The sequence below is a fragment of the Cupressus sempervirens genome, chromosome 7, assembly GCF_028749045.1.
Source record: "Cupressus sempervirens isolate cs-2001-9-10 chromosome 7, ASM2874904v1, whole genome shotgun sequence".
NCBI lineage: Eukaryota > Viridiplantae > Streptophyta > Pinopsida > Cupressales > Cupressaceae > Cupressus > Cupressus sempervirens.
The window spans coordinates 907,542,456-907,686,634 of record NC_143124.1 but is presented as its reverse complement, the minus strand read 5'-3'; the positions used below and the strand labels follow the sequence as shown (position 1 = coordinate 907,686,634).

The 144,179-nt window shown below is 35.9% G+C and overlaps 1 protein-coding gene across 3 annotated transcripts; it reads right to left on the bottom strand.

The window, feature by feature from the left end:
• Positions 1 to 60,129: 60,129 nt before the first annotated feature.
• LOC149550453 (Adaptin ear-binding coat-associated protein 1 NECAP-1) lies at positions 60,130 to 126,833 on the bottom strand. 3 transcript variants are annotated; one of them, XM_089793483.1, is made up of 10 exons: positions 126,670 to 126,833; positions 126,352 to 126,410; positions 126,129 to 126,246; positions 118,290 to 118,321; positions 98,294 to 98,394; positions 98,099 to 98,171; positions 97,770 to 97,801; positions 61,657 to 61,747; positions 61,058 to 61,169; positions 60,130 to 60,877 (listed from the first exon to the last, which is right to left on the bottom strand). In XM_089793483.1, the coding sequence occupies exons 3-10, from the start codon at positions 126,234 to 126,236 to the stop codon at positions 60,557 to 60,559; spliced, it is 870 nt and encodes a 289-aa protein (XP_089649609.1). In that variant the 5' UTR covers positions 126,237 to 126,246; positions 126,352 to 126,410; positions 126,670 to 126,833; the 3' UTR covers positions 60,130 to 60,556. The 3 variants fall into 3 exon arrangements, with proteins under 3 accessions (XP_089649609.1, XP_089649608.1, XP_089649607.1); XM_089793482.1 differs by lacking the exon at positions 126,670 to 126,833 and adding an exon at positions 126,516 to 126,564; XM_089793481.1 differs by lacking the exon at positions 126,670 to 126,833 and having other exon boundaries at positions 126,352 to 126,564.
• Positions 126,834 to 144,179: the final 17,346 nt, after the last annotated feature.

Below are 144,179 nucleotides of genomic sequence, written 5' to 3'. Positions count from 1 at the left end.
GGTCAAGAGAAAGGTTATTCTTGACTACCTTGTAAGTCAAGTCCACAGCTTCACATGATACATTGTTCAATCTACTAGAGTTGTGTATCTTGTGTACAATGATGTGAATGTCAAACTTTAGTTCCATGTTGCTCACACTACTTATGTTCATTCCCCTTGCATCCTGCTTGGCTAGGGTTTTCTTTTCCAGTTCAACCTAACTTAGGGTTTTGGTCATTTTGGCTTTTGATAACATGGGGAGACCGGTGATCCTGTGGATCATCTTCTTTGTGATCAAAATTGGTTGCTCCAACCACAACTGATTGTACATGATTGAGGATGTATCTTATCCACTTAACTTGAAAATTCCATGGCATATGTGGAATATGTGTTAAACTTTTAGCTTCCAGATGTTGGTGTTCCAGTTTTAGCACACCATTAACACATTTTCTCTAGGGTTTCATCCATTTCCAAAGTACCAATATCCTAAATTTCACATTTGAAATGAGAAAAAAATTTGTTGATTAAGAGTACCTTTGGATGGATTTGTGATTGTACTCCACTCATATCTAGGGTTTCTGCAATGGTAGGAGTAAGTTTGAAATTTGGTGCTTTCCATTCTACACCACAAACCAACATGTCTGAACCTCTTTTCACCTTACTACTGTTAGCTGCCATCTTTGCTTGGTAGGGTTTGAGAGAATTCAAAAACTTTTGGTAACAATTTGCTCAAGTTTCTTAAATGCTCTTGAAGATTGCTTTGTGCAAATAGCTCTCAAAAATTCACAGTGAAAAATGACTTTTGATTTCATTCATTTTATCAAATTTTTCCATAAATGCCTGGTATGAATGTTAGATCAAATTGATAGACTATCATCCACTTCACTTGCATTGAATACTTAGTGGAGTCTTTCATGACTTGGTAACCACATAAGATTTAGTTACTCCTGACCTTGCTCAGTGGAGTCTGTATCCCAACCTCACTCGGTAAGGAAGGAAAGTTAGTAGTAACTAGTACCTCTTACTCGATGATCCTTTTGCATCTTGAATGTTGATATGGATCTTTTTGTCCAGTCAACTAGAAGTGATTTAGATGTCTTCTTTAGCAACCTAGTTCTAGTTCTCTTTTAAGGAATCAAGTGGAAATAGTGGAGTCACCTAATTCTTGAATGACTTGACCATCATTGCTTGGACTTGCATTCTCAGTAGACTTTCAAACTCATTTGTCTCATTTATTTTTTGATGTTATCACCTTTTGCCTTTGTTTCATCTTCTATTCTTCTAGTATTCATATAGTTCTTGTCAATATGACCAAGTTATGTACAAATGAAACATCTTTTGGTAGTATCTCTTTTCATCAAGTGATGTTTTACACAATTCATTCCAATGTGTCCAATTCTCCATAGTAATGGCATCTACACCAAGTGTTATAGTCCCTGCCAAATATAGTTTTTACAATCTATTATACTGGATTCAATATCTTAGTTTTGCATTCTGATGACTTGTGCCCATGCTTCTTACATTTGTGACATTTTCCTTCAAATCTTGGTTTTTCTTTGCATTCATTTTCTCTATGACCATGCTGATTACAATTGTAGCATTTTCCATTGAATTTTGATTTCCCATTGCTCCAACATTTGTTTGAAGTATGACCTATCTTACCACAGTGACTACAAGTAGGTTTTTAATTCCTTTGAGCTCCTTTCTTAGATGATTCACCTTCTTTTGTATGTCCAATTCCTACTTTCCTTTTTCTTCTGAAACGACTTTGCTCATTTAATTGATTCATGTCTACTTAGGATTTCATCATTCTTTCATCGGTTTCTCTTTCAATGTTTAGATCATTCTACAATCTCTCATTTTTTGATTTTAGGTTCATGATTTCTTCATTTCTATTAGTGAGTTGATCAATGAAGTATACTTTTTGAAGGGATAGGTGTTGAATTTTATTGTTCTTTCCTTCTATCTCTTCTCTTATCTTGTTTTTCTCTTTCATGACTTCACACAATCTTACTGACTAAATTTCTTACCCTCTTCTTAGTTTTCTTACTTCTTCTTAAAGAGTACTATTCTTTTCCAATAGTTCTTTGATTGCTTCATCATCTTCATCTGAATTTCTTGAATGGATGTCTTCAATTCTTTCTTCAATGTAGAGTGAATCATTCATTTGGATTACAAGATCTTTTCTTCTTTTCATGGATTGAGAGAGTTGCTCTTTTTCTTTCTTGAGTTGTCCAATACCCAATTCCAAATCTAGCTTCTCAATGTCAATAGCCTTGTCAAGTTTGAATACCTTCATTGCCTTTGATATGTGCTCAAGTTGTTAAACATTTCTCTAAGAACCATAAAGATCTTATACCAATTGTTGGAAATATTATGATAGGCTAAGATACTAAGAGGGGAGGGGTGAATCAGTAACTTATAAAACTTTATCTTTGGTTAGCAATTAATCCTTATGTATATTTTGATCTAATTTCATGCATGAGGAACTAAAAACATGGAAGCATACACAACACTTTAACACAAGATTTGGTGACCCAGAAACTTTCCAAATAGAAAGTAAAACTAGGTTGGGGATGATACCCACAAGCTTTAGTACTATAGTATAAAGTTGGCTTGTTAAGGCTTGCAATAATCACTTATGATGATCTGCCCTATTAGGAGTAATAAGGATTGTTAGGTCCACCTTGCAAAAGGATTTACAAACATACAATGAAGTATGCACTTAGTAAAGAGACTTACATAAGATTGTTAGGTCTACCTTGTTAAAGGATTTGATTGATCCACCTATTAGAATGAAGTAGTAGTTGATCTCTGATCTACAATTTGGTTTGTTGAATGAGATTCCTTTGAGTGTACAAATCACCTTGATGTGATAGATAAATATTTGTTGCTCCTTGTACTATTGTAGCCTTTGTAATTCATTCTTCTACTCTTCTTCGATTGCTACATTACTTTTTTTGATGATTTGGATGTGATACAATACATTACATATATATCAATCCAATTACATAATTACAAAGTCAACCACAATACAAGTTTACACAAATATTACAAAGTTGGCCAAAGTGTAGAAACTCAAGTTCTAAAGACTAACTCGGTGAGGTTTTTATACTTGGCATCCACTGTCAATGCTTGGCATCATCATGCACTTAGTAGACATAGAATCTTGGTCCATACTGATCTCTTCCAATTAGTCTTGGACTTGGTTTGCACTGGTGACTCAATGAATACTATGAAACTCGGCATATAAATTGAATCACTTGATTCACATTGCATAGCTTGGTCAATGCTATCACTTCAAACTCAGTATAAAATGAGTCATTTGGTTAACACTGAGTAGCTCAATTAATACTAGACTCGTATCACATCAACTACAAAATCAGTAAGTACTACACAACTTGGTTTGCACTGGTAAACTCGACATACACTCAGATACTCAATTTATACTGCTGATCATCGCCATAGTAATAACTACTCAGTGTAAACTGAAATCTATCCAAGGGACTTGATAGAAATTGTAGAGCTCAGTAACAACTAAAATGCTCGGTTAACACTGTTAACTATACAATATGCTTAGTATAAGCTTTCAATTTGAATAAGTGTATGTCACTAATAACAAATATGACTGGAATGTCAACACACTTATCCTAACAAGATAAATTATTATGAAGGCTACAACAAAATAAGGACATAGGTTCAAAAATAATGGTAATTCTAGTTGAATGAAAATCCTATTATTTTTATCAAAGACAAAGAAAATATTGATTCATAATCATTCTTTTAAAGAAAAATTACCTTGTTATCTCATAATTGTGTATATCAAGATAAGATTAGCTTATCATCTTAAAAATAATGTCAGGGAAATGATACTATGTTATCCAAAAGATATAAATATTATTAATAAAGAACAAATTCATTTAGCTCTAATAAAATTTATTTATATTTCTAAACCAAAACTTGGCATGTATGTCCTTATTTAATAATAAACTAGAGCATGCCAATTAAAAGTAAGCATATGTGTATGCATCATTTGTTAATAACGAGGCATTATCTATATAAATACTATCCATATTCATTTCTATTCATTTTAGATCGTAATCAAGAGTGAAGGAGTAATAACAATCAAATAATAAAATGACATTACAAATTTTATTAAAAAATATTTTTAAAGAATGTTGACTTCAAAATGCAAGCACATATATCTTTCAAATATCTGTGATTCCATGAATGTATTACAAATAAATTGTATTAATTATGTGTGTGCGCGTGCGCACTTATATATTTATTGATGTGGATACAAATTTGATGCTTTCCATTAAATTAATCAAGAGTTATGAAATAAAATTCATAAAATTACTCTTAAATTTCTATACCATTAGAAAATCTAGTCATTAATACTAATCGTTATGATAGAATATGTGATCTAAAGGAAAGACTAAGAAGCAATCTAAGTCTTATAAACATCTCAATGTTTAGAAGATTTCTTAATGAACATTAAAAAATACCTTAAGCAATCTTCCACTATTAAAATGAAACCAAAAGTAGAATCTAAGTTTAAAAAGAAATAGTTTACCTATATATTAATAAACAAATTAAAGCATGATATGTATATTAATATCAAACAAGAACTAAGAATCAAAAAAGTAGTCATAAGTATTTAGCCAATTATTTCCAAGTTTCTTAATATTTTAAAATGTCTATAAATTGAAAGTATGTTGTAGTTAAAATGTAGGTTTCCAAAATTATATATTGAAATAGAAAATAGAAAACTTGTCTATTTTTTCTTATATACTAATTTCTTCTATCTATATATTTAATTTCATTTATGTTTAATTATAACCAATTCCTAATTTGAGATGTCCTTAAATTCTACCAAAATAGTATTTGCCTTTGGCATAAATTTTTCCTCTAATCCTCCTAGAAAAAGAGTTCCTCATGGAAACTTAAATTTTGTTTAGCTCCATATGTTTCATTATCAATGGAACCAAATATCCCTCTACCTCAAAGTAGTAAAAGATCCAATCTTTATCAACCATTTGCATAACTCTGGTCTATCATAAGAGAAAATGAATGTTATACTTAATCTTTAACCAATGAATATAAAAAAATAGATGTACTCATCAAAGTTATGATCAGGCATCAAGCTATATGAGTTGACCCAATTAAACTTCCCCCATCCACCATCATATAAGCCTCAGGAAAGAGGTTTTCGTATCTATCATTTATTGCATAGATGGAATTCTCAAGGTCCCTAAAACAATTTCTTGCATACTACCATGACATCCTCTTTATTAATACCATCCAAGATTAAACAAGTGATGAGGCAACCTACAAGTTCACCATTGAACCATCAAGTGACTATGTAATCAAAATACTTTTCACCATAAATATTGATAACGATTCTTCTTACTAAATCCTCCATTGGTTTTAGAATGTGATTCCAATGCTCAATGGTAATAGGACCTAGAAAAGCCATCATACTTGTCCCAATGACTTGAAGAGTACGAATATTTCCCTCCATTACTTGCAGAACCTAGATGCTTCATAAATAAAGCCTTAATTTTGAATGTTACTTAAAATATAGGGACAAGGTTCACAAACCTTTTGAATATGCTACCTAAAATTGTAATTTTTAAAGAGTACCATAAATCATGTAAGTGTCGCTAATGAAGAGGCTTAGAGATGCGAGAGGATTTGATTTCAATGAGTAGGAAGAACGATACCAAAGAGCCCTCCCATGTGACCTCAATGGAGCATAATAAATAAATTATATTAAATCTAACATAAAGGCAGTCCCCAACTATGATCCTCAAACTAATAACAAAACACTAATCCAAACATAATCATTGAAATACAAATATGAATAACTTAATATAGCCCTACAAGCTAAAATTTGACTGAATATATACTAGCTTAATCTTTAGGATTCTGCCAATAGTGGCATGTTGTGATGGTTAAGTTGTTGCATTTTTATCCTTGCCATCCAGGTTCAAATCTCATGGGGATGAGGTCCCCCATTTGTGGCCTCACTGGTTCATAGCTCCAGGTCAAAGCGTTGGTGGTACCGGTGGGCGTGTCGCGCCAGCACTACCGATCACGTTAAAAAGTTTACCAAGCGCATTTTAAAAAAAAAAAAAATCTTTAGGATTCTACCTCATAGGGATATATTTAATAATTTATATTTATATCATCAAAGGAAAAGGATAGATATGAACAACAAATACTCAAACAAACATATGTCATTATAAAGAAGAAAGTTTCAATTTCTAATAGAAGGATTAGAAATAGGACTAGATAAGCAAAAAGCATTATATATATATATATATATATATATATATATATATATATATATATATATATATAATTTATTTATTTATTTATTTATTTATATTTATATTTATTTATATATATATATATATATATTTATATATATTTATATTTATATTTATATTTTTTTTTTTTTTTAAATTTTATTTTTTTATGTGTATGTGTATGCGTATGCGTATGTGTATGTGTATGTGTATGTGTATGTGTATGTGTATGTGCATGTGCATGTGCATGTGTATGTGTATGTGTATTTGTATGTGGATGCATATGTATTAGTGTATGTGTGTGTCTGGGTTCCTAAATGTCTATGACTAAAATTGTATTTGTGTATAAGAATGAAGATTAGTTTGTATGAATATTTCAATCAGTATAAAAAGTATTAATATATGTGAATGTCTTAGTTCAACCTCTAAGTATTTAGACTTGTGGAAGAGCTAATAAAGGTGGGTTAAGACTCTAATGAAATCACCATCTTCTCCATTATTGGCTTGTGCAACCACCATTTTATCACCTTCCCTATAAATATGAGTAAATTTGACATCATTGAATTTATTAATAAGAGTTAAAGAAAGTTCTAGTTTGGAATTTAACTTTTGATTTGGTCTTTTCTATATCTTAATGCATTGATGAAAAGATGTGAATCTCCTTCAATTATTAAATTATTAATACTCAACTCCAAGCCTAATCTCAATCCCTCAATTAAGGCTTTTATCACAACCATGTTATTAGTGACATTCTCCAATAGTTGGGCAACTTAACAAGGATGGAACCATCTGCAAAATGGAGAAACATCTTAAACCTATGACATACCTCAGGTTTCCTTAGGAAGCACCATTAAAATTTAATTTACACCAACCAAACAAAGGAGGCTCTAATTTATAATCCACTCTTAAATTTTTTATTAGTGCCACTTTTCCCATATTGGATAGGAATTATAAGTATGGACCATTTTTTCACATTTCAACATCTTGGGATAAATAAATACCTTCTCAATATTAGAGTTCCTTAGGCTTTTATTGACAACTTCTACAATGCTAGCTTCTATTTTGTTAGTAAGAGCTTCTAGTTTGGAAAATATATGGAAAATCCTCTACTAAATGGTGTTGTCTTTTACAAGAGAAATATTTAGATAACTTGGAAACCTCTAGGGTTTTTACTATCCTAGACCCACCAAAGGGTTCTGTCATTTAGGATTACATGATGGCTTCTCAGGAAGTTATTACTTCATTCATATCTTGGGAAGTGAACAATGGCGATAGTGTCAATTTTTGGTTTGATTCATGGAATGTGTTCCCCCCACCCTGCCACTATTGATTCCTTAAAGGATTTCTCAAAAATAGTGATTCAAACTTGGGGAACATCTTTCTCTAATTATGTCTCAGCTATACATAGATTCACAAGGCTATTCATTTGGAAAGACCCCTCAATTCTTCCTGTAGCCCATAATTAGGTTGCTTCTATCAAACAAGTATTAGTTGAAAGGAATGTTCAACTAGATTGCCTCTTTTGGGTTTCGGTTAAAAATGGTAAATACTTTGTTAAATAATGATACTTAGCTCTCCAACACAATCAGTTTAATCAAACCACTTATTGTACTTTTAAATTATCTTGGAATAGTTCAGTCCTACCAAAAGAAGGAATCTTTGCATGGCTTGCATTAAAGAACTAAATTTTAACTAGTGGTCATCTTCATATATTGAATAGTTATGATCCCTTTAATTGTGTGCTCTGTCAAAAAGTTGTGGAAACAACATATCACCTCATCTTAAACTTCCCTTTTGCCCAATATTGTTGGCATTTTCTTTTAATAAGTTTAATTTCCATATGCCATTACCTAATTTTTCTATGGGATTTATTTCAAGCATGGCCAATACACATTGAATCAATATTTTTAATGTTTTCATAGTATGGGCCATTTGGTGGGAGAGAAATAAGAGAATTTTTAGACAAACATCATCTCCAATCCCTCAATTTCTAGAAGGATTAGAGAGATCAATTGTTGAGCTTGTTAATGCTATAATAAGTAAATATAAGGGTAAACATGTTTTTTCTCCTTGGGATGGCTATGTTATTCAATGGTGGAAGGTTTTACTTTTTCCTTATCTTCCTACTCCATTGTGTCCATCCAACATTCCTCTTATCTGAGCACAAACCAAGTGGATCCCCCCAAGTGAGGGCTATTAAAATCTCAATTTTGATGGGGCCTCTAGGGTAAATCCAAGTAACTCTAGCTATGGCATAGTCATTAGAGACTTTAAAGGCCATGTGATTGTAGCAAAATCATCTCCTCTCCCTCTTGATACTAATGACAAAGCTGAGACCATGGCCTTGATTTTTGGTTTGGAACTTGCAGTATCACTATCTATATCTAAGTTACATGTTGAAGGAGATTCATCCATTATTATTAATGTGTGTATTAAACATCATATGTATAATTGGTCCATGCAATATATATTGCATCAAGTCTGGTCTCTTCTTAATTCAATCTTTCAATGTTACATTATGCATACTTATAAAGAAGGCAATTGATTAGCTGATTGTCTGGCTAATTTGGGTACTGATGGCATTTATATAAACTCTTTATTTTCCCCACTTAATCTCCTTTATTTCCCCAACTTTGTTAATATTATGATAAAATAATATGCTTAGAATTATGTTCAACCCTTCTCAAATATTATTTGAGAGGAAATCATGGCTTCTCTACAATTTCACATGTATTACTTTTATGGATCTCACTTGTTCTTTTGAGATATTGTATGCAGTTTAGGGTCATGTCTTACACTTGCATTGGATGGCTTTTTACTAATATCACGATCTCAATTGAAATTTTGGATGAAGATCAATCATGGAAACTTTTATAACAGTTTTTGGCTTGGCCCTTGGTGTTTTCACCGACACCAAATAATGATTGGATTAATAATTGTCTCCATATGATTTTTGGGATCTTTTGTAATCACAATGTTCTAGATTTGGGATTCACAATGACAAGAATCATTAGTGTTGATAGATACTCTCTCTAGATGCAATCATTCTTCTTATATTTTCTTTTTTGTATTAGGAAATGATCGAAGTTTTTCTTTTCTGGTTCTTTTCTCTAGGAGCCATTTTTGAACTAGTTATTATTAATATAAATATAATTTTGTCAAAAAAAAAATTAGTCCATTTTCTCATGTTGAAAAATTCTCTTGTTTCACTCCTTCCATGGTTCCCATACTACTAGGGATGGAACCACAACTCAAAAGTTTTTATAAAGATGAGATTATGATTTTTTGACCATGAGTTGAGGAAATCAAGGAGATCTTTTGTAGTGCCTCCCATGTTTGCATTATGTAACATGTTATATATTTGGATTTGAGAGATTCTTTGATACTCATGTTGGATGACATTTGGGATGACCTGATGGTTAGATACTATATTTTGATTGCTAGTATCATAGATGTTAGATGCTAAGTTTTTCAATTTGATCAGATCTGCACCATGATGGTTATTGATGTGACATGATGCTTTATGATGATATTTGGTTATTTTGTATTTAGGCATGTATACTATGTTTATGATTATATGACAGACTTATTAGATTCTCAATACTTTGATTGATGCTACAGTTATTTACTTCATTCTTGCTTTGAGATGTTTTATGATGCAGTGAGTGATTTAAATAGATTATTTTAATGTGATTAAATAAATGGGTATTTATGTGATTTAATGCATTCATTTCTTTGGCTATATTATTATATGCAATTGCACTTGATCATATTGTTTAGTATGCAAGATTTATATCCCCGGTAGTGGCACGTGGAGTTAGCGATTCGGTTGTTCTTACCTAGCCAATGTCATCCCTATATAGTCAATGTATCCTATGTAACTATTTAATTAAACTCTTCGGTGATTTAATAAATCTGGGCTCATTTTCCTTATGTGATTACACCCGTGAGCATGTCTATGCATTTAGAGGTTCACATTTATTGCAAAATTTATTAAGGAATATTAATATTTAATAGTTTATGGGAATTTTATATTTGATTTAATTATTTTAATTCCCAACAGCTTTGTCATAGTTGAATTTCATTTAATTGGAATTACCCAATTTTGTCTAGGTTGAAAAAGGGTTTCTTTAGAAGGCCAATTTATTTCTTGATTTTATATTTCTCCTTTAAAAGAGGATATATGCTCCAAAAGGGAATTATTCCCTCACTTCTCACTTGTGGAATAGAAATTTGAGAGAAAAATCTAAAATCCTCTTAGAAGGATTTATTGTTTTATTTGTTGTAAGAGCTACGGGTCTGGGATTGTTGTGAAGTTGAGCTCATTGGATCTGGCTCGGGGAGACCATTGTTTGCCAAGATTTTTGATAGTGACTGCGGGGAAATTATTTTATCATGTTCATTCTTGTTTTAGCCCTTTTGGTCATGATGTAGGTCTCTCCCATTTTATTTATTATGCTTAATTTTGGAGTTTGTTTTCGGGAGTGAATTGTTTGGAAGCTAAGAAATAGTGTTCCCCTCCATTTTTGCATGCGAGCTCTACCCAGTTGGATGGGTATGAGCAATTGAAACTTTTTGGACTTGGGGTTTTGGGCTATTATGCTAGATGTTTTTGCATACAGACTCCAAACCCAATTTTTATTTGATATTCATGACTCTTATGCCCAATGGCATAATGGGTTTTAATTTAGAGGTTTTTGGGTGTTTTGGTTTTTGCCTCAATTTATGTGTCACCTAACTTTCTCAAGATTGCTTGGCACTATAGTTGGTCATAGATCTAGATTATTTGTGAGGATATCTATCTAACTCTAGATGTATTTTATTGCATTGGGATTCATGTTGAATCTGTACTCCCAACTACGTGCTTAATTGAGTAATTTGAATCTTGGTATTTTATTTATTTCTCATCCAGCCCTTGTTGTTTATGATCATCATGTAGTTAGTGTTCCCACACATGATCACATGAGTGTGCACTTGTTGGGTTCTTACGAGACCCAAACTCTTAGTTTCTTTTAGTTAATTTATATTCATTGGGGTTGGGTTGGGAAACTACATTTCATATGAGCACTCATCATGTGATGAGCATGGGCATGTAGGGTAGAAAAGTGGAGGGGATTCTCTTGTAACCCCAGGTCATATTCTCGATAAGGTATACGTGAAGAAGTTTCTAATAAGAGACAACTAAATGAATTTATGGTAATTAACTAAAATAAAAAAATACTATGTACCTCTATGTCTCACCCAAAGCTATGTGCTCATCACTTTATTTGAGGGCCTAATGTCTATGTGGTTCATCCAAGGACATAGTACTATGGCCTCCCAAGGGAATGATTCCATTAGGTGTTTATCTTGGGCTTCACAATGCCAAGTGATCTACTCTCCACTAGAGTCCCTACATAGTAGACCCATAGAGTGTCTGACTAGGACCTATTGTGTTACATTATCTCATGATCTTTGTTTCAGTCCTTTGTATTTTTTTGTATGAGTGTTAGTAATGGATAACTATATTGTGTGTGTTCGAAGTTAGATCACTATCTCCATCAACATGGTGGGAGTGGGCCTATGGGTTCCACTTGGTTGGGAGGTGTAGCTACCTTTACCACTACTAAGGACCAATGTACAGAGTTGTCCTTCATCCATGTTTAGTTCTAGAGCTAGATGCTCACATGGTTCTTTGTATCTACCGGAGTATGTTTCTATGTGGTTTATGTTATTTTAGTTCATTGAGATAGTTGATTTAAGCACATGTATGTTCACTATGATGTTTCTTTCCATATGCTTAGATTAAGTGTTATAGTTAGATGTTAGAATTATTGATCTCCTTATGCTTTTGAGTATTTACTCCTTGATTATTGTGGATCGGATACTCCCCAGTGTGGACATTCTAACTCTTTTCCCCTTTTGATCTTTTGTTAGGTTACTTTCTTGTAAACCTAGGTGACATAAGTTTAGCATTGGGAGATATTGGAAAAGTATCATACAATTATAGAGAGAAATATTGTATGATACTAGAAAGTATCACATGGTAGTAGTAAGTTCTATCATGCAACATTGGTAAACTATCACATGGTAATAGTAAAGTATATCATGTGATACTCGAAAGTATCACCTGATAGTTGTAAGAAGTATTGCACAAGGAAAAGTATCACCCAGAAGTATTGAACAGTATCATATGATACTGGAAAAGTATCACCTAGTCTATGTGCAAAAACTTGCTTGAGAAACAACTAGTAATTTTGGATGTTCCAGTTGAGTTTTGAAGGGTGTTTTGGATACCCCACTAGGTTGCGCCCCTTCTTAGGTATTGATAGATCATAAATTAAGGGTTTCTTGTTTTCTTAAAATTTCTTAGTTGGTTTGAACACATTGGTTAGTGGCACTCAGAGATCATTGGTTTCTTGGTTTGCTTGGTTAAGTTTTCCATTGTAACCTTGTGATAAATTGCATGTTGTTGTTGTTTAAATCCATGCTTGTTCAAAAAAAAAAAAAAAAAAAATCCTTGTTCCAAAGATCTCCAGGCAGGGCATTACATCTAGTAACAAAGCATATGTTGCAACATTGCGATCTCTATGTTATGCTCCCACTATGACATTTTTTTGGTTACATATAGTAGTATCTTATTTTGGCTTCTTCTATGATACTTTTCTTCATTGTGTATGACTCTGACTCTTATCTTGTTGCTCCCTTAAAGATGCCTCGTACACGTAGACCTAGTGGTTGGAGGAATAACAAATAGAATGATGAAGAAGAACACCATGAGGAGGGATGTCGAGATGGAGGGGAGGATAAGGTAATAATGATCAGGTTGTCATTAAGGCACTAGTGCCTTTTTTATAAGATCTTATAGCTCGGTTGGGGCCTCAAGTTGAGGAAAACTAACAGGACCATGGCTAGGAAGAGGGATCTCACCATGGAGGCTACCACATGTTAGATCATAGAGGGAAAGTAGAGTGTGGGTATGAACATGAGCATTATTGTACACCTCTTGGTGGTGGAGATTACCATAGGAGAGGCCATGGTTAGAATGATGGAGATTTCATCTAAATGGATATGACGTGAGACCTTTAGAGTTTTAAACCACCATTTTTTGATGGCCTAGGAGGTGGTCTCAAGGCTGAGACATGGTTACTGGATTTGGGGCATTGCTTCTTCTTGCATCCATATGAAATCAATATAAAGGCCCATTGTTTTGTTACACAGCTAAGAGACCATGGATCTTTGGTGGGATAAGGAGAGCAAGAATCTCTAGATTAGTATAACAGATCTCACATGCAAGATCTTTGAGGAGAGGTTCAAGGAGAAATTCCTATCTCTGTAGTACCAAGAGGCTCGTATTAATGACCTCCATGAGCTCAAATAAGGGAACTTGTCATTGAATCAATATGAGAGGTGGTTCTTTGGGCTAATATATTACTCCAACTACTATCATGATGAGGTACTCCTGACACAGCATTTTTTTAGGGGTCTTCAAGACTCTATCATCGGTGATGTCTATCTTCACTAGCCTAGAATAGTTGCAATGGCCATTGAGAAGGTGAGGATTGTTGAGATAAATGTGGCTAGGGGGCTCAATGTTAGATTGGGCTCTCAAAGCCATAATAAAAGATCCACAAGATAGAGTGTACCACCCCCTCAGACACAATTCATAGGATAGGGCCAATCCTAATCAGAGCCCTCGCAAGGTGGTCGCAGTCGTAATGATCGATAATGCCAACATTATCATCAGAAGGAAGGATAGAATTTAGGTACCACATGAGGAAAGGGGCATGACCAAAGTAAATATTAGCAGTCCCAATAGATTCATCTATCTCAGGGTAATCAGCAGAACTCTAGCAGAGGGAGTGCACCATATTCTAGTGCTTCCCAGGGTGGAGGTGGATTTGGTTCCAGTTTTGGAGGAGCATTTTTTTCATGTGGTCAGGCCAGCCATAAATTAGTGGAGCATCCTATAAATACATCTTCAAGACCTAGGAGAGGTGTGGCCATGTCTGAACCTTAAATGGGTGATGTAGGCAAATCCCACAAGTTTTTGTGGTGGTTGAAAATTGTCAAGCTAAGCACCAAGGTACTATATTTGAGGCTACAAGTGTGTTGTATGGTAATTCTTTTATAGTATTAATGGATCAATTACATCATATTCTTTTATTTCACCATCCCTTATTCAGAAATGTGGGATAGTGGTAGCACGATAGGTTGATAGGTAGCAGGTTGAGTTAGCTACAGGTTCCAAGGTGACTATGGATTCCATAGTTAGTCATTGTGTGTTGGACTTGGGAACCTTCACCACCACAGTTGATCTTCATATCTTATCCTTAGGGTCTTATGACATTGTTTTGGGTATGTATTGGTTGGCCACCCATCTAGTAAATATTGATTTTCAATGTAATTTGGTACAATGTGAGGATAATATAGGTGGACAAGTAGAACTTGTAAGGGTATAAAGTCCTGTCTCACTTTGGAAGATCTTAGCCAAGCAAGTGAAGCAGAGTGTGCAACATGGATGTCAAATGTTTGTGGTTACTATTAGTGACCTTGAAGAGGTTGAGAGCTATATAGTGACACTTGATGATCACTCACCCCTTCTTGAGTATGTGAATGTATTTCCTAATGAGATACCTAGTATGCCACCACAATGTGACATTAACTTTCATATTGATCTCATTCCAGGAGCAGAGTCAATTTCATAAGCTCCTTAGTATATGACCACTTAGGAATTGATTGAACTCAAATTGCAATTGGAGGAATTGTTGGCCAAGGGTCATATTCATCCCAATGTATCCCCATAGGGTGCACCAGTCATCTTTGTAAAGAATAAGGATGGATCATTGCATTTATGCATTGACTACTAGAAATTGAATAAGGTGACAGTAAAGAACTGATATTCTTTACTAAGAATAGATGACATGTTTGATCAAATGAAGAGAGTGAGAGTGTTCTTGTAGATTGATCTTAAATCAAGATACCATCAGCTTCAGATTCATGAGGTTGACATTCATCAGATAGCTTTTTGTATAGGCTATGAGCATTATGATTTTACAGTTGTAGCCTTTGGGTTAACCAATGTAACAACACTATTTATAAGTCTAATGAATAGAATGTTTCATACGTACCTTGATCAGTGTTTCCTTGTTTTCTAGGATGAAATATTGATCTATTCTAAGACTATTGAGGAACACAAGGTCCATTTATGCTAGGTTTTGTAGTGCTTATGAGACCATTAGTTGTATAGAAACCTGGGTAAATATGGATTCTTCCAGTCTAAGGTAAAGTATTTGGGGTACATCATCATAGGTGATGGTATAATAGTGGATCCAGAGAAAATCCAAGTTATCATGGAATGGTCAGTGCCCACTAATGTTTTAGAGGTTCATAGTTTCATGTGATTGGAAAGTTACTACCATCAATTTGTGAAGGACTTCTTAAGAGTGGCTCATCCTATCACTTCTCTTCAGTGGAAAGAGAAGAAGCATGTTTGGTCAGATTAGTGTGAATTAGCATTTGAGGCTCTGAAGGAGCAATTGACCATTGTGCCAGTCCCTATTGTACCTAATCCTATAGGTGATTTTATTGTTTGGATAGATGCTTTTTTGGAGGGTGTGGGTGTAGTGTTAATGTAGGATGGTCATTTAATTGCATATGAGTCTAGAAAACTCAAGGACTATGAGCTTAACTACCCTACCCTTGGTTTCAAACTTGTGGTCATTGTGCATGCACTTGTACATTGGAGACATTTTATTTTGGGACATAAGTTTGAGTTGCATAGCGATCATTGTAGTGTTGGTAAACAGATTTTTTTTTTATTTAACTCTTAAATGCCCAAATTTTGTGAATAGCATCTGATTACAGTAATTGGGAAGTTTCTCTTAAATGCCCAAATTTTGTGAACAGAATCTGATTACAATAGTTGGGAATTTGTTATTAAATGACTAACTCCCCTCTAAATTCTTAGGTACATCTCCCTATTGTATTTTTTATTTGCAATGAATTATGTTTGCTTCTAATTCTAAGACAGGGTGTGTTCTTAACCCAAGAACAGAAAAGGTGAACCAAGCTAGGCCTAAACAGGAACTAACTAAGGCAAGAGTTAGAAATTTAAGATTAGTTAAGTCTATGGATTCACACATCTTATGAACCTACAAAGCTTAATGACTCAGCAATGTATGCTATCTAAAATTAAACTAATATTAGCAAGAAACTAACTCTAGAGATGGAAAAGACTGACTTGAAAGAAAACATGGAAAGAAATTTCTCTTGAACTTATGATAACAATACTATTATCTTTAGTTTGCTATTTCAAAATAGGGGAATAAAACTCTATTCATTCCTTGATTCAATTCAAATGAAAGAGAAATTATAAAACTAACATAGAAAGAATGGAACAAAAAATAATTGACACAAAATACCATTCAATTGTCTCTACAACCTCAATTATTTCACACCAAAAATTACCCAACCTTTTATTAATTTTTTGATTTTGTACATATAGGATTCTGAGATGACCATTACAAAAAGGGATTCAAATTGGTTCATCTCTTCAAAATTGACAAATGGCAAAGAGATAATTTGTCCATTACAATCATTACCTCAAAATATGAGAGGGCGGGATATGAATCATTTCGTCTTCTTTCCCTTTTCTGACTTTTCCTTATAGGCCTTAACAACAACAATGATTGGAACCAATTATTCATGTCTATGAACATGGCCATTAGTGTATTTCAAGAGCCATTTGGAATGCTCTTTGACGGAATTTAACCACTCTTGTATCTTTTCCATAGCTACATGTACACACCCATCAAGTTTTTGAAGCTCAAAAACTTTGTTCTAGTGATCGGAAGATATTTTTGTCAAGCCATCTATATAACTGGAGAAGTTCTTTTGCATGACGGCCACTTTGATGATCCCCTTTCCTTTTCCACTAGTCTAGGAATCTAACTATAGACCTTTTAAGAGTTCATAGTCTCTATCTTGATCCTTTTTCACTTTAGCTTATGCTTCTTTAAGCCCTTCCTCTACCACCAAGATCATTTTAGACTTGAATTGCATGCTCTGGAGCCACTCAAATAGAGGCTCATCTCCCCTAGGCAGAATCTTTACTTCCAAAGCCTTCTTAGCCTTCATATGGATGATCATATTTAGTAAAGAAATAAAATCTTCACTCTTAACTTTCTCTACTGCCAGGGTGGCTCAATTGGCTGAAATATTGTCCTTCTCTATCTTGAGCCTTGGTATTGCATTGTCGATCTACTCTATAATAGCAAGTCCTTCTAACTTGAGTTTCCCACTCCACTCTCTACCAATCTACCTAAAAATTTTGTCTTCTTGTAGCTGAGAGATGAGTGCTTGAACATCAGTAGCATTAGGATCACTAGTAATTGACATTCCAGAGATGCTTGCCAATGGGGTGACTAACTGCCTGATTAAGCCATTGAGTTTATGAATTTCCACCTTCATTCTAAATTTTGATAATTTAAGGCTTTCAAGTTGTCTCTCTATCACATCATTTTTTTACTTCCATAGGCCAACTTTGGTGTCATGTCTAACTTCCTTGAGATCCACAAAATATAGGGAAAAATCATCTACAAACATATCTTTGATTCTTCCCTCTTTAGTGGGTTTGGCAATTTCCATCGTCAGATGTGCTGTTTCTGCGTCTTGTCCAAGAATTGATGAGGTCTTCTATTTTTTGACTTTGCTTAGGTTGATCTATAGTGGATAGCCAGAGATAAAGTCTCTTTATTAGGAACTCCTTCCTCTTTCCTCTTCCTTTTTCTATCTAAGGTGTCCTCCAACCATGACTTTGTGTTGATCACCTTGGATGCAATCCCAAGTTTATATATACTAAACATATTTCTCTTGACCTAGGTGAGTATTTTTGTGGTTTAAGAGAAAGGATTCTTCAAGGCCTATGAGATGAGCTTTGAAAATTATGGGCCTTTCTCTACTTCTATAGTCTTATTTGTTGCTTCATCAGACTCACTCTCATTGCTTCCACCATCTCCAAGATCTACTACTTGTGCTTGGGGACTACTTGGAAGGAGTAGTGTTGCATTCACAGATGGGATCAGATTGCTATGGGATGAGAGAGCAAGTGTGACTACACCATCTTTTAATTCCTTCACCTTCTTCTTCTTAGCTTCTAATGGAGTTCTAATTACAGGTAGAGAGCCATCCTGACAAGTTATGGCCAGGGGAATTCTTTTTTCAGGAGGTTGATCACCTCCATCTAATGGTTGTACTGGCACTTGGGTAATAGATAATGTTGCACTTGATGTATCACCTTGGGAAGAAGAAGATGCTGCAATTTTTGGAGAAGCTTGAGTTGATGTGCCTTTGCTCTGAATCCTTATAGTTGTGGTCCATTCAACCCATTTTTTGGTCCTCTTGTAGATTAAAACCATCATTATATCTAGCTCTTCACTGGTGTCTTCATAAGGTTCTTAGCTTATTGGAGTGCCTCTGAGCTTTGTTAGATAAGTTTTGCTATACATGTTTTGGCCATCATCCTCTATTCCTTCTACATCAATGTTGACTTTGTATATCTTTACCTGATTGACTATTAATCTAGCAAATGCTTGGTCACAACTCTCTAACTCATTCTTGCAATTAGCCCAGTAATCCTCAATGGTGGTAATGTGCTTAATTACACTTTTGATTTTTAAAACATCCCTTGCATACCCATTTGGGTCAAACATGGGTCTTAGGACTTCATATATGTCCAACTTATACTTCATCTTGAATAACTTCAACATGTTCTTGGCATTAGAGTGAGTGTCACAGCTAAAAGCCCCCACCTTCATGGGAAATTTGTACCCTTTCTTCTTCAATCTCCTGCTCAACACATTCACTTGAATGGCATGCCACATAATCTTGATCAACACGATCATGTTACTGGGATATCTTGGTAGCTTCAAGGTGAAACCATTGAAAGCTGCAAGATGCAAATAAGAAAAAGATAAGAATTGGATGAAATAACTCCCAAACTGGTTGATGGTTTCCATGGCTTCAAGATTAAATCTCCTTTCTAGACATCCTTGTAGTTCGCTGCAAATCCTCATAGTGAATGCATCATTAACTTTCACATGCTCTACATAGCTATTTTCCAACTATAAGCATGGATAAAACTCATAAGATTTTACATCATCAGGAAAATTCTCCACTCTTGGGAGGCCTGGCCATAATTGCAATGAGGCCAACATATAGATGACAAAAGAGGACATATAGAATGTATTGTAAAATTTTGCAGCATGTAGAGCATTGAACATAATTTCACTTACCTCATGGGCCTAATCAATATATTGGGTGTCAAAGAAAATGACTTGTACTAAAAAGAAGTATTGCTCAATGAAATTCAAAGCTTCTACCTCACCTTTCAACCTATGTAGGAGGATCAGTATATCAATAATTTCTAGTTTGAGGTTGGTCCCAAACAAGGTCTTACGAACCTTACTCTTAGCACTTTGTGGTTTCTAGAACCATGTCTGCATGATTTCTTTCCTCCATATCATCTTCTTTGTGGAAAAATCAGAAACAGCTCCTATGAAGGTCAAGTCTAAAAATTCTTATGGTACTTGAAGGCAATTCACCACAGTTTGCATGTTGATTGGAATCAACACTATGTCATCAAGTAGTACAATCTGCCTTGTCTTTGGGTTGTAATGATGTATACATTTGTAGATTAACTCTGGGGCCTGAACTGCAATTGAAAAACTAGCCACCTCAACTAACCCTCATCTTCAAAGTTTCTCAATGATGGGGTGAATTTGCTCAAACTTCACTCTATTTTGAAAACCCTCCATGTTGTAGAAATGAAGAGAGGTGTCTGTGAAATTTTGCAGTTGGGATTTGATTCCAATTAACCTATCAAAACCTACAAACCTAGTTGTCATGACTTCAAGAGTGAGATTTGAATCAAGAGAGTGAAATGGATGGTTAATGCAATAGTTACTAGTTTTTTCAAAAGTTATGCACATTAACAGAATAGCAGTTCAAAGAAAGAGCGATAGTTTGTTCAACTATTTATGTTCCCATATATATGGGAGCCTTGATTAATTCATTGATCTTCAAATTTTGTGCCACATGAATGAATTTAAGGAGATACCTATTGAAATAGAAAATGTGAGGGTTTAACAAGCACCTAGGGGTCTTTTCACTATTTTGTTGGGTTCAACGGTAACTTTCTATATCTTTATAACTTACTTTCCCATTTTCCTTTAAGTTTTAGGAACTTACCATTAGAGTACTCTGTAGGAGAATGTTTGCTAAGTCAAATCCTGATCATTATCTCTTTTTAGTGATGGTTAGGTTCTCTTCATTATCATTCTAAGATGTTCTACACAAAAATTATGAATCCAACCTGATCTATAGCTTAATTTTCTTTGGAATTCAGGAAATTGTCTTCATGGGTTGAAAACCCATCAAGGAGAAGATAGTTTCTATTTCTCTACCAATATTTCCTTTCTTAAGTGAACTTTAATAATTGCCCCTCTTGGAATTGAAAATTTTTAAATGAGGTGCGAAGACCTTGTCAAAGACCACTTATCATTTGTTTCATTTTAAACTACCTTTTTAGAAAACCAACTTTATGGGTTGAAAACCTACCAAGGAGAAGTTAGTTCTTGATGTAGGATACTCCCCTTAATACCATAAACTCATAATAGAAACAAAGAAACAATGGAAAATGCGAGAACAAAATATGAACTTCTTATTATTGCTGCAAATGCGGAATTATAAAATTCTCAATTACAATATGCCAACTCAAATGGGCACCTTCATTACAATAATCTTCAAGATAGTGCTGAGAACTATCACCCAGAGTTGTCCTAGACAATGTTCGAGCCTTTCTTAAATAGGCAATCTTATGATGCTCAAGAAGGTTCTAGATGCTCAAACTTAATACCTAGGGCCAATAGACCCTAACAATACACATAGAGTCAACCAAATACATCTTTGAAAAATTATTTTAGAAATTTTGGTAGCCCAATTTTCGAAGGCCATAACTCACAAACTGTTGCTCCAATTGGCTATTATAACCACTTTTTGAAAATGCTAGCTCCTGATCTATAGACTTAGAATAATGCTAGTGCTCTTTCATCAAGTTTTTAGACCTCATCCAGGCACTCAAAAGCCTCCAACAGTGAGCCTGAAGATTTTTCTACAAATTTTTCCATCAAAAATCTGCAATAACTTCTCTGATACTAATGCTTGAGCAATGAGACTTTTATCGTAGGCTTACAACTCTAAAATGAACCTTCCTATAAAAAATGAGAACATTCTAAGCTCGTATGACAAACTTACTAAAAATAGTAAATTCCCATAAATAGTAACCACCCTGTCGACTAGTCCTTATTAAAATAGAAAAATCTAAAAATAAAATATTTTTGGGTGATGCAAGATATCCCTTACACCCAATATGCTCCTGCATCAGTTCTAAATTTTCTATCAGGGACAATTATGAGGGCTATGATGAATTTAAACTATTTTCCAAAGTCATAATTGTAGAGGAAACATTGATTCACTGCAGGATGCCTTGTTATTCACATGTTTTTATTTGTGTGGATCATTTAGTGTCTTTCACAAGAAATCATCATCATGGGTAGAAAACCCACCGAGAAGAAGAAGATTTCCAGATTTTTGCAAGTGTCAATCTTTCAAATAGTGATAGGCCACAAACAAGAATTACTTGTGATTAATCATTGAATGAGTAACATGAATCTCCATTAGACTCGACACTAACCTACCCATAAGATCACTTGATAAAATGCAAAACCACCCGACTAGGAATGAGGAGAAGAAGAAAAGGGAAAATCTGATGGAGACTTGTCTACCCTAAGAGGGCTTAGACCTAGACTCAAACAAAACCAAGAATTCACTCTTCTCATTAAAACACAAATATTCACTTTTGCTAATTGGTAAGGAACAAAAAGTTGGCAACACATAACTTGCATTGTATCTTTACTCAGCCAAACCTGAATGCATGACAACATCACTAGTTGGAGTTCCTGAATATGATTTTGATGTTCACTACATCAAAGGGAAAGAGAATGTCATTGTGGATGCCTTGAGTAGGAGATGATATGAGATATCAATTTTTTCATTGGGAGTGGATTTTCCAAGTCGTATCTTGGAGGTTTTTCCTAATGAGACATAATATCAGGAGGTGAGGGCAGAGATTGAGTCTAGATGTGCCCTTAATAGGAGGTTTCCAAGTTATTCACTAAAGTCTGATGGACTACTACAACACTTGGGATGCATTTATGTGTCAGTGTCTAGTGATCTTCATATCTTGATTTTTTTACAAGTACAGTGTGCACCATATTTTGCACATCCCAACACAAAGAAGATGCATGCCAACCTTAGAGAATTTTACTTTTGGGCAAGGATGAGGCATGATGTCACTGATTTCATTTCTCAACGTTTTGAGTGCTAGATAGTAAAGGTAGAACATCAGCATTTGATGGGTCTTTTGTAGCCGCATACCATTCTAGACTGGAAGTGGGATACTGTATTTGTTGATTTTATAATAGGGTTTCCTATGTCATCACAATGACATGATTGTATTATGGTGATGATGGACAACTTTTTTGAGGTAGCACATTTTCTACCCATGAGAGCATCCTACATAGCTTCTTATGTAGCACATGTTTTATTGGGAGACATTGTTTGTTTGCATGAAATTTTTCATCTAATTATATTGAATATGGATCCATTGTTTACTTTAGTACTATGAACATATCTCTAGCAAGCTTTGGGTGCACAACTCAATTTTAGTTTGGCATACCACTCAGAGACTGATGGTTATATAGATAGAGTCAACCAAGTTTTGAAAGACATGATTCGCATATATGTGATGGACAAGAAGGTGAAGTGGGAGGACTATATGTACCTTGTTGAGTTTTCCTATAACAATGGGTACCATAGTTCTCTTGGCATGTCACCTTTTCAAGCCTTGTATGGTAGACCATGTCATACCCCTTTGAGTTGGGATCGTTAAGAGGACAGAGTTATTTAAGGTCTAGAGATGCTTTAGGATATGGAGCAATAGGTTGTTCATATTAGAGATCATTTGGCTACTACTCAGGACAGGTAGAAGAAGTATGCAGATGCTCATAGGTTGGATCATCTCTTTTCAATTGGTGATAGGGTGTTTTTGAGAGTGTATTTGAGAAAGAGCCCCATCCATTATGGGAAATGCTCTAAGTTGGTGTCACATTTTGTTGGAACATTTGAGATCCTTGAGAGGATCATTCCTATTTCTTATCAACTAGCATTTCCACCTAGCCTATCATGCATCTATGATGTTTTCAATGTTCTTATTTTGAGGCAGTATATTCCCAATGTGACCCATGTTCTTGACTAGAATGCTTTGCAAGTGGAGGAAAAATAGCTTTCTTTAGATCCCATCTATATCCTTCAGCATTGGAGACTGACCCTTAGAGGTTAGGACATAGAGTCGGTAAGCATCCAGTAGGACCCAAATGATGAGACTTCTACTACTTGGGAAGATGCTACATAGTTGAGAAATTTTTATACTTATCTTTTTGAAAGCTTCTAGGAGTAAGCCTATGCCTAGTGGAAGAGGATGTAGTGTCACTCATGTTTGTAGTTTGTACCTTGTTATATATTTGGATTTGATAGATACTTTGATACTCATGTTGGATAAAATTCAAGATGACCTTATGGTCAGTTACTATAATTTGATTGCCAGTATCATAGATGTTTGATGCTATGTTGTTCAATTTGATCATATATGCATGATGATTCTTATTGATGTGACATGATGCTTTATGAAGATATCTAGTTATTTTGTATTTGAACATATACTTTATTTATGATTATATGATGGACCTATTCAAATCTGGATACTTTGATTTGCTACAGCAGTTATGTTGCCCAAGTTTCAATTCATATCTTTTGCTTTAGGGTTTTGAGTCAAGTCAAGTATCAATGTCTTAAGTCTAAGTCTAGATTTCCCATAGGATGGTCTTTCTTCTCATCATTCCTTTGAGATAACCTAATGTGGTAAATCATATTTGCAATGAACCACTTCAACAGCTAGGTGATTAGGATTTGGGAGGCTTTTATGTGCCATCCTGATGAGAAGAAAGTCTAGATCTTCTATTTATTTGTTTCTGACCATGATAAAGACAAAATTCAATGTTATGTTATATTTTCCATGAGAGACATTGCAGATGAGCAAGATTAGTGAGCAAAAGAATCAATTCATGCAGAAGAAAACATTTAGAACCCTCCTGTAGTCAAAATATGAAGATAAGAAAATATGTGTCATTGATTTAGTACGTGAATGGTTTAGATGCGATTATAATAAGCTATGTGGTGGAGAAAAGTCAAATGAATAAAAGAATGCACACCATTGGTTGGTTGATGAGTCAAATGGCTTAGAGATTAAGTCCAAGTCATCATATGAAGACTAGATTGAAGGATAGTATTTAAAATAGAATTTTAACTAACATTAGAGATGTATTTTCCTAACCATCAAATCAAAAGAAGATCCATGATCATCATTATGTCACTATAAAAACTTGCTCAATTGTTATTCATAGCAACATAACGATAGAACAACACGTGTCTTGATGGGCCTGGTATATTCAATGCAATACCACAAAGTAAAGCATTCTAATGTTAGATTCTAAAAGCAATGAAATTGTGCCACTTGTCTACCACAATGTGCCTAGTTGGAAAGTAGACGTGCACCGCAAAAAAAGAGACTTAACATCATTTTATTACCACAGTCAAATTTGGAAAACAATCTACATTTGTCACTATCTCACTATGTAAATTTGCAAGGAAAGTAATCATAGAAACATAACGACAAAAAGACACGTGTACATGGAGGGACCCAAGGAGGAAGTTATAAAGGAAGGTTATAATTTTTTAATTATGATCATTAATTTAAGATTGACGGTCAGAGTTCAAAGATGCAATGATCATTAATATCATTTTATTACCACCATCAGATCAAAAAAGATCTACATTTGTCACTATCTCACTATATAAAGTTGCAAGGAAAGTAATCATAGTGGCATAACGATGAAAAGACACATATACATGTAGGGACTTGTGAAAGAAGTTATAAAGGAAGGTTATAATGTTTTAATCACGATCGTTAATTTAAGATCGACTGCCAAAGTTCAAAGATGCAGTGACTGTTGGAATATGAAATATGCAAGTTTGGCGCAAATAGAAAAATATAAAGAATTAACAATTTTCTATAGGGTTTTCTAAGATTGCATGAAGTTGAATAGTCATCATGTGTTTTTAGAAACACCATGGATTTAGAATCATCAACAGAAGGATACCATGTGTTCATATCTTGATGCAAATTAGATAATTTCATATTTTATTCTCATTTTATTTTCTATTATATGACTATTACTCTGTCAGAATTAAGAAATAATAGAGAAGTATAAATGTAACCTCATTTGACAATACAAAGGTTGGCAAACTTGATGGTGAATTGGTCTATAATTCCATTTACTCTATTTTCTTGTCATGTTTGGTTGTTCATGCATAGATTAGTTCTACATTAAGAATTTAAAGACAATCATAAGTGATTCTATGATAATCATATGGATTTACTTTCATTTTGGTAATTACAGTGAAGGTGATTCCATTTACTTTTTTCATATATGGTTTTGTTTCTTCTCTTGTGAATGTCATATCATGTTAGATATTTTCATTGGGAAGTGAAAGATAAATGTGTATGAATCTATTAGTTATTGGTTTAATTCCATTTCATTCAAGGCTGATAGTGAAAGCAATTCCATTTGCCCTCATGTACATATTTCTTCATTCTTCTTTTGCATTTAGATGGTTAATCTGCATTTAGAATAGAAGTAAGTGTTAAAAATCTCAAGATAATCTACTACAGTCATTCCATTGGGTGCGATAGGTTATTCAAATCCATCTTTCCTAAATTGTTTGTGTCTACAAACAATTTGGTTATCCTTTACATCTCTCAGGTTAAGATTATAATAACAAAAATTTTGATCTCATAAAAACATATTCATTGCATATCATTGCAAATCATAGGGAGTTGTACCTAATAATTCAGAGGGCAGTGATAGAATGCTTACACTAATTAATTTTTTGGTAAACATCCTTTTGTCTCTCCAAAACATTGGGAATCAAAGAGTCAAGTTATAAAATCTAATAGGAGGACAAACTGCTAACCAACAGTTTTTAGTGACTCTACTGAGGAGATTTAGTTGTAAATTTTGAAGAATTTTCCTTCACATTACTTTGCAATCTATTTTTTTATATTTGAGTTGCAAGAAAGGACTTGTGGTAATCAAGTGTTTTCCATAAGTACTTGATACCAGTTTTATAGCCTCAACCTACTGAAGAAAAGAAGAAAATTCAAAGTTGAAGACTAGTAAGGTAAATTCAAAACATTGTTTTATTTGATACACCCTAGATTCCAAATATACCAGGAGTACCAAGGAGAAATGAAAGTTTGACCCAATATATGAAGAAATCAAGAAGGCCAATTTTCCTATCCTAGAAGACCTTTATAGAAGAGGAAGAATATGTGCAAGGGAATCTGTAGCCAAATAACTCCAAGATACTCAATTGTCTACAATTATTCCTCCTAATAGAACATGGAGTAGTCAATCTTCTTCTCCTCTTGTTTCTAGGACTTTCATTCATATTGATTTTTTTTTTTTTTGTTGATTGGTGCAACACTTCCACTTTTTGTTACTTTTTAGACAAACCAAATCACTGTACCAGCAATTATGGCACAACTATGGGGAAATTTTATTGGCCCTCTTGCCCTTATAGCTAATAATAATTTTCCAAGACCATCAAGGAAGAACTTCCCAAGATTTAATGGTGATGGTACCACATCTACATAATAGCACTTAAGTGCTTTCCATAAGGCTTGTGGTGTAGTAAATCCTCAACATGAGGATGTGGCTATCAAAATGTTTGTTGATGCACTTGTAGACAATGTTGTTGCTTGGTTTCAAGACCTGCCTAGAGGATGCATCAAAAATTGGGATATTGTGAAACAAAGGCTTGAAGAATGTTCCAAAAGTGCATAGGATGCACAAGTTTTTTTGTTACAATTAGCACAGATAAAGAAAGAACCATCAATTTTTGTGAGAGATTTTAATGCAAGATTCAATAAACTCATGAAAAGAATACCTACTAAAAATGATAATAAGAAAAATTTCTACATTAGCTCTATGCCTCCTAATTTGGGATATCAAACTAGAAGGGCAAATGTAGCAAAATTGCAAGCTTCCCAGACACTAGTTATGGACATGGAGGATGATATGATAGGCTCTAGTAAATGGAAAAGAGAATTCCAATTTGGAACCATGAGTAATACAACTAATTCTTCAAATAATATAGAAGTTATACTTCAAAAATTTTCTAATGAGCTCATTTCATTAAAGAAACAAATCAATAGGCCTGCTCATTCTTTTCATCAACCTCATCAAGAAGGGTATACAAATGCAAATGGAGGTAAAACATTGCAAATATCACCTATTCAACAAAGATTAAAAATTGAAGGTGACCCCAAAAGACAAAATATGTGTGCTTTTCATCTAAGGGAAGATCATGATGGAGATACTTGTGCTGATATGATCAAATATAGGCAGATGGTGGATAAAAAAGAACAAACAATTGAATATTTTGAAAGTGAGGATGATCATGCTCCTTGTAGTGACTCTGAAAATTGTTTCTTGGAGTATGAATCAAAATCAAAGGTAGGAGGTGATTGTTTTGCAACTATAGGAGGACCTCAGTTAATAGTAATGACCAAAGGTCAGAAGAATAGAAATCTAACTAATAATTCATTTCCTGACAAGAATAATGCAACATCAAACAAATTTGATAAAGAAAGTGACATAGCAACCTCATCTTCACAAAAGGAGCACAAAGGTGAGTTAGCTAATTGCTTTGACATCATATAATATTGTAGAACTAAGAATCCAATATCTCCATTGGATTAATTAAAGTCTAATCCTGATCAATTGAAAATATTAGTTGAGCACTGTAATAATAAAGATGTGGGTCATGTTAATATTAATGCTAAAGTTTATCATCATAATGAAACTAGTACTAGTGGAACTTCTTTTACTGATGAAGATTTTGCACTTCCGAAGTTGTTTAAAGAAGAAGAATCTATTGCCTTAGCTACATGCCCAAATGAAAAACCAGATCCTTTCTACATTTCCTTGTTCATCAATGGAAATAGATTGAGTAACTACATCATAGATTTAGAAGCCTCTAATAGTGTAATCTCTTCTTCTATAGAAAAATCTTTAGGACTTCCATTGACTAAAAATTTTGATAGATATTACTCAATGGATGCAAAAGAAGTTCCTTTGCTTGGACAAATAAAAGATGCTTAAGTTGCCCTTGTTGCCTATCCTTGCAAAAGGTTAAAACTCAATATTCTAGTGCCAGACATCCCTACAAGCTATGGCATGATCCTAAGTAGAAGTTTTGGCAAAGAAATAGGGCGAGAAATAAAACTAGACTAATCTTGTGCCACTATCAAGTTGGAGATAAAAAGGGGAAGCTAGAACCAAAAGAGAAGGAAAAATTTACTATTCTAAAATTAGCTGAACCTAGATCTTAGATCTTGTATCATGAAATGTAGTTTGGTAATTAAATGTTTTTATTTGACACCCCTGATATTTTAGAAGAATCAAAACAAAATAAAGGTGATCAATTATGGACTCTGGAATTTTATGGCAGTTGTGCTAATGTTGGTTTAGGTGTAGGAGTAGTGTTGACATCACCTAGTGGAGAAATGAATTGCTTGGCTTATAAGTTGGATTTCAAAAATACTAATAATGTAGAATATGGAGCTCTTCTCCTTGGAATAATGGCAGCAAAACAAAAAGGAGTTGAGGTACTTAAAGCTTAAAGAGATGCAGAGTTGGTGGTGAGACAAGTCAAAAATTAATATGCAATAAAGAGCTCAGGATTGAGAAGCTACTGTAATAAAGTGTTGGATAAAATTGAGAGTTTGGATGCCTTCTCAGTGACATTAGTACTTAGAGAATTCAATTCAAGAGCTTATTCTTTGGAAGTTTCTACATCATTTCTCTTACCACATCCTAATTTCAAAGATCAAACCGATAAAATAGAATTTCTATTCAAGCCTAATGTTCCTAATAATGAAGATTCATGGCAGGTGTTTGAAGATGATAAACACATACTAAAATTCATTGAAGGGGAATATCCTTTTGAATGCTTGTATTTTGAAGGAAGCACTAATGTAAATGGTGATGATTCAGTGATAGGTGATAAAAAGAAAACAGAGCCTGATATGATCTAATTGAAAGGAAATAAGATTCCACCCCATCTAATCTCTTTATAAAAACTTTTTGATAGACATGATGCATACATAAAGAAGGAAAGAGATAAGAAAGGAAAAACTTGTGGTGAATATGATGGAATCAATATAGGGGCAAAAGTCAATCTGAAGATGACAAACATAGGAAAGTGTTGACACCAGAGGAGAGGGTAGAAACCAAGAAATTACTTATTGAATTTCAAGATGTATTTTCTTGGAGTTATGAAGACCTAAAAAGCTCAAACGTGAAATCCCTCTTAAACTAGAAGCAACACCATTCAGGTAGAAACAAAGAAACAATAACCCTAGAGTTGAAGGAGAAATCTTAATGGAAATTGACAAAAAAATTTAGGCTAGGATTATATATCCTATTAAACATTCTACTTGAGTTGCTAATATTGTGCCAGTGAGGAAAAAGAATGGAGAGATAAGAATGTGTGTGGGTTTCATAAATCTAAATCGGGCCTCTCTCAAAGATAATTTTGCACTTTCCAACATAGATTACCTCTTACAAATTGTTGCAAATTCAAAGATATCAATATTAGATGGCTTTTTAGGGTATGATAAAATCTAAGTGAATGAATAAGTTCAATTCAAAATTGCATTTACCCAAGTTTCAGTTCATATCTTTTTCTTTAGGGTTTTGAGTCAAGTCAATGTCTTAAGTCTGAGTCTAGATTTCCAGTAGGATGTTCTTTCTTCTCATCATTCCTTTGAGCTAACCTGATGTGGGATATCATATTTGCAATGAACTAGTCCAATGGCTAGGTGATTAGGGTTTGGGAGGTTTTTATGTGTCATCCTGATGCAAAGAAGGTCTAGATCTTCTATTGATTTGTTCCTAACCATGATAAACACAAAGATTCAATGTTACGTTATGGTTTCCATCAGAGACATTGCAGATGAACAAGATTAGTGAGTAGAAGAAGCAATTCATGTAAAAGAAAACATTCAGAACCCTCCTATAGTCAAAATATGAAGATAAGCAAATATGCATCATCGATTCAGTATATGAAGGTTCAGATGCAATTATAATAAGCTATATGGTGGAAAAAAAGTCAAATGAATAAAAGAATGCACACCATTGATTGGTTGACAAGTCAAATGACTCAGAGATTAAGTCTAGGTCATCAGATGAAGACTAGATCGAAGGATAGTATTTAAGATGGAATTTTAACTGACCTTAGAAATGTATTTTCCTAATTGTTAGATCAAAAGAAGATCCATGATCGTCGTTATGTCACTATAAAAAGTGTCTCGAACGTTATTCATAGCAACATAACAATAGAATAAAATGTGTCCTGATGGGTCTTGTATATTCAACACAGTACCACAAAGTAAAGCATTTCAATGTCAGATTCTATAAGCAATGAAATTGTGCCACTTGTCTGCCACAATGTGCCTAGATAGAAAGTAGACATGCATCGTGAAATAAAGAGGCTCAACATCATTTTATTACCACCGTCAGTATGGAAAAAAATCTACTTTTGTCACTATCTCACTATATAAAGTTGCAAGGAAAATAATCATAGCAACATAATGACAAAAATATGTGTACATGGAGGGACCTGCAGAGGAAGTTATAAAGAAAGGTTATAATGTTTTAATCATGATTGTTAATTTGAGATCGATAGCCAAAGTTCAAAGATGCAGTGACCATTGGAATATGAAATATGTAGGTTTGGCACAAAATAGAAAAATATGAAGAATTAACAATTTTCTATAGGATTTTCTAAGATTGCATGAAGTTGAACAGTCATCGCATGTTTTCAAAAACACCATGGATTCAAAATCATCAATAGAAGAGATACCACATGCTCATATCACAATGCAGATTGGATAATTTCATATTTTATTCTCATTTTCTTTTCTATTATATGACTATTACTCTACTAGAAATGATAGAGAAGTATAAATGTAACCTTATTTGATAATACAAAGGTTGGCAAACTTGATGGTGAATTGGTCTATAATTCTATTTACCCTATTTGCTTGTCATGTTTGATTTTCCATGTATAGATTAGTTCTACATTAAGAATTGAAAGACAATCATATGTGATTCTATGATAATCATATAAGATCCATTTCATTTTGGTAATTACAGTGAAGGTGATTCCATTTACTCTCTTCATATATGGTTTTGTTTCTTCTCTTGTTAATTTCATAGCGTGTTATATAGTTTCATTGGGAAGTGAAAGATAAATGTGTATGAATTTATTAGTTATTGGTTGGATTCCATTTCATTCAAGGTTGATAGTGAAAGCAATTCCATTTGCCCTCATGTGCATATATCTTCATTCATCTTCTGCATTTAGATGCTTAATTTGTATTTAGAATAGAAGTAAGGATTAAAAATCTCAAGATAATCTACTATAGTCATTCCATAGGTGTGATAGGTTATTCAAATCCATCTTGCCTAAATTGTTTGTCTACAAACAATTTGGTTATCCTTTACTACTCTCTAGTTAAGAGCTTATAATAACAAAACTTTTGATCTCATAAAAACATATTCATTGCATATCATTACAAATCATAGGGAGTTGTACCTAATAATTCAAAGGGTAGTGATAGAATATTTACATTGATCCATTTTTTGGTAAACATCCTTTTGTCTCTCCAAAACATTGGCAATCAAAGAGTCAGGTTATAAAATCTAATAGGAGGATAAACTGTTAACCAACATTTATTTACTTCATTCTTGCTTTGAGATGTTTTATGATGCAGTGAGTGATTTAAATAGATTATATTAATGTGATTAAATAAATGGATATTTATGTGATTTAATGCATTTATCACTTCATCTATATTATTATATGCAATTGCACTTGATCATGTTGTTCAGTGTGCAGGATTTATATCCCCGATAGTGGCACATGGAGTTAGTGATTCAATTGTTCTTACCTAGTGAATGTCGTCCCTGTATGGTTGACATATCCTATTTAACTATTTAATTAAATCCTCAAGTGATTTAATAAATCCATACTCATTTGCATTATGTGATTAGACCCATGAGCATATTTGTGCATTCAAAGGTTCACATTTTCCATGAAATTTATTAAGGAATGTTGTGATTTAATAGTTTATGGAAATTTTATATCTGATTTAATTATTTTAATTCTAGGAAGCTTTGTCGTAGTTTAATTCCATTTAATTGGAATTACCTGATTTTGTCTAGGTTGAGAAAGAGTTGTTTTAGAGGGCTAGTTAATTTTTTGATTTTATATTTCACTTTTAAAAGTGGATATATACTCCAAAAGGGAATTATTCCCGTACTTCTCACTTGTGGAATAGAAATTTGGAGAGAAAATTCCAAAATCCTATTAGAAGGATACTATTTTATTCAATGTGGGAGCTATGTGTATGGGATCGTTGCAAGGTTGAGCTCATTGGATTTGGCTTGGGGAGACCTTCATTTGCTAAGATTTTTGGCAGTGACCATAGGGTGATTATTTTATTGTGTGCATTCTTGCTTTAGCCCTTTTGGCTGTGCGGTAGGGCTCTCCTATTTTGTTTCTTTTTCTCTATTTTGGAGTCTCTTTCTGATAGTAAACTATGTTGAGGTTGAGAACTAGTTTTCTGCTCTGTTTCTGCATGCTAGCTCTACCCAGTTGGATGGTTACAAGTGATTGAAGCATTTCAAACTTGGGGTTTTGGGGTTTTAGGCCATTATGTTGTCCATTTTTGCATACTGACTCTAAAATAAAATTTTATTTGATATTTGTGACTTTTGTGCCCAATGGCATAATGGGTTTTAATTTTGAGGCTTTTGGTTGCCTTGGTTTTTGCCTCAATTTGCATGTCACCTAGCTTTCTCAAGTTTTCTTGGCATTGTAGTTGGTCGTGGATCCATATTATCCATGGAGATATCTATTTGACCCTAGATGTATTTTATTGCATTTGGATTTGTGTTGAATTTATACTCTCAGCTATGTACTTGGTTGAGTGATTTGATACTTGGTATTTTATTTGTTTCTCATCCAGCCCTTGTTGTTTATGATCATCATAGTTGGTGTACCCATACACAAGCCAATGAATGTGCACTTGTCAGGTTCTTGCAAGACCCAAACTCCTAGTTTCTTTTCGTTGAGTTATATTCATTGGGATTGGGTTGAGAAACTACATTTCCTATGAGCACTCATTGTGTGATGAGCATGGGTATGTAGGGCAGACAAGTGAAGGGGCTTCTCTCATAAACCAAGGTCATGTTCCTAACAAGGTATATGTACAAAAGTTTCTAATAAGAGATAATTAAATGAAATTATGGATAATTAACTAAGATAAGAAAATACTACGTACTTGTATGACTCACCCGAAGGTATGTGCTCATTGGTTTATCTGAGAGCCTAATGTTTGTGTGGTTCATCTAGGGACATAGCACTATGGCCTCCTAGGGGAGTGATTCCATTGGGTGTTTATATTGGGCTCCATGGTGCCATGTGATCTACTCTCCACTAGAGTCCCTACATAGTAGACCCATAGAGTGTTTGACCAAGACCTATTGTATTGCATTGTCTCATGATTTTGGTTTCAGTCCTTTATACTATTTGGCATGAGTGTTAGCCATGGATGATTGTATTGTGTGTGTTTGACTTTGGATCACTATCTCCATTAGCATAGTAAGAATTGGCCTATGGGTTCCATGTGGTTGGGAGGCGTAGCTACCTTTACCACTACTAGCGACCAGCATACAAAGTTGGCTTTCCTCCATGTTTAGTTCTAAAGCTAATAACTTACATGGTTCTCTAAGTCTATCAAAGTATGTTTCCATGTGGTTTATGTTATTTCAATTCATTGAGATAATTGATTTATGCACATGTATGTTCACTGTGATGTTTCTTTTTGCATGCTTACATTAGATGCTATTGATTAGATGTTATAGTTAGATGTTAGAATTATTGATCTCCTTATGCTTTCAAGAGTTTACTCCTTGACTATTATGGATTCAGTACTCCTTGATATGGAGGTTCTAACTCTTTTCCCCTTCTAATTGTTCATCGGGTTGTTTTCTTGCAAACCTAGGTGACATAAGTTTAGCATTGGGTGATACTAAAAAAGTATCACACAACTATAGAGAAAAATACTGTATGATACTAGAAAGTATCACATGGCAGTAGTAAGTTCTATCGTGTGAAATTGGCAAACTATTACACAATAATAGTAAAGTCTATCATGCAATAGTGGAAAGTATCAGACTGTAGTTGTAAGAAGTATCACGTGATACTAGAAAAGTATAGCCTAGTAGTATTGAATAGTGTTGTACGATACTAGAAAAGTATAAGCTAGTCTATGTGCAAAAACATGCTCGATCAAATAGCCAGTAATTTTGAACGTGTCAATTGAGTTTCGAAGGGTGTTTTGGATACCCTATCGGGTTGTGCACCTTCCTATGTCTTAATGGATCAGAAATTAAGGGTTTCTTGTTTGCTTAAACTTTCTTTATTAGTTTGAACACATTCATAAGAAGTGACACTTGGATATTGATGGTTGCTTGGTTTTCTTGGTTAAGTCTTCCGTTGTGATCTTGTGATCGATTTCATGTTGTTGTTTGAATCCATGCTTGTTCAACAACAACAAAATTGGATTTTTTTAATCCTTGTTCCAATGATCTCTAGGTGGGGTATTACATCTTTAGGAAAAGGGGATTTCCATCACAATTTATTGCAAGTCCACTTCCAACATGTTGAATCCTAGGGATAAGAAAGGAGAATATGATTCATGTTTTCTTTGTGCACCTCACAAAGGGGAAATCTTGAAGGTCCCTCAAATCCAATACTTTTAAACCATTCAACTGTAAGAATACACTTTAAGAGATTTTCCCATAAAAGCATCCTAGCTTTGCATTAGGTTGAATCCTAGCATAGATTAAGAGGAAGATCCATCTTTCATCATTCCTATGAGGTAATAAGAAAATCATAACCACACTTGACACTATAAGAACCAAAATTAGACCCTCCCCAAATCAGCCTATCAGATCTTTTTTTGAGATCATTGCATCTAGATTCTAGAACTCTATTCGATTATTTTTTCTTTGATTCAAAAAAAGAGGATTTTTCCAAAGACCTCCATTGGCAACCATGTTCTATTTTTTTTTTCATGGGAGATTGGTATTCCTTAATGTATTTCCCCCATGAGCTTAATATGACTTCCTTAATCCTTGGGGATAGATTAAAACTATCCATCAATAGTAATTGTTCATATGAGTCTTCCCATAATAAATAATTTTGTCGATCCCCAATAACTCAGGTCAACTTATCTGAAATAAGAGGCCTACAGTTCAATAGGAAATTCTAGAGTCAAGATTCCCTTGGTGGGTTTTTAACTCAAAATAGTTGAACAAGATTGGAGTTATTCAAGCATTTGCAAAAAATAATGTTATCTCATTTCCTATCTGATTCATGGTACATATGGAAAACTAATTTATCACCTAGACCCTAATTCTACCAGCCTAAGTTTTTAACACCCAACCCCTTCCTTCTTTGGTTTGCAAATGTTCTCCTATTTTATTAGTGCCAAATTTTTATTCTCTATTACACCTTGCAAGAAGAGTTATTAAACTTTACTATGTAATTTATTTTAGACACCTTAGATAGTGGCATGTAAGAGACATGATAGGTAGGAATGGTTGATAGGATTGCTTTAATCATTGTATCTTTCCCAGCATTTGTTAACCACTTACCCTTCCATCTTTCTATTTTTTTAATCTAATTTCCCTGCTACGTGAACTTATAATTTTTTGACTTTTGTGCTCTTATATATGGGAATAACTAAGTATTTACAAGGAAAAATACCTTTCTTAACTTATCATACTGTAGATATTTTCCTCCAATCTAGGATTAGTGTTGATTAAGAAGACCTCAAATTTGTCCACATTAACTTTTTCCTAGAAGCTAGCAGGTAGGACTTAATAATGTGTTTAAAATTTTGAACTTCAACTGTTGTGATTCCCCTATGAAGGATCACATCATCAACAGACTATTTATGTATAATATTAGAGATGATTTATGTTATATGGACTCCCTCAATTTTCCCTTCAAATGATGCATTGATCATACCTCTACCAAAAGATTATGCCATTATGGTAAAGGTAAAAGGGGGAATGGGATCCCCTTGTCTCAATCCATGGGATATCTCAAATGAATCTTTTGAGTTTCCATTTAGTAAAATGGAGAATTTTGGTGTTGATAAATAGTTAAAGATTAATTTGATCCATTGTCTAGAAAATCCAAATGCCTCTAGGCACTTTCAAAGGAACCTCAAGTCTAACTTACCATATTGTAATCATAGAAAGTACCAAAGATCATGTAAGTGTCATTGATGAAGGGGTTGAGAGATGGGAGAGGATCTGATTTCAATGAGTGGGGAAAATGATACTAAAGAGCCCTCCCATGTGACTTTTATGGAACATAATAAATAAATTATAGCTCAAACTAAAAACAAAACACTATTCCCAATATAATCATTGAAAATACAAATATGAATAACTCAATATATCCCTATGAGGTAAAAAATGAGTGCATATATACTAGCTTAATCTTTAGGATTCTACCTCAGAGATATATTTAATAATTTATATTTATATTATCAAAAGAAAAGCATAGATATGAACAATAAATACTCAAATAGACATATGTCACTATAAAAAAGAAAATTTCAATTTCTAATATAAAGATTAAAAATAGGACTAGATAACAAAAAGAACAATTGAATATATATATATGCACATATCATAAATATATGAGAATAGGAATAGTGATAAGTGAATAATTTAAATGTATTATTATAAATATTATAAAGTATAAATGTGAAATATGTATCAATATATATTTATATAACTAATTATAGATTGAAATACATATATCTATTATAGATTGAAATACATATATATATATATATATATATATATATATATATAATACTATAATACTAATTATAGATTGAAATACATATATATATATAACTAAATATCTATATATAGGCAAGATCCTACAACACATCAGTAAATTGTGAGCCTCTTACATAGGAAGTATTGGGTTTGAGTCTACTCTAGCTTATAATAATATTTAGTCATAATACATAATAATAATAATAAATCTTTGCTTCGGCCTCTTACCGATTATAAATATGTGTGTGCGCGCACACACGCACACACATAATACATACAAGTAAATGTATTGAAATTTTCCAAAAGATTAAGATATATATATAGTGTGTACCATCTTAAACTACAAGAACCTCAATTTAATGATGATTTTAACACCCATATAATGTGAGGTAATCATTCACTTGCATGTCTCCTTTCTTCTCCTTTCTTTTCCTTTCTCCTAGGTGGGATCAAGGTAAGACCTAATTGATCCTCTTTAAAGCTCCCATTTTGATGGCATAAAGCTCGAGGTAGGATCTAATTACCTAGGTCCTCCCTTTCCTCCATCCAATCACTCAAAATTTCTTATCTATGTCAAAATTTCTATATCTCAAGTTCTAGACTTCTTTTATGGGATTCGAGGCATGTTTCAAGATCTTGAAGGTTCTGGGCCCTAGCTGACAAGGACGCAATGTGCCCTTGCCAATTAGGGATACAATGTGCCCCTAATGGGCCAATCAAAGATAGAGTATGTCCCTATTGGGGCCCTATTTTGGGTTCATTGTGCTAGTCACATGTCTGAATTTCTCTGGGGTGTTAACTCCTAAGTGAGTTAGCCTATGAGAGTTAGTTAATTATGAGCCCTTTATAAACCCATCCATTTGCTCCATTGTGGATCTCATATCATATCTCATCATCAAGTGTTTAAGCACTCACGCTCAAGCTCTCAAGTTTTCAAGAACTCAAGGCATTCAAGAAATTTCTCCATTGAAGAGAAAGGGTTCATGCATTCAAGCTATTGAGGGAGTTTGTTCTAGATCTTCCATTGCATTTTCAACATTCAAGATCTCCCTTCATACATTCAAGATCCTTTTTTCCATCTTCTACATTCAACTACCAAGTGTAGTGCACCAATATTACAGTCAAAGGAACCAGAAAATATAAATATATTTTTCTTTTTCAATGAAAGCATTTTTATTTTATTTTATTTATTTTTATTTATTTTCCTTTATCTAAAATATTGATGTACATTACTACAATACATTTAACTAACTTCACTAACCACTTTAGTTCCTTCCAACCAGAACATTATATGAAATTCTAACAAAATGTCTTTATAACCAAATGTATCAATTTCAAATGGAGACACACATTTTCTCTTAGAATCATTTTAGAAACAAAAGCATAACAACTTTACTCATTTCTATATACTATAGAATAGTGCATGATATATAAATTTCTTTAATCACTAAATGTAGCAACATATCAACAAGTACACTCCACTTATACAGTCCACTTATACAATTTTCCAGCTTACAAGATATCATAAAACACAAGATTGGGAGTTACCCAAGGGTGACTCTCCCTAATACAATAAGAATTCACTTGGAAGTATGTTTTTGCTGCACATGAAAATAAGACAACATCCTTCTTCTCTTCAAGTCTTCAATCCATAGATCACAACCTACAATACAACACACACCAACAAACCCATGGTACTCTCCTCCCAACCTTAGGCCTTTTAAAGGCCACCCCCAAGCAGGGAGAATCTTGACTAGGTGGACATACATTACTAACAACCATTTACAACACAATGCTCACATTACAAAATTGTTCACACATTTTGCAGTTGACAAATAAAACCACAAAAATTCCCAACCAAGGTAGACCACTTAGGATCACATGTAGATCCATCTCAAGGGGTAAGGGTGGAAAATGAATGTTGAGGAGACTCCACCTGCAACTATGCCTTCATTAGGCTATACATTTTATACACATGCGTTCACAAGGCAACCCAAAACCACATACATGCCCTCACATGGCATCTTTACAATACTTATAACTCCAGCAAGGTGGCATATGGGACCCATAACACCCATATGGCATCCCTCTCCTACACTAGGAGAGACTCTCACCCAACACATTCCCTATTCACCCCTTACCCTCACAAGGCTCTGTTTCCCTCCCAAGAGATGAGACTCACCTTGTCACACCCAAAATAGGAAACTGCAACAAGAACACATGAATTCACAACACAAAGTAAATCACAATACACACATACACCAAAACTGAAACATGATCCCTCAACCTTACACAACACACCATATTACAACTACATTACAGAAAAATCACATGCATAACACAATAAAAATAATCTACTTAACAACAAGCTTTCATAGCAAGGGTACATAAGGTTACCAACCTGGTTTCCAAGCAAATTTGAGCTCCCTCTCTTTTTACCAGCAATCCTCCTCCTAAGCTATCTTCTTCTCCTTGTTTTTTCCCTTTCCCAAAATTTTACCCCACTTAGATTCTTTTTTCCAAATCTATCCAAAAATTCTCCCCCCAAGAACTCTCCAACCAACTCTCTCTAAAGAATGTTTTCTTTTGATCCTTAAGTTTCCAAATTCGGCCAACTTGAAAATCCACAATTTTGGGTGCTCTTTTCAATGCCTAGGGAAGCTTATAATACTTAAAAATGCCCCTACCCCCTAGGTATATCATATGGGCTTTAAAATAAGACCTCAAACTACCCCTAGGGATGGTGTAAACCTCCTAGAAATTCACAAAAGGTGTGCATTCGACCTAGCATGGAAAGAATCCCTCTTGGACCCATAAATACACCTAGGGAAAATAAATCCTACCAAACCACTCCTTGGTTCACTCAACCACCTACCATCCCACTAAGCATGCTACAAAGGAGAACATGTGTCAAGTGACACCACAATACACACAACACACTTGGCAAGCCATCAAGAAAAACAAATTTACTTTTATAGAATCACAATAATACACACAAATTGGTTTTACAAATAAAATACAAGGGTAAAAAGGTTATACCCTCCTTAGGGTTAACCTTGGTTTTTTTTTCCAAACACCTAGCAAGGTTCTCCATAAATCCATGGGCTTCTTTCCTGCACACTTATTGCAAATATCAGTAGTCCAAGAATAAGGTGATAAAATGATAATGTAAATATAAATCACATAGATTCTATCATCAATGAATAACATAACTAATATGAAATATGTATTTCCATTCATATCACATTACACACTTCACATTTGTAGCAACTCTCTAGTCTAGATAGTAAAACATTATGATCATGTATTCTTACAGAAAATTATGGAATTAATCTACCTTAAGCAATGCATCAAATATAATATAAGTATACAATTCTAGTTTATTCAAATGGTACATGAATTCTTAATGTTACTCTAAATATGATAAGACATGATAATCTAGCACCATATGGAGACCACAATTCAAAAATCAAACATTCACTTGAGTATAACATAAGTTTTAATCATGACATATGGATCATCAAGAAGGTAAGTAAGCATATCTGAATAACATCATAAAAACTACTTAGAATATTAGTGTCCTAGTAACATCATAAGGAATCATCATATAGCCTAATGATATAAGTATCAATGTCCCAATAACATAACATGAAATCAAATAGTCTAAGGATCAAAATATCAATGTCCATAGGGGGTAATAATGTGTCATCTAGAGTCTAACTATCAAAGTCCAAAAGAAACAAAATGTCAATAGTGTTATGATGGTTGGGGCGGGACATGACATCCTCCCCCTCTAGGCATGAACTTCCTCCTGGAGTTCATCAAATAGATAGGGGGAGTCACGTCTCATCTGCATCATGTCCTCCCATGTGGCTGTGACCTCATCATAGCAATCCCATTGGACCTTAACCTGGTCCACTTCTCTGTCTCGAAGTTGAAGGGTCCTGCGGGCCAATATGCGAATGGGCTCTAGGGATAGCTGGCCATCGGGTGCTACCTGCATAGTACCCCAATCTATAACATGAGATGCATCATAAATATACTTCCTCAAGAAAGAGACATGAAAAACATCGTGGATGCGTGATAGGCTAGGTGGCAAGGCTAAGCGATAAGCAATTGGTCCTATCCTCTCCAAAATCTCAAATGGCCCAACAAATTAAGGAGCAAGCTTAGAGCCCTTTCCAAAATGGATTGGACTCTTGTGTGGACGCACTCTCAGAAATACTCTATCTCCCATCATAAAGGCTCAATCTGTCCTGTGGGCATTAGCATACCTCTTCTGTCGATCTTGAGCTTCCCTGAGACGTTGCCTAATCAAAAAGACTTGCTGCTCCATCTCCTTGACAATCTGTGGTCCAACTGTTACCCTATCCTCAATCCTATCCCAACTTAATGGTGTCCTTCAAGGTCTACCATATAGGGCCTAATAAGGTGGCATGCCCAAATAAGAATGGTGCCCATTATTATAGGCAAACTCTACTAGATGCAAATACTCCTCCCATTTAACTTGATTATCCATCACATACATGTGCAACATGTCCTCTAATACCTGGTTAACTCTCTCAGTCTGCCCATCTGTCTGAGGGTGGTATGTTGTGCTCAAGTTAAGCTTAGTCCCTAGGGCTCCCTGTAACTCTCTCCAAAAGGAGGAGGTAAATATAGAGTCTCTATCAGAAATAATCTTGTGAGGAATGCCATGGAGTCTCATAATGTCTAGCATAAATACTTGTGCTACTGTAGGAGCAGTGAAAGTGGTACGTATAGGTGAGAAGTGGGCCACCTTGGTCAATGTGTCAATCGTCACCATGATGGCATCGTGACGATGAGAAGACATAGGAAGACCCACAACAAAATCTATAGAAATAACATTCCACTTCCACTGTGGAATCTCATGAGGATAAAGTAACCCACCAGGATGTCCATGTTCTGCCTTAACTCTCTAGCACTCTAGTCATCTAGCAACTATCCCTGCAATATGCATCCTCATGTCATGCCAATGAAAGAGTCATCTCAACTCTGCATGCAACTTCCTAACCCCTGGATGTGCTGCATAAGGTGCCCTATGAGCCTCAAGAACAATAAAATCATGCAATCCTCTAGTAGAAGGTACATAAATGCACGCTCAGTGACGTAGAAGTCCATCAGACTCTAACACATAGTTGGAGAACCTCCCCTGAAGAGGCCTCTGAGATCTAATCATCTGACACACATCCCTATAAAAATCATCCTCTGGTAAGTGTTGCATTATTCTCCCCCTCAAATCTGTGCTAGTGGCCATGGATGACAACTCATGGCGTCTTCGACTTAAGGCATCTACAACCACATTCTCCTTCCCCTTGATGTAGTGTACATCAAAGTCATACTCACATAAAAACTCCATCCATCTCCTTTTTCGAGCATTAAGGTTCGGTTGAGAGAAAATATACTGAAGGCTCTGATGATCTGAGTGGAGTTCAAAATGGTGTCCCAAAAGGAAGTGGCACCATCTAACCAAGGCATGTACTACTGCTACGAGCTCAAGATCATGGGTAGGATAATTGAGTTCATGAGTCTTTAGTTTCCTAGACTCATAGGCTATAACTTGCCCATTCTGCATGAGTACTGCCCCTAACCCATCCAATGACGCATCAGTACACACTAGAAAGTCTCTAGAAGGATCAGGTACTACAAGAATAGGAGCACTAGTGAGGACCTTCTTCAGCTCTTGAAAAGCTCTCTCACATTTTTCTGTCCACTCAAATTTCTTCCCTTTTCTCTAGAGAGAAGTAATAGGATGTGCTATCCTTGAGAAACCCTCCACAAAATGCCTGTAGTAACCAGCCAACCCCATAAAGCTCCTGACTTCTGTAACTGTCATCGGTGCTGGCCAGTCTATAATGGCTCTAATCTTTGATGGGTCAACTGAGATCCCATCACCTGATATCACATGACCTAGGTAGTTGATCTCTGTGCAGAAGAAAGAACACTTCAGCAAATTGGCGTATAATTGATTATCTCTCAAGCACTGAAGGACTTGTCTGAAATGTTCTTCATGCTCCTGTTCATTCCGTGAATAGACCAATATATCATCCAGGAATATCACCACAAATCTATCCAAGCAGAGGCAGGCATAAGGTTCTCGTCAAGATCATAGAGCACAAGCTTCTCATACACCTCCAGCATGGACTCAGCAGCCCATTAGAGGTGGTTTTAGTGGATCTACTCAAACAGGGGGACACCAGCAGCCCCGATCTACAGGATTACAGACTTAGACCCGCGGACCTTGTTATTCTTGTGGTGGCATGGGTCATATTACTAGGGATTGTCCACATAGACAGAGGGTAGCTGCATCCGAACCAACAGTGGGTGACATGGGACATTCTCATAGGGTATTTTCAGCAATAGATGATAGCTAGGTTGAGCATCAGGCTACCGTGATAGAGGCTATAGGTATTATTGGTGGTATTAGTATATCTATATTGTTTGATCTAGGAGCTACTGATTCTTTTGTATCACCCTTAGTTGTGGAGCATTGTAGGCTGGTGGCAGTTAAGCAGATGTTAGCTAGGATGTAGAGTTAGCCTCAGGTGCTAAGGTATTGGTTAGATCCATGGACAGGAATTGTCCTATTCAGATTGGGGATATCACTACTTGTGCAGATCTACGTATCACCCCTTTAGGATCATATGATGTAGTCCTTGGTATGGATTGGCTATGTGCTCACCATGCCAGGGTGGATTGTAGGAAGAAGGAGGTGGATTGTAATGATGATCACGGTACACCTATAGTGATTTCAGGCATTCAGAGACCTGTGTCCCTCCGCATGATCTCTGGTATGCAGCTTAAGCGATGTATGAGAAAAGGGTGTCAGTTGTATGCTATTACCATTAATGATCTTGAGGGAGAGGAGAATGGGCCATGTCTTGAGGATTACCCAGTGTTACAAGAGTTTAGAGATGTATTTCCTTCTAAATTATCGGGTATGCCTCCACTCAGGACAGTGGATTTCCATATTGATTTGGTTCCAGGGGCCCAACCAGTATCTAGAGCTCCATATAGGATGACTACTAATGAGCTCAATGAGCTCAAGATTCAGCTAGAAGAACTCTTGGAGAAGGGTCACATTCATCCTAGTGTCTCACCATGGGGAGCACCAGTTGTCTTTGTCAAGAAGAAGGATGGATCCTTGAGGTTGTGCATAGACTACCGCCAGCTTAATAAGCTAACCATTAAGAACCATTATCCACTTCCTAGAATTGATGACTTATTTGACCAGCTTCAAGGTGCTCGAGTGTTTTCAAAGATTGATCTGAAGTCAGGATATCACCAGTTGAGGATTGTGGAGAGTGACATCCATAAGACTGCTTTCCGCACAAGATATGGGCATTATGAGTTTACAGTGGTTCCTTTCGGTCTCACTAATGCCCCAATCTGAATAGGAAAATTCCTGACCATGGATCTAACCAATACCTTAGCACCTAAGGCTAACTCTACATCCCAGCTAACATCCTGCTTAACTGCCACTAACCTACAATGCTCCACAACTAAGGGTGATACAAAAGAATCAGTAGCTCCTGGATCAAACAATATAGATATACTAATACCACCAATAATACCTGTAGCCTCTATCACGGTAGCCTGATGCTCAGCCTGTCTATCATCTATTGCTACAAATACCCTATGAGAATGTCCCATGTCACCCACTATTGGTTCGAATGTAGCTACCCTCTGTCTATGTGGATAATCCCTAGCAATGTGACCCATGCCACCACAAGAATAACAAGGTCCGCGGGTCTGAGTCTGTAATCCTGTGGATCGGGGCTGCTAGTGTCCCCCTGTCTGAGTAGATCCACTAAAACCACCTCTAATGGGTTGTTGAGTCCGTGTTGGAGGTGTATGAGAAGTTTGTGCTCTATGATCCTGACGAGAACCCTGTGCCTGCCTCTACTTGGGCTTAGTGCCCTGGTATCCCTGTGGAGGCTTATGCCCCTGATCCTGCTATGATTGGGGGCCTCTAAAAGATCCTGAAGAGTGTTGTTGATTTCCCTTCCACTGTGACCTAGGTGGAAAGGGGGTAGTACCCCGACACTGAGATCTATCACGAGTATCCTGAGCCTTATTGCGTATATCCTCTGCAATAAGAGCCCTCTCCACTATAGCTCTGAAGCCTACTGGTATTGCCATGCGAACCTATCCTGCAATCGAGGGATTAAGACCTCTAATGAAATGGTTAATCCAGAGCTTCTCATCTCTCATATAGTCAACATAACGGAGGAGCTCTAAAAACTTATTCTCATACTGTGTTACTGTCAATCCCCTCTGTTGTAAGTCATGGAACTCATCAATCTTTCGATGCCTGTAATGCTCTGATAAATATCTCTCTCTGAACCTTTGTAGGAAGGTATCCCAAGTGAGAGTGTCCATATCAATATCACCCATAGCCTTCTCCTCATCCCACCATTTGGAGGCTGGTCCTCACAAAAGGTGTATAGCAAAACGGGCCCTTACATTGCTCCCAAAAGGACGCAACCCATAACATCTCTCCAAACATAACAAGAAGGATTCTGCCTCTGAACCATCTGTGGACCCATGAAAAGGGGGTGGCTGAAGATGAAGCAATTCTTTAATTTCGTCTCCTATATCCCAGGGTGCTCTCGGTATAGGTCGAAGTTCTACCCCTGCTGGAGACTCAGGTCTGTAGACAGACTCCCCCTCGAGCTCAACATGACTCCCAATACGACTAGGTGGAGGACTCCTTGTCCTCTCTCTGATAATAGTCCTATGCTCCTCTGACATTTTCTGACTAGGATGAGCTACTGTTGCAGGCAACCTCTGTTGTACTACACCAATAAGATTCTGGATAGCATCTAGAATGTCCTGGTTGGGGTTCCGGGGCTGTTCCCCCTGTCCAATCTCTATCTCTGGCCCAACCCTAGCTTCTTGTGCCATACTAGCACCATGCTCTACACTGGCATCTTGCTCTACCTGTGCATCTTGTGCACGTCTACCACCTCGTCCACGCCTGCGGGCGTTACGAGTGACCACTGGTGTCTTGCAAAAAAAAAGAGTTTAAGAGTCAGGGTCAAGAAGCTTTAAAGTTCATTATTGGAGTCTCAAACAACTAAGACAAAGTAATTCCTCTTTTTTTTTTCTTTTTCTTTTTTTGGTGAGGAATCATGGCCAAAGTCAACTTAGGGTGGGTGTCCTGCCACCATAGTTGCTAAGCCAACGTCCCACATTGGTTAGATATATGAAAGTGTTATCTTCCATTGCATATGCATATATGTATATTTATTTATTTATTCATTTTTTTATTTTTTATTTTTAAATATATTTTATTATTATTTTTTTAATATTTTTAAATTTATTTATTTATTTATTATTTATTATTTTATTAAATTATCATTAATAGGTAACTTCATGGACATCAAATTATAATAGCACTTATTCATGATTACTAACACATTACCACTTAGTTGCTTCATTATCACAAACTTATTTAAATAATTATCTCTTAAGTAGTTTCAATAAAAAATAAAAACTCATGTGGGCAAATAAAATAAGTGCATTTTAAATTTGTGTAAAAGAGAAAGATGGCATGGTGGGAGTGGGATTTGAACACATGACCTCTTGAATTCCAGCTTTTCCACCCACCCCACTAACCAACTTTCCCTCTTTTACTTCATGTTTTGAAATAGAAAACATTTTAATAAGGGGGATCCCATTTGAATTTGGGTCAAAGATTCAACTTATGATCAATTTGAAATTCATTTCTTTATCTTTCTCTTCCAACCCTAACCCTAATTCGAAATTAGGGCTATGACAAAGTATAAAAGTTATTTTCCCCTCTTTCTTATGTTATTTTTCATGTTTCTTCCATAGGGTTTCAAACCCTTATGCATTTCTTTGTTTTTCCCTCTTGTTATTGTGTGTATGTTTCTGTTTTTTTTTTGTTTTTTTTGTTTTTTTTTTGTACAGGTACTTGAATGCTATTGGAGATGGAAGCAAGCTTCCATGGAGGATAAATGATGTGTATATGTTTATCTTTGATATACACACACATATCCTTGTGTGGATATATGTTTGAGATGGATAGAGCTCAATATTTGTAGAGGGATCCATGTTCAGCCATGCATGAGTTCTCTGATATATCCTATGGCATTATTATGCCCATAATTTGTTGCAGGTTTTTTTTGTTTCATGGATATAAAGATGAGCATTTTATTATTAATTTCTTGTGTGAGAGGGGGTTGTCCCTGGCCTATGCCTGTACTAGGACCTAGGCTCATTATGTTTCCAGTTTTAAGTATTTTGTTTGTTGAAAAAGAAAACTTAATATGTTTTTTAGTTTTGAGTATTTTGTTGGTTTGAAAAGAAAATTTAAGTAGTAGATCTGAAACTCTTTTCAATTGTATTCAAATACTAGACATTAGAAATATGAATCTGTGATAACACAAAAAAAAACAAAAATATATATATAACCATGAATCCGAAAAACTACATGTTATAATACAATAAGGAAGTTGTGTATATATGCATGTTGATACAGACCATTTTATCAAGGGATCAATGCATGGCTGTGCATAGCCCTTGATCTTGCCTTCAAAACCCAATTTTGAAATGAATAAAGATAATATGCTATAAACTAAAGAAAATGATGCTTTTATTAAAGACTTGTAACTCTGTGTGCTTTCAACTTTTGTGGATTTTGCCCGCGTGAGACCTGAATAGACCCCTTCTGGAGAAAACCCAGAAAGCGTTTGGAAATATTCGATTTCATTTCTCTAAAAATGCTAACGCAATATGACTGACTCTTAAATGACAGAATTTGTTTTTCTCTTGTGTGCTCATCACTAAGTACAGGCAAGGCCAGGGACAACCCCCGTTCACACAAGAAATTAATAATAAAATGCTCATCTTTATATCCATGAAACAAAAACAAAACAAAAAAACCTGCAACAAATTATGGGCATAATAATGCCATAGGATATATCAGAGAACGCATGCATGGTTGAACATGGATCCCTCTACAAATATTGAGCTCTATCCATCTCAAACATATATCCACACAAGGATATGTGTGTGTATATCAAAGATAAACATATACACATCATTTATCCTCCATGGAAGCTTGCTTCCATCTCCAATAGCATTCAAGTACCTGTACAAAATAAAAACAAAAACAAAAACAAAAAAAAATAGAAACATACACACAATAACAAGAGGGAAAAACAAAGAAATGCATAAGGGTTTGAAACCCTATGGAAGAAACATGAAAAATAACATAAGAAAGAGGAAAAAATAACTTTTATACTTTGTCATAGCCCTAATTTCGAATTAGGGTTAGGGTTGGAAGAGAAAGATAAAGAAATGAATTTCAAATTGATCATAAGTTGAATCTTTGACCCAAATTCAAATGGGATCCCCCTTATTAAAATGTTTTCTATTTCAAAACATGAAGTAAAAGAGGGAAAGTTGGTTAGTGGGGTGGGTGGAAAAGCTGGAATTCAAGAGGTCATGTGTTCAAATCCCACTCCCACCATGCCATCTTCCTCTTTTACACAAATTTAAAATGCACTATTTTATTTGCCCACATGAGTTTTATTTTTTATTAAAACTACTTAAGAGATAATTATTTAAATAAGTTTGTGATAATGAAGCAACTAAGTGGTAATGTGTTAGTAATCATGAATAAGTGCTATTATAATTCGATGTCCATGAAGTTACCTATTAATGATAATTTTATAAAATAATAATAATAAATAAATAAATAAATTTTAAAAAATTTTAAAAATGAATAAATAAATAAATATACATATATGCATATGCAATGGAAGATAACACTTTGTTCACTCATAGGGAAAATTTCAAGCACATTCATTCATGAAGTTTTTGGTTTCACTTTGATTTCCTTTCTAGGGTTTTCAGAAGGAAAATAGGATATTAGTACAAACAATTTTGTACCACTTGAATCAAAAAGTTGATGAAACATTAGTGGGCATTCATGCCTTCTATACTTTTCTTTTTAAAGAAATTGCAAAATTTGATAAAGATTAAGAGGTGGAAAGGCCATTACATGACAGATAGATTCAAAGAGTGCAGAAAATGAGATTAATCAATCTAGGATCCAAGCACCACAAAGAAAGGTCATTGAAAATCTAACTCACTTTTTAATTTGTAAAAATATTGCAGGATTTTCAAATGTTGCATGAGTGTACTGAAGGGAAAATGAGGGGGTTGAAAAATAACTTTATTGACATGAAAGAGACCCTCTTCCCTTCAATCATAGGTAAAGATGGAAAGGTAAAGTCATTGCATGTGTAGAAAGATGAAGCAAAGGCTAACTTTGAGGTTACTTTTGAAGAAACATGTGATAACCTAAACAAAGGGACATTAGAGGATTGCATGGATAAGGTCATTACAAAAAGGCTCTTCTTTGACAACTTTGAAAAAGTAGTTAATTAATGTGTTGTCAAGTATACCCCATACCACAAAAAATATGATGAGGTCATGAATTTTAATTGGCTATAAGAAGAAGAATATAATGATTGGGTGTAGATGTACACTAAAGAATAAGGTACAATGTCAGACTAATAGTTTTTGCCATCATTTTATCATTTTGAAAAAATGTTGCAATATTTTGGAGCTCAAGCAGGCAGTCATGGGGCCATTACCAAGGTCTACATTGAAAGGAACGTGATTGAAGAAGCATAAAGGATATTCTCTTGAGCAGCTACAATTCAATCTCATTCCTAGTTTTTTTTTTAGTAGACTTGTAAAATTTTGACCAGTGTTAAGTTTTGGTCTATATTTCGTTGCTACCCTTGTTCCTATAAAAGATTAATCGAGACTAGACCATAAAGTCCAAAATTTGATATGTAAAATTAGTACTTTCTTGAAGTATGTTGATCCCTTGTATTTTTTTTGTTCACTCTAATGATGTGCTAAGAATTCTACAATAAAAAGTTCTTTAATGAGAGCCAAGGTCCTTTCTTGTAGATTTTGAGTCTTCTCACACTGTGTCATGTATTGTACTTCAGATATAGTTCTTATTAATGAAATTGTAGAAACATTTTCTTACTTTATCTCTCTTGGTGCAAGTCTTATGTACTTTGATGTGATTGGACCAAGTATTCCATTATTTCAGTGCATTGTTATGGTGTATATATCAGTTTCATGCTTTAATTCAAAGAATAAACTAAAATGCTTGAATTCTTACTACATGTGTGTAAGATATTGTTTTAGGATATGATAAGTAGGATAAAGTAGAATATAATAGGCTTTCACTTTGTAATGCAATAGTGTACTAGGCCTCAGAACCATTTTCTCAAACCTCTAATAAAGTGTTATGGATTTGAGGTGACCTTATTACCTAATGGTAAGACATTGGTCTTATTGGTTTTATTTACTTTCAGTCACATCAACTACACATAAAAATCTTGATAAATTACAAAATATCTGGTGTTTTATTATTTATAGTGTGGAAAGTGAATAAGTGATCACATAATTCATAACAAGTTGATGTTCAATGGGTAGCTAGCCAATACCTAGTTCTCCTTGTGTTGAGACTTTGATGAGATATTTGTTGTAAGTGACCTAGTACTAATAATGCAGAAGATTTAAAGGAAGGTCATAGGTATACTTGACTTGGTATTGTTGAGCCATAAGTGTAGAAGTGGTTACAAAGAGCCTTGTCAATTGGTCGAAGTCCACTTACGCATTGATCATAGAAGTCAACTACTTCTTAGGTTAAACTATTAGATTTACACAATCCATAAGAATGTTGTATAGTTTCTAGATTTGATTGTGTAAGATTTTTTTATATCAACGCTTTGGACACTATGATCTATCATCAGGTTGCAAGAGAGTAGCAGAAGATAATGATGGATCACACAGTGGGATCCGAAATGTCGATGTAAATAGATCTTTACACAATCAAATTCAGAAACTATCAACATACTTCGTAGGTGTTTAGGTGGGTAGCTTGGTAGCATAGCATATGTCTAAACCCTATCAAATTAGGAACTAACAGATTAAATGTTAAATTAGATTTTTATCAATAGAACCAAAATTAGTAGAAAATTTTACAATATTCTTTTTTTTTTTTATGTAATACTTAGTATTCAAAGAATGAATATTTAACTTTCAGTTATTCACTAATATTGTTGATTGGTGATAGTTAATTAAAAGCTTGTTTAAGGCTAGAGAAACTTTAAGCTTTTATAGTCATGGCAATTTATCAAGACTTCCTAATCACCAAATTTTTATTATCCTCTCTAATGTTGTTTGCAAGTACTTTAAATCACTAAAATATTGATTATTTGCTCAATTTTTGCCTAAACAATATTCGATCAAAGATAAGAGATATTGTCAAATTATTAATGTATTTCCATACCTAAACATTGAATATCAATCACCAAACCCATCAAATTTATAAACCAAATTCACAACCAGCTTTCCATTTTTCCATAAAAGAACATGATTCTCTTACAAAATGGAAGATTGGCTATACGAGACATGATGGTGCAATTACAGATTATCATGTGTAAAAATTGGAAGAGTGAATAAATAGAACAAAAAGTACAAAACAAAAAACAAGATCCAAACATAGAAGACACAACACATGAATTTATAGTGTTTCACCAATTGGCTACATCCACTTTCAACATGAGAATTTTATATTAATCATCATTCAAAGTATGTAATAGTGCACAAGAGCAAAAGCATAATACAACTCAATTAAAAACTTCATATGCAATAAAAGAAGCTAAACAACCAAAAGTAATTGGAGGGAAAAGGAAGTTGATCATTAGGCTTCACACACCCAACACTCATGGTGTCACACAAGGTAATGACTTGTATACTCGAAAAGTTGAATAAGAACGAACTTTTTAGAAAACTACACAAAATATGGATGGCTTAAACATCACACGCTGAGGCTTGATTCCTAGGCTAAAAGTGTTAAATAGTGAAAGTTGACTTCTTTTTTCCAAGCTTAATTTCTTCCTTAGTGTGTGATGTTTAATGGTGGCCCACAAAATAGTATAGTTATTAAGTTTTGGTAATTGTACATGTGGGATCATAACCCGTAGCTCAATATCAAAAGTAGTTTGAAAATACAATAGAAAACATAGGTCATGAACTATCAATCTAGATTGGATTATAGTGTAAGCAAGGTCCAACCGTTGCATCACCAAGTTCCACTCCAAGTGGTCTCAAAAGTACAATTACAAAAGCATATAAAAATTCTTGAAAGAAATAAATCTTCATAATCAGTAAAGGACTGCTTGGAAGACATGAGATGTTTTTTATTAAAATTAGCATCATTACGAAGGTGTTGACTTTACACAACTACAACCTAGGAGCGTCAAAAGTGACTAACAACACGCTAACAATAAAGATGTTAGCAATTACAAAACATAAACAACACTCTAACAAGGAGACAAGTGACCCACCTTAAGAGTGGGCAGTAGACAACTCGCCCATAGCATGGAGAGCAGAAGGTGAGGTTAATGAATAATTTTCCTATGCCATCAGACAAATGTCCATGAAATACTATGATTAGGATCCTTGCCATTAAAAGGAGCAATTTGTGACATCCTATTTGGAAAACTATCAACACAAGGGGCAGATTGCTAAGAAAGTTGTATGTTGTTAGTTAAATCTTGGAGAAGAGCAAGAACAAAAGGCTAAGTAGGGTCTACACAACCAGAAGAGGCCACACCAATAGGAGCTGTAAGGAAACTCACAACAAATAATATAACCATATCCACATAACCCATAATAGATCTGAAACAAATATGTAATTGAATCCACGTGCAAGAGAATAGACAACATACCCACAAAAATTGTGACACAAGATATACCCTAAGAAACTCTCATTGAGGGAAAAACCCGGCCTCCAAAAGCATCCATCTCCATGTATTATTTAGCAAAAAACACCATTTTAATACAACCGTGGAAGCCTTCAAAGCCATAGCCACAACCAAGCAATCCATGTTAACAAGCACGAATCCACACATCTCATGCCATACTTCCAACCTTCACAAATGCTCCTTTGGCTAACCTATCAAACCTTGTCCCGCTTGATTCTTTCCCTTTTTGCCTTATGTCTTCCCCGACCAACAACTACCATTGTGGTTGCTTATATAGTAGCAATTCTCACAAAAACACCAAGTGGTATTACATAAACCATGTGCTACCTAACCCACTGACCCTACATTTAATATTGAAAATTTAATTCTTTTTGCCAATATTAAATAATTACATGAAATATTATCACAATGTTACAATACAACTCATCAAGTATATCCCATGAGAATCTTTCTATGTTGCACGTCTATCTAGGTACAACATTATATAATAGAATAAAACAATACAATAAAACAATATTATGCAATCTGTGCAACACTCATTATCTCAACAATCTCTCATTTGTTGTATACATTGTATAGGGTCAATCTGTAGCCACATAAATGAACAAGGGAACAATCCCTCCCAACACATCCACCATCATGGATCAAAGTACACCATGTGCTCCATCTTGACACCGACAACAAAATCAAAGTATCCAGAATCTCAAACATGAATGATCTCACCTCCTATTATGCCACTACCACTAGACATACATAGAAGCCACCCAACCTGTTGCATTAAAAGATCATAAAATATTGTACCAACTAAAATGTCAAGTACAAACACTTGATCTGAAGGTAATCACATGTATCTGTAGTTGTCAAATATCCATAGTTGAAATAGCACCCACAACAAGTGCTAACACATCCAACTATCTATACCTCCAAAGGTATACCAAGTGAATCTCACATCATCAACATATCAAATCTATAATTTGCAATCACAAGCCTCAAGAACAATACCTGCCACATATATACCAAGAAGCTCTCACTACAAAAGATAATGTCAAATCTATAACCAATCCACTCACAACATTTCAAAGAAGTGAATCCATGTAGTCTCAAGGACATCCACAATACATAAACTGATAACCTGCAAGAACAAGTCTCCAACACTCTCCCAAGTTCTCCACAACCAACAGAGGAAAGAGATAAAGGAATAACCATGTCATCTCTCACATGACATACATGAGCACAAACTAGTGATCACAATCTCTAACCAATCTCAAATCTAATGTAAGTGAAACTGAATATCTAGGAAGATAATGAAGACCAAAGAGAAACCATGCAAATCATATCCTAAATCATGTCTTTCTACACACACTTCTAGATGTAAACTGTGCAAGTATGATCTCCTCCTTAAAACCCCAAAAAGAAGCCTCAACAACACCCAAACTATACCATATAACTAATCATGGATGTAAGCCTCTTACAAAAAGATTAAACTTATAAACCATTCCTAAACCAAGGAATCCAAGGAATATGCCCAATATAAAACCATCTCCCAAACTCAACCAGCATAACAACATATGCAAATGGAGATAACTAATGTTAAACCATCTCTCAAATGAACCTCCAAAACTAACGCATGTACTATAGCTCAAGATCCATATCCATGAAAGACAAGCATAAATATAATGCACCTGAGAGAAACAATGGGCTATACCTCTCATGTGTTATACCTCTCAAATAGAAAACCGTTGAGTAGACCAAGAGTGGGGAATGAGAATGCTCATCAAGGTATCCAAGTCTTCAATCAAGACTCATCTAAGAACAATCTCCTCTCAAGTCCATATCAAATGAATGCCCCTCAAACTTCCTGCTAAAATCATCAACCGTCCCAACAAATAATTCTCTAATCCAAGAGAAATCAGAATCATCACTATCTATAAGTATCCATTAGCACTTGTAACCAATCAATCCATGCCAACTCCAAATGCAACATAGTAATATCATGAAGTATTCAGCTTATGATCAATGTACTCAATACCATAAAACTAAACCAAGATCATTGTCAACATTCCAACCATGGCCTCGGGAATATAAACATGACAACATGATCTAACCATCTCAACCAAAGAGATAACATGCTCCATATGAACATACTATACTCTAAACGTGTATCAAGAGTATACTATGACATAATAATGAAAACCATCCTCACACCAAGGATAACATGTCAAATGAAGGCATAAAGCACACCTTTACCATGAACCCTATGAGTCCTCAAGATGCAACCGTCTCCACACACCATAAACCCTAAACCCTAAACCATGAAGAAAAAACCATCTCCACATATCATGAAGAACCATCTCCACACACCATGAAGATAACCAAGAACCCCATGAGTCCTCAAGATCTAATCATCTTCACACACCATGAAGATAACCAAGAACCCAATGAGTCCTCAAGATCTAACCATCTTCAAACACCATGAAGATAATAGGTGCACCATACAAATGTCAAAGATGTTTCTACAGCAACAGAATCTAAGACAAACCTCCAACATCAGCAAACACTCAATAAATATATCAATGTCAAAAAACTCCCACTCAACCATGGTACCAAGACACTTATGGCATCATAAATTCCATCTCCTACATGAAAATCCTCCAGATCTACACCTACACAACCAAAGTGTTAGTACTGAGTAAAACCAAGATCTCCAAACCAAGAAGATACAAACCAAACTAGGAACTAATCCTACACCATCACCTCATCACTGTCACAAGCTCCCACTAAACCATGTATCCAGCTATCCATGACATCACAATGAAAACAAAATACCATCCTCTAACCATGAGAATCAACCAAAGCATCAAACCATCAAAGAACTCAAAGTGCACATCATGAGCTCCTCAAAAAAAACCAAATAGCCATGATCCTCAACCAAGAAGATATACCACTATAACCAAATCAGGAATCCAAACTGAACATCAAGGATGCACCTGTATATCCAATCATGTTATGCCAAAATCCATGGCACCATGATCACATCCATGAACTAAGCATCTGACTCTCAATATGTCCAACTTGTCAACATAAAATAGTCAACCACAATCTTCCACCATGACTATACCTAGTAACATCTCATCCCTTCTACATGAAGAAAAAATCAGCAAATCATGTGATTTAAGGCATAGACAACCCAAATCCAAGCCACTAATCTAAATATGCATCAATAATGAAAAATTCATGGGCAAAGACAACCCATAACCAAGCTATAATTAAAATCTATAAGTATAGACCGATTACAACACTACACAACTTGTAGACCCAACAAGTCATCATACATACCCAAACCAAATATTGATAACCATATCATCATAAGACCAATCTGAAATATGAACTGAGTATACAATGACATCAAATCTTTAAACTCCAAACATACAATGTTATAAACTCACAATGTTATCATAATCAATATATACCATAAATTGTTCAGATCAATATATCACCAAATAAATCATGTCAAACCTGCCCCAAATCTGAACCAATGTGTAGAGCTCCCCAAAAGCTTTTCGTTGACTTCTCTAAATTCAAAATCTGACTCTATATGCCCAAGTTATGCCCTAATATGTGCTCAAAAATAAACATTTAACTTTTGGACTCTTAAAACCTGAGAAAATGTCAAAATCACATAACCAAACCTACACCAAGTTGTAGAGCTCTGAATTAGTTTTCCAATGCCTATAAGAAGTCTAAAATCCGATATCCTGAGAAAAGGTTATAGTCGTATTACTAAGACAGCCTTTTTACCATTTTCACTGCAATTTTTTTTTTTGTGACAAAAATTTCGACAAGATTAAATTTGAAGGCCATCACGAGCTAAAACTAAAAAACTCTTTTTTTTCTGAACATAGCCAAACTATAACATATTATATATCAAAATTTATAGAAACATCGACTCGAATCCAATGGTGAGGTATGTTTTTACCTAAGAGTTCATTTCTGTAAGCTCCCCCTAAAACCCTCATTTAAATGAAACATCTAAAATATCCTTTTGTCCAACAATTTCACATACCCAAAATCTACCAATATCCCATCATAAAAAGAAAACCCAAAATCCTCAAATCTACAATAAAAAAACTCATATATCTTGCCCTTTCTTTTATCCTCTCATGCATTCTCATGGATTCAATCAGGGCTACAATAACTAAAATCATAGCGCTAAACCACTTGTAAGGAAACTTGCAACAAATAATATAACCATTTCCACATAACCCATAATAGATCTGAAACAAATATGCAATTGAAATCCACATGTAAGAGAATAAACAACATACTCACAAAAATTGTGACACAAGATATACCTTGGGAAACTCTCATTGAAAAAAAAAATCTAGCCTCCAAAAGCATCCATCCCCATATATTACTCAGCCAGAAAACACTGTTGCAATACAACCATGGAAGTCTTCAAAGCCATAGCTACAACTAAGCAATCCATGTGAAACAAGCATAAATTCACACATCATATGTCATGCTTCCAACCTTCACAAATGCTCCTTTGGCTACCTTGTCAAGCCTTGTCCCGCTTGACTCTTTCCCTTTTTGCCTTCTGTCTTCTCCCACCAACTACCCTTTTGGTTGCTTATATAAAAGCAAGTCTCACAAAACCACCAAGTGGTATTACATAAACCATGTGATAAAACCATGTGCTATCTAACCCACTGACCCCATATTTAATATTGAAAATTTAATTCTTTTTCCAATATTGAATAATTACATGAAATATTATCACAATATTACAATACAACTCATCAAGAATATCTCATGGGAATCTTTCCATGTTGCATGTCCATCTAAGTGCAACATTACATAATAAAATAAAACAATATTATGCAATGTGTGCAACACCCATTATCTCAACAGGAACAAAAAAGAAGTCTCCACAGAGACGCACACGGCCCAATTTGCAATTTGAGCATCACCCAGATTTGCAATAGGAGCATCACCTAGATTTGCAGCAAGTAGGAGCTTCATCCTCATCATTGGCCTGATAACCTTCATCAAACGAAGAATAAAAGGCCATGAAGGTCAATGTTTATTATCAACATCTTTGCACCAAGTAGCAACACCCTTATGCCACAAGAGGGAACAATCAATTGCCAAGTGAATATATATAAGCACCAGCGGCATCGATACTATTTCAGTATCAATAGTTTTTCTTCGTTTTATTTTCTTTTGCAAGGATTTCCCATGTAATCTGCTACTTGGTTTTCAACCTTCTACATAGCTTTGGACAGCATAAATCTTTTTGAGTTGATATGTTTATTTTAGTGAACTTGGCATTTTTAGATTGTAGTAATATGTAGCGTTATATCATGCATTAAAGGACCTGGTTAACCGTAAAGCCAACAATTGGACCTGCAGGCAGAGGACCAAGCCCATAATGGCTATAAGTATATCAGAACTATAAAAATAATTAATTGCCAACAAGGAGATCCCTAATGCCCAACGAAATGCTATACAATCTTATGAATATAGTTGAAAACTTGTAAACTTCCTTTAAATGAAAAAAGGACAACCCCTGGCATAAAATTAGCCGCGCTTCAGCTTTAAAATACCAAGAATTAGGATGACACTTCCTCCAAGGTTTTAGTACCTTCCCTCTCTAATATGTAATTGTTAACCTTGTTCCTCTTTGTTCCTTTTCAATCCTTCAATTTAGGCATGCCACAACAGTATTATTATCAAGCATTTTCCCTCTGACCATCTTTTTTCAAAACTCAACATTTTGCAATTCTCAAAATCATTTCTATAACTTAAGGATAAAGGATGAATATTAGATGATTTCAGACCCCAAAGTCATGTGCCTTATCGCATTATATTCTTTTATGCAAATAGGTGGCAATCTCATAAATTACGTAGTGAACTTTATTAATCTTCCAAATTCGTTGCATTCTTAGCTAAGCCTATTTTTGCGTCCTCTCAACCAATTTGGCCATGGTTCTAATAATCAGACTGCTTCCTCCAAACTGGAATGACCCATATGCATATTCTTTAAATATAACATATAATTTGGACAAATCAATCTCAACAAGAGGATCACAATCTTGTAAATTTTAGATTGTCTAATCATATGGTATTCCTAGGACCATTGCTTGGAGCAATTATAACAAGTTTCCTACAAAGCAAGGTTTTGGAAATATTAAATATTATATAGAATCTGAATAAGCCAATATCAGCACAGTGGAAGCAATTTCATACGAGTCAGATTATCTCATATTTTTCCTTACTCCCTACACAAACAAACAAAGACATGCTAGCAAATAAATTAAACATGTTATGCAAACTCGTGTTGCAATCACAAGCTTTCCGTAGGGTGAAAAGTTGGTGAGTTTCATATGGTGCATGAGTAGTGATCGTCCAGAGTCCGTGCACTCCACAAATTACAAAGCATTCTTAATATCCAAACAATCTTGAATGCATTATGTCAATTTTTCTTAGTTTACTAAATGGCAACTTCAATTAGAAGTAAAACAACATAGTAAATGGCAACTTCAATTGTCTTCTTTATAATGGGTCCAACTCCAGCCCTTTCCCCTGTTTATCTAATCGAAACTTTAACTGAAGGCCAACAAGCAATTTTGATGCTCATTCAGCTAAAATAAACACCGGAGGCATAAAATATTAAATATTAATAGGATCAAATTAAAAATCACCAACCAGCTATTATGAAATTCAAGTACAAAATATAGAGAATTATATCCGAAGCCTATAAGATAAGAAACTGTGTTTTTTTCCTTTTATTTTCAATCACCGTCCTGACACAGATTACATTATATAACTTTTGAACATGAAATAATCAATTTAGTGTGTCCATCTGTGAGGACACCTAGGCATAAAGACTGAAGGGTATATATTTTCTATCTACAAGGACCAAGCCATCACTTTGCTGCTGTTTATATGGTAAAATAATCAGAAGAAAGAATCCATAATCTGAATAAGTTATAGAGATGTTAATGCCAACGTAAATTCCTTCTTTCCCATTCAGAATTCATATAACATAACATCAATAGTTCATACTGCCAATAACCTGAAATAAGCCCTATGTTCATACAGCACCATAAATGATGTTTTTGAAACCAAGCACGGCCACAAGAGGGCCATCAGTCAGAACATATTTATTTCTGTTCCAACATCATATAATTCAACCTGCTGTTTGGAAATCTCCGAAGTCGTCTTCAAAACTTTCTTGTTCTTCATCAATTTTTTCGCTAAGCCCTTTGTTTTCTCCTTCATCAATAGATGAAGATTTTGTTGATTTAATATGCATTGTGGCTGATGGTGAAGGCATCAACTTTTTCTCTGATGTATAACAATTGGCAGAAGGTGATGATGGTGCTGGTGGAGGAGGTGGTGGTACTAAACATGGCAATGGATTACACTTTTCTCTACTCTCATCAAATGACATTTTGTCCAGCTCTTGCTCAAAAAAGGTGGACTTCCCGGTTCCAGTTCCTTTTTGTGGCTGCAATCATTGACAAGCTTGAACAAGTTATGATATGCTCTAAGTATATTACTATTTACAGAAATAAATTGCAAAATTCTTCTTTAAATGTATGTGACTACAAGAGACTGATTGACTGCCAGGATGAATTAGCATGGGACGTGCACAATACAAAAAGAATTGAATGGTAATAAGCATTACATTTTTCAACTGTAGCTTTAAAGTCTGGCCCTCTTTAAGACTGTAGTCAATTGAAGCGTTTCTTTGATATTGCTGCTCCATTTCCTCTGCCACCTGTTTTTTATTCAAATATCTATTTTCTCTTAAGTACAAAACAATCTATCAAATTGTGACCAATTTTTTGAACAAAAAAAGACTTCGAAAGAATCATGCAAAGAAAACATGTAATGAGTACAGGTGGATAAAAATATCTTCTTGACATAACTTCACAAATATTTTCACTGTCACAAAGCAAGGAAATTAAAGGCAAAAATCAATCCTTCAAAAAAGTAATGGAATATTTAAGACAGAAGAGAGAACATAACAAGAAACTGCTGCGCTAAGACATATAGGAGTATTACAAAAAGGCCAAATTTCGTCACGCTATTTCAAACAACACCAAAAGACTGTAGAGAAGGATCATCTAATCAAGTTCAGGAATGGTAATTAACAAGATTTATGACAAAATTTCAGCAGTTGCAACACATTATACATGATCTTATCTTCTCCATGTTTTTCTAGTTAGTTGAAATTTGTCATGGACGTGAGATTTAGAAGTATGGAGTAAACACAAAGGATACTTGACATGGTCATAGAGTGCAGCTTGAAAATCATATGCCTCAGGTCTCTCTCGGAAACCAATTCCAATAAAAGCATGCCTTGTCCGCCCACCTGCAATACAAATATCTCTTTATAGACAAAGTCAAACAACTTCATTAAACTAGTGAACCAAAATGAATATTACTTGAGTTCCATGCAATGCATCATCTGATGAAGGGGCTGCATAGTTTGGAATGGTATATGCCAAATTAGCTTTAAACAGAGTGGGGCAAATAAAGTAGTCACAACATCTGACCTTACCATATACAACTAGCAAATAAAGATAATTATACTGACACCAAAATATATTTCTCTATGGTCAGATTTAATGTATACTTGTACCTTGAGAAGCCAAAAACACTGCAGCCTAAAACATATAGACACGCACACAAATAAAAAGTCTGTATGAAAAGGCAAATTTTCTTTTAATATTCATCTCATATTGTACATTTCCATTTTCCATTGCATGGCATGAAGACTTTGTACTGTGGCATCTTTCACAACAAGTATGGTCATCTGATTTTGTTGTTACTGAAAATGTGTAGATGTGAACTGTATAAAAGTTACAAAAGCCCTGTCCAAGCACATGCTTGCAAAGGCAGATTAAAGAAACCGTGCTTGGATTTCAAACCAGTTAAAACCCATTGAAGAGAAAAATATACATCGCGAGACTTTCAAACTCCAAGCCAGGCTAAGTGGCATTCCACACTCAATACGCAGTAAAAGTTATACTGAGGAGACTGATAAAAGTTATTAACCTTATTAGCACAATATCATCTAACCCCATCTAAATGGTTGGTTCAGTCAATTAAATTGTGTTTTTTGGTTATCATGATGATAATTTATAGCAAAAGTATCCTGACTAACGATTAATTATATCTTCGTCATGAAGGTCTTCTCGAAATGAGAAAAACATGAGAAAATTATGACACAAGAGATACTGCATACAAATAAGTCAGGGTCTCCTGGTTTACTGATCATGCTCATTGCTAGATAAGTCAAAAGCTTTTGATAGAAGTGATTAGCATCTGATTATGGAAGACGTAAAGATTCAACTTTAACGAAGATAATGTCCAATGAATAGGTATTTACTATTGACATATCAACATCATTCTTGATAAAAATAATGGCTAGACTCTGAACCACACCCCAATCCTGAAAATGGACTAAACTGAGATACTTTAACATCATTACCACTTATATGATTATATCATAAACAAAACAATGCTACAAAAAAAAAGAAAAATTCAAAAAATAGAAAGCATATATATCTGGTGTTGCAGCAAAAAGAGATGGCAGATGTTTCACATAGTTACAAGCTTACAGATAACATGCTCTCTGTTACCTGTCATTTTTGGCAGTCTCAAAACATTTGTACTTTTAATATTAAAAGGCACCAGGCCAATAAGAAAATACAGATAAAAAATCTTTCATACACCTCACAGCCAAAAGAAGAGGAATCCCATCAAATTTGATGAGTTTCAAAGCTTCACTTGCAAATAGTATTTGGGCTTCTCATTAGATAAGCAAGAACATGCAAAAGCAAGCTGATTAGATCTCATGAATAAAATGCAAGCAATTTCCAGTAACTAGACTATATGCTGGCTATGATTAGGAGGTACAGTTCAACTGATGAGATTGGATTTACAGGCCCTCCTAATATACACTTTAACAGTGCTGACCTTTCAAATACTTAAGCCAGTCTCTAGTGAAAACTTCTATGAAGAGATTTGTCATCACAATCTAAATATATTAAATCCTCTTATTAAATAAGGTAAAATAGAGTAGCTTTTCATGTCCAAGAATTAATGTCAGACTTTCAGCTATTTAACACAAAGTACTGGAATGAATATGCTAAAAAGATTCTATAAAAATGTTTCTGAAAACCATTCCTGATGTTTGCCACTTCTTGCCACTGGGGATCTCTAAATCTGTAGAAAATTTTCAGACTCCCATCTGGTGGTTGTTCTGTACCATAACATCAATTTGTTCAAAGATAAGGCATTTTCTATAGCTTTGGGGAACACTGTCTCAGAGCCCGCTGATTTTTCTCCCAATGCTGTTGCTCACTTCTCTCCTATGGTGGCACATGGGCTAGGGCAATTTATAATGATGGTACTTGTGGTGCAAACAAGGTGTCTCTGCCTCACTCTATTCCGAGGAAGTATTTTGCATCAATTGTGGGTTCAAAAGTGATGACTTATGGCATTGAAGACACGGGTTTTTGGAACAAAAAGGAATCTTGTTTTGCTTCAAATCCTTAAAAAGTATTTTTTGATGTGAGTTTTGTTCCACTACAACATACAAAATCGAATATTTAATATTTCAAGATGAAATACCAAATCTCCAACTCTCCTAAATAGGGATACTAATGCTAAACAAATGAATTGATGATGGAGTGAGCCTTTTACCAATCCTTGTTTCATTGTGCCAGCTAGGCATAGGAGGGTGCTACCTTCTAAGGATGTGAAAATGATTTTCAGAGTGTTAATATTCATTCAAATACACTATGAAGATGCAATCTGAATGAACATCCCTAGAATAACTTAAACACTTGCAATTTAGGCCCAGATTAACCTTGCATTGTTAATTTCAATCAACAAGTACCAAAAGCTATGGACACTAGCTCCACCACTAATCACCATTCAACAATATCTTGCATTTATCTACTACTATTCAACATGAAATGAAATCTAATCTAAGTGAGTAATTGAAGAAACCATGCAATACTCCAAAGCAACACAAGCAATCCACCATGAAGACCAACAATGAATCAACAATTACTTTGATAGCATTATAGTAACAATTTCAACAAGTTTCCTCCTACCCTACTCTAAAAGTAACCTCCTATCTAAATCTTCTAAACTCATTAGTTACAGATGAGGAAGCCTCAGCCTTTTATAGTTGTTCAATTACAATGAAGGGCTAAGATTGATTTGAGATCAAGAGCTAGGATTAACTTATTACAAACCCTAATTAAAGTTGCCATATTATCCCCAATTACATCAAGGCACCACCTTGTGGGCAACAATGAAACTACAATGGAGCCAGTAAGCAAATATGTACACTTGGCATAATATGATTGAATGTGCTTGGAACGTGTAATTGGGATGCTCCAATTTCCGTTGATATAACTTTTGTTCCACTACAACATACAAAATCGAATACAAAATAATTCCAAAATGAAATACCAAATCTCCAACAATCTTCAATAGGGATGCTCATATGCTCAACTTTGTAGGTGAATTGTTGGATCAAATGACACAGCCTCAAGGTTCCTTATTGTGAACTTTCACTCAGTTATATGATGTGATATGCTAGTTATCACAAAGGGATTTATATTGTTCATTCAATAGATGTCAACTTGACCTTAACTTCTTCCAATCACTTACAACCAAATAAACTGCAAGAAGAAAGGGTTTAGAAATTCTAACTATAAGAACACAAGACAATATTGATGATGGGGTGAGCCTCTAACTAATCCTTGCTTTGACATGTCAACTAGGCATGAGAGGGTGTTAGCTTCTAAGGATGCAAGAATGATATTCACATTCAAATACCCTATGAAGACACAACCTAAATGAACGTCTCCAATAGAAGTTAAACAATTCCAATTTAGGCCCCGGACTAACCTTGCATTGTTACTTATAATCAGCAAGTACCAAAAGGTACGAACACTAAATTCACCATTAATCACCATTCAACAATATCTTGCATTCATCTACTACCATTCAACATGAAATGAAATCTAATCTAAGTGAGGAATTGAAGAAACCATGCAATACTTCAAAGCACCGCAAGTATTCCACCATGAAGACCAACAATGAATCAACAATTACTTTGACAGCATTATAGCAACAATTTCAACAAGTCTCATCCTACTCTACTCTAAAAGTAACCTATCTAATGCTTCTAATCTCATTAGTTACAAATGAGGAGGCCTTGGCCTTTTATAGTTGTTCAATTACAATGAAGGGCTAACATTTATAGTTGTTCAATTACAATGAAGGGCTCAGATTGATTTGAGATCAAGAGACAGGATTAACTTGTTACAAACCCTAATTAAGGTTGCCACACTATCACCCAATTACATCAAGGGACCACCCCATGGACCAATTAGAAAATTACAATGCTTTTAAGAGCCAATAAGAAAATATGTACATTTGGCATAATATGATTGAATGTGCTTGGAACATGTAATTGGGACCCTCGGCTTGGTTAAAGACAAGGGGTTGCCAATTTTCTATGTTATTCCGAAGAATAAATTTCAATTCAATTCTCCTAGTGCCAATTTCTATTGATTTGAGTTTTGTTCCACTAAAACATACAAAATCATATACATATTATTCCAAAATAAAATATCAAATCTCCAACACTCTCTTCAATAGGGATGCTCATATGCTGAACTTTGTAGATGAATTGTGTGATCAAATGAAACTGTTAGAAATAGGCAATATTGAGAGGGGGGAGTGAATCAGTATTGCAGCACTTTTACACCAATTAATTATTTTAAAACTACCCATATACATCCACTAACAACAAGGCTGAAAAATAAAGCACATTATAATAATAAACTCATAACATCATATTTTGTTGTCGAGGAAACCCTGGCCAAGGGAAAAACCCCAGTAGGGAAAGTATCTACAACTATGTACTAATCTAAAAATACTTTGTTAGGAGTTTCGACCCTAATAGGAGTCATTACATACATTTAGTAAATATTACTATTCATTTAATAATCTTTAATATTTTAATTTTTATTATTTAACTATTGTTAAAATTATATTTGGGTTGAACCCTAGCCAAGGGAAAACTCCAGTAGGGAAGGTATCCACAACTATGTACTAATCTAAAAATACTTTGTTAGGAGTTTCAACCCTATTAGGAGTCATTACATACATTTAGTACATATTATTATTCATTTAATAATCTTTAATATTTTATTATTTAACTCATAGTTGAAAAACTCAGTTTCGGCAATATCTCGGCTAGCTCAAAATTTTTGAAAATTTTGAACTCGCCAAAAACTCGGCAATAAATCGACACTTTTATCAAACATTTGAAAATATATAATTTTTATAGATATATATTAATAAATAATTATGAAGACTATAAATAAATATATTTGCTCTCTATAATAAATTTATAATTTATAAACACTATAAACTTATAAATGTTGTTAATAAACAATGCATATCCAAAATAGCATTAAGAATAAATATACAGTATTATAATTTATTAGATATACAATTATTAATTTATACTAATTTATAAACTCTCTATAATGAATTTATTAATATACAATATTATAAATCTATATCATACAGTATTATAAATTTACAAAACCAGTTCAAATAAATTAAACTTTGTATAATATAAACTTATCTATAAACTCACAATCATCAATTCATAACTTATATAAATTTACAACTTATATATATATATATATATATATATATATATATATATATATATATATATATAGTGATGTTGATGTGTATACAGGAGCATAATAGTGATGTGTATATAAGGAGATTTGACTACTATGCGTTGACTTTCCAGGTCATTCATTGGGGATGAAATTTGGCATACTTAGACAAATTTACATTAAATTTGCAAAAATGTTTTCTATAACCTATTGAAGAGCAAAACCATTATGTGTGTATCCTACAATCAGCACTCCATGTGACAACATCTTTCAAGCATATCGTCGAAATAGTTCCTCTGTCTGAATTTGTGCTTCTACGTTTTCTCAACAGTCTAAATCTATGTACCTTAATAGTCCTCAATAATCGCACCTTTCCTTAGCAGCCACCGTAGCCCTTTTGTTAGCTGTCGCAACCTGTGGGAAAATGAACATTTTTTAGAATACTTTATTGTTTTTCAAGTTGACTTAGTCAACGGTTTTTTAACCCAAAAATCGTAAAAACGTGATTTTTTCATCCCAAATGCGGTGTGAATTTTTCAAAATGTCGTTGCCGATCTATTTGGCATTTATATCGGCTGGCAGTTTTGCTCGCAATATCTTGCGATATTGTGATATATCACAGTTTTTTTAAACTATGATTTAACTATTGTTAAAATTATATTTGGGTCAAGACATGACACATCCTAAACCTTTTGGTTCTTGTTGCTATCCCTCTCTCTCAACCATTTCACAATCCACACCTACACATTTAACATAAGTTTATTATCATTGATGTTTAAAAATGACCAAAGAAGGTCAAAGAACTGAAAACTACGTTGTATCAAAATTTAAAACTAGCAATTGCACTTTGGTATGAAATGGGTACACCGAAGAATTGTGGAAGGTCAATTAGGGAAATTTTAATATATTTTTTGCATACTTGTATGTAAGACATGAGATCAATTAGTAGGCCATTTAATAAATTATAATGTTTGTGTTGTTAGGAATAAGGTGTCTCAACCTTGGATAATTCCTATTCTTATTATTTGTTTTATAAATGTATTTTTTACAAATAATGTAATTAAGTGTGAGTGTACATGTCTAGTTGGCATGTTAATGTGTCACTCCACTTGTATGCGTTCGCATTTTGAATTGTGTGTAAGGAGATCATGGCTGAAATGGTTATGACGGATTCCTATGATGCGTAAGAGCTATCTCTGGAAGATAACAATGACAGGTGAAGACATAAAGACATGTGGCAATTGATCATTGAGTACTGTGCACTCGAGTCTCCAACTCACACGATATAAGCGTTTTTTAGGGTTGCAGATTGGAGAGTGAGAAAGTGTGTATTGTTGGTATGGTATGTTGCTACTGGATTGGTCTTCTATGTCGTTCTCCTAAAAGAACTTGCATTGCAAGTGTGTTGTAATCTTCTATGTTGAAGATAATACATTGTGCAGGTTTTGGAGGGGTGGGGTTGTGTTACCGAAAGGTTTTTCCCCACCGGCATATCTTTGTGTTTATGTGTTTTCTTTCTCTATCCGTTTTCTATATCCATGGTTGACTGCAATATTATTGTTTACATAATATCGAATCTGAAATTGTAAGGATTTATTAGGAATTTGCACAATACTTTCCTTAAGGGATTAGTGTAGGAAGTTGTTTCCGCACCTAAGTTTCCTTACATGTGTAAGAAAGGTCCTAATGTAGATATGATTATTTTAAATCAAGCATGCATCCCCAATATGGATCCAAACATGACTAAAACAAAATCTCTTATTATACTCCATTTCCAACAAGCTTATGTTTGCAATACAGAGAGGGGGGAGGACGAGAGGTAGGGAGAAAAATAGGGTGGGAGAGAGTAGGACACGGATAAAAATAGGGGTATGTAGATGGGAATAGAGAGAGGAAGATATGTAAAAAGATAGAGGTGTAGAGAGGAATATAAAATGACAGAGGAAGAGGTAGACAAATTGTCATGTCCCCAATTTTTGGTGACAGTTCGATTTAATTAATTTAATTAATTTGGTTGTCCAAGGACGACTAATTAATTATTTTAATTAAATAAATAAATATTAAAAGATAACCTTGTATTTAATAAAGTGACTTGGAAAATATTTAATAAAGTCACTTGAGGGATAAGATCAAAAATGTTCTAGAAGTCTCTGGAGAGGATGGAGGGAAAAGAATAAATAGGCACCCCGGGGCTCCATTCGAATCAAGGCAGTTGATTATCTCTCTTTGTGTTTCAGATTGTGATTCAATCACAGGTGCATTGTAGAACCTAGGGTTTCTGCAATTGACACAGTTGGCCATTGAGAACGATAACTCTCAATTGGTACGCAATTTTGAGGGTGTGAAATATCATCTGAATTATTGCAGATTGGAGGTGACATTCAGTCATTTCATCAGGGCAGAATTGGTGGCTTAACGCCAAATTTTGGCAGGACTATTCTGGGAATTCAGTTTGAAGATATAGGTCATTTACAAGGTTTTACAAGATCAGTTGTTAAAGCGACTTCTTCAGCAAAGTTGCAGTATGAACAGACAACCTTCCAGCAACATTTTCGTATATGGTTAAGGCTGAAGTCTGACCGAGTGCAATTACAAAGATCATGTTGAAGTCGAGCTGGAGGAGAAATCGACTCGAATTGATTTTGGAAGCCGTTTGCATATAATGATTTTGGGCAGGCCGGATTGTAGTACAACATTAGCGCCATCCGCATATTTGAAGATTTTTAAAAGGAAACGCGGGAGTGAAGGGTTTTTTGTGGGAGGCAAAGTTCCAGAAACATCACGTCTGTATATATTCCCGGAACAAGGCCGTAGGTGCTATCGGGTTCAGTGATTTGTGAGCCGACAGAAATCTTAGAAGTGGATTTAATCTTGTTGCAATCGGCAGTGTTTTGCAATCGAATTTACAATAATTATTGAAGCCGCACTCAGCAACCACATATCAAGGGTAACAGGCATTTCTCAAGAGCAAGCTGAAGGCCATAATGAATTCATGGGTGCTGTTTTATATCAGATCGCACAGACCTGACAAGCGGTGAATTAACCAATGAATACACATTCAACGTGGACTTCCAAATTAAAGCAGGAGGACGGCATTATATATTGATCTTCATTACGGTTCAGGAAGGTGCGGTCTTGGTGGGCACGAGATGCTGTTAACAGCTAGATTATCGTGACAGTCTGACCCGCAGGATCGATGACGAGTCTCTGATCAGTGCCGGCATCGTCTCGCAGCAGAAGTTTTGAAGAAGGGCATTCCTTCCAAAGTGTGAGTGCGACCAGTCCCATGACGACTACGGGTAAAGGCCAATTAAAGTTTTCCTTTTGATACTATTAGCTATTGTACAGGCTCTGTATTCAGTTTGGACTATTGTTGGATATATAAAGAATTTGCTTGTAATTAGATCCTTTCTTAAAACTTGAGGGTATCATTGTCTATTGTATCATGTTAAACAATTAGATCTCGAGAGTTATTACACCCTTACTTGTTAACGGTTGCATACTGAGTATTAACGGGTTGTCATTAAAAGCTTGTTTGCAAATTGCCATCGTATCGTATTGGGATTTAGTGACCTTTATAGCTAGGGTCATTACAGTGGTATCAGAGCTCGATTGCTAATTGTTTGACGAAATGTCAAACCTTTGAAGTTTTAGTATTTTTTGGTGCTGGAGAAAGCAATAACCTGTCAGGGTTATTTCACAAATAGATAGAGAGAGTTAGAGGGAGATAAATATGGAGAGATAGGGTGAGTTATATAGGAATAGGAAGAGGGGGAGATAAAGATCTAGATGGTTAGATAAAGTGAAGAAGAGAGGGATATAAAGAAATTTAAAGAAGGGAGAAAAATAAAAAGAAAAGGAGAAAGATAATAATATTACATAATTTCATCGACCAATACAATACTATTGAAAATTTGTTTACACATTATTAATATATTATGAACAGATTGTAAAATTATAAATGATGAATATAAAATAATATAAATATGAATATATAATATTACTATGAATGATCAAAATATTTAATATTTTGATTTAATACTATTAATACTAATAAAATAATTATGGATAATTTATATATTATTATGTTATATAATATTAAATTTTATCATATATAAATGATGAACAAATTTATACTATTATATATTATAAACTGCGAAGCCGAACAGAGTTGTTACCGACCTAAGGCTAGTGCTTTTGAAGCTTTCAAAAAAATGTGGTTGGCATGTGTAAAGCCAATGTCTACAATTTTAAGCATTGGTCTTTATATAGGAGGTTGTGAGTCTTATTTCAACATCATATGGTGAAGTGTGTTCTCATTGGAGATATTTAGAGGTTGCCTCCTCAAAGTGGCCCTTACTCTCAGTTATTATCAAGTATTTATATAATATTTCATATTATTTCTTCTATTGTGCAAGTTATTTCATTACAAGTGGTATCAAAGCATGACCTTGGCACCATAGAGGCAAGATTTTTTTCTCAACATTGAGGCGATTTTGTGAAGAGCATAACTTTCATATTTTAGCAAATTTTTCAAAAAAATTTAAAGGGTTTTTGAAGACCATATTAAAGAAGATATAGTCCAAAATTTAGAGGAATTGGAGCAAATTTGAGGAACTTATTGCAGAATTATTATTTCTACACAATTTTTGAGATCTTCATATCTCTCACATCCTGCAGAATTGGAGTCTAACTTGTATTGGGTTTTTAAATACATAGTAGAGGAGCCTAAATTTCAAAGCTTGGAAAAATTGAAAAAAAAAAAAGCATGATATTGCAAAATTAGGAAAATTCTTTCTCAAGGCAGCAAATTTGCTAATTTTTTTGGGATTTTTCTAAATAAGGGTATCTTGGCCCTAGTACGTTACAGTAAAAAACAAATAAATAAATCAGAGAATTTACATTTCATTTGTGTGATTTATTTCAAAAATATTGGTTTCCATCATGACGAGGCCTTCAACAAGAGGCAAAAAGAGTGCTACCACACCGGGGAAATCCTCTTATCAAGATTGGGAAGCAACAGAGGATAGTAATCCCAATGAGGAACTTAGTAAGTTCAAGGAAGAGATTAAGAGGGATATGTGCAACCTACGAGGAGATATATCAGATATACGAAGCATGTTAAGCACCTATATGAATGACATAAGGAAGCAGCTCTCATGCAATCAAGGAGTTACCTTCAAGTCGACTAATAATGACACAAATTTTATTAATCCTACAGGATCTAGGAATTTTTTTCCAAAGGTGGATATGCACAAATTTGATGGCAAGGATCCTCTAACATGGATAAATCAAATGGAGAATATTTTTGAAGTACATCAAATCCCATATGGACAAAAGGTCACGATGGCTTCCTTATATCTAGAACCAGATCAATTCATTTGGTATCGTTGGCTTAGTACTCATAGGAGGAAAAAGGGTCTCATTGTATTATGGTCAATTTTTACAGAAGAACTCCAAGCACAATATAGCAATAGTGTGACAAAAAACTTCTTTAACCAACTTGCTAAGCTTCAACAAACAGGATCAGTTAAGGATTATATTCAAAAATTCCAAAATCTATCCTTAAGAGTGGATACAATTACAGAGAACTTGAATGATTTATTCTTGGGTGGTCTCAAGGATCACATTCAACATGAGGTACGCATGTTTTGTCCCAGCTCATTAATTGAGTCTTTTATATCGGCACACAAGGTAGAGAAGTTCTTGATTCCTAGAAAGCAAAGGGGCTAATGTGACGAGAAAAAGGATATTCAACACCTTCTCTTCCTCAACCTACTAGGTTGACTCCACGACAAATTGAGGAGAAAAGAGCAAAAGGGTTGTGTTTCAATTGTGATAGCAAATATAGTCGAGGACATAAATGTAGTGAAAAGAAATTGTTCTATATTGAAGGTCCAAGTGAGGAAGAAGAGGATGAGCCCATATCAGAGGAGGATAGGGAGTCAAATGAGGAATCACATGATTCTCAACCAATCATTTCTTATCATGCAATTTCAAGTTTTAGTGCACCACAAACTCTCAAGGTAGTTGGTTTCTTAAAGAAACAGAAAGTAATAGTGTTGATCGACTCAGGTAGTACTCATAATTTCATCAACAAAAAGTTGGCAGCTCTTCTAAATTGATTTATATATCCAGCCCCAAAGTTTCAAGTTTTGATTGCAGATGGGGGCACAGTTAGTTGTTCAAGGAAGTGTCATAGCATCAAATTATCCATGGGAGATTATCAACTTGATACCCCAATGTATGCAGTATCCATGGGTGTAGCGGATATAATTTTGGGAGTACAATGGCTTACTACATTGGGGACAATTGAGATGAACTTCCAAGAACTATTCATGCGATTTCAATCAAAAGGAAAGGTAGTGGAGCTAAGGGGATTGAAGGCAAAATCCTCACAGATGGTAAGCTCTCATCAAATGCAAAAGTTTCTTAAGAAAGGTGTGGATGGATTTGTAGCCCAGCTATGTTCATTAGAAGTATCTCAATCTAATGCTCTTACTCATCCAAATTTACAAGCAATAATTGATCGTCACTCAGTGATTCTTGGAGATATGCCTAAAGGACTTCCTCCTAAGAGAGATCATGCCCATGCCATACAACTAGTTCCAATGAGCCAACCAACAAACATCAGGCCTTATAGGTACCCACACATACAAAAAAGTGAGCTAGAAGAAATTGTTGAGGAAATGCTAGAGGCAAGAACTATCAAGCATAGCCAAAGTGCTTGCTCCTCACCTGTTGTGATGGTGCATAAGAAGGATGAAACTTGGCGCATGTGTCCAGATTATAGAGTGCTCAACAACTACACCATTAAAGATAAGTTTCCTATTCCAGTCATCGATGATCTTCTATATGAATTAAATGAAGCTATGTATTTTACCAAGTTAGATCTTTGATCGGGTTATCACCAAATTCAGATTAAGGAGGAAGATATTTGTAAGATAGCATTTCGAACTCATGAGGGTCATTATGAATTTTTGGTGCTGCCATTCGGTCTTACCAATGCACCATCTACATTCCAAAGTTTGATGAATTTCATTTTTAAATTCTTGAGAAAGTTTGTGTTAGTGTTTTTTGATGATATATTAATTTATAGCAAGACTTGGGAAGAACATTTGCAGCATGTAGATCAAGCATTACAATTACTCGAAGATCATCAACTCTATGCTAAGCCATCTATTGGTTATCAAAATCACCGGTTAGAAACCTACGAGCCTTGCCTGCTCGATGCTGGGTATCTAACTGATTTTGGCCAACGTAACAAGATTAAATCCTCTGCGCTTTAGGTTCCACTGGACCAAGGCCTGTTTACCTAAATCCTAGATGGCAAAACTCAATTCCAAGATGATTTATGGCGGATTATAGCAATCAAACAAACTCCTTGATCGGCAAGCATCAAAGAAACGTTCTGGATTATTTATCTTCAAGTTTCAATTATTATTTTTCAATTTTATGTGTTTGCTGAAAAGAAAAGGTTAAGACAAATTATTAGACAAAATTAAATCCTTTAAAGAAGAAGATGGAGAAATGCCAGTATTCGAATTTAAACTTAAATGAGCAAATGTCTAATCAGTGCCAACTTCTAATTGGGTAATAGAATCAAGTGCATATTCTTTATGTACAACTTTATAATATTGATGATATTGTATTTGCTGATAATTCAACTATTACGACGCCACAAATTGTTTCACTTCTGCATATTTAGATCAGTCTATCATGCTTTTAACCATTGCGTGGACACAATAGATACTAGCAATGAAAAAGACAACACTTTGCACTACTAGTATTTTATCAAATCCAAACAGCAATGATCAACTTGGTGTACCTATCGAGAATGATGAATTATAAACAAATAATCAACAAGATCATAAAGGACAAAGTATATATACTCCCACTCCAAAACAGAATGAAAATCTTACAGATTACTTTGCCGGAAAAATTGGTGTTAAAGACACTCTCGATTCATCAGTGATCAATTCAACACCTGCTTGATCCTATGCAAGTTTGAAAGGTTATGCTCAAGAAAATTTCAACTTCTCCTGCTTAGTTCAGATCTCAAAACTTCTCCTAAGAAGGAAAACTCTAACAGTATTTGATGAAGATTTTTCTATTACAATAGCTTCAATATCAATTTTTAAAGACAATGAATTCTCCCTCCCCTTGGTTTGGATTTATCAATATTTATATACATTTGAAAGGTGTTGGTTTCACTTTAAGAGTCGCACCTTTTCATATTCAAGCAACCGACTCATTGCTTATAATACAACTGTGGTTATATTAAAATATAACTATTGCTTAACTTTGTTTTAAGTCTTATATTATTTCCAACGGCACCAACTCTACAATTTAATAACTGGTGTAAATTTATTCTTCTGCTTTCATTTTTGATGATCAAGATGTCACTTCATACATCCGAATCTGATCATAATATAATGCAGGAGCTCTTCACGTCTTCGTTGCCTTTCACGCTGGATCCAAATTCTTTAGCGGGCTTGCGTTCTTCACTTGCATATAATACTTTCCGGCAATTCCTCTACGCGTTCAAACTTCAGATTGATTGTTTGTTCGAATTGCTTGTTCTGAGAATCTGACTATGCTCCATCCTTTATGTTTCCTGCAGGCACTATCATGTACAAAACCTGATGCCGACCATTTTTGCCTTCGCCTACAGATCCACACGAGCTCCTGCATCAAACACACGATAACATTAGAAATCAATTACTGATAACAAATAATGTGCTTCTCGAGCCTGGAAAAGCTTGCAAAACTCCTGATGTGATTTCGTGAACTCCCATGCAAGTTCATTGTTGATATTTCTTTGCGTTGAGTGCTCAAATTTATATAACCACATGTTTGAAATCTCACAAAGATTAATTCAGGCGACACCCTGTGCCGACGCGTATGGAAAAATGATTAATTTGCAATGGAATCTGAGGGATGGTTTCTTTAGTTAATCTTATGCAGACTTTGATTCCCCTTATCTTAATCATGGCGTTAACTTTTTAGTATTCCAAATTCTCATTGTTGTGAGTATCTTTGGAACATCTTCGAACGTTCTATGCCTTTTGCCCTTTTGCAATGCATTTAGTGCCCAGATTCATTGGTGTATCAATAATATCAAAATAATCAACAATTCCAAGAAAAACTGGACCAACAGGAGTATCAAAATGCTGTGCTGCTTCTGTTTAGAGTGGGAAAGGAACCATTTCTATTGTCTGTGTTTCATTCCATTTAACGGTGCATCCTCGCTTTTGTTAAGTGTCCAATCTAAATAACCAGTTTCTTCAGATTGATTCATAACGGAGAGTGCTTTATTTCTAGAAAATCATTTTACCAGACAGAGCGAGTAAATGACTTTCATCATGGTAACAAAATACAATAGACTCTGCATTGTCTTAGTCTTTACTTCAACTATGAGCATTTTCTCGAGACAAAATTCGGAGCAAAGATTTCATGCCATCATAAGAAGCAAATCCAAATGATACTCAGTCAAGCAAACAGTTGCTTCCAACCTTGTCTTTGAACAATGGTAATCAATCCATCCCAGGTTCCTTTGAATTCATATTCGATTGACTGTGTCTGACCCATCAAACCAGCCAAGGCTCCCACAAGCAAGCTTTGCCAAGACAGATTTTTCATGCTTCTTAGGAATATGTCTCTTCATTTCCTCAAAGACATAGAACTTTAAACCAACATATGGAAATATTCCATAAAGAGAAGGAATAATTTTATTTTATCTGTACTTCTGAACTGTGTGATACGCTGTCGAACTTGTATATTAGTTGCCTCTCTACAGATCTATGAAGGTTTGTGTATGTTAATTCAATCAACGCTCCTGTCTCTGTACATCTAATAGTGCTGTAATCTTTTGGATTTCAAAGCCCAAAATAAAAGAATTTCCAAATTATGATTTTTGCATATTTTAACTACAAGTGTCCCAGTAAATTCCGGATCGAAATCACAATCTGGATAAAGATAACTCAAAATTCATGTAATAAATAAGAAGACTCAGCATATTATAACCCTGTTTACAAACTAGAAATTCTTCCTATTCCTAGTTGAACCAAGACATCTGGAAAAAACTTAGCAGCTTGGAGAGAAACAAGACTAATACTTTCTTCTTCAGCAAATCAACAACGTCTTCTAATGGATCACTCAAACCTTCACAGTACTCTTTCCCATTACAATTTGATTCCCTATAATCATTAATATATGGCATGTAAACTCCTGTCATAGACACAACATAACAATGAAAAGATATGAAAATGTACAAGAATGGAGCCTCTAAAATTAGAGTTCCATCACCATCCAAGTGTGCTTTTGGTCTTAAGGAGGTGGAGTATTTGGGACACATAGTTTCACATGGAGTAAAGGTGGACCCTAACAAAATTAACGCTATCATGGAATGGCCTATTCCAAAAACTATTAAGATGCTGAGGGGTTTCTTGGGATTAACAGGATACTATAGAAGATTTGTGAAGAATTATGGTTGTATAGCAGTACTCCTTACCACTCTATTGAAGAAGGATTCAATTCATTGGAATGAATTTGCTAATGTATCAATTGAAGAAGGCTATGTGTACAACTCCAGTACTTGCCACTCCAGACTTCACCAAGGAATTCATTGTGGAATGTGATGCTTCTGGAAATGGGATAGGAGCAGTTGTCATGCAAGAAAGTCGACCAATTGCTTTTGAGAGTCGTCAATTAAAAGGTAAAAATCAACTCAAACCTATTTATGAGAAGGAAAGCTAGAATTCCTTTATGCAGTTAAAAAATGGAGGCCTTATTTAATCGGTCAACACTTCAAGGTTAAGAAAAATCATGATAGCCTAAAATATTTTTTGAAACAAAGACTATTGTTAAAAGAGCAACAAAAATGGGTCACTAAGATGTTGGGATATGACTTTGAAATTGTATACAAGAAAGGGAAGGAAAATATTGTGGCCGATGCACTCTCCAGGAAGGATGAAAAAGATGAAGCCTTGTTGTGTGCCCTTTCAATATTATGAGAAAATTGGGTGGTAGAAGCCAAAGAAGAGTGGCAAAATGATGTTGCAACAAGTAATCTCATCCAGCAAATAAAAAGTGACCCTAGTAGTTCAGATAAGTTTTGTTTAAAGGGGGATATTCTTTGATATAAAGAGCGCGTGTATCTCTGCAAGAATTCCACTCTTAAACATAAGATTCTCAAAGAACTACATGAGTCCACTATTGGTGGTCATTCAGGATTTTTGAAGACATATCATTGGGTTAAGCAAGATTTATTTTGGGAAGGGCTAAAAGGTGATGTTCAAATATTTATGGCTAAATGTTTGGTTTGTCAAAGAAATAAGGGGGAAATAATTAAGATACTGTTGATGTCAGTTTTGTATCACTACATAACATCTAACAATTGAATACTTGACATGAAATATCAAACACTCAAATCCTCTTGAAAAGTTAATACTTATGAAGACATGAGAAAAACTCCAAAGTTTCTTACACCTGTGGATACTAACTCAGTTATCGATGTGATTTGCTAGTAATCATGTAGGCAAGCTTACGCTATTCATTCAAAGATAACTTGGTCTTTGGTGGAATGATGGTGATGGTGATTCGGTGTGAATGCCAAATGATGTTGATGGAGAAGATGATGGTGATGGAGGGTGAATGTTCTTATGACTTACACCTTTCTAACTTTCCTCTTCAAAACTCCAACTCCTAACTACTTGCTATTCTACTCCTACTCCTATGAATGAAAAGATTAGCAAATGGATGAGGATCGAATCTAATGAAAGTTAACCAGCAGCTCCACCTCCATAGATGCAATGATTCAAAGGAAAATGAACTAGTTTACCACACAAGGCTTCCCAACAAACCGCTAAGATGCTAGTGGCCTAGTTATTGATCCCTATCAAACATCCACTAATGCTACCATGCAACTATCCATCTACTCTTAATCTTACTTAGCAACTTGAAATGAAATCTATTTTAGCAACTTTAAAGGAAATCTTATTCTAACTAGTGGAAGTAGAAACCATGCAACAACACCAAAAGTTCTTAATCACCATGCAAGTCACAACAATGAGAAAGAAAAGCGATTTTAGCATTATCTTATGCAACAATTGTCTCCGATCATTACAAATGAGAGCAAATGGCCTTATATAGAGGCCAAAATGTACAACTGACGGTAGAGATAAAGAAGCAAAATCGACGATCCAAATTGAATCTTAGAAACCCTAATTAGGGTTGCCACCCCATCGGCCAATGAGAAGATGCCACTTCGTTAATGGATCAATGAAAAAGGTGGAAAAGTAGCAACAAATGAGAAGGCACCAAAATGGTGGGCAATCAGAATTAGACACTTGTCCTACCCTAAAAGAAAGAGAAATTGCCACTTGAGCTTACATCAAATGATCTTCTAATATAAATCTATCTTTTTCTTTCGTTCTTTTAGCTAAGGCAATGAACCTAGCTAGCCTTCCGTTGACTTCTTCCATGGGAGGGCAAGGTGTATGCTTTATCTTGAACTCAGCCGATTTCATCATGCTGCTTGCTGCCTGTAGTGTCTTCTCGTGGTCCTTCTCATACTCTTTTGTGTATCCAATAAAGGCATTGAGGGAGGAAAGGGTGCCCAAATGTTCCTTCTTGATAGCAACCTTTTCTAACTCATCCAATCTCGATCCAAGCCTTGCCTCATTGATGTCCTCTTCTCTGATGTCTTCAAAATCAAGTGCCACCCCAACATCACTCGTCATGGTTGAAATCGAAGTGTCGATGCTTGGGTTGTACTGTGCAACTGCATTTTGTATCTCCTCGAGTGTTCTCAATCTAGTAGTCAAGGCAACAAAGCAAGATTCTACCGTACTCAATCCTCCTTCATCAATCAACTTGGCCCTTTCCAAATATTTCTTTGGTAGCCCAATGAATGCCTGTAGCCTGGGAATAGCTAAATCCTTGACTGGAAGGAAATCCTTCCACTCCTCTTCAAATACTCTGAATTTGTTTCTAACAATCACTAATGACCAAAATGTAGAGATAAAGGAAGACAAGAAATTTCACTCGTCTTAGATTGTATCATGGATCCAATCCTTGACTTCATGTAGCTGAGCCAATATCTCTTCTATGTTGCTCCCACTGTCTTGAGGAAGGGCTACCTAGTGCAACTATTGGATGGGCTGGCAATCTCTCCAATATTTGTTCTCGGCCTCCAACTTTATGATCCTTTCATTTGCCTTCCTCAATCTTTCTCTTATTGAAACTATGCCCTCCTGGATCTCCTCACACTCCATGTCATCTTTATTCCTTCCCAAGTTATGCTCCACTATCTCATATTCCTGGGCCGCAATCTCATCCAATGCTTTGTTAACCGTGGGTACAGCAATCTAAACCTTTCGGTGACCATCACTATCGCTCCTAATCACCTTTGCCATTGTTTTTGCAATCTGTTTTGTTTCTTGCTATCACCCTTCTCTATTAATCCTTGGATGTCTTCCACTATTTGCATAGTAACTACCTCACCTCTTGGCATAAGCATTTGCCTTAACAATAGTGGTGCGGTGCATCTCCCCAAATCTGGATTTGGTTCAATTAGCCGATCATCACCAACGACCTCGAGCGTTTGATTTATTTCATCAATATCAATCGTCTCTCCACTAGTAACTACCATGTCATCTCTTTGTTCGTTTTCTAAGGGAGGAGAATACTCGATGCTATTGCTGTAACCACTTGACTCTGAATTAGAGCTCACTTCTACCACGGTCCTTTGTTCACTTGTGTTATCTTCTTGGCCTCTAGCCTCAATTATACTTTCCCTTGACGGTGTCGCATGCTGTCTCTTCACTGGAGGTTCTGGATGTTCTTTTCTTTTTTCAACCTCCAAAGCTCTCTTCTTGCCTCTAATTGTTTCTTTTTGCTGGCTACTTCCTTTACCCTTTTGTCTGACTAATTCTGCTGGACCCTCTTTTGGCTTCATCTTCTCATAAGTAAGGTGTATCTTTTGACTTTGTAGTTTCCTTAACTTTCCATTATACCACAACTCGGTATGCAAATCTATTGTCCTTGTGACTGCTTCCAAAGAAGGATCCTAATGGTCATCTAATCTACTGGATTCAACTCTGTTCCTTCTACTATATCATAATCTTCTCTCAACACATGTCCATCATCTTTCAGTTGATCGAGAATATCAAGGCCTCTCCATCTGATATCTCTCATCATGTTCACCGACAATCTTGAGAAAGCTAGCTTTCTCACATGAAAGTCATCCTTGGCATTGGCCCAAAAGTCTTCTATAGTGGGAACATGTTTAAATGCATTTCCATGAGATACTTTGATAAAGCCATTAGGATCGAATCCTTGCCTTGCTCTGTACCATCCTAGATGATACCATTCCAATTCCTTCTCCGCAGCTACAAAGGCAACACGATTGGGGCAACTATCATTGCCAATTCCGAATGAGAAAGTAATCCATGTCTTACCTTCGAGTCTTATTGCTTTGTCATAATGCTCAAGTTGCCTAGCCAATTCCATCAAAACTACCTTGTCAGGTGGGTATCTTGGAAGCCTCTTGGGACAAACTGTGCTTCTTGCTACTCTAATGTATGTGAATTGCAAAAATTGGATAAACCAACTCCCATATTTCTTTATCTTTGCTTTTGCTTCCGATGAGAGTCTCTTAGCAGGTCTCCCTTGTAATACCCTTATTGTCTTCATAGCAAAGGCGTCACAAAATATTTTGTAATCTTTGTTGTTGTGCAAATGAAGCTGAGGATAGCATTCATGCACCAAATATTGCCCCGATCCACTGCCAATTTCTCCTAAGGCCTTAAGTCCCGGAGTTTTATACAATCTAGCAATTAGGTAAAACAGATAGGATCCCATGTAGAATTGTTTTTAGTTTTGTACAGTTCTAAGTTGCAACTCTAGATTCTCGCTTATGATTCTAGCCCAATCAAATCTTCTTTTTCCTTTTTCAATTTCATCAATAAAGAAGTACATCCAGTTTTCGAATTGCATACCTTGAGCTAGGCCCATGATCCGGCTGAGTAGCGCAATGAGATCGCCATATTCTAATTTGAAATCTGCCACTGTGAGCCTTGATGATCTGGTTACTTCTTTCTTTCCCTCGTGTAGCCATTCCTGTTTTAGGTGCATGAAATAAGCTTCCTAGTTATCCTGAAATGACTTGGCGACCTGATCCATCATCACCACTGTCATGCTCTTGTACTGGGGAATGTTAAATGCTTCTTTGATCCCCTGTCCGCCAATGTTGGCTAACACCCTCTTCCCTTCATCAAAAATGATGGATTTACTAATCAAATCAAACCTAGATGCGCACTCTATAACCAACTCTGGACAAAGCAAGGTAGGAGGAAAAGCTGTTGCGTGTACAATTCCACTTCTGTATATCTTCTTTGTCATGAAGGATTGTCCTTCCTTTAGTCTGTCCTTTACTTATATCATATTTGCTATACCAACATTGTTATCGATTATTCGCCTCATTTTCGAGAAGAAAGTTGTTTTGGGCATCATATCCTCTTTGCCTTTCTTAGTGTTTGTTCTCTTAAGGTTCTTGCTTGCACTAACATCTACCATCTTAAATACTTATTTCTGCCCCTTCATTCTAAGTGATATGGACTACCCTTATTGATCTTCAACCTTCTTTCTATTGATGGACTCTAACTTATTTCTACCTCACCAAGTCCTATAACTACACTTATCAATCTCCAATCTTCAACCTAAGGGTGGGGCTACCACTTGTTTCTGCCTCTTCGTTACTTTAGGATGGACTACACTTATATCTCCCAACTTCAACCTAGGGTGGTCTAGCTTATTTCTGCCTCTTTAAATGTCCTATCATGGATTCTACCCTTATCAATCTCTAATCTTCAACCTAGGATGGGATGATGAAGTGGTGGATGATGAATACAAGAAGAACCAAGAGAAATCCGCTTAAGGACCACTTTCAACTCTAAATGAATTGAATTTACCTTTACCGATGGTTGAGTCTTCTTTTGAATTTTGGATCAAACCTAAGAATTTCAAACCCCTTGCAAATATTGATGCCCTAGCTAAAGAAATCAGAATTTTGTACACTTGAAATTGCCCATGCAAGTGCCAAAAAAATCAAACTTTCACTTGTTTTCTTCGCCAAAAAAATCGTCCAATCTCTAGGAGAAAATCGCAACCCCTCTAGAAAACCAAAATTGTCTTCCACAAATTTTGGCTCCACAAAAATCGCCTTAGGGCAAGAAATTCTGATTTTTCACAAGAAGTCGCCTAGAGTAAAACTGCAGCCTTCATGGAAGAAAATCAGATTGCCAACAATGGAAATCCACCTTTGCAAGAATGCCAAAATCTAGAAAAAATCGCCTTAAGAAAAATCGCTGCCTTCCTCAAAATTCACCCAAGCATAAAAATAAATCAGAATTCAAACACACAAATCTGCTCCAAAATCGCCTAGAGCAAAAATTCGCCCAAGACGGGAAAAAAAAATGCCTCCAAGCAAGGAAAATCTGCTCCAAGAAGAAAATCACCTAGGCTGGAAATTGCCTCTCCACAAATTTCGCCCAACATGAGGAGGAAGATGGAATGAGAAATGAAAGGGGGGAGCCTCTCTTATACCAACATTTCACTAATCCTCCAAGCTGGCCGGCTTGCACCTAGGAGAGGAAAAAAACATTAATTAATGCACAATTTTAGGCCAGATTAAATGATAAGCTAAAAATTAATTTTGCCACAATGAAATTTGCATTTTTAAATTGCCGGTTAGACCAAAATTGCAAAAAAGAAAAAATAAAGCCTTGGAGATGCTAAATGTTTCCATTTAATAACGATTTAGTAATTACTATATCATTAAAAATCGGATTTGGCAAGCCAAAAGCAATTTTTTCAATTTTAAATTACTAATTTCTTTAAATATTTTAAAATATTAAAGGCAGATTTAATCCATTTAATGCCAGTTTTTGCAATTTAATCTAAATCGATTTTGCTATGCAATTTTAATTTTTTAACAAAAATAAATCATTTCTCTAGAATCCAAAATCGATTTTGCAATTTGATTTCACCATCACAAAATTTAATTTTATTTTCACCGAAAAAATTCAAGATTTTCCAAAAAAACCCAAATCTAACAAAAATTTCATTTTTTGAAAATTACTCAAGTTTATACAATTATATCCAAATTTTCAAAACAAATTGTCTAAGTACAAAATTCACAATTTTATCTTGCCAAGTGTTGTTCTTTGGAACTTGCTCGGCCTAAGGATAAAAATAGTCGTTTTGGAAAATCAAGCTTAAAACTGGGTGAAAAATAAACCTAACGTCCTCCCTTCTAGCCTAAAGGTGTCCAAGACAAAAAAATTTCTAAGATCAAAAAATTTTGGACAACTTCAAAAAATTATTGCTAAGGCGATAAAATAAAGGGGGTCCCCAAAGTTTTGGGGCGATGGTGTGAAAACTTCACAACAAATACCAAGTCTCTTGCAGCCTTTATCTATTCCTAGCCAACGTTGGGAAGAAGCATCCATGGACTTCATCACAAGGCTTCTCAAATCTAAGGGTCGTAATGTCATCATGGCAGTAGTTGATCACCTCGCTAAATATGCACATTTCATTGCATTATCACATCCTTCTACAGCAAGTATAGTGGCAAAAGTTTTCTTGGAGAATCTCCAAAAGCTACATGGTACACCTAAGGTTATTGTTAGTGTCATGATCCTATCTTTACTAGTCACTTTTGGAAAGATTTATTCTCATGTTTGGGTACTCAATTGGCTCATAGTTCTTCATATCATCCTCAATCAGAGGGGCAAACTAAGGTTGTTAATAAATGTTTGGAAGGATATCTTTGTTGTTTCACTTCAGAAAAACAATCTGAATGAGTAGATTGGCTACCTCTTGTAGAATGGTGGTACAATACTTCTTTTCATAGCTCATCAAAAATGTCTCCATTTTTGGCACTTTATGAATATCATCCTCCTTTCGTCACATCATCATTAAAGGTGTCACCAAGAGTTCAGGCAGTAGAGGACCACTTGCTTCATCAACAACAAGTACTTTCAAGACTCAAGGAGAATTTAACTATGGCACAAAATCGAATGAAACAACAAGTGGACCAACATCCTAGTGAATGAAATTTTGAAGTTTGGAACTGGGTCTTCTTGAGATTGCAGCCTTATAAACAAATCTCAATGAAGCAACAAACAAAGAATAATAAGTTGTCTCCAAGATATTATGGACCATACCAAATCATGCAAAAGATTGGAAGTGTTGCCTACACACTTGAGTTGCCACCAACAACAAAGATACATCTAGTCTTTCATGTTTCTTGTTTGAAGAAGGTAATTGGGCAGAATATTCTTGCTCAAACTATACTACCAGAACTTGATGAAGAAGGAAGAATAATTTTGGAACCAAAGTGCATTCTTCAAACACGCACGAAGTTGAGGAACAAAACCTTGACTCAGTATCTCATCCAATGGAAGAACTTACTAGTTGAAGAGGCCACATGGGAGGATAAGGAGTTTATTCAAAAGAATCCACTTTTGGTTAGCATTGACAACAATGCTTCTTTCAAGCAACAACGCTTCTTTCAAGAGAGGGGCCATGCTACACCCTTAATATTGGTGTATATAGGGTTATGAATAGTCAACTTGTGGCTATCTTAATCCTTAATTAAGTAATGTTATCATTATTATATTATTATTTAGGTAGGTAGGTCGGTCTAGGTGTTATGTAGCGTTGTGTCTATTCAACCTAAGCATAATTAGGTATATATAGGAGGTTGTGAGACTTATTTCAACATCATATGGTGAAGTGTGTTCTCACTGGAGATATTTGGAGGTTGCCCCCTCGAAGTGGCCTATTACTCTCAGTTATTATCAAGTATTTATATAATATTTCATATTATTTCTTCTATTGTGCAAGTCATTTCATTACATTAATAGAATCTAACTATTACTAGTCTACAATCAGAAACTATTAGGGTTTATTTTGCAACGTCCCCCAGTAGAGTCGCCAATCTGTTGGTTCCCAAGACCGCAGATTGGAATCCTATGAGTCTTGCTAACTCGATGCTGGGATCTCCAACCGGTTATGGCCAACTTGACGAAATTGATCAATGCGATCCAAATCCCCTACACTTCTGGGTCTACAAAACCGAGGCGGGTGTACCTAATCCTGGACAACAACCTTAAATCCAAGATGCTTAAAGCAAATTGGTTAGAACACAAATACAACGGAAGTTTTCCAAATGGCAAGAATTATGGAAAACCTCAAACTTGCAATTTATGAATTAATAATAATAAATGAAAATATGAATGTTTTTTAAATAGGTACAAAGTAATGCAACAAATGAATATATTGATGCTTCAGAGGGAAAGATATGAAATAATTGCTAGCATATGGATTATGAATCAAGAGTAAAATAAAGACCAGTGCTTAATTAAATGGGCAAATAGAGTCAATATTATAAGTTGAAACATACAACTTTATAAAGTTCAATGTACTTAAAACTATAAACAAATTAATAATCCAGACACGACGAATCATCTGAATGCAATTTTAAACTAGTCTAGGATGCATTTTAACTCCTGTGATATGGAGACAAACTAGCCATAAATACAGAAATAATTAAATATTTCACAATATTTATGTTTATCAAGTTTAAAATGCAATAATGACTCAGTCCACTTGTTCGAACATTAAAACATTTATAAAATTTTTAAAATAATTAGAAAGGACACAACTTAATAATATTTCAACTCCAAAATTTAAAAATAAATAATTATGCTAGAAATAAAATCATAAATACACTCCTTACAAATGATCTATCTACTGCGAATCTACCGGACCGCATAAAATTCACTCTAATTCAAATCCACAAGCTTTGTTCAATCACTCATTCCTTTACCAATGAAAGAATATAATATATCAAATTGTGCATTAGGATATGTAAAATTTTTAATATGAATATGAATTGTGTTTTTTTATCATATATTTATAAGGAGCCAAAAGGCGTCGATTGTTTTTCCAAGCACCACACCTTTTTGTAACAAATAACCGAACCTATAACTTCATAATGCAATTTTGATTTAATATAATTGGCAGTTTTGTAACTTTGGCATGAACCATGGACTTTGACGGTATTCGAGAATTGCCAAATTTGAACCAACATGCATAGTCGGGAATGATTTTTATGCCATGTTGATTCCTCCAAGTGCATACTCCCTGTCTAGGCTGATTGTTATGTGGATACATCTTGTATTTGGTATTGGATTTTTTATGCCTTCAATAATAATATCCTTCAGCGTGGTTTGCACAGCAATTTATATGACGCCTTCTCCTGGATTGTGAACTCCTGACAGTAATCATATAATATGAAAACATTGGTCCTTGGATCATGAACACTCCCGATAACCTCCTCTATGACGGCATGTGAGTTAGCGGACCTTTCTCAAATCATTTGTGAAATATGATACTGGTAAATCCCAGGATGATAGAAATCACATTCTTCCAAATTCTAACGGCCCTTAACACTTGCTTGCAATTACAATTTATTATTGTAAAACTTCCAAACTACCATATTTCTACCGCAAAGCATATGAAACATTCCCCTCGAGGTTGCAATGATTGTTTGTGAGGGAAAGGATTGAGCAATTAAAGAATTCGACGCCTTAAGGAGTTAGGTTGTAGACCACTAAACTTGCGACACTTCCCATCATGATAGTCTTGATTCATTGCAGATTGTCTCTGTTTGACAGTTTGAATAGGATATTGATCCTCCCATAAGTGCTCCTGCACAAACAAAATACAAAAAAAAAAGAGTGTTAGATGTTATAAATAAATGGTTTCTCTCCTTGCGTTCAGCATCAAACTCCTAATGTAAAATATCCACTCATTGCGTATGAAGGCTTCAGGCTTCTGCAGACTTTTATGGGCTTCCAAAATCCACAATTATTAAGCCATAGTACATACAGAAATCATCTCTATTGTGTGCAAATGCTTCAGTCGGTATTTCGATACAGGCCACAATATGCTTGCAACCCCTAATCATTGTCGCTCCCCAATCTCATGCTACAGTAGCTCATATGGACGCATATCTGCAGGACTGGAAACGAAAGCTTCATCAGTTGCAGATAGTATATGTTACTAGAATCATCTGAAGTGTGTCACATAGCTTCATCCTCATTCTGGTGTAACCTACAAGTCAGGTCTCTCAGAAATAGCTTCAGCACGTATTTACTTCCAGAGATTACAGATGAAATCCCAATAGGTGCATGATAGATCTGAACTGCTTTTCTATCTTCCGCGCCACTCCAATCTGCTCTTTAATACGAGATCATTATAAAACACACAGTGACTGATGGCATCTTCTTTCATTTGGCATTTTGGCTTGGTTCCAATAGGATTTTTCTCAGTATCGACTATTTGCCTTGGTCATACTTGTTAATATTGTGTTCAGTTAAGATGGAAACTCAGCAGTGTACAATGGTTTTAGATCACAGATTTCTTCTATGCATTCGATGCATATCATTTGGATAGTTTATCAATGCAAAAATAATAATGGCCAATGGTCATATAATAATCGGGTTTTACACATTCCATCCATAATATACTCATTTGTATACTAGCGCCATATGCTGAATCTGGTACACAGTTACCAGGTAAATCTGATAAATGAACAGACTTCATATTTTACCATCCTTGCAGACTTCATGACTTCAGAATATATTACTGAAAAAGATCCTATAGAAACAGTATTCCCAATTCATCATTGATGGACACGTATATTGCTCCATGATTAAGCCCAAGTATGTTAATTAGACATTCACTGCAAGGATATATGAAATCAGTAATATTTTACCATTAAATTATCTCTGTCCAGCAAGCCCTGCATATAAACATAAATATCCAAATCCCTTCTTTCTCCAGATTCATATTTGTTCATTCTTCAAAATCAAAAATGGAGACTATAACTTTGGGCTCCATCACAAAGTAAAAAAAGAAATGCAAATGAATTCCTCAATATAAAGATGATGAAGATCAAAGCTAGAGACTAAGAAAAAGTACATAGCAGATGTCATAAGTCTAGTGAGGCTTGAACTAGAACAATTGATGACACCATCATTACCATAACGAATCTTGGGGAATGTCTAGGGTTCAGTGGGTTAGGTTAGACAATTTTATAAGATAGCAAGGCAATATTTAGCTAACATAAATGAAATGAAATGCTCCAGCTAGCTTGAATAAATAATTCATATGGATACATTGTGGATATTTTAGTTCTAATCGTTTCAGTTGAGACTTATCACATTATTTTAGATCTGAATAGTTTTACATAAATAATTATCTAAGGGTCATTGCAGTAATACCAAAGCTCTAATCTTGCAGTCAATAAATATAGGCCCTAGGGTAAATTGTCGATTCACATTAACAGATTAGTGCATCATAGGACTATTTTTCAAACATTTGGATGAAGGAAGCAATGCAAAGCACTTTCTAAATACAATGAGAACACCGAAAGAGGCAATGGAGGATAATGACAAAATCTTTGAGGAATATCAAAGGCAGTCTAATGCTTTCAAAGTGGCACTAACATTTGAGGAGTATTTGAAGTGGCCAATATGCCAACAAAAGAGAGCAAGATTTCAGCTTCAAAGTAACAAGCAAAATCCAATCCAGACAAAACATTGTAGGATGAGCAAATTGACCAAGACGAGACTTAAAAAGCAATCTAATGTTTTCAAAATCAATGTAACTTTTGACCATTGCTTGGAGGAATTAGAAGAATGGCCTCAATAAAATAAAGGTCAAAATGACAACAAAAAAGAGTCCAAGCAAAAATATGGGAAGTTGACAGCTCTCCAAGAGTATAGAGCACAAAGTGACAACTTTCAAGTCAATATCTCTTTCATAGAATTATGCAATCTGAAGTCAAAGAAAAATTCTATTAAACCCATGTTCCTAGAGAAGGAAGAGAGATCAAAACTAAAGCAGTACAACAAATAAGAAAGATGACCCCAGCAGAAATGAACATAGGATAAAGAGAAATATGTTTTCCTATAAGGAGCCATGAGAACCTAGTTATAGATGCCTTGCCAATGACCCAATCCACCATATTGAAGTGATAGACGAAGATAATTCAAATCATGTAGAATCAAAGCTACAATAAGCTATAAGAAAACAGATCATTGAGCTGGGCCACAGAAAATCCCCAAGGAGTAGGAAAAATGGATTGAACCAAAGGTACAAGCAGCTCCAAAAGAGCAAAAGGAACCACATGGAGTGTTCAAGACCCTATATTTGAAAAGGCTGTTCCAATAATTTAAAATTGTGTCCAAGAAATACCTGTTAAGATGTCAAGCATTAGATGGGGCCATTGCCATGCGACTATGATCTACAAGATAACCATGTTGACAAGCACAAATCTATGCAGGATGCTACAACTGGTTCTTGTTCCATTAATGGCCCCCATTTTGGGAAATGGCAGTGTTGTTCTAGTCATATCAAAAAATTCCAAATCAACGAAAGAAGGTAAACACTTCGAATGCAACTTTTGATTACAGTAGAAAATAGCTATTGCAACAGTCTCAATACATATCATTACATAGTTCTTGTCATTGGGGAACATTTTAATAGTGAGGAAAAGATGAAAGGTACGACTTATTAGAATACTATCTCTGAATATATTATTTATTATTATACTTTATATGGCCAATATTGTATATCTTGTAAATGTTAGAAAGTTTCTAATATTCTTTTATTCTTACATTATTAGAATGTTTATAATAACAACAATTGTTTCGCAATAGAAATATCGTCTTTGTTAACTATATATGAGCATCCTGCTCATTCATTACTTATTCAGTGATATTACTAATTACTAGCATAATATGGTATCAAAGCAATGTTCAATTTTTTTGAAAAAATTATAATTTCCTTTTCAAATTATCAATTTCTAAATATTTCAAAATTCTCCAACCTCACAACTAGGGTTTATTCTTTTTTTCAACCTAACCCATCATTTCTCTGCATTCAAATCTCATTAATGGCCGTTTTTTAGAAAAACATGACCACAAGAAATCGTGTCTTCATGTTTTTCCTTTACCCTTTTCGTCCAAATTTCTTCTAGTTCATATTATTCAAGGCATTTTTCTACAAAAACTACTGGTGTTCAAGCATTTTCTTCTCTGCTTGGACGCTTTTTCTCTGCAAAACAACCATTGTTTCTCCAGTTCACGTCATTTTCTACCCATAATTTCCACTAAAAATCTATTTGGCAGCTCAGTTTTCTACTCCTCTTTAGCATCAATGACCATTGTTGTGGTTGGTTTTTCTTCGGACGGGTGATACCTTTCAAAATCATGGCTCTTTTCTCTGCATTCCCTCGTTCAAACGACTAACACAGTGGTTGTTCTTTCTGACCATGGGATTTCTATCTTCCACAACCCTAAAGCTCGTGCACTCTTCTATCATTTTTTCTGGTCAATCTCACATTTTGATCACATATTCTTGTTCTGCTTTTTGCAAAGATTTATGGGTCTTTGCTTGTTTTTGGGGGTATATCAAATTTTTGCATTGGGATCAGCGCTCGATAATTTTGTTGGTCCTGAAATTCATGCGTGTTTTCTTTTCTATCTTATTCAAAAACATAATTTTCACATGTTAATCATAGTTTGCCTCAATATTTGTGTCATCATTCAATCCAACCACCTTTGACCTCAGTATTTTGCAATGACATATTTGATGAATTTCTGCTGGATGGCAATCAGAAATTCAATGGCTGAAACTACAATACTAGAAAGTAGCATATGATGACAATTTGTGAGTATAGATGTCTTGACAAAATTGTTTTGGCCAAGACTAATCATCCCAAGGAAGAAGGCAAAGAGAAGGATAAATTTGATAAGCACAGTTGAGATGCTATTGTGCTCATAAAACTTTCAGTCACTGATGATGAGCTATTGTAAGTTCCTTCTAACAAAACAGCTCCAAAAATTTGGATGTATCTCAAAGGATTTCAGGAAACCTCTAATAAGAGTCTTGCGCTCTTCTTGAAGAACATGTTTTCACAATCATGATGGATGAATAGGCATCCCTGCACAATCATCTCAAGAAAACCAAGGACATTTGAGATAAGTTGGAAGTCATTGGACACAAATTGGAAGAAGACATGGTGGTGATCACCTTGAAACTCTCAAGATTGCTTACATTAATTCCAATGTTTCGTTTTCCTGATCTTTTCTTAATGCTTCTACAACAAGATCGCTAGAAAAAACACTTCAGCAATATGGTACTAGCTCATCTTCAAACACACAAGTCTTCTTAGTTAACTCTGTTCCTAAGGACATAGGCAACTATCAATTTTCTCAATCTTCTGAACAGAATTATATGCTTAGTTATAAGAAGGCCCAAAGAAGAAAAATATTCAGTGCAATTACTGCCATAAGTTTGGTCATATGATATTGGAGAGTCATTAACGCTTAGCTGCTCAAGCCAAGCAGTCTGGTTCACAGCCTAAAATGCATGTTGTGGAGCACACTAAGCAAGGTGAGTCTTCCTTTTTCACCTTCATGGCCAAAAGACTTGTAGATCATGTAAAATTGTCTGCCTAATATATTGACTCAAGTGCCTCCTACCACTTCACTCATTGTCAGAATTGGTTTACAGATTTTCAACCTCTCAGATTAAGTTATTTTTGGAGGGGACGAGTACATCATTGTCAAAAAAGGCAATCTACAATTTCAATCTAAAGGAAGGAAACCGATTTTTCTTGATGTGTACTATGTTCCAAGAATGGAACTCAACCTTCTCTCTGTCAATCAAATTCTAAAAAATTACCCTTGGCTTGACATAACCTTCAATTCACATCAATGTAGTATCAATGATCAGGAGACTCGGACATTGTTGTTGTGGGTCTTGAGGATCATGGTCTATTCAAATTTATTGACTCTAGTGATTATCAAGCCTTTGTTATGGCAACACGTCGCTCCTCTATTAGTATACTCTAGCATCAAAGGTATGGACACTTAAATATGTACTATCTTTCCCAGCTTGTTTGGAAAGATCTTGTCATTGGGTTGCCAGAGATTCACAGCCAAAACCTTGGAGTTTGCAAAGCATGTCAGGTTAGGAAGCAACATTGCACTCCGTTTTCAGTTGGGGACTCTTGGAGAGAAGTATTATGACTAGTCCATGTTGATATATGTTGACCTATGACTACTGCTATCACTGGGTCCAGGTATTTTTAACTTTTTGTAGATGATTTCAGTCAAAAAATGTAGGTATATTTCCTTCATAAAAAATCAAAGGTGTTTGTTTTGTTTTAAAAGTTCAATGCATTTGTAGAAAAAGAGTTTGGTCAACATATTGTTATGCTTAGAATTGATAATGGGGGGAAATGTTTTCATCTGTCCTCTCCCATTTCTATGAACATGGCATTAATCACCAATTAACAATATCCTACAACCCTCAAGAAAATGGTGTCCTTGAACGTAGAAACAATGTGATTAGTAAAATGGCCTGGTCTATGCTTTAACGCAAGAATGTTCCAAAGAAATTTTGGGCTGAAGTAGTCCACACTACCATCTACCTTCTCAATTGCTCTCCTACAATTGTTGTTGAGAAGCAGATTCCGGAAGAGGCCTAGTCAGGTCGTAAGCCCAAAATCGGTCATCTCGAAGTTTTTGACTCCACTACTTTTGATTGGATTCTTGATGCTAAATGCACCAAGTTAGATGCCAAGAGACAAAAACTCATACTAAATGGCTACAGTGATAATCACAAAGCCCGCCAACTAGTTGACATCAAGAATAATTGTCTCATCTTCGAGTGTGATGTGGTCTTTGACGAGGAGTGAGGATCATTTCAACTCTCTCCTCTAGTTATCGATTCAAAGGATCAATCTTTCAAGGCTCAAGACTTAGGTGTTTGTCTTCCATTATATCCACCTAATAAGAGGGTTTCCACTAAGAAGGCTCCAATTGTTCTTGCTTCTACCTCTCCACCAGTTCCTTTTCCTACAGGCTCACCAAGACATGCAACTATACCACTTGATTTTCGTCAAGATTCATTTGACTTTCTATTTAAGGATAATAATCCCACTGTACCTCCTATTTTTTATATTGGAACCTCTACTCTCTGGCCTAAATGGTGGGCTAAGATGATTGACGATCTTCATGATGATTAGCTCAATGAGGGTAGAACTTCTCGGAAGAAGAGCATACCTTATGATTTTGTAAATTTTGATCTCATGGCCAACATTCACAGTGTGTATGAGCCTCAAAAATACAAAGGTGAAAGGGATACCTGAGTGGGAAGAAGATATGAACACCAAGCATCACAGATTGTTGAAAAAAAGCACTTGGGCTTGGCAGACCTTCCTTCCAAAAAGAAACCCACTGAATGCAAATGGGTCTACAAAGTCAAATACAAGAGCTATGGTACTTTAGATAAGTACAAGGTTTGTCTCGTTGCCAACAGTTTCTCTCCATGCTAAGGGATTGACTATGAGACCTTTTCTTTGATAGCAAAGATGAGCACCATCAAAGTAGTCCTAGCCATGGCAGCTCAATGTGACTAGAAGGTCTATCAAATGCACATCAAAAGTGCCTTTGTAAATGGTGATTTACAAGAACTGTACATGATGCGACCTCCTAGATTCAAGGTTGTCCATAAAGAACACCAAGTACTCAAATTGGTGAAAGCACTCTATGGCCTCAGATAGGCTCCTTGGGCATGGTATATGAAAATTAATAAGCACCTCACAAATCAAGGTTTCCAAAGAAGGCCTTCTGACTTGAATCTATATGTCAAGACTACTAGTAGTGACATCATCATTTTAGTTATCTATGTTGATTATCTGATTATCACTGGCAGTTTGGCATCTTTGATTCAAGAAATCAAATTGAATTTATGCCAATCTTTTGACATAACCGATACTGCTACATAGGTTTCGAGGTTTGGCAACAATCACAAGGCATCTTTATCTCTTAGGATAAGTATGCACGAGCTCTACTTGACAAATTCAAAGTGCAGGGCTTCAAACATGCATCTACACCTATGGAGTTTGACCTGAAGTTGTCATCCAAATTTGCTTCTCTTGTTGAGAATGAATATGCATACAAGCAACTAGTAGTCAGTTTGATCTATCTCACAGCCACTAGACTTGATCTCAGCTTTGCAGTGAGTTGCATATCTCGCTTCATGACAACTCCTACTTCAGATCATTGGGTTGCAGCGCAACGCATTCTGCGTTATGTCAAGGGCACACCAAACTTTGGCATCCTCTATGGACAAATCAAAGATCCTTGACTCATCATTTACAGAAACTCAGATTGGGGAGGCTTTGTTGATGACAAAAAAGTCCACATCTAAGTATGTCTTCAGTTTGACCACAAGTGCTATCACTTGGACCAATAAGAAGCAGCGGACAGTATCTCTTTTCTCAATGGAAATTGAATATCGAGGAACAGTCAATGCAGGTTGTGAGGTTGTTTGGCTTTAAAGAATGCTTTCCAATATTCAGATGGATCCATGGATTTGCAGTATGTTCCTACAGTGGACCAGACTGCTGATATTCTCACCAAGTCATTTCTCCCAGATAAATTTGCTAAGTTCAGAGGGTTCTTTGGTGTAGTTGACAGATTGACCATTGAGGGAGGATATTAGAATAATATCCTTGAAGATATTAGTTATTATTCTTTCATTATTGAAATTGAATATCTTGTAAATATTAGAATGTTTCTAATATTATTTTATTCTCTCACTACTTGAATATTTCTAATAACAATGAATATTTCATAATGGGAACATCATGTTTGCAAACTTTAAATGAGCATCTTGCTCAATCATTTATTACCCAATTATTTCACCAATTACTTGCATAATACAACTAGCAAAAACTGGCAGATCATTTCTCTCAAAGTCCAAGATTGCTCATGCAAGATTAGGTGGGATCCTTGATCTATAATCAAAGAACTTCAAAAACGAGATATTAAGACACCAAAAGACTGAAAATTCTGATGCACTTAGTATCATTGTTGTTGGCAAATCTCTCATTTCATGCTCTTGGGTAAGAAAAAAATTCTATATTAGCCTTGGGTGAGCAGGAGATATGTGATGAGTCCTATTCCCTTGTCAAATGTTCACCATGAACATGGAGCCAAATTTAAAATCTAGAGAAAAATATATGCTTAGAAGTTTCCTAATTAACACCCGGCTCTCTCAAATCATAGATCTCCCAAACCATTAAACAATAGCCCATGTAGAATTTATCCATAAAGGAACCTTGTCTTGCAAGTGTCGGCTTCTTACAGTATGTGGAATTCATTTGACATTATAATCTTTCCAACCTTTCCAAGAAATGCATTTGAAGGATCTTAAAGATGACAACAAAGTGTGCGGACGTAGGCTTCAAGAAGTACCTCAACACATTATACATCAAGATACCCATAGAAAAAGTGCACAGCTGTCCACCCTTCTAAATCTGCTCCATCTTCATTGTGTTGGCCATTTAGAGCAATGCCAACAAAATTTTCCATTTCTGAAATTAATAAGAGAACTTTATAATTTCAAAGCTAGCTTTTTCAAGCCAAAATGCACATCACAATGAACATCCACTACAATCCACAAGCCTTTAAAAATATGCAAATCCTTCTAATAGATTCCCACAAGCTAGCCGAGCCAAAAAAATATACTAAAAGATATCATAGTTGTTAAACTCGCGAGTCAAAAGCCCTCATGAGTTATTCAAAAATGATTTCTCGATAAACTAACTGGATTTTGCTGAAAATTTGCCAAAAACTCAAGCTTTGTGAAAAACTCACCCAAGTGAGTATAAATTTAACTTTTTCATGCAATTTACTAATTCTAAAAAAATTATATGAATTTTGAAGTCTTTTTATAAACAACAAAGTGCCAAACAAATTATTTCACTTGTTTAAGTGATAGAATTATAAAGATAGCATACTATGAAGGTTCGTGTGGTTTCAAAGGCCTCAATTTGGGGTTGATAAAGAGGGCTCTGCCCCTCAACCCCAGCCTATACCACAACAGGGAGCACACCAAGGGGGCTAACCCCCAACCTTCTAGAGGCATTGTACGCAAACCCCCACAAAGGACTACCTCTAAACACCCATTAGGGACACTTCCCCTCAACCCCGTTAAGAGTGTCACTGCCAAACCCCATATGGTGCATTTCTCCTCAACCCATTGGGTGCTATGGTGTGTTCTAAACTTTAATTTTGATTAATATATGATGGAAATCAATAATATGTTCTACAAATTTCATCATTTATATGTTCTAAAAAAACATATTTTAAAAATTATCTTTTCAAAAATGTTCAATGGAATTATTTTGTTATTTCCAAGTTTTCCCTAAGTTTTTGACCAGTCCAAGTTGATCTTTTGGGCTTTCCATCCGAGTTCAACTTCTATTATTATGATCTAAACAATGATTTTTGGAAACACAATTTGGCGCTAGGAGGCTACAAGGAGAGATCCAAGTGATATAGATAGTGTTAGAAGGAAGAACATATTGCAATCTTTTTGTCTACCTCTAAATGTTCATCAATACTGAGTGTTAGGAAATGTTCTGTAGGAGAATCTCTACACACCCCCCCCCCTTGACACATGTAACACAAATATACTACAAGAATGTCATTCATGCCATTGTCTTACCGAAATTCTCCTCGATGCAAAGTGCAAAGTATCTGGAGAACAAAATAATAATAACATATTAGTTGTGTTCCAAAACTTTCACAAAAAAAAATTTAAGAAAGACTAATAACAGTTCCCTGGGCTACCTCAATGCCACAAAATAAATGGCACCTTTTAGGAAAGACAATGAATAAATAATGCAAGAAGAAAAATAACATCTAGCCTCTACTTATACTATAAACTTGTACTATTTTCAAGTCATTATCTATTTTCAAATATATTTTTAATTCATATTTTCTTCTTTCATGTAGATGCATTTAAAGATAATGATTAATTTTTACTAAGCTGACCTGCTACTGTCTATTACAGGCTCCACAGGAAGCGGTTGACCTCTTCTTACAAACGCCTGAGCATACAATTCACCTGCAATACATGTATTTAGAGGCAACACTCATAATGTTCGGGGCCTTAAAACAGGCAAATGCATAACATAATTGACCTAAGGCAACTCTGGCTTCCAGAATTTCACATATGATGTGTCAAACCTGTATTCTTATCCTCAAGCTTTACCATGCATTCCTCCCCTTTGCTAACAACCCGCAAGACACCCTCCCATGCCCATTTGTTTACATTCCACTCATCTGCCCTGTCAAAGAATACCATCAACTATAAGCAACAGCCATTCCAGAAAACATTTTAATATTTAAAATCATTTTTTCCAGTGCATATTTCCAATACATGATAAATAGCACAATTAAAGATGCAGGAAACGCTATGCCAAGAGTTATGGTTCAAGTTGATCTTTGGTACAACTGATATCTAAAACACAAATCTTATGCACATTTGAATAATTCTGAAAAGGGGAAGGTACTGGTAGACAATATAAAGTAATATTTTAAACAATGAGATCACAAGTCTGCTCAACTCTAGTTATATTTTGTTGCAGTTCTACAAACTACTTTTGTGTGTCCAAAAGACTGTCAGTACATTTCAATGTGACGATATGTGATGATCATCCATGATCCGCAAGGTTGCTTTCAGGACCCATATCCAACTATTTGAGCTTTGGAACAAAACAAAAAGGTTTAACTTTAATAACTATCTTTTCTAATCTGTGCTTAGTGCTTATGACCCTTTGTAAATGTTTTTTTCAAAACCAATTTGATATATTAGTCTAGGAGCCCCTCACATTCCCCCAATAGTACCTTGTGCCTATGATTAGTCAAATAATCCATTTTTAGTGGAATAACTTGTTGATTTTTTGGTAGCTGCAATAGAGATCTACCTTTGTTGATGTGTCTGTGCTTGCTGCTGAATACCTTCTTCAGATTCATTTTGACGGCTTCTTTCATCCAGTCATTCAAGGCCATGCTTGATGGTCAAGGGTAATATGCGTTGCTGATATTCTTCTCTGGCCCTGGTGTTTATCACCGATGGCCATATTCATCATATTCATCTTCTCTGTCACCATCACTGGAGTATATTCTTCCAATCATGGATGCTATGCTTTTGATGACTTGGCATTATTTACAGTGAAATAAAAATTTATTGTTTACAGATTCATTCTGCCATTAGCGTGTCTATTGGAATTCTACTACCTTTGTGTCACCGCGGTTAAGGCTTCTTTTGATGCCTATGTGTCATATCGGTTGTCGGTTTCTTTAAATGCTCTAGTTGATGTCTGGCCGATTTAGACTACATCAATATTAGTTATAATATTGCCACTAAAGCATAATCTGCATGTATGGTATTATAATGATAGTTGTGTATTTTGAGATGATTTAAGAAGAACGGACTTGAGGGCATCGTTATTACTTCTTCTTGTTTCTGATATTATGTGTATTGTGTGTGCATCTCATTTGAAGAGAGCTGTGTCATCAGATCTATAGAAATATTATATTCGGTTATTTGATGAACAAAAATTCAGATATATTAATATAGCTGGTGTGAAAGACATTTACTGGTCAGTAGATGTTTATTTGTGCTTGTGTTTGAGATGTCTATATACAGAGAATTATCCAAGTATGATCATTGGGTCTTGAAGAAATTATCAGATACTAGATCTTTGTAATCTGATTTGAAAAAATTCAATAAAGGAGACATTTTTGGTGGGCTGGGTTGTTCCCCCACTGAGGAGGGTTTTCCACAGGATAATTGCATTGTTCTTTCTTGTGAAGTTTTATTTCTTTGGTGTTAGATCAGTCCCATTGTAATGTCGCCTTTTCAGGCCAGTCATGATTGATAATTATCTAATCAATTGTAATGTATATAAATCTAAAGAATATATCCATAACAATAATTCAAATTTCCAATCATATTATTATTTGGTTTATGAATGGAGGGTATAGATGCTATCTAAGTTGCCCAGACACCATCTATGGATTCCCTCAAAGTTTACGGGTCCAAGTCTGCATCCTAAAGGCTTACGGATCGCTGATCCCTACCCTCTATTAGGATAAAATTCATTAGCTTCGACTTGTACAAGCCCCTCCTTGATAACATCATACTCCTAATGATTTGTTCGAATATAATGGGATGCGTTAAATTTATATGAGTGAAACATCTATTCCTACAAATATAGATTATATCATCTATGATTATTTAGTTGTCGTAGTACTGATTATTAATTTAGAGTTGAGGAAGAAGGCTTTAGGTGTAGTCAAGTTGCTTAGACACTGGTCCTCAATAGGTATTCTCTCAAAGTTTACAGATCCAAGCTATTAAGTCTTTCTTGGTACAATGCCTCAAGGTGCTTGGGGTAGCCAATCCCCACCCTATTTTGAGAACATTTGATTGGTTGAAATTCACTCGAACCTCTCCTCGATCGCCTCCTAGACTCCCCTCCTTAAATACAAGGTAATAATGATATTGGAAACAAATAGTTATTCATAATAATGATAATACTATTAGACATTACATTTAATAGATATTATTAATTCTATTCTCAAATTATTAACATAAGGATTTAATTATGTTCTTAATATTTGACAATATTATTAAAATGCTCCTCCTTTTATTATGTTCAATGCCCATGTATTATTTTACTCCTTTTGATATGATTCTCCTTGTTTGTTTCTTATTCAATGATAATTTATAAACCTTGTTTTATCTTTCATCTATGTCCTTGCAAAAAGTCACAACCGTTCATAACATACTTTCTACAATATTCTCTCTTATAGTTAATTTTATTTATTAATTCATTCATTGTAATTTTATTTTATTGTTTTAAATCTTATTTTATTGATAATAGATTATGTATGTTATTATTTTTTTTTATTTTTTGTTATTTGTTATTTTATATTGGAATATTAATTTTAATACAATTTTATCATCATTTATTATTTAATAATATTTTATTATCTAATTCTTAAACATTGGGGAAATGACACTATCTACTTCTGGTTCAAAAATTTAACATGGTATCAAAGCAAGTCTAAATCAGAGTTTTCTGCATTTGTGTTATTTGTTATTTTCTTAATTGGTCATTCTCAGTGTGTGAAAATGATGAATGGTTTGAAAGTTGATAGATTAGATGGCTCATCAAATTTTGCTTCATGGAAGCCTAGGGTTTTAGTTGCTCTTGAAGAGAATGATCTTTTAGAATATGTCAGTTTTGATGTTGCAAAGCCATCTGATGATGCTCGAAAAATTCAGTGGAAGAACAAGAATCTGGCTAACAAGATTATGATTGATTCAGTCAAGGATCATTTAGTTCCTATCATCTCAAAATTGGTTTCGGCTAAGGAGATGTTAAACACTCTCAAAGATTTATATGAGTTTAACAATACCAACAAAGTTATTGCACTAAGGCATTAATTGTTGCATCTTAAGATGGCAAATGATGAATTTGTGGTCTCGCACTTTATGAAAATTTTGAATTAAAGGACCAGCTTAGTGCTATTGGTGAAACTTTTTGAGATAAAGATCTGGTTATGCTTGCTATGAATGTACTTTGTCATTCTTGGGAATCCTTCACTCAAGGTGTTAGTGTGGAAGATGAGGTTCCAAAATTTGACAGGTTTAGGGCAGATCGTATTCAAGAAGAGTGTAGATTAGAAGTAAGAGGAAATGGTCGTAAAAATCATCATGAAGATGATCGCGTTCTTGCAGCTAATACTTCTAAAGAAAAAGGACAGAAAGGGAACTTTAACCGGTTTAGAGACGAGTTTTGAGTCGGCCCCCAACTTCAAGAGAAAGAAGAGAGACCTCTCTCGAGTTTTGGTACTTAAAGTGTGATAAATTTGGTCATTTCGCAAGAGATTGCACCATAAGACCAATACCTCATGTCGTTGCTGCTGTAAAGATTGAGAATTCCTCTCCTTAAAGAGAGTCCAACAATAATTCTTAAGGATTCTTATTCATCTCTACATTTCAAGCAACATTCCCACAAATAGTGATACTTGGCTGATTGATAGTTGTGCATCACATCACATCTCAGTATTTAGAGAACATCTATTAAATTTGAAAGAAAAAGATTCACATTTACAAGTTATTATAGGCGATGAAGCAAGATACTCAGTGAAAGGTATTGGTCCTACATCTATCAAATTAGAATATGGTATTCCTCTTCACCTAAGTGATATATTATTTGTACTAGACATAAAAAGAAATATGATTTCTATATGCAAGAGCCTACAACACACCGGTAAATTGTTGTTAAGGTTGTAGCTTCAGTCAAATTGATTCAATCATGAGATACTTTGTTGTTGGTAAATCATCATTTAGACTATATATATATATATATATAAAAGGTTATATATATTGTTAGTATATCATTATCTAATGATGATTAATCATTGAGATATGTCTCCTCCTCTCTTATTTGTAAGTCATTCAAATCTGCATTTGGAACACACCAATATATGATGGCAGTGTTATTACATTTGCAGAAGCAATCCTTTTTACTCAACATGGTATCAGAGCAGGCTGCAAATTAATAGAACGGAAAGCAAGCTGTGTTTTTACATATCCACATATATATATATGGCGGGAGAAGAACTAATACGAACTACAAGGACAGCAGATAAGAAGCACAGTCGTATGGAATATCTGCATTAGCACAAACTACAAACTGCTACAGCAGTATCGCATATTGGGAAAGGAGGAGAGTCAAATATAATTATTCTGCAGTAGCATAAAGACCTTGGCTTATATTATAAAGGAAAGTCCAAACCAATATCTTCTGCAATTATTGGAAGCAACTATGGAGTCTTATTCCTTAGTCAGCATTAGAAGAGACCATTGCTTATAGCATTTTGTATACATGATCGGATGGAGGAGAGATTCCTTCAAATCTAGGACTTACCTCAGTTGCTTCTTCCATGGGGGCACTTATACCTGCCTACTATTTGAGGACAGTTCGCATATGATCATATTTGAGAATTTAAAGATCAATAATCAGAGAAAAGCCTGGGAACTAATCAGACATAGAGAAAGGTTGTTTAGATAGATATGTTGGAGAAGGCTATCATGTTACGTTTGTTGATGGTAAAGTCTTGGCATGGAAAAGAATTTTGATTTTCAATCAGCTTGTGAAATTGGGGTTCGTCATGATAGTCTCTACAAGCTTTCAGCTCATCTTAGCCATACTCTTTCTCATGTTACTTCAGATTCTAATGACTTGGGGCACAAGAGGTTTGGGCATTTAAATTTCAGAGCTCTGGTCTCTATGGAGAAGGATGTAATTGGTCTTCTGGAGCTAAATCAAAACCATGAAGGAATTTGCAATGGATACACTCTAGATAAGAATATTAAGAGCACTTATCATAGTAGTGAATCTAGAGCTAAAGATATTCTAGAATGAATTCATTCAAATTTATGTGGTCTTGTGTTTGTTGCATCTCTTAGCAATTTTTGGTAGTATATTACATTCATAGATGATTTTCTTGGAAGTGTTGGATCTATTTTCTAAGTCCAAGGAATCTAATGAGGTGTTGTCTCATTTTAAAGAACTCAAAGCATTAGCTGAAAATTTGTCTAACAAAAGGATTAAATTATTAGGGTCTGATAATGGTGGAAAGTATGTATCCAGTATCTTTCATAATTATTGTGTTGAAGCTGGGATTAAGAGGGTGTTATATGTTCCCTGCAACAAAATGGTGTGGTTGAAAGAAAAAATTGGACAATAGTTGAGGTAGCGAAGGCAACGATTCATAATCAAAGCCTTCAATCATTTCTTTGGGTTGAAGCTTGCAGAATTGTAGTCCTCCTTACATGCTTGGTAACTTGACACCAAAAGAAGCTTTTTCAGGTATAAAACCAAACATTCATTACTTTAGAATTTTTGGATGCAAAGTTTATATTCACATTCCAAAAGAGAAAAGAACTAAATTGGAACCTTCAGGAAAGAAAGGTAACTTTGTTGGTTATAGTGATCTTCAAAAGTATACAGGATATATATTCCAAGACAAAAACCAATTGAAATCGGCAGGGATGTTACATTTGATGAAGATGTAGCTTGCAAGTTATCTAAAGAATCTGACATTCGAAATGATGAAGAAAATTTTGATCATCCTTCGGATTTTGTCATGACTGATTCAAGTCCACCTTCAGAGATTAAGAGAGAGAATGAAGATTCAGATGATATTGTTGATCCAATTAATCCAGTTGATTCTATAGATATTTCAGCAGGTCCAAGTTCTACTCCATCCAATAAGAAAAGACCCTTATGGGCTAGAAACATTATGGACAAAGCTGAAAATTATGCAACCCCCAGTGGTACTTTTCGATAAAGTAAAAGGCCTGAAAAGTTTGCTGGCTATGTTGCATTAATGAGTCACATAAATGCATCAGAACCATCAAGTGTGGAAGAAGCTTCAAATCAGCAAGTATGGAAGAACACAATGATGGAAGAGCATCAGTCTATTCTTAAAATGAAGTGTATGGGATGTAGTTCCAAGACTAAAAGGTAAGTTTGTGGTTTCTTCTAAATGGTTATTTAAGATTAAACATGCTGGTGATGGTAATATAGAGAAATATAAGGCCATATTTGTAGCTAGAGAATTCTCACAAAAAGAAGGTATAGATTATGAAGAAACTTCCATCAAGACTATCATTGGTATTGCAGTTGTCAAAGGTTGGAAACTGCATCAAATGGATGTAAAAACAACCCTGAATGGAGTAGAAATTTTCATCGAGCAGCCTTAAGGGTTTATAATTCATGGTAAAGAGATACATGTGAGCAAGCTGAAAAGGTGTCATATGGTCTTAAGTAAGCCTCTCATGCTTGGTATGAGAGAATTGACAGTTATCTTCTAAGTTTGTGCTTTCTAAAGAATGATGCAGATCCAAATTTGTACTTTAGGGTAAATGATACAAAAGTGCTAAAACTTGTGCTTTGCTAGGGTAGGAGCACCTAGACTTAAAAGCCATCATAAGGCCAAATGAAGGATCTACAAAGAAGATTGAGTCTATGAGGTCAATATAGCCATTTCCTAATGTAATTAAGTCTATCAAAGCCATATGATTTCATGTTTTGTAATAGATAGGTCAAATGATGCCATGCTAGGCATATGTGTCAAATAGGGTCAATGGAGTCCTCTAAGGTCTCAAGGGGTAGAATAAAGAATTTATTTTGTGTTTCAGCAATCATAAGGTCTTATGAAACCACATTCATGTAATAGGGGTAGTAATTAGATCCTTGATACAAGAAAATCAAAGTTGTCAAGTTGTCAAGTTGAAAACATCATTGTAATCTTGTTTCTTAGGCATATTAACAACCAAAGTAGTTTTCATGGGTAGTTAGTGAGTTAGTATCAGTTAAAACAGATGGAAACAAGTTTATATAACTTTTGTAAATGTTTGGAGAAACATGGTTGGTTGATTTATGAAGTGGAAATCTGCATTATCTCATTGTCTGGTTCTTGTGCCCATTAGTTTGTTCATCTAATGAATCTAATGGAGGTTTGAATCCTCTAAAATTTGGCTTTTGTTTCATTGAATTTTGTTATGTTTTTACAGAGATATCTAAGTTTTTGTGAAGACTATCCAAACCCTTCATATGGTATATAGTGAGTTATAAAAATGTATTCAAACCATGCTTGGTGGAATAAAGGGAGAAAGTGTATATGTTGTTTTTGGTTGCAGAACTCCATGTAAAGTTCCACACGTTCTAGAGGGGAGACAAATTCAGATTTTGTGGCACAGCGAATGTTTCCAGAATTGGCAGTCTGAGAAAAAGTTGCTTGAAGGATCAAACACATTCGTACAACCCTGAGGTTTTGGGATGTGATAGGTCTTGATGTTACCTACGACTTTTGTTCTTTCCAGAAAAAACAACTTGTACATTTAAAGGGTCAAAAATGCAATTTCTAAAAACTGTCCCAAGATTGAATATTGGACAGTCCCAGTTAAATAGAAGATCACTATGTTGATGGTGTTTGGAGTTGTTGTTCAAGTGTTGTGAGGATATGATAATTATTAAAATAACCTTCATGTTTCCTTTTAATGCTCACTATTGTATCTTATTATATCTCTGTAAATATTAGAATGTTTCTAATATTTAGTATAGTCTAGAATAGAATGTTTCTATTCTATTCGACTCTCCTCTTTGTATATATAGATCAGTTTGATCTCTGATTAATTCATTCAAATTTTCCGCCATTTACATTTGTAACATGGTATCAGAGCTATTGCTTCAAATGGTTTTGAATAGTTTATAATTTCTTTCGAAATTATCTGCTCTAAATTTCGAAATTATTTCTGCCATTTTCTCTACAACCCGTCTAGGGTTTCTTTTCTGAGAAATCTGAAATTCATTCTGCAAATCCCGAGTTCACGTTTTTTAAATCGCAAGTTTCTTTGGCTCATGTCTAATCTTCTACAAATCGCGGGTTTCTACGTCGTTTTTCTGCAACTCGCCGTTTTTTTGCAACTCGGCATTTTGTGTGAGTGAAAACGTGTTCAATCCGCCCTTATCTGCCTGGATCCGTCTATCTCAAATCCGCTTGTTCCAAAATCTGCCTATATCTGCCATTTTTCCTGCAAATCTGACCTTCGAAGCTACCGACTAGGTTTTTGCTCGAAACCCTAGTTTTTTGACCTCCAAAAATTTTCTGATCACATATTCTTGGTGGGTTTTTTGAAATCTCAAATGGGTCTTCATCAAATTTTTGTGGGTGCCTCATTTTTTGTGCCTCGATTTTCGAGCCAGCGGATCCAAATTCCGACAACACTTTATTTCTAGGTTTTTCGAGCTCTTTTCTGGGTACTTCTCCAATTTTTCTAGGTCTTTCATTTTCTCACCTCGAAGTTTGTGACATTTGAAATATTCACATATTATAAGCATCTGTATCAGCAGTATCAGAAGTCGAACTCAATTAAACAGTACGCCAATGCTACCCAACACTCAGAGCAGAAAGAATCTATCTACCATGCCTTTATGGCCAGCATACCTGCAAATCATGTGAAATCTTCTGCCTGGTACATCGATTCTGGTGCCTCCCGACATTTCACTCATAGGCGTGATTGGTTTGTTGAATTCACTCCCTATTCTGACTCAGTAATCTTTGGAGGCGGTGAAGAATACAATATTGTCGGCAAGGGCAATGTTCAGATTCAGACTGGAGGAAGAAAACTCATGTTTCTCAATGTATGTTATGTTCCTGGCATGAAACATAATCTTCTGTCTGTTAGTCAGATTATAAAGCACTCCCCTCAGTTGGATGTCGTTTTCAGTGGAAATAAGTGTTCGATTATTGATCGTGCTTCTTGCACTACCCTTGCTTCCGGTCTTGAGGATCATGGTATTTATAGGCTTGTAGATTCAGGCGATTCCCTTAAGCATGCCTTCATCGCCGAATCATCCGCTCTCAGCAGTCTCTGGCATCAGCGATACGGTCATCTGAACATTCAATATCTAGCACAACTTGCTCGAGATAATTTAGTCCATGGCCTACCTAATATTCAGACCCAAAACCATCGCGTTTGCGGAGCTTGCCAAGCAGGGAAGCAACATAGGACACCATTTAAGAATGGTGAAACATGGCGGGCATACAGAGTACTCCAGCTAGTCCATGCTGATGTATGTGGTCCTATGAATACTCCTTCTATTACTGGGAACAGGTATTTTTTATTCTTTGTGGATGATTTCAGTCGCAAAATGTGGGTATATTTTCTTAAGCAAAAATCAGATGCCTTTCTTGTATTTCAGCAGTTTAAAGCTCTAGTAGAAAAAGAGTCTGGTTCCTCCATCCGTACTCTTAGGACTGATAATGGGGGGGAATTATGTTCTTCTGCTTTCTCTGCCTTCTGTACTACTCATGGCATTAGACGTCAGTTCACCACACCTCACACCCCTCAGCAAAATGGTGTTGTAGAGCGTCGAAACCGTACCATCACAGAAATGGCTAGGGCTATGCTAGAACATAGAAATGTTCCCAAAAAATATTGGGCAGAAGCAGTATCCACAGCTGTCTACCTTCTTAACCGGTCACCCACCCTTGCAGTTAATCATAAGACTCCTGAGGAAGCCTGGTCTAGTCGCAAACCTAGGATCAAACATTTGAAAGTTTTTGGCTCTCTGGCATATGTATGGATTCCTGATGCCAAACGCACTAAGTTGGATTCCAAAAGCCAGAAACTTATGTTTACAGGATACAGTCACACACATAAGGCCTACAGACTGATTGATGTAAATACTGATCGTTTAATCTTCAGTCGTGATGTTGTGTTTGATGAGGAATTTGGACCATTTCCGCTCTCTGACTCCCCACCACATTCCGAGATTCAGTCTTTAGCAATCTCTGACTTATGTTCTTCTATTTTATATGAGTCATCTGATGCTACTGATACACCACCTCAGTCACTTGCAGATAATACAACTCCTGCTCCTGCTTCTCCTCCAGCTATTCCGACAGCATCTGATATTAGCTCCTCGACTCTTCGGCCAAAATGGTGGGCTCAAACGCTTAGTGATCTTCGTCCTGATGAACTCATTGAGGGTAGAACCTCCAGAAATAAGAGCCTTCAGCACAACACAGTTAATATAGCTCTTATGGCCAACATCCACAGTATCCCTGAGCCCCAGATATATGCAGAGGCCAAAGGAATTCCAGAATGGGAACAAGCAATGGATTTTGAGCTTCAGAGTCTTCAAAAGAACCACACTTGGGTTCTTTCAGATCTTCCTCCTGGGAAGAAACCCATTAGCTGTAAATGGGTCTATAAGGTCAAGTACCATGCAGATGGTACCTCGGACAAATACAAAGCTAGACTTGTTGCTCGAGGATTCACCCAGCGCGAAGACATTGATTATGAGGAGACATTTGCACCGACAGCCAAAATGAGCACTATTCGCATTCTTCTTGCAATTGCAGCTCAGTATGGTTGGAAAGTTCATCAGATGGATGTGAAGAGCGCCTTTCTCAATGGTGAATTACAGGAAGAAGTCTACATGACGCAGCCCCCAGGTTTTAAGGTTGCTGGTTCAAAACACAAAGTATGTAGACTCCAGAAGGCCCTCTATGGTCTTAAACAGGCCCCTAGGGCTTGGTACATAAAGATTGATCATTACTTGGTTACTCAAGGATTTCAGCGTAGTCCGTCAAACAGTAATCTGTATATTAAACACTCTGGTAATGATATTCTTTTTCTTGTTGTCTATGTGGATGATTTGATCATTATTGGAAATTCAGAACATTTGACTTCAAAAATCAAACAGGATCTATGCAGAACTTTTGATATGACAGATCTCGGATTGCTTCATTATTGTTTAGGTATTGAGGTTTGGCAGACTGACAACAGCATTTTTTTGTCTCAGTCCAAGTATGCCAGAAGTTTGCTTGATAGGTTTCGAATGCAGGATTGCAAATCTGCCTCCACTCCTATGGAGACTGGTCTGAAATTGTCCGCACAATCTGTTTCTCCTCCTGTAGATGAAACACTCTTCAGGCAGCTAGTAGGTAGTCTCATCTACCTTACTACTACTAGACCTGATCTCAGTTTTGCAGTCAGCTACATCTCACGGTTCATGACAAACCCCAAGACTAATCATTGGATTGCAGCGAAACGTGTGTTACGCTATGTACATGGTACTTCAGATTATGGTCTTCTTTACACAAGGAGTACTACTCCTCAGCTCAGTGGATTCACTGATTCCGATTGGGCCGGCTCAGTTGATGATAGGAAATCTACTTCTGGCTATGTGTTTAGTATCGGGTCTGCAGCAGTTACTTGGACCAGTAAGAAGCAACAGGCACATGCACTCTCCTCTACAGAAGCAGAATATAGAGGAGCTGTCAAGGCAGCTTGTGAAGCAGTTTGGCTCCGGCAGATGCTTGCAGATATGCATATTCCTCAAGTAGGTCCGACTTCTTTGTTTTCAGACAATCAGGGCATACTCAAACTTGCCAAGAACCCAGTGTTTCATGAACAAACCAAGCACATCGAGCTTCGTTGCCATTACATCCGACAATTAGTAAAAGATGGATCTATTCAGTTAAGCTATGTTCCTACCTCAGAGCAATCAGCAAATATTTTCACTAAACCCCTTGGTCCTGACAAGTTTGTTAAATTTAGGGGATCTATTGGTGTAGTAAATAGATTGAGCATTAAGGGGGGGTATTAAAATAACCTTCATGTTTCCTTTTAATGCTCACTATTGTATCTTATTATATCTCTGTAAATATTAGAATGTTTCTAATATTTAGTATAGTCTAGAATAGAATGTTTCTATTCTATTCGACTCTCCTCTTTGTATATATAGATCAGTTTGATCTCTGATTAATTCATTCAAATTTTCCGCCATTTACATTTGTAACAATAATACCACTAACAAGTAATGATCACAAGGACATCTATTTGTCATGGTAAGGGTTGTTGATTTGTCAAAAGGAGTAATGTTATCATAGGAAGGATGTGATCAGTCAAGAACAAAATGCAATCAGAATAGTTGTGTGAGATAAGAAGTCTGAGATGTGTTGATAACCAAGGGATCATAATTAGTACAAGTCAGCAAGATGTTGTTGGTAGGATCAGGTTGGTGTGTGAAAGGTTGGTTAAAGAAGTTGAAGGGTTATAAAGAGTTTCAAGGCCTAATGTGTATATGTCTCACCCTTGGAGTCATTATGAGGGTTGAGTGTTTGATGTCAAAAGACCTTAGCAATTGGTCCTATTATTGGTTTGATGTAATGATCAGAGGAGAGTTACAAAACAAAGGGGAATTAAGAGTTTCAGTGTGAGAAGAGATGGATCCATTTCCCTGCTCATCATACTGGTATCAGAGCAAGGAAGTAAGTCCTTGCAGATAGGGTATTGAAGAATGAGAAGTAGGAATTATAGCCATCGTGGAAGAAGATGAAGAAATGAGGGCAAAGTATGATCAAAAGAATTCTATATTCAAAATAAGATGCAAATGCAAGGGTAAAGCATGCAATGTTGTTGCGGACAATGGTTCCTTTGAAAACAAAGTCTCAGTAGAGATGGTTGAGAAGTTGAGCCTACCAAGGACACTTCATGAACACCTTACAGAGCATATGGGTTAAGTGATGACCAATGGATTGATGTCACAGAACAAGCCTATTTTCCTTTCAACATTGACCCGTACAATGATTTTATTCAGTGTGAAGTCATGGCTTTGGATGATTGTCACTTGATCTTGGGAAGAACATGGCAATATGATAGGTCGGCCCTATATGATGGTTGGAAGAATACATATACCTTCAACAAGGATGGAGAGAAGTTTGTAGTGCAGCCATTGAAGGATGATGAGGCATCATGGGGGATGTCAAGAAGGATAGATCTGATTGGGAGAGTAGAGTTCCTAAGGCAACATAATGATGATGAAGATAAAGAGGAAGAATGGTTGGCAAAGGACAGTGGTGCTTTGGAGCAGGAAGCCATGAAGAATACAGATATATGTAAAGTTAGGACAGAGATCCTAGCAAAGGAAGAGGTAAGTTGTCCATCAAGTGGGAAAGAGTACAAGGTGCAGCAGGAAGAGGATGGTGAACCTAAGGATAGAGAGGTTCAAGATGTTGAGACAAAGGTAGAAGAAGGAAATGCTGGTGAAGACAGTAAGGAGTCAAGTCTTGAAGGGCTTAAACATGGAAAGATAGTTGTGATTGGGATTATGATGTGTCCTTTGAAAGTGAAATGGGATAAAGAGCAGAAAGGTACTCTTATGACAGCAGATTGTGAGGCTAATGATGTTGCCATGAAGAGGGATGTTGGATTGGAATGCCAAGAGGAATGGCATGAGATAAAGGATGAGTGGGAAGAAGAGGAAGAAGAGACCAAGGATGAGGATGAGATGGCAGTAGGAAGCCATGAGAAGGCTAGAGAGTTTGGTTATTCTCCAAGCATGGAGGTTGAGTATGATGAAGTCAAGGCAAGAGATTGTCTTTGAGAAGTAACCTTAATCAAGTAGCAGGTGTATGCAGCAGTGATAAAGGTTCAGAGCATGAAGGTGGAAAGTAGTGAGCAGTGTGTAGCATTCATTTTGCCAAAGGGAGGCAAACGAAAAGTGAAAATGAAAGAGCAAGTTCAAATTTGGAGCATGATAGTGCAGGTCCAAGCAGGTCAAGGTCAAGCACAGATGGGACTGCAACAAGAAGACAAGTACAAGCCCAAAGTAAAGATGAAATCTATGTTTTCTAATGTTTTGTTTTGCAGGTGTTTCCAAGGGACTCAGACTAAAAGGCCATCATAAGGCAAAGGAAGGACCTATGAAGAAGACTGAGTCTATGAGGTCAATATGGCCATTTCCTAATTTACTTAAGTCTATCAAAGCCATATGATTCCATATTTTAATAGAAAGGTCAAGACGATCATTATAAAGAATTTTACAAATGTACAAAATAGAAAGTTTCGAATAAGAAACTTAAAAAGATCAAATAAACAATCTAATCTAACTAAATTACAATATATACAAGGTAATAATAATATTCTAATAGCAAGGAAATAGGATCTGTTTGTCAAAAAGTTACACAAATAGAGATATCAGATCGTCAAATGCAAAAAACATGCTTTGAACTTTAAAACAAGGTAGGACTCATTTTAAATTGAGGAGATGAGAAAAATTAAGCACACCTATAATTAAGGGGCCAAATAGGATTTTTGGTGAGATTTAATAAAAAAGCACTCATAATATTAATCTAAAAATAGAAGCCCAATAATGCATAGAGGATTGAGAAATACTAATATGTACCATAAGACTGTGAAATTAGACACCCTAATTAAAGGAGTCCAAAACAATGCTGCAATTTCTTCAATTTGTTGTCTGCAATTTCTTTTTGTGAAGCTTCCATGCTGAGATTGGAAATCTTATATTGCTAATTAGTTGTGTTAAATTTTTGAACCAGAAGTAGATAGACCAATATAAATCAAAAGAAATCAAACTTTACAAGAAAGAATAACGCAATTATTCTGCGAAAAAACCTCCTCAATGAGAGAAACAACCCAGTCCACCAAAAATGCAACCTTTACTGAAATTTTTCATATCAGATTATAGAGACTTAGTTAGTCTTTAGTTTATTAAGTAGCTTCTATTTTCGTCTTTAGTTTATGATTGTGTTTTGTAGAAAGCAGTTTTCATCTCCTCTGTTTAATACAACTACAACAACATCAATTTATTATAATTATAACATGTTATCAAAGCGAGCTTAAATTTTTCCAAAAAAATTATAATTTCGCTTAAAAGTTATTTGCATTAAATATTTCAAAATTAATTTCTTCAGCATGGGCTCATTAGAAATTCGGTCTGCGAATTCCTTTCAAACCCTACTAGGGTTTTCGTTGACATTTCTCTGCAAAAATGTGTGGCTCTCTATCCAAACCCAACAAGGATTTTCGTGAACATTTTTTTGCAGGAAAACACTGCTGTCACACGGCTCTCTTGCGGGAAACCATGTGGTCTCTGTCTGCAACCCATGCGGGCCTTCTACTTCTGCTTATGATGACATTTTCAACCAATTTTTCAGTCATTTTTTTCCAACCTTTGACATGCAAAAGCCAGCTTTTTCTAAAACCCACAGTATTTCAAAACAGCCCGCAATTTTTCTCTACAAAATCCGTGTTTTAAAACTGCATTTTTCTGTTTTTCAATGCAATTAGGGTTGACGACGGCCATTGTGGATCGTGCGGGCTTTTCTTGGTGTTTCTCAACCATCATTTTGGTCATTTTTTGTTGTTCGTGGCTTGTTTTTTCTGCACCAAGTTATCATTCATCTATGCCTGCCTACAGTTTCTACAATTTTTACTAGGGTTTTGACCCTTCAGTTCAAGTCGGAAAATTCAGTGGACTGCACATTCCTTGTGGGTTATTTGAGATCTCAATTGGGTGGTTGTCAGATTTCTCTGGGTTTTTTGCAAGAGTTTTTGGGTTGTCTTTGGATTTTTCAAGGTCAGCCAGAAAAATTTCTTGAAATTTGCCAACCGTACTTCATCATTTTGTTCAAATTTGTACCTGCATTTACCATTTTCTTTGCATTGAGATTTGTGTTCCTGAATCTCTGCTATCTCTTTGTTTCTTGTTTTTCGTGCATTTGGAAACATGCAAGATGGCATCATTAACCAACCTAATGTTGGAGGGCAATCAAAGATTCAATGGCAAGAATTATAATATCTGGAAGCAGTGCATGTTGACAATCTTTGAATATCACTGCCTTGATTCAATTGTTTTGGGCACAAAGACTCATTCTACCACAGTCCAAGTAGACTAGGACAAGTTTGATGACTGAAATCACATTTACATCTTTGGTAATTTTTGGTGGGAGCGAGCTGAACAAGGGCCCCCACTCCTGGGAGCGAGCCTACACCTGAAATATTAGGAGTGGGATTTAGTGGCCTTACACTCTCCAAAAATATGCCCATTCTGAAAATATCATTTTTCTAAGTTGGCCAAAGGTTATTTTAGAATGAGATCCCTATACCTCTCTCAATTCATTTCATCATCACACATCTCATTACCATCCTCTCATCAAGACTTCAAGAACAGATCTGATTCAAGGAGCAGCGAGCTATTTCAAGGCATCTTCATGCATTCTCATATTTATGATTTCATGATGTTTTAATCATGCTATTGCATCAACACCTGGAGAACTTATCCTAAGGGCACTGCATCGCCAGTTGAAGGTATAATTGTTTGAATTCAAGCATTTCTTTCAAACATTTCAATTCAGATTTATATTTCACTTACATCAACATTGTTGAGTTGAGTCCCAACCCAGGGTTTGACTAAGGCAAGTTCCTATACAGCCCCCAAGCACCATGCTTCCCTTCTTGTGTACCAATCCAAGTTCACTTGCAGGTTCTACAAAAGGTGGCAGGAAGAAACCAACTCAATATATTGTCACAGGTTCAGATTTCAAATTTCATCAAAAAGTCTTACAATTAGTGTGCTTCAGCACCAGAGTCCACTTTAAAATAGCTGAAATTTGGCTGGGAGTGGGTACAGACCCCCGGGAGCTCATTCAGTCTCTAGAGTGTAGAACTCATCCAGAATGTCCAGAAAACTCTATACAACACGGATAATCCTTATTTGTCTCAATTACGAGGAGTAGGTCACCTGGGGCGCCCCAATCCTGAAAGCAAGGTGCCAGAACCAGTTTAGATTCGAATCACAGGTGCATTGTAGTATTCCTGGTTTGTTTCTATAGCTATTTTGCAGTTTCTGATTCTCTGTAGCAGTTATTTTCATATTTAAGTTTCAAACCCTGGTCTTTCAATATCTCACTTCTAAGAAGCAAAACACTAGAAGCCCCTATGAGCATAGATACTAAATTGACTCACTTGAATAAAGGGTTGGCCAATTATATTCGTCTTTTAGTAGCTTTGTATTTTAATCTGATTGGAATGGGGAATTCTCAACCTAGCTTGCCCACCGGAAGAAAAAAGAACTTTTAGCAATAAAACAGTATTCAGTACTTTACACCAATTGATGAACCTAAGGCTTCATCGAAAAGGGCCAAAGCTGATGCAAAAGCATCTCAGAGATTCAGCCATCAACATGAGGCAAAAATGCTTTTCATTCAAATTTTTCAGAATTTGTGGTCTAACCTTGTATTCCAAGTGCAGGAGGCAATCTCTACACTTCAAGTCAAGAAGTTAATCTTGCCAAGTACTAACAAATGATTTGGAGGGCTGTTTTAAACTCAAAACTCATTTTTCTTGGGCAAGTCTGCAATGTGGACTCATGCAGGAAAATTATGGGATAGAGAAAAAGTACATAAAAATATATATTTTGCTCTTTTCAAGCAAGCCTGGCCATGTAATTTCCTCAAACAGCATTTGCAAATTTATTTGAGTCAATTTTATCAAGTTTGGACAGCAAAGTTCTGCAATTTCAAGAATCTAGATCCCAAGAAAAAATCTTTTGTCCAAGCATTGCAGGAATATTTTCTCATTCCTAAATGCTAGATTTGGGGTTTCAAGCATATTTCGAAAGCATCAATGTAACACAGGGACTCACACCCCCTCCCAAACCTTGAATTACCCATCCCCAACACGTCCCCGCATCGGGTACTTGCATACCCAAGTACCCCCACCTATGCCATTCCGCAACCATGCTGCTGCTGGAATGGGTACTTGGATTCTATTTGATTTTTTATTTTTTATTGTTATTATTGGGTATGTAATATGTTACTATGTTGAATGTTAATGGTTCTAGTTCATATTGCAATTTTGCTATGTTCAAGTATTTTAATTTGGTATGTTCTATTGAAACTTCATTTCATAACAAGCATTTCAACTTCTATATATATACTATACAACACCCCTCCCTGCCCCGTCCTCCCCTTGCCACTGTCCCTTGGCCGTCCCCCAGCCATCCTGAAAATGAGGTCCATCTTCCCCCGTCCCGGAAACTCATCCTGCTGTCCTGACATACTCCAGTACTGGTGTAACATTGGAAAGCATTGACTTCAGTTTTCAGAAGTTTGAATGTTGATTTAAGTTACTGCTTATCAAATTATGGTTTATCAAACTATGGTGTAAAAATAATTTATTTTGCTTCACTTATAAATGCTATTCATTTACGTTCAAAATGCAAACCATTTTATACTGAAATTATTTTATGTTTTAGGCAAAAATGTTGTCATTTGTTTTACTTATGTGCCATGTTGGTTTTTGTTTTGACTTTGAATTGGGGAAGAAGATCAAGGTAGACCAGCTGCACCTTGAGTGTTTTTAATTTTTAAACCAGAATAGCATAAACAGAGAGCAATATCTTAATAAAACACAAGAAAACACAAAAATTTATCCTGGGAAAACCCTCTACATGAGGGTGAAAAACCCAGCCACACCAAGCACAATCTTTTATTGAATGATGATAATAGTCCAGAATCAAAGCTTGAATACTTATACTGCGTGCCCTAAACAAACACCACACTATTTTCTTCTTACAATAATATCGTCTTAGATCTCCTTAATACACACAGAAGATTGAATGTGTTCACTCAAAACTGAATGCATAGAATGGTGACAATGAACTAAAACAGAATAATCCCCATACTCTACACCAATGATCACCTACAGAAAATATAACTGTTGGAAATTGAAGAGTCACTTTGTGCCGTGTGTCTGTTTGGAAATCAAGAGTTTCATCCTTGCATAAGCGATGGACGTCAGGGAGTCATCTTGTTGCAACTAAAAGACATTGCGTGACTGTTTGAATTATTCATTCTCTTTGGTGTCACTGTAATTGCTACTGTAGAGGTTTCTTCTGGCTTGGTTCTTAGTATCTCCGTGGTTTACAATCTTTGGTGATGTTTCCTTTGAGAACTGATTACTAGTGTTGAGGCGATAGATGTTCATGTCCGTGTCGGCGTGAATTATAACTGTGGTGTATCACTGCAGGAGGTTCTCTTGTTCATTATCTCGTGTATCTGTTATAGGTTATTGTGCACTGGCATGTGACATTTCATTTGCTGACGGTGCTGACTATTCACAGTCTTCAATGTCGTGACTCTTACTTGCCAAATATCACGCAAGATAAAAACTCTTGAATGCCTAGCAGCCACGTACGCACATGGCTCTATGAAACTGGCGATGACCAAGAATAAGCCTCTTCATCTCATACTGAGATTCTCTCAAATATACAAAGTCTTTTTAAATGACCAGACTGAAAAGAATGAAGTCTTTCAGCCAGCTAACAAATGAAGCATCAACGCTGATGTAGGTTACACTTTCCAATAGAAGAACCAATGCAGGTAAGAGAACAACCATTGTAGATGAAGAAGATAGCTCCCACGGATACCAATCATAAACAGGGGTGAACCTCATATTGCTGCCAATGCCATTGCAAATGGCAAGGCCCAAGCATGGAATTGGACAAACTAATTCACATCATTAGGAGAAAATTTGGAGAAACTCAAAAAAATTTAAATTTGGTTATTAAACCTTGTGAGATGTATAATAAGGCTGAACATAAAGCAAGTTTAGCTTATCAAGATACAATGTAACTGTGAATTGTGAATGTTTATATATTGGATATAATCTAAACAAGCAGCATGGTGTATTTTTGGTCCTAAACTAACCATGCAGAGTGTTCATATGAAGCATTTTTTTTCATTCAAAGTGAGAGAAGTGGAAGTTGGAAGAGAGAACCTGTATGATGCTGAGCTTTTCCTTGGAGGTATCTGTCACAGGGAGAAAAACACTCGTTAGACACCATACTATGATTTAAACTTTGATATGAAATTAAAAAAAGAGTCCAAAATGCAATCCTTCTATTTAGATGTAGAATGACAAGAATTGATGTAAACAAGAAAGATGGATTGAGGTATCTTGATTTCCCGTGTTTTCATTAATTTTTCTTTCCTGTAAGATAGAAATTGAATTTCATTTTAACTTGTAACTAAAATCTGTTTATATATTATAAAATAGAATGCAGAGTACAAAAGAATCCTTAAAACTTGAATTACAGTGCCTCTAGTGCCTAGAAAAGAACAGTAAGAATCTTCAACTTGGCCCAATAATGAGAATACAAAGCACATTTATCAGCTAAAAGAAGCTTTACACATCAGACCTGTTAATGGACCCAAATGCATTAATCCATTAGTATCCAAAGACACCCATTGGATTGGTGCGCTCTAGAAGAAGTGTGGGTGAAGGTGAAGTTTGATGATGCCTCCCAAGAAAACTCTGGGCCTTTGAGGGTGGGGCGTATTGCCAAGGATTGGAAGGGCGGTGTGTTAGCTTAAAGCACTCAAAAATTGTCTCCGGGAATTAATAACATTGCAGAGAACATTGTAGAGGCCAAAGCAATATTCCTTGGGTTTACACTTGCTAAGGGACTTCAATCCCTCAAACTGCATCTTGAAGGCAACTCCCGCATCATAACTGATGCGATTATCAAAAGAAGATTGGAGGATTGGCAGATAGAAAAAGTTGGTGAATCTGATTTCACACACGTTGTCAACTTTCAAAGATTTTGAAATATCCCACTTAAGGAGGGAAGGCAACAAGGAAGTCAACCACTTATCCAACATGGTGGTTGAATCAGCTGATGACATGGATTTTATTGTCTTTTTGGACTAAAAGAGTTGACAGCACGTTGATGATGTTCTTTCAAGTGGGGGCTGAGTACACCCTTTAATGCTCTTGCATTTACTCCCTGTCAATTGAAAGGTGGCATGTGTGAGATGTATGAATTTGATGGAGCTCTCATTTGCCTTTACTCCTACATCTTCAAAGGCAGTTTAGAGTTGTGGGAGGCAGTTTGGTGTTTCCATTTGCGGAGTGACAATGTGGCCAATCTTCTCCCTACGAGCATTTAAATGACTACCTTTTGGGGTGAGGTGTCTGCTGACAAACTATAGAACATCTTTATCTTTGAAGATGCATAGTTTTAACATAAAGCCACAACTGTGCTCAAAGATGAACATCTCTCAGTATAAGGAAGTTACAACACCAACATAGAGATAGCTTCTTTGTTCATGGGTTGGTGTTTGGGAATGGACACAATTGCGAATGCTCAATAGCTATTTACAGAGTACGACCAAAAGGAGTGGCAGGATGTTTGAAAGGACATTTTACTCGGAGTCCAGAATAGTGTGGGGTTCGTGATCATGGAGGAAGATTGGCTGCAAATCGGAGATGTTAATGCACTTATACACCCATTCTTGATTTGTAATGCTTACGGAAATAGAGAAGTGAATTGGATGACAGTAGATCTAGGTTTAAGTGCAATCAAAGATTACCTACGAATAGGGTGGTACGTGCTAGAAAAAGGGAGGTGGGCCAGGTTCAGGAGAATCCCAAGATACCACAAGGTCGCCCACTTGGTAGTTTTTGCCTCTTCTCAAGCAACATAATAAAGCAGCAATCTCTGTGGCCCAAGTTTGTGTCTCGTTTGACCTTGTTTTTGTTGGGCTATCAGCAAAATAACAAAGCAGCCATCTCTGTGGCCCAAGTTTTTGCCTTGATTGACCTTGCTTTGGTTGGGCTATCAATTGTTGAATATCTTGCCCGAATTTGGAAATGTGAAGCACTATGTGCACACCATGGTGTTGTGAATGCCCTTTATTTGTACTCAGTCATAAGGAAGTGTATGGGACAGTAACTTAGTCATTTTGTTGTAATGATTCTTAGGAGAGGTGAAATGGATTAATTTGGGTGACTTTTTCCCAGCTCTTAGACCTATTTTGCCCCTGCTTTCTTCTGTTGTTTTAAACGAGAAACAAAACTCTCTGGTTTGGGCTGCAACAGCCTCTAGAGACTTTTTTGTTGCTTTGGCTTATCAGGTTTCCTCGGGAGTCCAGGGTGTTCCACCCTTTTGGGCTAAGGCTTGGATTTCGGCTCTTATTCCCAAAGTGAACATTCTTTTCTGGAATATCCTTCAAAACAGACTTCTCACAATTAATAATTTGAGTAAAAGGGGTTTCTATTTGTCCAACATGTGCATCCTTTGTTGCTCGGAGGCTGAATTGGTGAATCACCTTTTATTCACTGTTCTTATGCTAGAGACATTTGGTCTCTCTTTCTGAACAAGATCAATCTGTCTTAGATCTTTCCTGTGGAGATCACAGATTGCTTTTCCCAATGGTCCTTTCATTTTCATTCTTCAAAGGAGATCAGAGATTTGTGGTCTCTCTCTCTTCCTCATATTCTTTGGGGCATATGGAAAGAGAGGAACAACAGAATTTTCAGAGATAGGTCTCCTCCCCTAAGGTGGTCTTCTCTAAAATTGAGAATGCTATAGTGAAGAACCTCAATATTACAAGCATTGTTGGTCTTAATATGAGGATGAGTATTGAGAACGTGAATTCTGGGAATTCCATAGAGAAGAGGAGGTTGGAGAACAAATGGTTCTTTCCTCCGGAAGACTGGCATAAGGCAAATTTTGATGGGGCAGCTAAGGAAAGTTATTATTAATTCTATGGAAAGTTATTATGTTACCCATGTATATCATGAATCAAATATAGTTGTTGATTCTATTGCCAACGTGGCAGTCAGGTGTGACCAAAGGATGACATGGCAAGGAAGTGCGAATTTGCCTAACAATGTCATTTCATGCATTGATTATGATATTATTAATGGAAAAGGAGGAGCAATTATTAAAGGGAATGGAGGCACTTAGAAGTGACAGATTGTTGATTATGAGAAGTAGGAAAGGGAGAGAGACGGCATTTGTAATTACACTTCCATTCTTTCGCATGCTTTCTAGGTGTTTTTGGGAACCTTTGTTTCTCATTGTGTTCAGTCTCTACTCGTCATTGTAAGTTTCATCTGTTACAGTTCTTTGTTTAGCAAGAACAAGAAGAATATCATGGGGGATCAGTGCAGGAGACAAGAATCTCCAAATTGCAATAAATGGAGACAGAGGACGAAGGTTTGGGAGATTCTGGAGAGAAGAGGTTGGACTACATTCATGGGGTGACTCCATGGTGAGAATCTGCAAGTCATCCATTTTTTCTTGAGGAAGTGGAACGAGGGCACATTGAATGTTGGTGGTCGGAATATCACCATCACTAAGAAACTCATTTCCAAAGTGACTAGTATTCTGGTCGTGGGCAGAAAATTTTACAGAGACGAAAAACTCTCGAATGCAGCTATTGAGTAGTTTCCTAAAGAGTTAGGTGAGAGTGAAGCCCTCGTTAAACAAGAAGGTGAAACCTGTTACCAGCCTACATGTATTAAGAAGCTCTGGCAGTTTGTGTTACATGCAATTGTTTACAATGTTACTTTAGATAGAAGATTTTCAAAGGTTTGTTTGCAGCATTTTGCCCTTTTGAACCATTTCAGGCATGGCACTAAGGTTTCCGTTCCTTTTTATCTTTACTAATCTATGAATGTTAGTATTAATGGCCTGAGGGAGAAAATTCTCACTAACCCCCCTCTTCATGATGGTCTAATGTTGCTCATTTATGAGTACATTAAATCTAACTCTGTTGGAAATTTTGTTCAGGTGAAGGGGGTGGCGAATGATGTTGAGGAGGTTTCGAAGAACTCTCTAGGCTTTTCGCATACAGAAGCAAAGGTAAGAGGAAGGAATCTGTCTCTAAGGGTCCTATGAAGACCCCTGCAAAGAAAAAGATTCCTTCAGGGCAAAAGCAGGCCAAGAAGGCTGTGGATTTTGATGAGGACTACTTTGAGAAAGATGAAGGGATGGAGACTAATATTGAGGAGGTCGAGTCCAACAGGAAAAAGCCTAGGAAGGGGACTGATAAAAAGAAGAAGAAAAGAGACTGTAGCATCTGAGAACCCCTGTGTCTAAGAAACAAGATGTCATATCCTCTGATGAGTATCACGAGGAGGGGGATGACATGGACACTAACATTGAAGAGGAAGGTACCAACAAAAAGAAATTAAGGAAGAAGCAAAAAGTTGGGAAAGGGTATACTGATGCCAACAAAGGCCTGGATTCCCCTTTCAACCTCATTAAGGATCAGTATGGGGATGTCTCCTGTTGAGGGAGTGGATGAGGGGGTTGAAAATTTCCAAGCTACTTAGGCTAAGGCTCCTGCGGAGGACTCCATTGCCCCTTATAAGGCCAGGAGAATGGCTTGGATGAACATGAATATGATGTTGACAATTCGCTATATGTAGATATGTAAATGTTGTCATTGAAGCCAACATATGATGTACATGCTTGTAGTAAGCCTTGGCAATAAAGATACTTAGCTTTTTGGTACTCAGAAAATTGTCTAAGTATGAAAATGGTTTACAGCAGTGTATTGTTTTATGTATAACTCGTTTATACGATATTATTCTTGAGAGAGAGGATATATGGAGACAGTATACATGTTGATGATGATGTGTATAACCTCGGACATCAGTATGAACAGTACAAAAAAGAGATAATTAAGATTTACAGAAAAGGAGAATAAAAGGTAAAGGAATTATTTTGTCTACAAAATAATTACTTCACCAATTAGGGACAACATCCTAGATGTTTACTCTAAGTTGGGAAAGTTTATTTTGGTCCTAGCCGACCTAGCAGCAATTTGTGAAAAGGCATGGTATTTATGCAAAAACATCTTGCAAGATTATGAAGAAGAAAAAAGAAAAGAAAATATGCGAAAGTTGTGAATGCGAAGTTTTGTATCATATGCAGAAGCAAGTTTTTGATAACCTGATTTTGTGATCCGAGATCGAGCTGAGGTCAAAGATTAGCTGAAAGGAGGTACAGCATCTACTTCTATATTCGAGGAACTTTAATTACTTGTTTGGGCAATGAGCTCATCTTGTAATTGAAAGTGCATGTTTGAGCAGTGAGCTCTTCTTGCACACATTGTACCACAACTCCTAACAGAGTTGAAATCTCCTAACAGGGATTCAAAGTCTCCTAACAGAGACTCATATATACTGAATGTGTTTATAGACTCCTAATAGGGTCCATCCTCTAACAAGGAACATTTATATTAGCACATCATCTTGTGAGTATCATCCCCATCGAGGTTTTCCCTTGGCCACGGTTTCCCTAGTTAACAAAGTATGGTGTTATGATTTCTCTCTGTGCATGGTTACTCTTACTGTTCAGCATTACTTGTTTACTTTCTTATGCATGGTTCAAAGTAATTAATAATATACAGTTGGTGACAAAAGTTTGTAGAATACTAATTCACCCCCCGCCCCCCTCTCTCTCTCTTAGTATTCCCTATTTCTAACATATGAACACGGTTAGGCTGGGCATAGCCAAGGAGAAAATTAACCTCATGGTTGGTGAGGTTGAACCAGGGAAAGTGGACCTCTAGGAACTTATTGGCACCTCTCTACGCATCCTTAGTAATAATAGTAAAGAGGAGAACATGGATGTGCTGAACAGTGCTAGGAATAGTTTGCCGAATAACTTCAGGTCTATTAAGTAGCTATATCATCAAGTCGTGGATCTAAAGGACAGGATGGGCTCTGTGGAGGGAAGGAGTGACGGCCACCAGCATCCTAAGACTGTTGATAAGGAGAATTCAATGATGGGCTTTGTGATGGACACGATGACCTTTTACAAGATGGAGGCAAAGGTGAACTCTCTGAAAGGCATTTCTGATCAGAGTTACAAGATTCTCAAAGTTTCCAACAAGCACATTAAGATTCTTATCAAAAAGTTGGAAAATTCTGCTGGGGAGAAGGCCATTGCTGTTGTTCCTAAGGATCAAGGTGGTGCTACAGAGGGCAAGGAAGGGACTGGGAGAAGGACCAGAGGTAACACCAGGAAGATGGCCACGGCTGCCACTTCAAAAATCAGTCAAATCAAGGATGCTGCAAAGAAGATGGACCAGCTTGAGGATAAGGCATGGGATAATTCACAGTTGGTGTCATTGTTCTCTCTGTTTATTTTGTGTTTTTTGTTAGTGGTCAGGGTGCTGTATTTTTGTTGTTGGTTTTGTTCTTTTGCTGGCTCTGTCTCTTTTTTGTCCTGTTTTGTCCTATGGTCTTAATGTTTAATCTTTAAGGTCTACTGTGCAGGGTTTCAGGGGTCCTTCAAAACCTGTTCTCTTAATCAAAAACATTATATCTCACATTCCGGACTGTTGAAAAGCAAGGCAAGGGAGAAAGAAAAAAATGTGTTAAGAGAAAAATTACCAAAGTGAAATAAAATTGTGTTGGCAAATAAATGAGAATAGGGGGCTAGTGCCCTAGTTTGAATTCAGGTGCATCAGAAATAACAGTGCTTATAGATAATTGAATAAATGGGGAATCCTAACCTATTATCACAAATTCAAAAAAGCATTTCAGACAATAAAAGGATGTACTCTATTCGTTCAGAATAGCACACAAATATAAAGATATGCCACACCCCTGTAAATGGAGTACTGCAACCCAAGCCAGTGCTCAAAAAATAACAATTGCCTCCAGAATTAAAAAATTAACTACAAGATGAAAGATTAAAAGAAACAAGAAAAATGATAGCTCGTGTCTTTAAAGTTCTAACTTAAATAGAGTAGATTCTAAGAAGCAATTTGTTCCATGATAATTATTAATTCATTTACATTAACATGGTTGAAATAACCATATTTCCTCACAAATGGAATGAGATTTTGATCTGACTTCGATAAAAATAATGTAACTATGTTCCAAATGCATTCTCAATCAATCACATTGACTTGAAGAAACATCACGTCTACATTTTTGGGTTGAACAATTTTACAACAGAACTTGTACTGTATTAGCCTAGAGATTACATTCCAACAAACCCCGAGAAAACAAGCAGCATCTACAACTATATTGCAACTTGACAGAATTTTCAACCTAATTTGTTATGAAGGAATAGCCATCTTTGCGGATGAGTATAAATCCCAACTGGGTGGTCCAAAGCTCTCGATTATGCACAATTGAAACTATTGGGCTTTTACTGATTGCGGAGCTGTTATAATTCCTCTGGAAAAATAAAAAGTTCAATTCCTCCCCGGCCAAGCTTTGAAATTGAGCACTCTAATAAATAGGTTAGCATTTCAGCCCAAACATGCACGCGCTCAATAAAATCAGTGAAGAGGCGACGAATTCAAGTTGAAATTGCAATAATTAATATTATTTAGTGTATTAGACCAATTACAAAAAAATTACCCTGTCTCAAAACATTTTCCTGTATCTGGGGATCGGAATAATGATATTTTCCCAACAAATACCAGCTCTCTAGTTGCATGATAGATTTCAAATGTGTTGATAGTAAAACTGAGGAAATTCGAAGAGACCTGATGTAAAACCCAAAGTCACGAATACCATAACTTTAGTCCCTTTAAAATGGAATGATAAGGAAATTCGAAGAGACGTGATGTAAAACACAAATTCCCTAACCCCGTAACTTTACTCCCTTTAAAAAACCAGCATATGTTCTATAGACAACTACCCCATTAAAGCAATCAGCTAGCCATACCCTTCCTAATCTTTTCTCTTCGTAATTTTAAAACGTATGACCGATCGGGAAAGTGATCAACAGGGGAAAAGATTGGCATAAAAATCTGACGAAAGCCAGGCACAGGACATCAGGTCTGATGTTGAGCTTACCATGTAGACATAACATTCATTTGTCTGAAACAACAATAATTCTGCAGCTTCGGCGCTTTCTTCTTCTTTTGGTTCAGGTTCCCCGCAACTTTGGTCATCCTTCGCCATTTTTATAACCCTTGAATTCACAAATCACAGCAACCAACATCAATTCCATTACTTCTATGTAGTTAGCTGAAAATCTAATTTTTCACGAAGTGTAGAAATTGTTTACAGAACTCACCTGGTAAGTCGTCTAAAATCTTGATTTCAGTCACTGTAAGCAAAGACAATGGAGAATTCCTTACCCCGTCGACATTACAAGCATCAGAGAAAGTAAATTAGAATATTGGATGGGAGTTTTGCACAAATTATAAAAGAAAGGTCAAGAAAAGCAAAGATTTGAACCGGGTAATAAAGGCTTCGAAATAATAAGAATTGAACTCTTCAAATGCACAACTTCTTGTTTCGATTAAGTTGCCTATATAAATGAGAGAAAAAGCTCGTCGGTTCATATGATATACATCACACATGCTCGTTGGTCAAAATCATAGTGGCCTACCATTCCTTGACGGGCGAAAAATATATTGTGAAGGGATTGTTCACTCGTCGCGAAATAGATAAACAATGCAATGGATAATGAGCAATTAAGTCAAAGGTTGGGATAGTTTATATTTTACTTGATAGAGCTTGGTGTAGAAATTTAGCCTCTTCATAATAAATCATAAAGACAAATGTAGCTTCTAAACAAGTAGTTATAGGTAGGTGATTCACTTTGAAGCCTCTTAGAATTTGGTAGATTATATTGTAAAATAGGCAAAACCTATGGAAGTGGTTCAAGCCCATGGAGGAAGAGAGGGGTCAAACTTAGAGGGTTCATGAGTTTGAGGAGTGTGAATTTTGTTTATCATTGAGGATTTAGGTGGAGGTGGAGGATAGTGTGAGGAGTGATCATGAATTTAATTGTGCAATATTTTAATTGATAATTTAGTTTATCAACTTTAAAAGTTATAATTTATTAAAATTAAGATTGTTATACTTGAACCTCCCCAACATCTGTTATAGGTGTCAGTCCGCAGAACATAAGATCAAGGATTGCCCTTTGGCTACACCTAGGGTCAAGCCCACACCTAAAGAAGCGTCTGCCAAACAGGCCGAAGGGAAAAAAAAAGAATGGGTTACTGTTGGGCGCAAGGGCAAGGCTACCTTGAATCCCTTGCCCCCTAAGCAATCCTATGCAGCGATCGCTGCGGTTCCTCCTATCCCTACAAGAGCGTCAATTCTAGCCAGCGTAGGGACGCAAGCGGCTTTCACAGCACCTATTTTGAGGGTTTCACAAGTTTCAAACCCTGCTGGTACACAAGGGATAAAGGCGGCCACTAGGGCTTCTGCCTTGGTTGGGGTTCGTACTCCTCTTGTTGCTTCTTCCATAGCGCCACCTACAACGCGATGTTCTTGCAGTCTTCCTGGACATGCGGAGATACCAGAGGTGAAACGACAGGCTGTAAGTTCAGAGGGTTTTTTGTCTGACTTCAACCAAGTTTCTACCTTCTTGTAGAATAGCTACTCCTCTCTTGAGGACAAGGATGATATGGAAGAGTTTTCATGAACTTCCTTTCATGGAATGTTTGAGGTCCCATAGACCTGCCCAGAAAGTACTATGTCCGAGATGCCCGTCATAGACTTGGAAATTTAGATTTTCTCTGTTTGCAAGAAGTTAAGATTTCTAGTTTCATGCTTTCTTTGGCATGTTGCGTTATTTGGCAAGATGGCATTATGTTTTCCTCTCAGCATGAAGCTAGCCAAGGTGGTGTAGTTACTCTCTTGTCACCTCGCCTTCATTCTGCTATTATTTCGCACAATTTTGACCCCACGCATAGAATTATTTGGCTTTTGCTTTCCATTAACAATCATTCTTTTCGAGTCATTAATGTTTATGCTTCCAATGATGCTATGGAAAGATCTCAGATGTGGGCCTGGCTGACTGACAATTTGCCTCCAGCTACTTGGGTCATATGTGGGGACTTCAATATGGTTGAAGTTGCCTTTAACAAAGATGGCATTCTGCCTTTTCGCTAGATAGTTGGGGAAAGAGAAGCCTGGTAGTACATGCGCAATAAATTGGGCCTTTTTTATCCCAATACCAACCACCGCCAGGATAGTGGGGTTTGGCACACTTGGTCCAACTTTTGAGTTGGCTCTAACCACAATTTAAAACATCTCGATCATGCTATGATCACTACACAATCTTTTTTCTCTTTTTCTGAGGATCAAGATTTACCTGTCATTCCCTTGCTAGATGTGATGTTATCTGACCACTATCCCATTTATTTTGTCATTTCTTGGCAAACAGTTGTCCTGAAGGTGGCCAAGTCTCAATTCTTTCTCAACACATCTGTGTTGATGCATGCTTCCACCATCTCACACATCCTACGTGTCTGGAATTCGGAGCCACATTTACATTCTCAAAGGGGATGGATTCAATGGTGGAATGATGCCATTACTAGAACTGCTCGGTTCTTGCATATCTACGGGCGTCAATTGGCAATGTTTAGAAAATGATCATATGAAGCCAACACCCTTGCCCTTAAAAAAGCCTCTCACCCTCAATCCCTTTGATGTGGATTTACAAATTCAGCTTGCCAAGCTCCGCCATGACAAATAAATTATTGATAACTATGCTACTCGAGGAGCCCAAATCAAAGCCCGTCTCCACTGGTTGGAGGTTGGCGATAAAGCCTTGAAGGAGTTTTTTAAGGCTCTTCAAGCTCGTCATACCAATGTTGGGATTAAAAAGATCAAACAAGGAACTGTTGTCCTGTCCAATCTCCCCGACATCTTGCAAACATTTGTTCATCACTATGAGAATGTGTTTGCTTCGCAAGGAAATTCGGTTGCTCAGGAGGAAGCTCTCAGAAAGTGTATCTCTGTTACTCCAAACCACCTAGCAGTTGAGCAACGTGCTTTCTGTGAGCAACTTCTTTCCCTCTGAGACCTTAAAGAGGTAGTCTATTCCATGGCTGATAACAAGTGCCCTAAGTGTGATGGGTTTCCCTGTGAATTTTATAAACACCTCTGGGAGCATATAGGTCCTGATCTGCACAAAGTTTATCTTGAAGCCTATCATTCTAAAAGCTTAGGAGCCATTATAAATAAAGGAAATATCAAATTCATACCTAAAGTCAGTGATCCATAGAACATATGCAATTGGAGACCCATTACCCTTCTGAATGTGTCTTATAGGATTATTGTCAAGGCACTCTCGCTCAAAATCAAGCACATGTTGCCTTTAATTGTGCAGCCTAAGCAAACTAGCTTCATCAAGTCCAGATATATTCTTGACAACATTATTGTTGTCTAGGAAGGCATGGAATGGGCTCACAAGTCCAATCAGAAGGCTATCTTTCTAAAGATAGATTTTGCTAAAGCCTATGATCACATAGAATGGCCCTTCATCTTGGCCATGCTCTAGGCTCTAGGTTTTGGTCCCAATTTCCTTCAGTCCATGGAGATGCTCTTTGGAGATACTAATGCTTGCATTACCATCAATAATTTGCAACCTGAGGCTTTTGGACTTTTTCGTTCAATCAAACAAGGTTGCCCTTTAGCTCCAACGCTTTATGTCCTTGCTATTGAAGGTTTTGGCTATTTGCTAGCTCATATTGTGTCTTCAAGACTGGTTCATGGCATTTCCTTGCCTAAATCATCCTCCCAATTATTCAATGGACACTTTGCTAATGATTCTTTTCTTACTCTTTTAGAGGAAGAAGAAAACATCAATAATGCTTTAAGTTGCCTAGACACCTTTTGTCAAGCCTCTGGTTCTGCCACTCAATGGCATAAAACGCTCTGCTTCCATCAATCATTTTTGCCAGCTCCACCTTGGCTCAGCCAATTTGAGTGGAAATGAGTTACGCATGGGGAAATCTTCCGCTTTCTTGGCATTCCTTTTGCTTTGTAAGCTTCGCCTATGGAACTTTGGAATGTTGTGTTAGACAAGATTAGTAAGAAGCTTGACTATTGGATCACAAAACCACTCTCCCTTGCTGAGAAATTCCAGATTTGCTCAAAGATTCTGGCGGCCACTCATGTGTATTATTCCTCCTGTTGGGCTCCCTCTAAAGCTTCATATCTAAAGCTGGAAAGATTGCTCAAGGATTTTCTCTAGGCCTCTGGTTCTGATCATCATGGCTTTCACAAATTTGCCTGGGATTTTTGTTGTCTCCCAAAAGAATCTGGTGGTCTTAGCTTGCTTTCTACTCAGAAACAAAGCCTTGCTCTCTATGCAAAGTGGATTATTCGAGCTATGTCTGGAGATGAAGCCTAGAAGATTCTGGTTCTTTTGGCTTTCCTATTAACAGGCCTATGTGGAAGGGGATTGGTTTCTAAATCCTTCCCATCATGCGTGAGCCAGTGGCCATACAGGGCTCATTTTTCATCAAGAGCATATGGAAAGCCTGGGAAGCTATTAAGCCTTGGCTTTGTTAAGTTGGAGATGAGTTCCGCAATGGCCTCTCCTTGAATTAGCAGAACATTTGGTGGTCTCCCCTGTTTTCCATTTAGGGTACTCCCCTCGCCAAGACTCAAGGTGCTAGTGCTCTACGTTTTTTCAAATGTTGCATCAAAACTCCTAAGGACCTCTTCTCAAGGGTCACCATGAGTTTCAAGACCTGGGAAGATATGCAAGTACATTATCGCCTTATCCATTCAAATCGACAGACTTTTGACCTTCTACTCTCTTCCATCCCTATGCACTTAGTTCATAAAATGGGGATTCAGTCTATTCGACCTTGGTGGCATGATTGGAAGTGGTATCCTACCACTCCATTTTCCAATTACAAGCCAAATTTGGGATACAAATGGCTTTCACCCCATCTTCCGATGGTGGACACACTCAACTAGAGATGGCATTTGCAATCTTCTCTTTCTGAATGGAGAAAATGCTTTGATACTATTTGGAATGCTATAACTGAACCCAAGATTGCTAATTTTGCTTGGTGCCTGGCCTTCCAAAGTCTTCCCCTAGGCCTTGGCTCAAACACATTGGGGTTCTTGATCCCATGTGCTCCTTTTGTGGACAACCAGAGTCTTTCTTGCATATTTTCTGGTTTTGCAAGCATGCTCAAAATTATTGGCACTAGATTCATGATTTTTTCAAGCCTGAACTCTTTTCTTGGCACATGATCTTGTTGGGTGACTCCCCCAAAATTCCTTAGAAGTTCAACCTGACTTGGCATACCTTGTAATATCCTCCCCTATTTTTCCCAAATAAAGAAACTTGCCAGCTACTTTATGATATCAATTAATTTTCTTAATAACTCAACATAGCATTTTTGTCAAACACTTGGCCCACATACTACAATATATAGGAAAATCTGAAACTTCTTATTTGCTAATTAAATATTTATTTTTGCCATGTAAATGTGCTCATACAATTGTTTAACATGTTGCAACAAATATCAGTCTCGTATTCAACAACTACAATGCAAAAGTATTAAAATTTGACAGAAGAAACCTGGAATTAGTTGTTGTAGTATTTTTGTAGATGTAGTTGGCAGCCTTCCAAACCCTCAAATCAGCAAGAATAAACAATAAACTTGTTGCAAATACTGTTCATGCACTGTAGAAAATTCACTATTCATCTACACTATAGCAAAACACTATTCATCTGTACTGTAGCAAAACACTATATGAAACCCAGTATGTTTGGAAACACCGTTAATCCTCTTGACTGTGTCTTTTAACAGCGAAGAGAATGCTAGCAAAGAAGGATTCCGTCCTCCCAGCCCGATAAACAAATATCCAGCAACATAACATTAATCTTCATCCAAGCATACTAAAAAGAAGCTCTTCCATTTCTTTTATAGTGTTCTCACAAGAGCTCAGTCCTTCATTTTCTCAATGTGGGATAAAACATAACTCCCTTTATGTGACTTATGTCTCCAATGTGTTATAAAATAAAGGGGACTCTTTTAATTTAAATATTTCCCACAAACTATAGTCTATGCATTAATGAAGTTAGATATTTAAATTTATGCATTAATGAAGTTAGATATTTAAATTTATCTTTATAAAATAGCTTTATTAATGCATAACAAATCTTATCAATGATAAACAAGTCTTCTTGTTGATTTTAAACAATTACCATCGACATACCGCTGCCACTGGATGTCCAACCATGTCCAAGATGACTTACTATAAATAGTAAGTATGCCCAAAGTTGCCTCAAAACCCCTCAGAAAGACATGCAACTGAAACTATTTAGGCCAAATGGCCTCTAAGTCCCTTTAATGTCTTGGTTAGCCTATGGGACTGTGGGGAAATAGGCTAACGACAACATCATGCTATGAATGCTGAAAAGGGGACATTACAGTCTGCCCTTCCCAAAATTGCTTGTCCTCAAGCAATTTCAACTCTGGATGCTATAATATCTGCTCATTTTCCCAAGTAGCATCCTCCACTTGACCAAGTACTCCTTGATGATCCGCCTGCAAAGAACCCTCTCCCTAGAGTCAAGTATAGCCTCGAGAACCAAGATAAGCTTTCCCTCATCATCAAGAGGTGGCAATACTACTGAAGGCACTACATTGTGGCCCAATGCCTTCTTAAGGTGTGACACATGGAATACATTATGCACTTTATTGTCTGCAGGCAACTCCAACTCATAAGCTACTTTTCCCACTCTCTTGATTACTTTGAATGGTCCATAGTAGCATGGTTTCAATTTCTCTACTCCACTCTTCTTGAGAGAGAACTATCTATATGGTTGTAACATGAGGTACACCATGTCTTCTACCTCGAAAGACCTCTCAACCTTGTGCTGATCAGCATATTGCTTCTGCTGATTTTGTGCCTTTTGCAAATTTTCCTTCAAGGATCGCATAATGTCCTAACACTCCTACAAAATATCCTTGGCCTTAGGCACCCCACTGTCCCCAAATAACAAATCCAAAAAATTAGGAGCATCATACCCGTATAGTGCCATGAAAGGGGACATTTGAATAGACATATGGAAAGAGGTATTATAGCAATACTCCCCTAGATGTAGCCACTTCACCCAAGCCTTCTGCTCTCCTGAAATGTAGTTTTGAAGGTACCCCTCAACCCATTTATTCACTATCTCTATCTGCCCATCAGTTTGGGGATGGTAACTGGTACTCGGAGTTAGCTCTGTTCCACACAACCTGAACAACTCCTGCTAAAAGTGGCTCATAAACTTACTATCCCTGTCGCTGACTATGCTGCGTGGCATCCCATGTAATCTAAATACCTCTCAAAAGAATAGCTCTGCTGTCTGTACTGCTGAATATGTGGACGAAATCACAAAGAAATGTGCAAATTTCGTCAATCTGTCTACCACAACAAAAATACAATCCCAACCCTGTGCCTTTGGAAGGCCTGTGATAAAATCCATGGAAATGCTATCCCACTTCTTCTTTGGTATAGGTAGGGGCTGTTAGAAACTGCCTAGAAAGGAATGTTCCTATTTGTTCTGCTGACACACTGAGCACTCCCTAACGAACTGTAGCACTTCTAATTTAAGCCCCTTCCAAGTGAAGCACTCTCTCACCTGCCGATATGTCTTAAAAAATCTTGGATGTCCTGCTAATGGTGAATCATGAAATGCTCTCAAGATCTTTTGCTTCATGGCAGACCCAGGTACCAAATAAATCCTTCCCTTGTAAATGATCAAATCATTTACAATAGTGTATCGACTATCCTGAATAGCTCCTTCAATAACACTAGATGCCCAACTATCCTTGGCATACTCTACTGAGATCAACTCTCTCCAATCATCCATGACTATCCCAACAACAAGCAAATGAGGCCTTCTAGATAAAGCATCTGCAACAATATTTTTCTTCCCTTTGACATAGACTATGTCAAAATCATAGGCTTGTAACTTACTCACCCATTTTTGTTGCCTGTCATTAAGATCCTTCTGTCCAAGGAAATGTTTCAAGCTGTTATGATCTATTTTTACTGTGAATCGGCTCCCTACTAAGTATTGCCTGAACTTAGCTAGCGCGTGCATGATTGCTAGCATTTCTTTGTCATAGATGTTGTAAGTTCTCTCAACACCTCATAATTTCCTGCTCTCATATGTGATGGGATGTTTTTCCTACATGAGGATAGCTACTACGCCCTCTCCCGAGGCATCACACTGTAGCTCAAAAGGCCTAGTGAAATTTGGAATGGCTAAAACAGGACATGTACTCATCAACTCCTTGAACTTGTCAAAACAATCCTGAGCTCTCTCTGACCACTTGAAATTGTCTCTCTGTGTCAAATCTGTAAGTGGTGCTGCTATCTGTGAAAACCCCTTCACAAATCTGTGGTAGAACCCGCAAAGCCCAAGAAATCCCTTGAGTTGTAAAGTGTTCCTCGGCGGTGGCCAATCCAAAATGGCCCTGATCTTGTTTGGGTCAACCCGAACACTTCCTACACTAATAATATGCCCTAGATAGAGCAACTCTGTCATCCCGAACTCGCATTTACTCATCTTGTCATATAATGACTCCCTCTCTAGAATGTTGAGCACTGCATCAATATGCTTCAAATGTTCCTCCCAAGTACAATTGTATATCAGTATATCATCAAAAAAAATCAACACAAACTTCCTCAACTAATCTCTGAACACTCTATTCATACAGGACTAGAACGTGGTGGGGGCATTAGTCAACCCAAAGGGCATGACTAAGAACTCAAAATGTCCATAGTGGCATCTAAAAGCTGTCTTCTCCACATCCACCTCTCTAACTCATATCTGGTGGTAGTCGGATCTCAAATCAATCTTAGAGAAGTAGCAAGCACTGTGAAATTCATCAATAAGCTCATCAATGCACATAATAGGGTATCGATTTTTGATTGTCTTCTTGTTTAGCTCCCTATAATCAATGCACATCCTCATTGTACCATCCTTCTTCTTCACCAATACTACTGAAGAAGCGAAAGGACTCTTGCTTGGCCCTATGTGCCCCATGTCAATCAACTCCTTAATTGCCTTTTCTATTTCATCTTTATCACTTTGGATGGTGGTAAGGTGTGATGATAACTGGCTTAGCCCCTTCCTCTAACTCAATAACATGCTCGATTCCCCTATCTGGGGGTCTCCCTGGAGGTATCTCACCAAACACCTTAGTGTGTTTGGTTATTATTTTCTATACATCAGGTGGATACTCTTGTTTATGCTGCTATGTCACCTCAAGCATTACTCTGAACTCTGTTGTCCATTGCACCTAGTTGTGTCTGAAGAAACTCTGCATCCGCTTGAGTGACACCACTCAAAGTCTCCCATCTGACAAACCTCTGAGCACTATCATCTTACCATTTGCCTCAAACCTCATTTCCATTTTCTGGAGGTTAAATGTAAACTCTTCCAGAGACTTCATCCAATTCATCCCAAGCACCATATCCTGATCACCAATGTTGACCACAAATAAATCTCCCACCATGTCATAATCTCCCAAACGAAGCTGCAAGTTGGTGATTTTCTTGGTAGAGTTGATTTTGAAGCCATCGGCAACCATCACCTTAAATCCCCTATGCTCCTTTGTATGTAGCCCTCTGCGTGACACAAACTTCTCATCAATGAAGTTATGTATTGCCCCTATATCAATGAGTGCCACAAATCTTTGTCCATCCAAAGTACCCCTAACTCTGAAAGTGATGGCCTCCTATATACTGGACAACTGAGCTATCATGCTATCACTGCGTGCTTCCTCGTGTGAAGAATTATCATCTCCATCTGATTCTGATGATTGCTCTGAATCTCCCTCCATTGACTCTTCGGCTGAAAAGTACTCCATCTGCTTAGCTTTTGCTTTCAATGGACACTTATGTGACAAATCCCAAGGCTCCCTACAATTAAAACAAAGCTTCTTCTTCCTGAGATCATTAAGTGTTTCATTGTCCAACCTCTTACTTTCCTCCTTAGGTGGCTAAGCCTCTCTATGAAAAGGTTTACTGTCCTTATCTTTCCTCGAAGGGAAACTCTTTGCCTGGAATTTATTTTTAGAAGCTGAAGAGGAATTCATGTCACAAGCTTTCTTAATGGCTTCCTGCAAAGTGGGAGGGTTGAGAGCTTTAATCCACCCTCTCAACGGATCAGCTAACCCATCCATAAATAGAACCAGTATCCTCCATTCAGATACATCTGTTACTAACACTGCAAGTTTTTGAAACTCTGAAATGTATGTTTTTAATGATCCCCACTGTTTAAGATGAGCTAACTCCTTGAAATGGAGTTCTGAATTCTTCCTATCAAATCATTCAATCAGTCTCTCCGTAAACTCCACATATGAGGTAATGTGTGCATGTCCCATAGTGACCATGCCATGATGCCACCACTCGTGTGCTAACCCATCCAGATGAATTGTTGCATACTTAATAGCTTCTTCCTTAGGCATAGGGTTCAATTGAAAGTATGTGTCAAGCTTTTGAACCCAAGCTCTTGTTGTAGACTTCCCCAAGCCATCATAATATGGTAACTGAAGTTTCCCTACTTTCTTCTGTAGCTCATAGCTCTAGTTCCTGTCATGTCCACGTGGCATATGTTTCATCCGCACATCCATATACTCCCTGAAGGTAATTGCAGTAGTAAAATCTGGACCTCTGGCTTCCTAATCTCTCCTCAGCTGGTCTTGTATATCAGTGATTTGGGGCTCTGGTACAGGCTGCTCTGGGAGCTCTAGGAGGAAATGTGGGAATCATGGGCCTCGAACTCACTGTCCTAGTTTGCTGGGGTGCATGACCGAAATTGTTCACCTCCATTATGTGTCCCATCTTGATTATTACCATTTTGATTATTTCCTCCACCCACATTAACATTCAACCCCATTTGATGAGCCATCATCTACATCATAAGCTCTAATCTTTGACTCTATTCTTGTGCTCTCTGCTCTGCTAATCATTGTCCCTGTGCCAAGGTGTCTAATAACTGTAAAAATCTTTCCTCTCCCTAATCTAGACCAGCATTCCCACCTCTGCCTAATCTTTTATTCCTGTCATCTCGGTCACCCATATTGTTGTCTTGATCAAAGAATACCTCCTCTGTGTCTATATGATTGGATTCTATGTCCACCTACACAGATGAACTAGATTGTTTGCTCTGTAGGTTTGAAATCCTATTTTGTCTTACTCTAGTATTGTGGAAATTATAAGGCCTCTGTCGCATGCTCAAACATAAATGCTCTGATTTTGGTGTTTTGACATTTCGTCAAACACTTTCCCCTCTATCCGGCTATTCCAAATTCCCTATAAGACCCCCACAGGATGGCAGGACTTATAGCTCTGATACCACTGTAATATCCTCCCCTATTTTTCCCAAATAAAGAAACTTGCAAGCTACTTTATGATATCAATTAATTTTCTTAATAACTCAACATAGCATTTTTGTCAAACACTTGGCACACATACTACAATATATAGGAAAATCTGAAACTTCTTATTTGCTAATTAAATATTGATTTTTGCCATGTAAATGTGCTCATACAATTATTTAACATGCTACAACAAATATCAATCTCGTATTCAACAATTACAATGCAAAAGTATTAAAATTTGACAGAAGAAACCTAGAATTAGTTGTTGTAGCATTTTTGCAGATGTAGTTGGTAGCCTTCCAAACCCTCAAATCAGCAAGAATAAACAATAAACTTGTTGCAAATACTGTTCACGCACTGTAGCAAATTCACTATTCATCCGCACTGTAGCAAAACACTATTCATCAGTACTGTAGCAAAACACTATATGAAACCCAGTATGTTTGCAAACACCGTTAATCCTCCTGACTGTGTCTTTCAACAGCGAAGAGAATGCTAGCAAAGAGGGATTCCGTCCTCCAAGCCCGATAAACAAATATCCAGCAACATAACATTAATCTTCATCCAAGCATACTAAAAAGAAGCTCTTCCATTTCTTTTATAGTGTTCTCACAAGAGCTCAGTCCTTTGTTTTCTCAATGTGGGATAAAACATAACTCCCTTTATGTAACTTATGTCTCCAATGTGTTATAAAATAAAGGGGACTCTTTTAATTTAAATATTTAAAGTTATCTTTATAAAATAGCTTTATTAATGCATAACAAATCTTATCAGTGATAAACAAGTCTTCTTGTCGATTTTAAACAATTCGATCGACATACCGCTGCCACTAGATGTCTAACCATGTCCAAGATGACTTACTATAAATAGTAAATATGCCCAAAGTTGCCTCAAAACCCCTCAAAAAGACCTATAACTGAAACTATTTAGGCCAAATGGCATTTAAGTCCCTTTAATGTCCTGGTTAGCCTACGGGACTGTGGAGAAATAGGTTAACGACAACATCATGCTATGAATGCTAAAAAGGGGACATTACATACCTTTAGGATGGAAATTTTGTTTTCTCCGTGGAAAGACAAGAATGTTGTTCTTTTCACACACAACTTTTTGGATGTTAACTTTGCTATGTACACTAAGGAATGCATTTGTAACAATGTAATTATGTAGATTCAGGTGCAAGCTAACAAAGTTTCCCTTGAGGTAGCTCACCTGCAGGAGCTGCTAAACCATTGGGGCAATGCTCCCTGCACTATTGCCAGAGTTCCTCCCAATGCCTCAGCAGATACCTTGATGCCTTGTGGCTGCCATCCTTGGCGCCATTCCTCAGGCCACCACTCGCATGCCCCGCACTCCCAGGCTTTTTGCCACTGCTCTCCCAGTGGTGGCGATGGTGGATGGAGGTACCGCTTAGCTTCCCTAGCTCATGGTGGCTCTGGTTGGTCCCCGACTCCTCCTCCTAGTACTCGTCGAGTGCATTCTGGGAAGTGGCCTCACCTGGACTTGGCGATCTCTCCTTCATGGCCAAAGGTTAAAGATGCGGAGGCTGCTACTGATCCTTTGGTTACTACTACTGTTGATGATGGCTAGACTGTTCCCAGCCCGCTCCCCAATCCTAGAGATGATTGGGGTTTTCATGATAAAGATGATCCACCACCCTTGACTAGCACTGCTTTGGTAGCCTGAGGTTGCTTAATATGTTTTTTTTTTATGAATAGTTTTTGTTTCCAGCGGTGGTCGTGTCTTCAGTCCAGCTTCGGCCATGTGAACTCATTCGCGGGGTGATCTTGTATCCCCCAGCCCCTTTTTCGTGAATTGTAATCTTAGTATATATTTTTAATAGAAAATGACTATTCATAAAAAAAATTAAGATTGTTAAATATTATTAATTAGAATTTTGATTGAAAAATAATGAAAAGAATATGTTCATGTATTTATGTGCAAAGAGAAGCAAGGTTGTAATATTGTACTATATAGGAAGGTATGTCTTCCAAGTCTTCTAAAGAGCAAGAGGCAAATTTAGTAAGATCAATATTTGGTTTCACGAAATATTAGGGTCCTAAAGCCCTCGTGTATAAAACAAAGACGTGTATAACAATTTGCGCTCCGAATGAGACCAGATAATTTCTTCCCCATTTTCCTCCCAATACCTATGCTTTAAACAAAACAAAAATATATATAAATTTTCTATATTAATAAAAATTAACTATTTTTATTTATTGATCAATGAATAATAATAAATAACTAAAAAGTATGTAACATGATACAAATATATTTTTTTAAAGTTCTAGATAATATTTATTTTATTTTATTTTAAAGAACTAAATTCTATTGGGTACATTAGTATAATCTATATTTGTCTTTTATACAAATTTCGTAAAAAACAATGTGAGAAAACTATAAGATCATATTTGATTATTTGATCATTAAATTAAATCATATTATAGTAAAACACGTTTTTAAGATATAATATAGTTTAATATTGATTAAAAAATTATTATTAAAATATTAAAAATAAGATAAATAAATGATTATTAAATTCAATATAATAGATTACAAAGACTATAATAGATTATAAATGATTATATTTTAAAATATGTTTTATTATAGATTTTATTTTAAAAATATGTTTTTATTGTAATATGATTTAATTTAATGATCAAGTAATCAAATCTTATCTTATAGTTTCTTCATACTCATTTTTATCAAATTTCTATATGAAACAAATATAGATTATACTAATTTACCCAATAGAATTTAGTTCTTTAAAATAATAATAAAAGTATTATCTAGAACTTTTAAATATATATTTGTATCATATTACATATTTTTTAGTAATTTATTATTATTATTCATTTATCAATAAATATTATTAGTTAAGCAAGAGCCTAAAATGCATCAATAAATTGCGAGCCTCTTATCAAAGAGGTCTTGGGTTCAAAACTACTCAAGATTAACACATAATAATAATTAATCTTAACAATAATAATAAATGAATAATAAACAATCTAGGCTTCGAAGCTGTTAAAAGTATATATATTAGTTAATTTTTATTAATATACGAAACTTATATAGTGTTTTTTCTTTGTTTAAAGTGTAGGCACAGAGGGGAAATGGAGAAGAAATATTTTGGTCTTGTTTAGGGTGAAAATTGTTATAGATGCCTCTATTTTATACAAGAGGGCTTTAGAATCGTAATATTTTATGAAACCAAATATTGATCTTACTATATTTGCCTCCTGCTCTTTAGAAGACTTGGAAGGCATACCTTCATATATAATGTAATAATGCAACCTTACTTCTATTTATACATAAATAAATAAATGAACATATTCATCTCATTATTTTAACGCAAAATTCTAATTAATGGTATTTGACAATCTTAATTTTAATAAATTATAACTTTTAAAATTGATAAACTAAATTATCATTAAAATTATTATGCAATAAAATTCATGTTCACTCCTCACATTATCCTCCACCTAAATCCTCTTAAATACTAGTGTGAGGAGTGGACATGAATGTAATTGTGTAATATTTTAATTGATAATGTAGTTTATCAATTTTAAAAGTTATAATTTATTAAAATTAAGATTGTCAAATAGGCAAGAGCCTACAACACAATTGTAAATTGTAAGCCTCTTATTTGGGAAGTCTTGGGTTCAAATCTACTTGAGCTTAACTGATAATCATAATAATTAATCATAACAAATAATAATAATTGACCTTGGTTTCAACCTCTTACTGATCCAATAAAAATAAAATTTTAAGATTGTCAAATACTATTAATTAAAATTTGAGGTGAAAAATATTGAGATGAATATGTTCATTTATTTATGTATAAACAGTAGCAAGGTTGTATTATTACATTACATAGGAAGGTATTTATTTCATATCATTATTTGGTTTCACGAAATATTAGGGTCCTAAAGCCCTCTTGTATCAAAAAGAGACATCTATAACAATTTGCACCCTAGACTAGACCAAAGGATTTATTTCTCATTTTTCCCTAGATGCCTATGCTTCAAATCAAGAAAAAATACTATATAAATTTTGTTTATTAATAAAATTAACTATTATCATTTATTAATCAATAAATAATAATAATAAATAACTAAAATGTGTGTAACATGAGAAAAATATTTTTTTTTAAGTTCTTGATAATATTTTTTATATTATTTTAAAGACCTAATTTCTATCAGTTAAATTAGTACAATCTATATTTGTCTCATATAGAAATTTGATAAAAGTTGGTATGAGGAAACTATAAGATCAGATTTGATTATTTGATCATTAAATTGAAAAAAGAGGGGGTAAAAAATTATTCAACCAAAATCAAAGTACAAAGCAAAGGTGCACGACCCACAAAAACACTACATATTCATGTCATCCAATATCAGCTGCTCAACAATCCCACTAAACTCATCAAGTAACTCCTCCCTTCCACTAATATCCCAGCCATCCCCGTTCTCTGAAGCCCATTTTTCCAAACAATCAACCACTTTGTTCCATTCTCTAGGAATATGACGAAAGGAGACAAAGTCTAAGGAATAACAAAGACTTAAAGTCTGTCTAACCAAGCAGCTAATTGCCAACAAAAATTCTCCAAACTTTGACTATTCAATATATCCACACCAATCTGAGAATGAGACTCACAAATGATCTTCTTCTAGCCTAAAGAACAACCCCTCTCAACTGTAGTCTTAATAGCAAGGGCCTCCATCAGGTTATTAGAATATTGACCTTTATAGGTAGAGAAGAGAAAAACCATACCACCATCATTATCTCTACCTATGCCCCCAATACTAGCATGACCGGGATTCCCATGAGATGAACCATCTATATTAATCTTCAAAGTCCCAGTTTGGGGGTGGGGGGGGTGTGGAGTCCACTTCCCATCCCGACAAACCCTTTGCTTGCCATGGTGAGGTCTTTTTCCAAAGGTGTCAACATGTGTGCTCTCTCCCAAATTCAAATTTTGCACAGTAGCAAAATCACTAGGATCAATACTTTTAGACATATGACACTTTGCAAAGATCATCTCTTGAAGCCTACTGAGAATAATTCTCCAAAGGTACAAACTTTCTAACTTGGAGTCACAGAAAATTCTACAGTTCTGCTCCAACCAAAGGTTCCATAGAATGAGAGACAGCCCAACCATCCAAGCAACCCACAAAATGATGTATTTGCCAGAGGTCTGCCCAAACTCTCCCAAAAGTCAATTAAAGAGGACATATGAGCATAGCCCTATCGCCAAGCCTCCCACCATCTGTGCCATATCTCTCCCGAATAAGGGCAACAAAAAAACAAGTGGGAAGTACATTCCTCATTCTTCGAATAGAGGAAACATATACAAGGTACCTGAAAACCTCATTTGTGAAGATTCTCCCAAGTGAGGCATTTGTTCTGAGCCAGCAACCATAAGAAGAAATTACATTTTGGCCAAGAGAGGTTAAACCAAACCTTCTTCCACTAGTTCACTTCATTTGGACCATGCAGGTTCCTATTAAGCATAGCATAACCTTGAGCCACACTAAACTTGCCTTTTGGGCTAGCACTCTAGGCCAAGACATCTAGCCCATGGATAGAGTTGCAAAACCTATTGTCCAAAGTTTTAGTGAGAACAACACGGTCCTTGTTAGAGCCACCCGCTAGCCACTCCTGTGGGTCCTTCCAGCAAGTCACCTCCACCTAGCCCAAATGCTTGACTGTCTTAAAGTGCTCCACTGTAACCCATCCAACATTAGTAAAAATGTGGCAAAGAGTCTGAAGTTGGAGAAAGCTAGAAAGAATGGGAGGATGGCCATTCCAAGACTCTTACCAAAACAGGGCATCAGAACCACTATTACAAATCCAGAAGAGGCCCTCCTTGATAAGTTGAGTGCCCTTCTTAAGAGTGTCCCAAATACAAGAACCTTTACCTACTATAGTAAGTCTTGGAACATCTAGATAATCAATACTCAGAAAATACTTGTGGACAAGAATCTTGGCCCAATCCTAATCCTGACATTTACACCATCTCTAGTACAGCTTGGCAACCAAAGTCGTGATAATAAGAGCTATTGACCTAAAACCAAGGCACTTGGCATGCTTCGGCCTACACACAGAATCCCACTTAACGAGGCTCCATTTCGAGCAAAGAAGGCTACCAGACCAAAGGAATTGCCTAGATAAAACATCAAAATCCCTCACAAAGCTGGAAGGGGGAACCTGAACACAACATCTATAAATTAGGAGAGACTGCACCATAGTCGTAAGGAGAACCACTCTCCTAGCTAAAGATAACCATCTGTAAGTCTAGTAACTAACCTTACTTTGGAATTTATCCAAAATCCCCTGCCAGTAATCTCTTTGCTAAGAACCCAAGACTAATGGAACCCCAAGGTACATCAAAGGAAGAGATTTGACTTGAAATCTAAAAATCCTTGCAATCCTATTTTGAATAAGATGAGGAGTGTTAAAAAGATAAATAGATGACCTATCCTCATTAATACACTGTCCTGGAGCTTTTAAATAGGTATCCAAAGCCCACTTGAAATTCATAGACTCATTGATTCTAGCCATGCCCATCAACCCAGTGTCATCCACGAACTATAGATGGGAGTAAGAGGGAAGATTAATATTCTAGCTTCAACCTTGGATAAGACCCTGTCTCACTTGTGATTTTAAAAATCTGCCAAGACCCTCCACCATGATGATGAATAAATAGGGAGATAAAGGATCCCCTTGCCAAAGTCCCTAAGAAGCCCCA

Excerpts from the sequence above, each read along its gene's own strand:
- LOC149550453 (XM_089793483.1), bottom strand. The coding sequence starts at position 126,236 with ATGGCGAAGGATGACCAAAGTTGCGGGGAACCTGAACCAAAAGAAGAA. Across the intron at positions 98,395-118,289 it reads AAAAGCTCAGCATCATACAG|GGCAGATGAGTGGAATGTAA; the intron begins GTTCTCTCTTCC and ends ATTCTTTGACAG. Across the intron at positions 61,748-97,769 it reads TTGCATCGAGGAGAATTTCG|GTGGGCGGACAAGGCATGCT; the intron begins GTAAGACAATGG and ends TTTGTATTGCAG.